The 126319-nt window shown below is 49.3% G+C and overlaps 1 protein-coding gene across 3 annotated transcripts; it reads left to right on the forward strand.

Moving 5' to 3' along the window:
* Window positions 1-46634: 46634 nt before the first annotated feature.
* Window positions 46635-83627, forward strand: SSUH2 (ssu-2 homolog). 3 transcript variants are annotated; one of them, XM_070391543.1, is made up of 12 exons: window positions 46635-46699; window positions 67344-67442; window positions 67777-67858; window positions 69166-69298; window positions 70247-70307; window positions 71328-71452; window positions 72365-72427; window positions 74049-74134; window positions 75364-75456; window positions 75978-76083; window positions 78398-78508; window positions 81433-83627. In XM_070391543.1, exons 1-12 carry the CDS (start codon window positions 46672-46674, stop codon window positions 81577-81579), a joined length of 1134 nt encoding a protein of 377 aa, XP_070247644.1. In that variant the 5' UTR covers window positions 46635-46671; the 3' UTR covers window positions 81580-83627. The 3 variants fall into 3 exon arrangements, with proteins under 3 accessions (XP_070247644.1, XP_070247645.1, XP_070247646.1); XM_070391544.1 differs by having other exon boundaries at window positions 69169-69298; XM_070391545.1 differs by lacking the exon at window positions 78398-78508.
* The last annotated feature ends 42692 nt before the right edge of the window (window positions 83628-126319 follow it).

Raw genomic sequence — 126319 nt, forward strand, 5'->3', positions numbered from 1 at the left:
TTTGTTGTGTGAAACTGTTGCAACCTGGATCTGATGATCAGTGATGAGGGCCAAGGTTGTGGGGCAGCCCATACAGATTTTGGATCCCAGAGGAAGGAAATGCTGTGGTCCGAGGTGACCCGCGAGTGCTTTCTGGGGGTGGCAGCCCTTCAGCTGGACCAGAAGGATGATTGGAGGCAGAGAGGCAGAGCTGTCTCTCATTTCATATAACAATCCTGTTTCCAAAGGCGATGTAACAACGAGCACTTAACCCAGCAGCCCTCAGTCTTGAGGTCTTTTTCTTGGCCCCATCACTCCCCAGCTTTGTGACTGCGGCTCAGCGATTTACCTTCTCTCTGCCCTGTGTCCTCACCTGTCAGACATGGATGGTGAGCCTGCCTCATTTCTCACGCACAGGGAGAAAACCTAACGGGCACCAACAGGCCTGTGCAGCCTGGAGAAAACGTTGGGAAGAGCACACTGAAAGATGAGGCTGTCAAGTCCGCCCCGGGGCGATGCTCCTGCCGTGAGACACAGTGAAGGAGGGAGAGTGACTTCCCAAAGCCCGTTATGGAGGACTCTGCTTCTTATTTTAAAGACATTTGTTGTTGTTTTGGAGAGAGAGGAAAATCTTTGAAAATGGGATGTGCGAAAAGACAAAAGTTTGTGGAGTAGGAAAAGAGGAAATAATAGGAAAGATGATATAGATCAAGTCATTGAGAAAGTTGTAGCCCTTCAATCGGCAGGCTCAATTAACTGTCAAATTTAGAGCTACCATTAACCAGCAAGCTATATCAATTATGAAAAAAATAAGGCACCCTGCCAGGTGGCTCAGTGGTTGGAGCATCATCCCATACACCAAAGGGTTGTGCATTCAATTCCTTGTCAGGGCACATACCTAGGTTGCAGGTTCAGTCTCTGGTTGGGGCATATGGGAGGCAACCGATCAATATTTCTCTCTCCCCCTCTTTTTCTCCCTCTCCCTTCCTCTCTCTCTCTAAAATAAATAAATAAATGACATATCCTTGGGTAAGGATTAACAAAAAAAGGCTAGGATGAGTAGTAGAAAAGGAAACTTTTTTATTTTTTTCTAGGCGTTTTAGATCTAGGCAGAAGGCCTCTATTTTTCTGTTCACTACTTGGCTTTTAGAGTTTGCATTTAGAAGACAAATCACAGCATTACAGAGCTGGAAGAGACCCATCTTCTGCATTTTACAGATGAATCTGACAGTCAAAGAGTCTTGGTTGGTGGAGGGGAGAGCTTGGGATTTGGAAGGAGAGCTGGGAGTAATGGCCACATGCCAATCAGCTGGTCTGTCCTCCATGCTTCAGTTTACTCATCTATGTAATGAGGACAAGAAAACCATCTCTTCTTACCACATTTTGGTACCTGATTCCTACCAGATATTTTGGAGATTTTTGGAATGGTTCCCAAAAAGGACAATGTGATCTCAGGATGCATTAGCAGAGACATATTTGCTAGAATGATGGAGGTGACTGTTTTACTCAGCTCTACACTGGTCAGACTCTACGTGGAGCCTTGTTTGGGCTCCATGGTTTAAGAGGTTGGGGCATATGGAATCAATGTTTGGGACCTTATTTAGAATAGAGTCTTTGTAGATGATCAAGTTAATATGTGCTCCTCGGAATGGGCTCTTGTCCCACATGACTATGTCCTTACAAAAAGGGGGAAATGTGGACACAGAAATGGACACACACACAGGGAGATGCCATGTGAAGACTGGAGTTCTGTGCCACAAGCCCAGGAACCCCCCAGAGCTAAGACAGACGCCTGGAACAGACCCTTCCGGGCCCCTTTAGAGTTGGCGCCGCCCTGCAGGTGCCTGGATCTGACATGTAGCCTCCAGAACCACAGCAGGATAAATTTCTGTTATTTGAGCCACTCTGTTTGTGGTGCTTTCTTACGACAGCCCTATGAAATTAATGTATGGTGAAAGGATCCAAAATTCTAACTGAACTAGTTTCCTTTAGCTGCTGTAATGAATGAAAACTTGTAAATTAACAAGACATTTCTGTCTTACACTCTGGAGTTCAGAAGTCCTAGCATCCTGGTGTCAGCAGGCCAGCAGAATTACTTCCTGTCTTGCTAGCTTCCAGAGGCCAAGTGTCCTCTGGTTCATGGCTCCTGCCTGTCTTCAAAGTGCATCCTGTCAACCCCTGCTCCACATCAGGGCTGTGTTCCAGGCTCCTGCCTCCCCTCTGCCCTCCTGGTACCCCAACCCCCACTTCTGGTCTCCAGGGATCTTCTGCTTTTTGCCTATTGACACATGAGTACCTGATTCCTTTCGAGCCCACAGCCTCCAGCTCTGTGGGAATGCTGGGGCCATCATGCCAGGGCAGTCTGTCTGGACAGAAGACACTGCTGGCCCCAGCTGAGCTGAGCCTACTGGGCAGCCATTGGCACCCAGCCCCCAGACTCTCCTGCCTCCCTCTTTCTTCACATGAATGCTATGCTTGCAGGAGAAAAGTGGATTTGGGACTTCACATCAGGAGGGACTTCTCAACAGCCAGAGCTCTAAGAGAGTGGACTGGGGTAGGAAACAAAGTAGCTCAGTGGAGAATGCAGAATCCTGTGGGTCTGAGGAGCATGGGCTTCTGGGTCATACTGACCTGAGCGGATCTACCTGTCATGACCTTGAACCTGAGTTTTCTGACCTGTAACATAGGATTGATACTAATAGGATGACATGAAGACAGTGTCAGAGTCTCAACTTTAAATGCCCTCAGGGGAAGCGAATGTGTTTCTTCCCAGATGGAAGAAACCCAGGGCCTTGTGGTCATCTCCCTTTTGATCGACACAGAGACAAGAAACACACCCCTTTCCTTTTAGCTCTAGGAAAACTGACAGGGCAAACATGAATGATGGTAGCAAAGGATGCTCAGCCTTAGTGTGGAGGACAATGTGGAGTGGTGGGGACTGTGGAAAACCGGAGATCATGTGCCCTAATGCCTCTGAAAGAAGTGGGTATTCAGGCTTGGGGGTGCTGCTGAATGGCTCAGCCCATGTGGAGGGGCTGAGCGGGCACAGTATGGGGCTATGTCTTTGGGGCCGTGAGGAATCTCAGTGCCCAGGCCATACTCCAGATCCACGATGGCAGTATCTCAGTAATTTCTAACGCCCCTCTCAGAGTCCCGGTTTTAGAGCCAGTCTAGCCTTAGGGACGAGGAGGTCGGGGCCATGGGGTACCCTGGCGATTGGGGCCAGGGAGACAGACTGAGGGAGAAGAGAGATTCCTGGCAGGGGTTCAGGGGTGAGTGCCGCCTGCTGTGCAGTGTGACCCCCCTCGCTGTGACCCCTCATCGTCCTCATAAAGCTTCACACGTCTCAGTGTGCCTGTTGTCATGGGGAGGGCGGGCTGAATTTAGTATTAAAATGACGTGACCCAAAACAGCTATTGCAAGAAGAGCAGCTGACTTGCCGAGAACAAAAAGGCCAATATTCTTGTGAAATTGCTCAGTTATGGTTGTTCTTTTTTTTTTTTAATTTTTTTATCTTTATTATTGAAAGTATTACAGATATCCCTGTCTCCTGCCCCCTCCCTGTGGTTGTTCTTTTATGGGAAACAGCACATTCTTTCCAGAACTCAGGCAAGAAGAGCTGCAAGATCTAGATGTGCAGTGAGGAAGGGGCTTGTCAGATTGGAAATTGGGGAGATGACTTTGGTGGTTACCGGGGCCGGTGTCAGGGTTAGAAGTGCAGGGCCAGCTGCTGAGGCTCAGAAAGGAAATAACGTGTCCCAGCCATTCCTTGTTTAAATTGCGCTCAGGTCGAAGGACACAAAGATAATAGCAAGTGTAGGAGTCACTGTCAGAGTTTTAAGAGGGTGCTGTAGAGAAAAGAGTCCTTGGTCAGCCCAGGAGGAAACATTTTGAGACATTCAATAGTATCATTAAACTGAGGCAGCAAAGGAATTCCTCAGGTTGCATTTACCTCATAGACTTGGCACCTCTGCCCAATGAATGAAAGCCATTCCACCCAGCCGGGGTGGCTCAGTGGTTGAACGTCAATCTATGAGCCAGGAGGTCATGGTTCAGTTTCCCATCAGGGCACATGCCTGGGTTGTAGGCTCAATCCTCAGAGTGGGGCATGCAGGAGGCAACCGATCAATGATTCTCTCTCATCATTGATGTTTCTGTCTCTCTTTCTCTCTTCCTTCCTCTCTGAAATCAATAAAAATATATTTTTAAAAAATAAAATAAAAGCTATTCCTACTGAAATAGAACTTTTGTGGTTTGTGGTTGGTCTTTATTTTGTTCAGATACACAAGAAGTCTTTGTTTTGCTCAGATATGTGAGGGATTACTGTAATATTTCATTTTAATGTGCTGCAGAGCTAGCATTAAGTTGTTTTAATTTTTACATGCATGCATATTTATGTCTGCTGTTTGTGTGCCTTTGGGTTGAGGAATTAATTTTTTTAGGGCAGTGGTTCTCAACCTTCTGGCCCTTTAAATACAGTTCCTCATGTTGTGGCCCCCAACCATAAAATTATTTTCGTTGCTACTTCATAACTGTAATGTTGCTACTGTTATGAATCATAATGTAAATATCTGATATGCAGGATGGTCTTAGGCGACCCCTGTGAAAAGGTCGTTCGACTGCCAAAGGGGTCTTGACCCACAGGTTGAGAACCGCTGTTTTAGGGGAAACAGGACAGACCTTAGTTTTATCCCTATTTAGTGGCCCAGGCACAGAGTGGTCCAGTTGGTTGGTTCCCTGGAGCCAAGGAAGTGGGGAGAGAAGGAAGTGGCCAGGCTAGGGGAAAGTGTGACATTGTGGTTTATAATAACAGGTAGGATTTGGTCTTTGTCTCCATTCCTGGCATCCCACACCCCCAGCCTCCTGGACATGGAGTGACTTAGTCAATCCTTTCTACCTAATGAAGCCTCAGACAAATCCAGAGGGACGAAGATCTGAGAGCTCCCGGTTGGTGAACGGGGTGATTCGGGGAGGGTGGTGCTCCCAGAGGGGCAAGGAAGCTCCATCCCTTCCCCATACCTGCTCTGTGCACCCCTTCCATCTGCATGTTCCTGGGTCACATCCTTTTGTAATAAATCAAGGAGGGTTTGCATTAACCGGAGAGGTGCTGAGAAGAAAGCTTTGGAGTTGGGGCAAGGAGACCAAGGGAGGTGGGGCAGAAAGCTTACAAACTGACAGGACACAGGCATTAAAGGAGAGGACATGTGGAGGGGAAAACAGCCGCCTCGTGAGCTGCCCCAGCGCGGGCGTGGTGGACTGGGGTGGACTTACCTAAAGGGATCCGAACGGGAGAGTCTTTCCTTTTAAAAAAGCCAGGTCACCTGGGGAGTTACTGAGCCTTTCAAGGTTTCTGACAGTGGGTTCTAAGGAATTAACTGTACTAGCCCTTTCCGGGACCAACAGTGACTTTGGGAAGAAATTGATTCAGGGAAAATGTATAAGAACTAGGAATAAATTCTTCCTTTGAACTTCGCTTTTTGGAAACTGGTGCCTGGTGCCCAGTAGCGGCCCTCTAGATATTTGTTGAGTGAATAAATTACCCCGCACGGTGTGGAGGTAATACCACATTGATTCATGTCTGGGAAGAGAATAAGAGTAGAAAATGCTCAGCCAGGAGATGCTGTGAATGGAGATGATAGAAAAAGTTGTTCTTTGCTGTATGTGTCCCCGTGAGCTACACAGGTGTGGGCCCTGGCACCTCAGGCTTGCCTCCCCTGGGGACAAGGGCTGTGAGTGTGGGTCCCGCCCCAGCCCAGTTGAACGCCCCCGGACGGGGCGGCTGACAGCATCTGCGTGCTCTCGGCTCTGGAAGCGATTGGGAGCAGCTTTTGTTGGGCACAGAATGACTCACGTCAGAGCTGAGTCAAGCAACAGGCTGCTTTCAGCTGGATTCCGAGTGCCTTTGAGTCGACGTCGAAGGCCATTATAGTTCCGTTAAACACAGGAAACGTTGAGATGTTTTTGAGAAGATGAGAGGTAAATTGAGCAGTATAAATTCAGATCCATCCTGGCTCTGCCACATGCCCAGGGTGACTTCGGGCCAGTGATTCAGCTCGCCCGGTCTCGGCTTCCTCCTCTGGAAAGTGGGTGGTGATGCCTCCTCACTCTTAGGACTCAGTGGGTGGGCACATGAGTTAATCACAGAAAGCACAGCAGTGCCCAGTTACTGTTGTTGGTCACCGATAGTAACCTGTTTTGAACGGAGGGAGGGTGACCTTTGTTAGTTACATGTGTGCTGAGTGACTGGACTCTGAGGATTCCACACCAGACACTGTGCTGGGCACATTGTATCCACTGTCATTGGATCTCCTGAGTTCAGAGAGGGGCAGTACTATGCTGGGGTCACACAGCTGCTAAGTGGGTGTGCTTTGAACTCCGCAATGCCAGAGCTTTCCCTCGGCCACGGGGTGGTTCTGAAAGGGAATGGGGTGGCCTGTGGTTTGCAGCTGAAGGTGGTCTTTTGCTGGAGAGTGCAGAGATGCTACCCAGGGATCCTAGGGCTGATGTCGCAAAGGGGCATGGAGTGTGAGACAGGAGGTCCTGGGTCTGATGTGAGCAGTCCCTAGACGTTCACCTTACTGAGTCTGCCCGTCGTGGGATGGCATCCTAGGGTATACTTTGGGGTGCAGCTGGGAGGGAAGGTGCTAGGGAGAGGTCCCGGTGGGTGGGAACAGCCAGCAGGCACTGATTGACAGGAAGTGGTGTGTAAGTACCCCAGCTCCTCACCCGGTGGAGCAGGGAAGAGAGGACTGGGAGGAATGTGTCAACACTGCCTCCTAGAGGCCCCCCGCAGGATCACATGCCAGTCACCCACAATGGCTTGATGACACGCCCACTATTGGCTCCTGTTTTTTGTTATATCATTTCCCCACTTTCCCATTGACTCTCCTTGCATCTCTCACATAAGCTCCTTGTGCTGAATTCCTTGTCTCAGGGTCTACTTTTGGGGACCCAAACTGAATGAAACTACCTGGCATCTGGCAGACAGAGGCGGGGATGCTGCCGAACATCCTCCAACGCACAGGCCAGCCCCCCAACAAAGGACTATCTGGCCCTTTGTTAAAGTCAGTAGTGACAAGGGTGAGAAACCCGTTCTAGACCATGGCAGCGGTCACCCTGGCACGATTATTTGGCAGGAGGGAGTCCCTGCCCCTAGGACAGACCTCCAGAGCAAACACAGCCCTGCAGACTCACCAACGCACACGGCAAGGACACTGGGAACGGAGGAGACCTGTTGTTTTGAGGACAGGCCAGCATTTCAAGGAGTTAATGAATCAGCTAGAAGGAACCTCAGGAAAGTAGCGTCAGAACAGCTAAGTCTTGGCTGCCTGAGACACAGGCGAGGGTGGCAAACTCAAGAAACTGCAAGTTACAGAAGGAAACATCAGTTCTTGTCTGGGATGGAGAAAGAAAAATGGTTACCAGAGAAGTCACAACCTAATGCACCCCCCTCAGACGCTCCCACCCCAGGAGCTCCACCATCTGCATGTTCATGAACCTGGGGTCCGGGTGGCCATGAAGGTGAACCCAGGCCAACATCTTTCCCGTGTCCCCGGCTGCCTCTCCACTCCCCCCAAATTCACGCCCCTGATCCTCACACTCCTTTGACACTTGGCATGAGGACTCTGGCTCCCTGGAGTCACACAGCCCGTGGGCAGCCCTGGGCCCCGCTGGCCTCTCTGACAAGGACCCCCTCCATCGCAACAGCGCCAGCCGCTAACAACTAGGATGAAAGTCCCCATCCACCGGCTTGTTAACTCGGCTCCCTGCTTCTTCACTCTGTTGACCAGGCCGGTTGCCAGTTAAAACCCTCTAAAGCCTTAGCTTGTGGCTGTGTGGAGGTTTTCTAGCACCAGCACCCGGTAGGTGCTCTGTAAACATTTGTTGAGCTCATGGGCAAATAAGCTTCCTGAGGACATTGTAACAGAGGATTCTGGAAGATGCTAAAGCCCTCCCTGGAGGAGTTTGGCTCCCGTGGTGGCACCTCAGGCATCCTCACGCCAGCCACTGCGGTTCTGGCTGCCAGCCCAGGCACTCAACCTCACCTCTCTGTGCCCAGAGGGCAGTGCAGCCAGTGGGTGAGGTCATTTCATTCACACCATGTTCAGAAATGCACAATATTGCACCAGCATATGAGAGATGCCACCAAAAACCACCATCCTTTCACCCTCTTCTATGTCAGCTGGCTCTGCCTCAGGAGCTTTGTGACAGAGCCTCAGCCCTTGAAGCCACAGCCTTGGACCCAAAGCCCGTCCCACTAATTTCCAGGTGGCTGGAATCCAGATCGCCAGCCAGTCCACCTGCCCATTGTTGGCTGTGTGTCCCACCCCTGTTCCCACACAACACTCATCACTCACCCCCTCACTTTCCACACTCTCCAACCACTAACACTGAGCACTTGTAATTCTATTGGCTGCAATGGGAGTTGGTGCTGAAATGTGGGTGGGTTCCTTTTTTAAAAAAAAAAAATATATATATATATTTTTATTGATTTCAGAGAGGAAGGGAGAGAGAGATAGGAAAATCAATGCTGAGAGAGAATCATTGGTCCGCTGCCTCCTGCACACCCCACACTGAAGATCAAGCATGTGCCCTGATCAGAAATTGAACCATGACATCCTGGTTCATAGCTTGATGCTCAACCAGTGAGCCATGCCGGCTGGGCATGAGAGAGGTTCCTTCTCATAGCCCACAGCCTTCCTCCTGTCTGCTCCATCCTCTTCTCTCATTTCACTCCCCTGCTGGGAGCGAAAGGATGCATTTTCTCCTCAGGTTACACGCAGACCTCTCCTCCCTTCTGTCCCAAGTACATCTTTAAGCTCAGACACTTCTCAGGACTCCAGACCAGTGGTTCTCCAAGTGTGGTCCTCAGACTGGCAGCCTGAGCATCCCGTGGAAGCTTGTCAGTCATGCAAAGTCTTGGGCCCCAGCCCAGACCTACTGCCTTGGAAACAAGGATGGGGCCCGGTGAGCTCCGGGTGATTATCACGCTCAAGTTTGGAAACCTCAGGTCTAGGCAACCCGTGTTCTTTCCCTTGGGAAGTTTCTGGTGAAGCAGATGTCTCCTTACTATGAAGGTTTCAAGCGGAATTGGGCTTTGGGGAGGACCTCAGGTTCTGCCACTGACCTCCCTATTGAGCAACAGCATGTGGGCTTGGGAGTCACCAGCCTGTCTTCTGCCATCTCTGCCACAGCCTGGCTGTGCACCCCTGGGGAGCCTCAGTTTCCTCCTCAAATGATATTCTCCACTCTGCCTTCTTCCACAAGTCCTGTGAGTCTCAGAGGAGGCCAAAGACCCGGATGTCCTTAGAGACTATAACCTCAGGCAGTATGGGATTAATTAGCTCATGACCTTCAGGCTCCTCCCGGCTTGGGGCTCCTATGGCCTCTCTTTCCTCTGAACAAGTCTCTGGGTGCTGAAAGCCCGAGTCTCCTGGGGGAAAAGGATGCAGGGCCTGCTGATAAACTGGGTTTGCAGACAGAGCATATGGGGTGTGAGCAGTGCTGGCCAGAAGGCACTGTCCATATCTGACATCTAACCCTTTCCCCTCCGGCTCCCCGCCCCTGCAGGTCACACCTTCCTAGAACCCTGGGCTGCTGGGAGAAGAGGAGCATGGACGGTCCTGCTCTGTGCACGATTCTTCTCACATGGTATCTCATTCGGGGGTATCTCAATCCCCCTTAATTACCAAGAGAGGGGAGAGAGAGAGAAAGAGGAGAGAGAAACACTGCCCCCAGTTCCTTGATGAGAAATCTGAGAACCACCCACTCCCCATGGTCCTCCCAGCGTACAGCACTTTCCGTTATTCTGAGCTCCTTTTATTCTTGCACCCCTGAAAATAAAAATTTTCCATAATTGTAACTCTTGCCTCTATACATTTTTCTTTTTGCACTAAGTATATTAAAAACATTTTCTAAGCTGTTACATAATCCTCACAATTGTCATTTTCAATGGCTCCAAAACATTCCATTAGGAGGGCATATTGTCATTTGTTGAACTCTTTCCATATTGTGGATATTTAGATTGTTTTTCAACTTTTCTTGGTGCACCATTAAATTATGTTGCAGGGACAACATCTTTGGGCATTGGCCTTTCAGATTCTTTTGGGGAAAATTCTGTGGAGTGTTATCATTGGGTCATAGGGTATCTGTAATTGTATGGCTCAACTTACTTTCCAAAATACTCTGCCATTAGCAATATTTAAACTTACTAGTTTTTCTGCAACTTTGCCATCATTGGACTTTAGTATTATTTATTACTAGAGGCCTGGTGCACGAATTCGTACACAGGTGGGGTCCCTCCCGGCTGATCGGGGCTGTCTCGCCCAGTCCTGATCAGGGCCGATCAGCCAGGGGAAGGACCACAGGAGGTTGGCTGTGGGAGCGCACTGACCACCAAGGGGCAGCTCCTGCATTGAGCTTCTTCCCCCTGGTGGTCAGTGAATGTCATAGCTACTGGCCAGTCTCCCGGTCATAACCGTCGCTTAGGCTTTTATATATATAGATTATTTGACACATCATAGTTTCTACTTACATTTCTTCGGTAATTGGTGATGCCAAACATTTTTCTCCCCCTGTTATTTTATGTTTCTTTTCTCTCCAGGGGGAATTTTCTCCTCATGTCTTTTTCACATTTTACTTATTTGTATTGACTCTTTATGGAGATACTAACTCTCTGATGTGTTTGTTTGCCTATAAGTGGTTAATGCTTTTCCCTCCCAGCTCAAGCTAGTTTTTAAACTGATGGCTATCATGACATAACTCTGTGTACCTCTGACTGATGACACCTGATGAACTCATGGAGCTGCCAGAGGCTGGGCACTTGGAATGGTGGATGTGTAATTTGCAATGAAATGAATTGGCTTTAGATTCGGTCTAGGCAGGAACGGACTTCTGAGTCTGATGTCTCAAGTCTGGTGCCAACTGAGCAGGTGGCTTTCTCCATCCCTGGCCCTGTTTGCCTCCCTTCCTTTTTGTCCAACTCTTTAGCCGAAGAGGAACTCCAATAGGCACCACTCAGGTAGACAGTGAACTTTGCTGCTGCCATCAGTCCCTGCGAAAGAAATGCCCCTGGTCACCTGATTCCCTTCAAGACCTGTCTGGACACCCCCACCACTTCCCAAGGTGGCCTCTTCCTTCCCTGGGCCTGGGGAAAGCCGGCTCTGTCTGCCTGTCTGGCCAAGGAACCCATCGAGCCAGCAAACCACTCCCTGATCTGGGCCTCTCGTCAGTTCGTCCATTTCCTCTGCACGGTACGAGGTCCCCTGGGCACCTCTGTCCTTCATGTGGTGGTGCTGGAGTGGAAGGAGCACTTGTCGTGGAGTCTGGGCCCGGCTGCGAGGCCGGCCTGTCCTTACCAGCTGTGTAACTCAGAGGGTCACTGGCCACTTCTCTGGACCTCAGCTGCCTCACTCGAGAGTTTGGATTATAACCCAAAGTCATCAAATCTTCAAGCTGGAAGGATTTTCCGTGTGTCGCCCCATCAAAGTCACACAGCAGCCCTCTGAAGCTGGGTCTGTTTATTAGCCCAGTGTTCAGTGGAGGTGGCTCCGCTGCAGAGAGGTTAAGATGGAAGTGGTAGCAAATTGGTGAATGTTGGCTCCGCCTTCTGTTTGACGGACTGCCCTCCCCCAACATGCCCAGAGCAATTCACAGAATGTAACCATTCCAGTCGACTTTATAACTCCCATGACCTTAGCTTGCCTGTTAGTCAGGGACCTTATCAGAAGCAAGGGGGACCTTGTGGACCCACAGGCCTGAAAGGAATGGGGAGTAGTTTGCAGGAACCAGGCCTCAGGGACCAGAGCAGGGGTTTGGTACCACTAGGACACTTGCTCCGTCTCACTCCCCACCTCTCAGGTCTCTGCCAGTCTCTCACGGGCTCCATTTCTTGCTGCTGCCAACAGGCTTTCTCCACATAACAGGGAAGATGGCTGTGCAGGTCTTTGCTTCAAGTTCTTCTGGCACTAAGAGCCCAAGCCAGGGCGCCTCTGTCCCAGCTCAAAATTGGGAAACTCAATAGGCCTGGCTTGGGACAGGTTAGCTGGGTCTGGGCAATGGGATTCTGTGATTGGCCAGGTGAAGGTCACATGCTTATTCCTAGCTGTGGGGCTCAGGGTGGGGTGGGATGCTCTGACTACCTCAGCAGAGGAGGAGGATTAGGGGTGCTTGCTGGGAGACAAGCAACCGATACACCCACAATCAGCCTTCTCACCCCCCCCTTCCCCAGTGCCTGTGCCGTGCCCTCTGGAAGTGACAATTGTGGATTCTAGGAAGACTTGCAGGGAGAGGCTTACTTCTGTGAAGTGATTATCATCCTGAATCATCCCCTGTTTATTCCAGTGGAATGAAAAATAGTGTTGCGTTTTGGGTTCTTATTACGTTCACTTTGATTCGCCCGTCACAGCAGCGGAGCTCTGTGTAACGGTTTGATGCATTGCTTCGAGTGTCTGCAAGACGTCACCATTGGAAAGAATCATTGCAGATTACCAATTCCGGTGCTCCAGAATTCTAGGGTTCCGTGCTGAGGGAATGCGCAAGTTCACACAGCCTGCTTCCGGCCTTCAGCCAATGTCGTTTCTTCCTGAACTCCATCAGCACCGGAGTCTTTCTGGCTTCTTTTGGAGAATCCGGTGGGCATTTTCCATTCTTTTTGGCTACTCGGAATGTGAACTTCCTGCATTTTGGGGCATTATGCCCTCCCTACCTCACCAGCCAGATTCCCCATCCCCAACAAAGGATGCTGTCCCAACTGAAACTGTTCCAGGCAAATCAGGATGAATTGGTCACCCTATGTTAAAAATGTCAGCCATTTTCTTCCCAGCCTCCCTTGCAGCTAAGGTGTGGGCACAAGACCTGGAATCCCCTAATCAGATGCAACCACACCTTTGATTTGGAGGCTGCTGATAGTAGTGAGGCAGGCAGCAGTGGCCACATCCAGTTTCCTGTGGCACCAATTCTTGTGGCAATGCCCCATCCCATGGGGGAGAGGTGTGGTGTATAGGAGCGTCTGGGCCCAGCGGCAGCTGCTGTAGCACCTTCATTGACCCCGTTTTGTGACGTGATTTCTAACACTGATCCTGGCGGGGCAAACCTAGTTGTCTGAGCCTCCCGGAGAGTCTGTGAGCTACTAAATAACCTTTTAATTTCTCCATTCTCTGCTTCAATCTATTAGTTTGGTTGCTTTCCTAGTATTTTATCAGCTCACGTGGAGGACATGCTTCCTTTTTTTCAGCTGAAATATTTTCCATTCTTTTACCTTTCTGAGTACCTGGAGAAAACAATTGACTAGCATCTTTTCTATGAAAAACAAACCAACAAGCTAAAAATTGTGTTTACAACTGAAGATATTCTTTATTCTTCCCTTTTCACCATTGATTATATTAATTTTTCCTCCTTGGACTAAAACCTTCTTTTATTCTCACCAGTCACTTGTGCTTTGTAAATTCCACCTCAACCCTGTCATCACCAGGGTTCAAGGGTCAGAAAACCCTATTGGTGCTTCCTGTCCCTAAGAAATATGCCTTGAAAGCTAGGAAGATCTGCCTTCCTACATTTGACGTTAAGTCTTCAAGACATGGTCCAGTGGAGGGTGGCTCACCCTGAGCCAGGTGGTCTCTCCAGGTGGTAATTTTTATTACTATTTCAAAATCTCCTGTGAGCTTGCGTCGGCTGGCCACACCTCTGCACGCATGTGTGTGCAGGAGGACGCATGTGTGTGCAGGAGGACACATGTGTGTGCAGGAGGATGCATGTGTGTGCAGGAGGTCACATCTCAGCTTTGCCCCCTGGACTCTGAGCAGTTCTCTGAGCCTCATTTTCCCTCCTGACTTAGGAAATGGGTATCAAATGCCTTCCTCACTGAGCTGTGGGGAAACCAAATGCAATGGGTAATGATAATTATTATTACTATACGACTATTTTGTTTGTATAGTCGTGTTAATAACTATGATAACAACATTACCACTTATAATAATCACTATTATAGCATAATGGCTAAGGGCATGGACTTTGGGGGCTGACTGCCAGGTCCAGGTCTTGGCTCTGACATTTAGTAGCTGCGTGACTTCCAGCAAGTTTCTCAGTTTCCTTCTCTGCAAAAATGGGAATAATAATCGTAGTACCAACCTCATAGGTTGATTGGGAGGCTTAAATGAGATAATACATGCAACATGTGTTTTAACAGTGACTGACGCATGGACACATTCAATTGCTCTTGTCGCTGCTGTCACCATCATTCCGTTCCTTTAAAGGTCCCGCTCAGCCTGGAGCCTGGTTGTTCCCCTTGTATCTGTCCTTGGCATGTGGCCGGGTGGCCTTTAGAACAAAGGCCCAGGGCTTTCTCTGACTCTCCCTCCATTTAGCTGCCACGTGGGAGACGGACAAGGTGGGTACACTTTCAAGCCTGCCTGCTTGTTACTTCTGAAAATGCCACCATTCTACACGGCACGTTCATTTTGAATTTGCTTTGACATTGGGAGAGCAGATGTCATTGCAGTTATTTTACAGAAGAGGAAACTGAGGCCTAAAGTGACTTTCCCAAGGTCACTCAGCAAGGGTGGGGCAGTGATGGGACGCCTGGCCCAGGGCTCTCCCGGCAAGGCCATTCTGCTAAAACCATCCCTGCCTCCCGAAGCCCTGCTCCATCTCCCCTCCGTCAAGAGACCATCCCGTTGCTCACCAGCGGGCCCAGCAGATAATGCCCCCTTCACAGAGCTGCCACTCTTACATCCCTGCTTCTTGTGCATATGGAACTCTTATTTAGAATTAGCTCTAAAATAGGTTCCTGCGATAGCTCTCCGTCCCAAGCGCCATGCTAGAACTAAGGTGTGGACTCCACCCGTGCACATGTGCAGCATGGAAGGGGAGTCCCATTGATGGGTGAGGCTGGTGTGGGTTCGGGATGCTTAGGGAGACCATAGGACTCGGGGGTTTCTGTGTTGGCTTCCTCTGCTCCGTGTTAAAATCCTCCAGGGAGTGGACAGTCACATTCTTTGCAAATGCCTTGTAACCAGATGTCAGGTGGGGTCCCTTGGCCCTTGTCATGGAGGTAATATTAGCTACCTGGACCAGAGCCCCATCTGGACCGTTCTCCATGGAAGTCTGAACCCCTCCCCAAAGTCTCAGTGAGTTCCTGGGAGGGATTCCTTCTTCGGGTGACTTCAGTCTGGAATTCCTGCTTCTCTGTCTTGTAGGTCATCCTGCTTTCTCTGTTTTGCACTTAATGGGCCCAGATGTGACCCTTGAATTCCTCTCCTGATCAAAATCTCATGCATGCAGGGCAGGTTGAATGTGCTAGGCGTTCCTTTGTGAGGTGGAAGGAGCCAGGGGAGGGGTTGGGTTGCAGCCTCTGGACTGAATTGGGTGGGGCACCTCTGCCTGGAGGGGGAAGGCGGCCCCCTGCAGGCATTTTACACAGCATGTCCTACCATTTCTACAGCCAAATTCCTGTCCATCTCCTCTCCATTTCTCTTTCCCTTCCTTCCTTGTCTGCACATTCTTGGGCAATTCCAAGGAATGACAATTTGCTCATTTTCTTCTATCCTCATGGCCTCCTGTGACCCTTCTCCCCAAATGTCTCATCAAGATATTTTTCCAAATGAAGTTAGGTGCCTATTAAGAGGATAACATTTTCACCCCACTTTCGATGGTCAGTGTCAGCTAAAATGTGCAAGGCTTCCCATCCGTGGCCTCCCTTCTCTGAGCCTCGGTCTCTTAGACCGTCCTTATGCTGACCAAGTCTTTGAAGTAAAGATCTGAAGCTCATCTTTGCCACTCAGTCCCCCGGCTGAGCAAGTCCCTTCACCTTTTTGGCCTCAGTTTTCTTACCCAATCTTCAGCTGGCCAGTCTAAACAGAGATGGGGTGGCATTCATGGGCACCCTTCATCAGGAGCAAGGCAAAAGTAACCCCGATAGACACAGTGGATTGATAATAAGCTATGTTTAAAATCACACCTACTCTCAAAAGAGATGTGTAAGTGTAAAAATAATATGTCTTATCCTAACTATTGCTTCGCCAAAATGATCACTCCAGGCTTCCTATCTGATGGAGTCACCGGTTAGTGTCTGTTTTGTCATTTTCCCTTTGCTCTGTCTTAGAACCAAGCCTCTCTGACACCCATTTGTCACGGAGCAAGCGTCCTGATAACCCCACAGGCGGGCTAGCTGATGGAGTGCTGCATGGAGCACTCTCTCGCCTTTAGAAGCCAGCAGGCCCAGCCCTTTCCCACTGCTGCGCTGTCTACCCACACAGTGTAACAGCTTCGAAAGGTCTCTCGTGCTAACAACACATTTAGTCCCTGAGATTGCCTGTGAGGCAGGTAAAACAGGGACAGAAATCTTCACATGAAGCTGAGTGGGGTTTAGAGGGTTAAGGAATTACCCCCAGTCAGGATGCAGGTGGGGCCCGGGACTGGATGAGAAGCTGGGGGAGGCGGGGGGGGGGGGGGGGGGGGGCAGGGGGGGGGGGTGTCCCGGCTGTCTCCCATTGCCTGGGTCATGTTCAGTTTCTACCGAAGCTCTGACCCCCCAGCCACCGGGGCGTCTGGTGGGAATGGCAGCTCCAGCTTTCTCATGCTCCTGGCTCTGGGCTGCCCCCACCCATTGGCACCGTTAACAGGACCCTGAGTGTGGGGAAGGGTCAGGTGCAGCCAGGGTGGGGTTTGAGGGACTGCCCCTGTCCTGCCTCTGCCACTCGCTGTGTCCTCAGGCAGGTCCTCTCACCCCCGCAGCCTCAGCCGGCCAGACCAGCTCAGCCTTGCGAGAAATGAAATTGTGTTCTGGCTCGGTGGTGGCCTTCACTTTTGGCATTACTGACTGCCCTGCCCCCTCCACATGATGCCACTATTATCATTGGGCCCGAGATTGCTATGGGTTTTTTAAAAAATTATTTTGGCTGCTTTTTAATAGCTTTTTCATTTCTCTCCTCACTGTCAACTGGCACCTCTTTTTACTATCAGCCTGCTCTCTGATTTCTGTCCCCTCTTAATTCGTTGTTTCTCCTTGGCTGTGATGTGGGTTATCAGATAACTGACCTTGTTAGAAATCTGTCTCCAGTGTGAGTCATGGCCTGAGCAAAGGCTCCTCTGTGTGGACTTGGTGATGACAGTAGCTTTGACTTTGCCAAGGTCCTTTCAGCTTTCTTCTGTATTCTGAGTCATGTTCCAAAAGGTGAAATTCCCAGAGCAAGTGGCATTTCACATGGTGGGTAAGGGTAAAAGCGAGACTCCCAGGGTGGCAGGGATGGCAGATGGGATGGGTCATTGCAGGGCGGTCCTGTGTTTAGGGCAGCATGGTGGGTGGCTCCCTTCCATGCAACATCACCCCCTACAGAATTCCTGCAGACAAGGGAATATCTTGACTCCACGGGAACCACTTCAGAACCTGAACTTGGAGTCCTGACACTGGTGGTGGGTTATTAAGAGCAGTAACCACTGTAGCCAAGGTCATGGGTCATGGATGGCATTGGAAGGGGACCAACAAGATCAGTCCCAGAACTGGAGACTCCAGTGATTGGAGATATTCCAGTCTTTCCAGTCTCATATACATGCAAAATTTCCAAATCAACGTAATCTAAAAGAAACCACCACAGTCCTTGATAATGGCAAAAAGTCAGAAATAAGGCACAATGGAATACTATACAGCATTGACAATATTTAGAGAATTTCTAATAATGTGGGAAAGACTGATGATGATAAAGTCAACTGAAAAAGGCAAGTGAAACATTATTTCTACAGGATGATCTCAAATGCAAAAAGTTATTTGCATAGACCAAGGACAGGAAAGACATACTCCATGATTATAACTTTGATGACTGTGGGCACCAGTGGTTAATAGAAACTCAAAACTCAGACCAGATGTAGTAAGAGGGAGTGCTGGGCCCCAGCCAGTGTGGCTTAGTGGTTGAGCATTGACCTATGAACCAGGAGGGCACGTGGTTTGATTCCTGGTCAGGGCACATGCCTGGGTTGTGTGCTCAATCCCCGGTGGGGGACATGCAGGAGGCAGCCGACCAACGATTCTCTCTCATCATTGATGTTTCTCTCTCTCTCTCTCCCTTCCTCTCTGAAATCAATAAAAATATATGTTTTTTTATTAAAAAAAAGAGGGAGTGGCAGGGCCTGAGGAAGATTAGAGAGAACATGCCCCCGGAAAGGGGGCTCCTAGCCAGCTGTTGCCATGTATTGCTACTCCTCAAATTTTTAAAGAGGAGCTAGAAGTCGTGGTGTTAATATGAAGTCCCCCATTTTTAAATGTTAGCAACTAATTTACACTTTTTTAAACACTGTTTTGGCGCCCCCCCCCCCCCCAAAAATTTTTTTTTTGGTGGTTTGGCTTTAGCCTTTTGTCCACCAAACTTCCACCTTTGAGTTACACCACAACGTTGCCGCCACTGTCTCTGAGGAGTGCGCTTACTGGAGAATTGAACTTGTCTTTATCATAGCTTTGGCAGTTTTCCAATTTCATAAATCAATGCACAGTATTTCTATAATTAAAGAAAAAACATGAATGACCATAACCCCAGGGATTTGGTGTGGGGGTTTATGGTGTGTGTGTGTGTGTGTGCGCGCGTGCGCAGGTGTGCACAAGCATGAATGTTGAGGAAAAGCTGTATCTAAGGATTCTGTGAACAGCAGAACCTTCCTCAGCATCAGTTGGTAGAAAGAGGAGACAATTTCTGCTCTGCTTACCTTACAAGATTAAGACTCAAAGAAAGTGTCGAATTGAGCAGACCTTGCAAATAATAAGGTGCTGTTGGACATGAAGGAAAAAGTAGGTGCCCAAAAAATTGTCATTTGGATAGAGGGAGAAAGGAAGGAGGAAGCTGGTAAGTTTCTGCAAAGTCTTGGGAAGCACCTGGTTTTAAAAAGTGTGTGTTTTCAGAATGCCCTGGCTTTGCCACTAAGCAGCTGTGACACTTTGATAAATACTCATAATTACATTGATAACTATGACAGGTTGCACACTTATGATGTGCACTTTGTATGCATTATAACTTTCTGAGCCTAATTCCTCAAAAAAAGGGGTAATCATAGTCCTAATTTTGAAGTATCCTTGTGAGAATTAATTCAGATAATCCAGTTCCATGTGTAAGACAGAACTCAATAAACAGCAATTGCCTTTTAGATCTGGGCCGGGTTTCACCACTGGTAGGACCCATTTCATTTCACCTGTTCCCACTCATTCAAGGAGGCAATGGATGGTGACTCCGAGTGCAGTAGATTACTTATTCAAAATATGTAATTTATTTTCTTTCTTGGTTTCTTAAAGAAAGGAAGCTCATTCAATTCACCGAGATGGTTTACAAATGGGAAGTAAATCTGATTCACATTCTGTCTTTGGAAGAATGCTACAGGTGTACCCTGAGAGCAAGCTAGCCCTACACACCGCTTTCCAACCAGCCGCTGCTTGGCACCCGCAGGAGCTCTGAGAGGCCTTTTAGGAACAGTGTCTACTTGTTTATCTAGCAAAATTGGGTGGGTGAGCACTTCCATATAAATGAAACGTCTCTAAATGTCACATCTACATATACACACATCTTTCTTTCTTCCTTTCTACCTATCTGTTATCTCTATATCAATTAATGATTCTTATAATTTATCCTTTTAAGATGGGGGGGGAGTTTAAATGCCAAGCTCTAGCATAGGCACTTTACATATATTCTCTCTTTAACCCTCACAGCAACTATATAAGATGAATAATATTATCTTTTTACATATAAGGAAAAGAGACCCAGAGAGGGAAACAATTTTCCCAGGGTCACACAGCAAGCAAAGGGGAAGACGGATTCAGTGCCAGGCCTGACTGGTGCCAAATAAAGTTAGATTTGTAAGTTTCAAAAAAAAAACACCCAATTATTTTGATGACATCCTCTGATGAGTTAGAATCCCCACTCCACTTTTGCCTAAAAGAAATCAGAATAAGGGCCCACAGATGCTCCTTTACATCCCATTAGGCAGTGAGATGGGATCATAGTGTACCTGGAGACAAACAAGAACTGGTCCCACGGATTCCTGGGACTGCTCTGTCCCCAACAGGTCACCACTGACACAATCCATCACCCTGAAAGAGCAACCAACCCCTCTCCTCATGGTCACGTCCCTCCCTTCTTCTCTTGGGGATCTTCATGTTAGCGATGGCAGCAAACATCCTTTTCTCCCACATTTCCAAGGCTCATATCAGTGACAAATATGGATCCATGTTGATGCGAAGAATAAGATGTAATTTCTCGGGATGAAGTACGTCTAGAAACACTGAGCAATGCCACCACATAGCACTCTTGACTTGAAAACATTGGAGTGAGTTCCAGTGTGGCAGGAACAAGAATTTGGTATATTTACAGCTTCCCTGCCAGGTACCTTGAAGGATGCTTAGCTGGTTGCTATGGACTCTGGTGAGGGAGCCCACGCCGGCGAGGAGACGGGCCTTGGCAGGAGGCAGGAAGGTTGAACTGGTTTCCACTGGAAAGGAGCAGGAAGTAGCCACAGAAGAATGGACTACGCAGAGTGGATTTAGAAGGCGGGGTAGGGGGTGTGGTGTTGAGATGAACAAACAGGGAAGGAAATCACTTGGGGTTAGAAACTTGGAGGTGAGGAATACAGTGGAGCTAGAGGAAAGGTTTTGAGCAGAGACTGCAAGAGCCCCAGAAATAAATCGGGGGTGCAGAGGGGCTCCCGCATGTTTTGATGGGCATCCTACAGCAGACTGTCTCTTGGCGCCCTTTCTTTTTTATACTCTATTTTTCAATTACAGTTCGCATTCAACATTGTTTTATATTAGTTTCAGGTGTACAGCTTAGTGGTTAGACAATCATATGCTTTACAAAGTGTTCCCCCTGATATTTCCAGTACCCACCTGGCCCCGTACATAGTTATTACAACATTGTTGACTATATTCCCGTGCTGTACATTATATCCCACGACTATTTTGTGACTACCAATTAGTACTTCTTAATCCCGTCACCTTCGGAGCCTTTTAAAGGGATTTCTGTAAAGGTAAAATCAGGACATACTTACCTCACTTTTAACAATTATTTTATTTATTTATTTATTTATTTATTTATTGGGTGACATTGGTTAATAAAATTATATAGGTTTCAAGTGTACAATTCTATAATACATCACCTGTATATTGTATTTCTTGTTCACCACCCTAAGTCAAGTCTCCTTCTGTCATCATTTAGTCCCCTATACCCTCTTCCTCCTCCCCCACCTCCCTTTCTCTCTGGTAATCACCATACTGTTGTCTGTGTCTTTGAGGCTTTTTTTCTTAATCCCTTTACCTTTATCACCCAGACTCCTGAACCCCTCCCCTCTGACAGCTGTCAGTCTGTTATCTGTATCTATTTTTTTTGTTAGTTTATATTGTTCATTGGATTCCACATATGAGTGAAATCATATTATATTTTTCTTTCTCTGACTGGCTTATTTCACTTAGCATAATACCATCTATGCTGTTGCAACTAATTTTTTAAGACACAAAAATAAAAAGCAAAGGGAAAAACCTTAATATAGCGTATATATGTATATATGTATATATATGTATATATATCTGTCTGTATATATTTTTATGAGTAAAAGTAACCATAAAATTAACACTAATCTGGTCACTCAAGGGGTAGGATGGGTAGGGAAGGGAGGGTGAAGTTACTGGGAATTACTACTGGTACAAGACCACTACGTAGACTACAAACTTTATTCAGATTTCTCCATTTCCCGCTGAAGTCCATCTTCTGTGCCCGGACCCCATCCAGGACCCCATGTCACATTTAGGCAGCATGTCTCCATGGTCTCCTCCTAGTGTGTGATGGTTTCTCAGTCCTGTCTTTTATGACCTTGATAGCTTTGAAGAGCAATGGTCAGGTATTTTATAGAAGGTGCCTTATGTGGGTTTGTGTGATTTTTCATGATCACATAGATTGAGGTTATGGATTTGGGGGGTAGGCGAAGGTGCCCCATCAGGGCATAATACCGGGGTACATGATACTGTTGTGTCTGTTGCTGCTGATGCTGACCTCGCTCACGAGGTATCTGCCAGCTTTCTTCACTGTAAAGTTACTGTGTCCCCTTGTGTAATTAATGGATATGGGGGACAAGATCAAATTTCCTGTTTCTCCTTAAACTTTTACCCACTAATTTTAGTTTTCATTGGCGGATCTTGCAGCCAGGATTCCTGTGGAGCTCTGACGGTGGCTTTCTGTTACCCCCGTTCCTTCTGCATTTCATGGGCATTCTTCTGTAAGGAAGAGTCATCACGTTCCCCTGCTTATGTATTTATTCATTCAATTTCATCAGTGTGGGATCCCAGATATTTATTTATTTATGTATTTATGTGGGGGGTATTTTATTGCTCCGATTGTTCCAGCTTTGTCTAGTGGGAGTGCTTTCAGGTTGATGCTTGTATCCTTTTGGCATGATGGATTACTCTTATAGCTTAAACAATACAGCAAAGTCTAAATAATTAAAATTGCTTTTCACTGCTTTTTATTGTGTTGACCTGGTATTTCATTTGAATGGGAGAGGACATGGAGACGAGACACGCGGCGGCTCCGCTCTCTTTTTCTTCACATGTTTCTCAATCTTTTTGTTACATTTATGCAAATGTAACATAAAATATACACAAACACTCACATTTACTCACAACTAAATAAGGAAGAATTATAGCAGTCAGATTTATGCTTTTGCAGCTGGTCACTCTTTCGGAGCTTGTATTTATAACTACATCCATCCATTGCCTAGTAAATGTGTTCCCTCTGCCCTTCGCAAGCACCTGAGCCGGTTGTGGTTTTTGCTTGGTTGGATGACTGACCCTGCCCTTCATTTCAAAGGGTCAGGCCATCGCTAATCATGCCTGGATTTCTTTCCTGTAACTTGGCATTGGTGTTCATCATAGGGCATGGTAATACTAAGAGAGCCCTAAGGGAATGGTGCCACATCCCCTGCAATGCGTCCGTCTGTTGTGGAACAACAGTCCAATTACCCCATGGTAATCAGGCTCAATCACCCCAGACGGCTCAGAAACTCCCTTTGTTGCCTATTGATTCAGGGTCATGAGGAGCTGTAAGTCCCTGGGTGGCAGTCTTAATTTCCAGTCCAGTGAAATTGCGTGTTTCCTGATGGACGTCTTCCTCCCTTTGGAAAAAGACTCCTAGACGAGATTGCCATGAGGGCACATGGACATGGAGCATACATTATGCCTGTGGTTCACTCGTGTAGCATTGGCAATGGTGAATGGTGCACACCCATTTCCACCCTTGATTGCTGAACTCATAAATCCTGGCTCTGTGACAATTAGTGCTGTATTATGGACAGTGGTTTAGAGCCTAAGCAACTTCCTGGGGAACGTTGCCCCAACACTGCAAAGCATTGCTGCCAATGTGGTGCTAGTAACTCAGTCTATGGCCCCACCCCATAACAAAGAAACAGAATTTCTGGAGGATGAGGCCCAGAAATCAGGATTTTAAAAAGATTTTCAGGTGATTCTAACGTGCAGCCAAGGTTGAGAACCACTGGTCTAGATGGTAGTTTACAGAAACATTGTGCGAAGGGAAGTCCAATGTGTATCCAGAGTTGGAGTCTAGACCATTAAGGATAAAACAGTGCCCCTTCCATTGTAGCCAGTGCTAATACAATCACCTGCTATGAGGCAACTGCCTGACCACTTGGGGAATGGTGTCATTCGAGGGACCGTTTTTTGGTCTAGGTTCCTGGCAGGTTTGGCACCAGCCCTAGCTGTGGGAGGTCAAGTTGGAAGGGTGGAAGTCCACAAAGCCAACCGTATGCATAACCTGCATACTTGCCATAGGACCACTTTATTCATGACCCCGTTGAACACCGAAGGGAGGTGGCGCAGCTTTGAGCCACACAGAGAAATCTTAAATAACAGATTTCTTTTTTTAAAAAAATAAAGAACAATTATCTTTGGCATTAGGCTGAATGTACTAGAATAGGGAATCATGAATCTATCAAGGTTATAAAATAGGTTTTTTCAAATTTTTTAAATCACAAAGAATGACAAGAACTTCCTATTGTTGAAGAGACTCATGAAAACCATGAACTCTGAGTGCTGACAAAACTTCACTTGGAGAGAAAATGAAAAATAAATCCCAGAGTATTGTTTTGTTTGCTTTTCCAGTCAACGGCTGAAAAGATGACTTAGCCGAGAAAAATCACATTTCAAGGTTAATTTCATAACCCATTAAAAAAATGTACTTGGCTGCTTGTTTTCGCATGCCGCCCTGAAGAAGCTGTGTCCCTTGAAGTGCTGTCAAAAATCTTTGAGGGAATGAGCTTAATTAGAAAAAATAAGATTGGCTTTATACTGGTGCTATTTGGGCAATGCCAGGCTAAGATTTTTGGGACAAAAATCCAAGAGAAGATTAATTTTCTTTAGGATGTCTTATCACTGTCAAACCTTGGGGTGAAAAACTGTATGGGGAGTCCGCGCTAGCTACCAAGATAGCCAGTTTGTGAGAAATAGTGTGTCCAAACATCGCACCATTTGCCTTTTTGTGTGAAGAGTGGAGGGCTGATCCGGGATACCAAGGTTTGTTTATTGCCAAAGGGAAATTAACTCGGCTGGAATCAGTGAAGGTCACAGTCACTCTTTCTTTAGAATAATGTCAGGGAGAGACCTTTTCAAACTTTCTAAAGTATTAACTTCCACACAGCTTGGGATAGTGGACCCTCTCAGCAGGCGCCCCCGCATCTCTCATACGGGTTCGAAGCATTCATATCACAGCTTCTGTGTGCTTTGCTTCCATCATTTGCACCTGCTGCTTCTTCCAGGCTCACCCTTGGGTGACTGAGGCCTTCTGCACAGGTGTAGAGAGCAGTGCATTCTGGAAATTTGTAGCACCTTGGGGTGGCTATAGCCGGTGACTGTAGGGCTGGGTATGAAAGCCCAGATCCTGTTTTGAGGTGGGGGAATAAATTCCAAGCTGTAACTCATTCTCTGGAGGTCCCCAGGGGACCAGGACAAGGTTAGGAGCTGCTTATATGGCCCCCTTGCCCAACTTTTCCTCATTGGCCATACTGCTTTCCTCACTCCATTACAATTTCTTCTCAATAAATCCTTCCCATATGCACCTTCCCCTAGGGATTGCTTCTTGGGAGCCTGACTTCAGATATGTGGCCCACTCGGCAGATGTATTGAAATGTTGAATATATTGGTAGTGAAATTTTATGAAATAACCATCCACCTCACTTCTTAGTATTTCATATGTCAAGAAATTATAGCCAAAATGTACCTATAGATACATCATATCCATGTAAATATTTTCTTGTCAGTGTTAGGATTTGGTGATATTGTTGCTTTAAAAAATAACATTTCATCAAATGTGTCTGCAGGATGAATTCAGGATATGCACGCCTCCCCCCTAATTTTAAGGCTGAAAAGCACATTTGAAACTGTTTCTTTTTTCCTTTCTCTCCAGCCTTTTCCAGATCTTCCCCAAGTGCTTGGGAACTCAGGCTTGACTTAGTGACCAAGACAACTTACATCAAATTGACTTTAAATATTTTAGGGAGTAAATTGTCTCTCTCGTTTCCTGAAAACACGTAAGCATTTCTTGTACATCATTTCCCATTTTTGTCAGCATAAAAAAGGCACACCACAGCCTTGATGTACAAAAATGATCTTGGTTATGTTTTAGCTGCTACTTTTGACCCAGGAGAGAAAAACTGGGCCAGGCAAGTAGATTGATATCATGTGAATAGAATAAAGATTTGATTTCCCTTGCAGGGAAAAAAATTATTTTCATCTAAAATCGCCGTAGCCTTGCTTTATTTATAGTAGTGATATTAATCCGTTTAGACACTTCAAGGAAGCCGTTTTTTTCTGGTTGGTTTGTGTTTTGGGTTAATGGGAAGGGGATGAGGGTTGGAAGGTTGAGAGCCCTCCCTTAGAGATCTGTGTGGTCTTGCCCTGCTCTGACAGTCTTCATTCGATAATAAAATTCTCTTTTTCTTAGTGAAGTTTTGTCTGAGTCCCAATACCCTTCCTCCCAATCAGGGGAGGTTGAGAAAGTTGCATTAAACTGGTTTCAGTCCACACACTGAGAGGCAGAGACCGAGGGGAACAGCCTCCTGTTCAGGCAGCAGTGCACTTTAACGCCCTTGTCCTGGCTGTTCCAGATCCTTCCTGGGAAAATTAACAGATGACCCCTGTCCTTCTCAGCATACACCCCCCCCCCCAATGTCTTTCCTCCCTCTTCCTCTCCTCGCTCCATCTTCTTTCTTCTTTCACCCTCTTTTCTTCTCACCACCCCCCACTCTTCCAATGCCTTGTTCTCTTTTCTTTTATTTCTTTCTTCCTCTTGCTTTTGTGGCAACTGAAATGCACCCAAAGTGAGGTGGCTGCAGTCAGCCTCTTACCTTTCTGACAATGAATGTTCTGAAACATGGACACAAAAGAACTCCCACGGTTGAATGTGAAGCAGCAAATCAGGGGCAGAAGCGGGTGGTGTGTTCGGCAGGGATGGTGTGTGACAGCTCTTCTTAAGGAAGGCATTTGTAAAGGCGCTAGATGCTGCGAGAACACAAGCTCAGTGTTTGTGTGATTCACAACCAGGAATGACTTGCAGGAATTGGAAGATATCAGTTCTCCAGAAACATTTCAGAGTTGCCTGAGGTTGATCTTGATAACATGTCCCGGTTGCCTTCTGGATGCCTGCATTTACTTTTCTGTGAAATGGGAGCAATGATTTGTGTCTTTTCCAAAGGTTAGAGATACTGTGAAGGTCAAAGGCCCATTGAAGGGCAGCATGGGGAGGAGGCCTGGCACTGAGCCAGTGCTGCCATTTTCTAGTTTTGTCATCGTCTGCATGTAAATAGCTTCTGAAGACCTCAGTGTCCTCATCTGTGAAATGGGAAAAATGGGATTCACAAAATGGGGCGCATTTCTTCAGTCCAAAGCTGCCACCCCGTCTCTGGCATTTTTGTGATTGTGATTTTTCAAAAAGCAGAGCCTATCATAGGATCTGGCTAAAAGCAGTTGCTCAGAAATATTGTTGGATGGATGGATGGATGGATGGATGGCTGCTCCCCATCAGGGCCTGTAAGCACGGCTGTGCTCTCGCAGCTCCAGGGAAAGAGGGGCACTTCGTGAGGACTGTGATGGGCGCCTGCCCCTGGAGCTGTGCAGATGGCAGTCTCCTCCAAGGTCCTGAAGTTGCCAAGAAGGATGCGAGGCTCTTGGAGGATGTAACATCCCTTTGCCCCTCTGCTCAGTTTCATCTTCCAGGAGCTACAGAACAACCCACGTGGGTGCTGCGTCTCCCGCACCTACAGAAATGCAGGCTCCTGAGTGCTTTCTGGATTAGCAGCAGCTGGGGGGCTCCATGTCCTGCGAGAACCCCCAGCTGGACCCCCAGGTCAGCACACGCTTTGCATTGCCAAGACCAGAAAAGCTTATTAAGCTGATTCTGCAAGCCCTTTCACCAAAAGTTATATTTTTGGAAGTTAAAGAGCCAAGGAATCCCTCACTTTCTAACCAAGGAAAATATTTATACCACAATCAGAAAGCAAGTCTCCCCCCTCTCCTCGCACTCCCCCCCCCCCCCCCGCCCCCCAACACACACACACATTTTAAGTTAAGGGCATGCTGAATGATTTGGGATTGAGGCTGATTAATTACTCAGTTAGCAAATGCATAGCGCCCCCTGGTGGGCATGCTACTTTAATGGACCATGGAATTCTTGGACTTGGATGAATTGGAAAAGCATTCCCAGCCACAATGCTGTGGTTCCTGCCCTCCCCCCACCCCCTCCGCTTTCAACCACTCTTCTGAATTTTCTCTGCATTAATGTCTTTTTGTGTTTATGTCTCACAAAGCCCAGGTGAAGCTATCAGAGAACACAGGATGGGGGATAGAGGTCAGGACTCAAACTTCTTAGTGCAGGGACTTTCTCTGACTCATGGGCCATGGCTGTTCTGCAGGCCTCCTCTGTTCCTCTGTAGTTAAGCAGGAGCGGGTAGGGGACCTCCCAGGCTCCCCATAGCAGCAGAATGCAGTGGGTAAAGCTTGGACTTTGGGGTCAGGCCAGCGTGGGTTTACATCTGAGCTTAGAACTCGAGGCAAGTTATTTCGCGTCCATGAACTTGAGCTTTCTGACCTGTCAAATGGGGATAATGCTGGTAATGGCTGTCCCTGGGGTTGTGGTGAGATAGGAGAGGTCAGATAGGAGCACGTAGGCAAAGCCCTGGCTCAGGGCTGGCGCTCTCATCAGCGTGCTCAGTGTGTGGCAGTGGTTGTCTGCATTAAGGCATTATGGCCTTCCAGTGATACGGGCCACGGCATGGCTGCTGAAGGGAGTGAACAGTGTGAGGATGAGAGTAGGAATAATAGCATGGATGTCGCCTGGGTACTTGTTTTGCATTCGGAAAGATGCTAAGACAATTTCGTTGCCTCCGTTTTATAGTGGGTAATAATTTGTCCCAAGTGAGCACCACCAGAGTCTGGGGCCGTGCTCAGCCATTTGGATGTCATCACGTCCTGTCTGTGAATGAAGATGCAGGATGGAAATCGGAGTCAATGGTGTAGGAAATTGCATCTGCCTGAGCCCAGCCAGAGCCTGGGAAGAGGGGTGGGGTAACCAGGCGCTTCGTTTTGCAGCTGTGCTTCTGCTCCCTGCTCGGGAGCAGGGCAGGCCCTCTGGTCCCCGTGTTCAATCTTCTCCTTGTGCACATCAGTTTTTTTCCTTCATTCTTTTTTGTTAACACATATAGCCCTACTGTGTGCTAGACTAAGGCCTGAACTCATTTCATCCTCCCAACCACCCTGTGAGCTGTCCACTGTCCTTCAGGCTCTATTCCATTTGGGAAAAATGAGGCTCAAGTGAATTCTGTACCCTGCCTTGGGTTCTCCAAACTCCATTGCCTCTCCTCGCTGTGGTCTCCCTTCCCCAGCCCTCTGCATGGCCGAGGGCTCCATGGGTTTTGGGGAGCCAGTCAGGTTCTTTATTACCTCTCAGCCCCTCTCCAGTTTCTGATGGTGATATCCCTGCGAGGCCTGGCACTGGCTATAAGGGAGCCCCCCAGAGGGACCAGGTCAGGGCTGGAGACGCAATCCAATGTTTGCTTCTGGGAGGGCAGCATGAGATCGAGGGGAGGCATACCACATTCCGTGGTGTGCAGCGGGTTCTGCAGGGAGGCTCTTCTCCACGGGCCTCTGGTGTTTCTGCATGTCTTCAAGCAGAGGCCCATCTGTCCTTTATTCTGGGCCATCTTTTCCGGATGTTTGTACAGCAGACATCCCTGGGAGTCAGATAGTCCTCCTCTGGAACAAAGAGCTTCCTACCCACGAGAAAATATTTGGGTTTCCTGAGCTCAGCATTACTCTCTTAATGCAGCCCACTCATGTGCAGGTGTTACCTGGTTCTCCTCATGTGCTCCTGTGGGAACTGGGGTTCAGAGGACTGGAGCAAAAGTGCTGACCACCTGGATACTGCTATTCTGTGAGTGATCATGTCCTTTGTCTCTGACCCAGGTGTCTCATGTCTTCCGCCAGCATCCATGAAACTGGCAGGCTAACAAGAAGTCTAAAGTCTCAGACCCTTCACAGTTCCTGACAGATTCCGGGCTCATGACTTAGAGGAGACAATGATTTAAGATTTTACAGATGAGTCAGCTACAGTCCCTGCCCTTAGAGGGCTCAGATACTGGCGGAGGTGGAGGGGGAAAGACACACAAGAGAATGATATAAGCGCTAAAAAGATTGCTTTCTGAGTAGATAAGGAAAGCACTCAGAGGACACAGCCTGTGGGTGTGGCATGAAGGGGGCTTAGGATTTTGATGGGCTTGGAAGCTGAGCAAGGCAGTTGCAGGCAGAGGCAACAGAATGAGCAAAGGCACAGGGTCTGAAGGCCAAGGGCGGTTCAGGGAACAGCAGTCAGTCCAAGCGTGCTGCAGCCAGGGATGCATGGCTGGATGGCCCAGCAGCTTTGTACCTGCAGAGTTAACCTTTACCCTTTCCACCCTGCTCTCTACCCTGGTTGCTGGCGGGGTCAGCCAATGGGCGGTTCCAGTGGAAGATCAGCGGGTGTGGGGGAGACTGAGGTCAGGGTAAGGATCCTCTAGGCTCCCTGCCTGCGAGGTTGCCTTGGCTCCTGAGACTCTCCGGGGAGTGTCAGGAAGCCTGTCTAAGAAAGGTCTCCTAGTTGCACTGAACTAACCTCCATTCTTCCCATAAGATGCAACTCAGGTGCTTTCTTCCGTGGAAGGACTGCCAGGAACCCCCACCTCCCCTTCCAGGCATTGATTGGCTGTCTTTCACTAGCCTCCTTCCATAGCTCTCTCCTCTCTGACTGTAGGTGAGATTGATTCCCATATCGCTTCCGCTGTACACAGGAACTATTTGCTGAGTGAATGGATAATCATATGGATGGATGTGGGCATGGACAGAGGCATGAATGTGATCCTATGTCATTGAGGATTTGGGGACAGGTGTGATGTGAACAGACACAGAGCACAGTTGTAGCCCTTGATTTTCAGCAGCTTCCCGTCCACTTGTGAAGACACGACAGGGGCATGAGGAGTCTCTAACCCTGAAAGGCCACGGCTGCAGAGGTGCCCCACGCACGCAGAAGCGGGTGTGATAGGAGGTAGCTCACTTTTCTCTGGGCAGGGAGAGATCAGGGAGGCTGCCTGGGGGAGCTGGAGCTGGGTGCAGAAGGAGAGTGTCTGAGTCGGCTTGGGCTGCTATACAAAATGCCATAGACTGCGTGGCTTAAGCAACAAACATTCATTTCTCACAATTCTGGAGGTTGGGAAGTCCAAGGTCAAGGGACTGGTAGATCTGGTGTCTGGTGAGAGGCCTCTTCCTGGCTGTGTCCACATGTGGTGGAAAGCAGAGCGAGGAAGCTCTCTGGGGTCTCTTGTTATAGGGGCACTAATCCCATCGTGAGGGCCGCACCCTTAGGACCTAATCACCTCCCAAAGGCCCCACCTCCCAATCCCATCGCATTAGGGGTTAGAATTTCAACCCTTATGAATTTGGGGGCAGGGGACAGAAATATTCAGACCAGAGCAGATAGACGGATTTAGGTGGAAGGCGAGGAGAAGAGAACAAAGGCCTTGGGACCGGAGGTCGGAGCAGCACAGGCGTTTTCAGGGAGAAGGAGGAGGGAGCTGAGCGGTAGGCGGGCCAGCTTTGAGGGCATTCAGGGCCACGCTAAGGAGTCTGGAATTTATCTTGAAGGCTGCAGAGAGCCATTGAAAATGCCCCTTTGGAGTCTGTTACCTCAAAGAAAACAAAGAAAAGTGACAAAATGGGCTTTCTTTTCAGAAGGCGTCAGAAATGGCTGGAGGACACAGCATAGATTTGGAGTTAGGCAGTCCTGGACTCCAGTCTCAGACTCTCTGCTTGTTCACCGTGTGACCTTGGGCAGGTCACTCCACCTCTCTGAACCTCAGTTTCCTTTTCTAGGACATGGGTTTGTAATAGGGCTGCTGTGAGCAGATGAGCAAATGATAACATGCCTGTCTCGTGCTCTGTGTCTAGTAAGTGCCTTATTATTATTATTAATTATTATCATCATCATCATTATTATTGTTGTTCCTATTCCTCCTATCGCCTTTCTGCTTTTTTGTTTTGTTTGGGAGAGCATGTCTTTGAGGGTCATGAGCATTGTCTGCAGTGGCTTTGGCAGCTGGGATTGTGGGTAACAAAAGGAGGAATCATGTAGCCACAGAGCTTTCTTTTCTATTTTTCTAGCCTGAGAGAATGAGATAGGGGGATATTAATACTGCTCTCTGGGGGCTTGACCCTGGGGATTGTTTTCACAGCCTGAAATAGTCTGGCATTTGCCTTTCCAGTGGGCAGGCTGCCAGGCAAGGCGTGTGTAAGCACCCGCCTAACAAAGCAGAACTATTTTTACTCGTTGGGGGGTGGGGGGGGGGCACAAGAATGCACCCCAGAGCCCCGAGCCAGCCCCACCCAGCCTGGTGGCTGCAGCCAGTCACCAGTGAAGGCTGGTCTCCGCAGGCGTCAGTGGAAAGCAAACAACCAACCCCTTGGGGACTTTCCCTGGCAGGGAAGCCAGATGTGCCAGAAAATTCCTGGAGTGACCTGCCCCCGCCTTCATCTCTCAGCTGGGAACTAGGAGACCAGAATTCTCACTGAGAGAGTTTCTGAAGTTATCAGGCAAGAAGCTATGGAGTTTAGCTTTATCCTCTAATAGCAAATGAATAAAAGTAATAAAGCTACTAATAGTAATGACTCCCACTTACTGAGATCCCACTGCATATCAGGCATTACATGCACCATCTCTTCTCCTGTTAATATCTCTGTGAGGAATGGCCCCCTTTTCCAGGTGTGCAAACTGAGGCTCAGAGAGTTAAGTCCCTTGCCCAGGGCTAACCGGCTAGGAAGCAGTTTGCCCCCAGATATATTGGCTGCACAGTGGATGCCTCTCTGGCCTCCTTCACTGCTTGCCTTGCAGGAGAACAAGAACAGGGAGTGTTCGGGGAGCCGGCCTCAGTCCTGGTATTGCCCCCGACCCAGACCTCCAGCCAGTGCTCTTCAGGCCTCGGAGTTATTACGAGGAAACCAATGCCTGCGCTCCTGGCCAGCAGGGCTGTGAAAGCAGGGGGCGAAAGAGATTTGGAGAGCCCGGTGCATGATGGTGGCGGCCCTAAGGCCCGCACACTGGAGGGGGAGTGTGTCTCTGATGGGGGGGAGGGGGGGGGTGGGGCGGGGGTTGGGGAGGGGAAGCTGTGGGTCAGACACCCACAGAGCTGAATCCTCTGTAAGATTCCTTAGAGAAGGCTTGTCTTTACCTTCCCTCCTCTCTTTGTTTCTTCTTCATAACCTTTCTCTATTCCTCTCTTTCTTTCTTTTTCCCTTCCCTCCCTCCTCCTCTTCATTGTCCAACTCTTCCCATCCTCGAGTGTCCAGCTCCAGCCCAGCTCCTCCAGGCAGCCTTCCCGGCCCAGAGCAGAGTGAGGTCCCTGCCAATTGGCCTCCTGTCTCACCCCCCCACCCCCGGTCTGTAAATATGGGGCGCCTCCGCGGAGGTGGCCTCTCAGTGTTGGCGACATTTCACGTGTCCGCGTCTTCCCTACCGGAGGCAGAGCTGCTGGAGGGTAGGCCTGAGCTCGTGCTTCTGTACATCGCTTCGCATCCCTGCCCTCAGACCCTCAGTGACTCCTTACTCACACAGGATTGAGCGTTCATCTGTCCCTCCACCCACCCGCTCATCAATACCGAGTGCAATGTTAGGGCCTAGAGACACATTAGTACCAAGGAGTCTCCATAGGAAGGAAGCGATTACAACACAGGGCGGCAAGACCTAGGAAAAAGGAGGGAAAAGCTCATGGGGGTGAGAGAAACCGTATTCAAGCCCCAACTCTGCCACTTCCAGCTGCAGGAGCTTGGTCAGCTGGCTTCCTGTGCCTCAGTGTCCTCATCTCTGGAATGGGGATACTATTAACCCCCACCTCTCAGGGTTGCAGTGAGGACTAAATGAGATGATGAATGAAGAACACAGGGCCCTTTCCTCCTTCCAGTCACGTTAGTTCCACGTGGCCAGGGGCATGGTGGTGGCATGCTAGCCATCGGTGGCAGGGCTGTTTCTTTGTCCCTGCGTCCTGGGCAGTGATGGCCTGTTGTTGGTCAAGGGGAGCTGCGGGTCTGAGAGATGAAATGATCAAGCCACAAACGGTTTTTGTGCCATTTGGCCCCACATCATCTTTAAATCAAACTTCCACTCGGTCTTTTTCATTTCTCTCCAGCCTCTGTCTGTACAATACAGGGGGAGGGGCAATTCCTGGGGGTCCCTTTCCCTGGACCTGCCTCAAGCCTCTTCATCTCATCAGCAGAGACACTGAAGCCCAGAGGAGGGGAATAGAACCTGCTGGGGTTCCGTCTGAAGTTCAGATCCAAACTGCGCTTCTTCGGTTGCTTTTGGTCTCCAGGGACGATGATGGCAAGATTGCCAGGGGGCCTGGCTGCTTGCATCCCTGTTTCACCCTGACCTCATTTTCCAAAGGGTACCCCTCCCCACTGCATCTTGGCCTGCACACATCACTCCACACCCAGAACCAGGTCGTTTTCCTTAGAGGCTCTGGAATTGCACCGGCCAGTAAATGGGCAGGCGATGAACACCCCTCCCCTGAGCACCGGCAAGCTGCCTGCACAGAGGGCCCGGGACTCAAGATCAGGCCGGCCGGCGTGGGAAGGCGGCAGCCATTCTAAGAGGTCTCGTTTCCTGGGGGTTGTTGGAATAAATAGCAAAGTTTGTCCTGGACTGGACTTTTTGTTCCCTCTCCTGCTAGACTTGTTGATGGGAAATGAGCTGTTTCATAGCAGACAGAAAAGGGGAGGATGTGTGTTTTCAGCGATCTGTACTTCTCAGTTCTCGGCCTGAATACGATGCCTTTCGAGTTGTGTGTTTGAGATTTGCACCAAGCTTGTCTCTCTCTTAAAATATTTCCTTGGCCATTGTTGAAGTGGGACACAATTATTATTAAAAGACACAAAAGAAACAAAACAACCCCCCCCCAAAAAAAAACCACTTTGTTTCCATAGCAGCAAAGACTTATATTTGGTTAGAACAATATCCTTTTGAAATTCATTTTTTTTCCCCTGCCCCAGAGTGGTGCAAGGGGAAGGAAAAACAGTAGAGAAGTCGGAAAAATTCCCGACTGTCCTGAACTTGAAAAAGAGCAGAGCGGGCTCTCAAAACCGCAGTCTGTGTCATGTTGCCTCCTGCCCCCCGCTGACCAGCGATCCACGCCATTTGCTGTAGAAAGCGTCCCATTACGTCCGACAGACGCCGAGTGGTTATGAGGCTGGGTCGCTGGGCTGCCTTCCTTGTGCACAGTCAGCTCAGATGTCAATCAGAGGGTGGCCTGGTGCATTGAAATTCCAGCTAGTTCATGTGCACAACTAATTCCAGGTGAGTATTTTCAATGAAATGAAGTAGATAAAGGGAAGGCGGACGAATGGGGCAGGCATGGGAGTCAGGAAGCATGCTGCCTCTGCCACACGCAGTGTGACCTTCGGAGACCGTTCACTCACTGTGACCTTGAGAAGTCACCCAGTGAAACACTGGGGCCTTGACCTTTTCCTCCTGAGCCCCAACATCTGCTGTAAGGTGAAGCAGTTACACCGGTTCTATTTCTACTAATCTCCCCATGGAAACATGCACACATGTACAGGCACATGCACAAGGGTTGATTTTTATCACAATGCTGTCTGTAGTTGCAAAAGTCAAAAACAATTCAGGAGTCCATCAAGAAGAGAATGGTTGGCTACCTCAGGGTACATTCCTACAACAGGATGCTGTGAAGTGTTAAAAATGGATGGGGCTGAGGTGCTGGGTACAATTCTCACAAACATAATGTTTCATGAAAGAAGCCAGATGCACGAGAGGCCTGCTGTTCATTGTACTGTGTCCCCCAATCCATACACTGAAGCCCTGACTGCCAAGATGATGGTATTTGGAGGTGGGGCCTTGGGGAGGTGATTAATGTTACATGATATCATGAGGGTGGGCCCTCCATGATGGGATTAGTGCCCTCAAAGGTGAGGCTGAGAGTTAGCTCACTCTCCACCACATTAGGACACCACCAGAAGGCCCATAAGCTAGGGATAGAGCCCTCACCAGAGCCCTGAACTTGGACTTCTAGGCTCCAGCTCTGCAAGAAAAAAGTGTCTGTCCCCATCTATTGTTATGCAGCCTGAGCTGACTAATATAGGTACCTCAGTGAATACAAGTATATAAAGTTCAACTGAGCTATGGTGTTACAAGGCAGTGGAGTGCTTACCTTTGTGACGGGCGCTAGAGGAGGATACAGGAAGAAGCATGAGGGGGCCTTGGGATCGGGCCACATGCTGTCCTTGATCTGATTGTTGATCGAATGTGGGTGCCTTTACTTTGTGAAAATTCATTGAGTTATGTGCTTAAGATTTGTGCATTTTTATGATATTATATTTCAGTAAAATGCACAAAAGGATAGAAACCCTATCCAAATAAGAATAATGGTTACCAATAAAAACAAAAGGCTGGTGAACAATATTTGTCATTTCTCTGTTATTGGTATTGAGTGCCCAGTAAGTGTACACTACAAATGTAAATTTGCTACAATAATTTAAAAGAAAAAAGAATGTGGTAAAACTGTGTATGCCAACACAGAAAGGCACCCATGATATATTTTGTTTTTAATAAAAGATGCTGAGCAATATTTATAGTATGACCCCATTTATGCTTTGAAAAATTCTAAGTGTGTATACATTTATATGGAGATCTAGCTATAAAATTCACGTATGGACATTGGCAGTCAGGGACCATTAATTTTTAACATTTAATCTTTTGTAGGCTTGATCATTTTAGCATTAGAGTATTTCTTTGATGAATATTAAAATGGATAATGAAGATAAAGAAAAGGGAATAGATGTGAGGGGTCTGGAGCAGATGCTGTCTGAGGTCCCCCAAACCCAGTCTAGGGTCGGTGATTAAGGCTGAACCCCTCCATGTCCAGCAATAGTGGTGGCCAGGTTTGAAGCGCCTGGCATTAAATCTTCATTTGTGAGTTTTAAATTTAGATCCACAAAGGTATGTGGCCTTGTTCATTCCTGTGGCTGTTGTTTTGGGTTTTCATCATGGATTCTTCAAGTCATGTTTGATGCGTGGAAGCCAGGTGACATGCCTCAGGATGGCCATTCAAGGAGTGGCCACAGAGTGGCATCTCCCCCATCCCTTGGGAAAATGCCCTGGGGTTGGGGGAAGCAGTCACATATCCATAAATAATGGCCCTGTGCAGAGTTATGTGGAGACACAGAAGAGAAAACAATTGGTTGCCCCCAAGGCAATCAGGGAGTGCTTCCAGGAAGAGGAAGCACCTGAGTGTGTCCTTGGAGGATGAGTAAGAGTTGGACAGGCAGGGAGTGGAGGAGGAAGATGTTCTGAATGGAGAGAACTACACGCACAAAGGCTTGAAGTTGCGACCGGGCTCGGATGTTGGGGAAATGTGGGAGTGTAGAATGGCCAAGAAGTTGGGGCGTGGGCGGGACTGGGGAAAGCACCAGGGGTAAAGCTGGAAAAGCTATTGGAGCCAGACTGACGATCTGGACTTCATCATGATGACAATAGGGAGCCATAGAAGACTGAAGCGGGAGTCTTACTCAGATTGCAGTGTGGCAGGAGAGAGCTGCCGATCCTTCCCTGTCTTTCCTCTTAGATCCTTCCTTCTAGGGTGGGGACTTGGGCCAATAGGAATAAAAGACAGGATCTTGGTAGGCATGGTCAGCGTGGAGGTTATGCTGTGGAGGTGGCTGGTCCTGGTGACCAAAAGTTTTGCTGGCTTGTGGATGTTTTATTTGGGGGAATCTAGAGCTGGTGAAGCCATGCACATTCCAGCTGCAGAAGGTTACAGGTGCCATTCATAGAGCACCTGAGACCCAGGTGTGGGTGCAAGGGGGTGGTGCAGAGGCGGGTGACCTGAGAGGTGGCTCCACAGGAAAAGGTAAGAGTGTTCTGTGGCATTCTCTGGACCCAGAGGGTACTCAGGATCGTCTGATCATTCGATTCCCCCCCTGGAGGTCCCGTGATGCGCCCATTACCTCCACTCCTGGGGTTATCACAGAGCGCATGCGCATCCGTTAGACTGGCTCCCGCTGGGGGGCGCTGCAGAGCAGGTGAGCAGAGGCCCAGAGGGCAGGATGGAGGGGTGGGGAGGAGAGGTTGGCAGGAGGCACAGGGTTGAGGAGAGGCAGGAGTTGAGGATAACTAGCGGTTTCCAGTGTGTGGCTGTGGAGTGGCGATTGTGGATGCTGAAGCCACTGGGAAAGAAGAGGCTGAGGAAGGAGGAAAGCAATTAGATGGAGTCATGGTAACACATCATTCTTGCTCCGAGTGTGTCTCCAGGTGACACAAGGTGGGAGGTCCGGCATCAGGGGACGGGGGGAGAAATCATTTCTGCCATTTTCGGCTTCATGGGAGGCACCTTAATGTGTCTGATATTACTTATGGCTCCAGTACCTGTCTGCAAGGAGACAAAGCTTGTTAATGGTGAGGAGTGGAAAAAAAAAACCTGCCGTATACTCCCAACCCTACTCCCAGCTCCTGTGTGGTCCTCAGGGCAAAAATGCGAGGCCCTAGCTGGTTTGGCTCAGTGGATAGAGCATCGGCCAGCGGACTGAAGGGTCCCAGGTTCGATTCTGGTCAAGGGCATGTAGCTCATTGCAAGCTTGCTCCCTCACATTGATGTTTCTCTCTCTGTCTGTCTCCTCCTTCCATTCTCTCTAAAAATCAGTGGAAAAATATCCTCGGGTGAGGATTAACAAACAAATAAAATAAAATGCAAGGCTATCTGTTATGAAAGAAATCTTTAAGACTATGACTTGCTACTCACCCTCCCTTCTCCTGGCCTCGGTTCCCCACGTGTACCATGCAGTGGTGGGGCAAGAGGAATTCTGAGGTGCCAGCATGTGTTTATTCCACGGATCTGACCCTCCCCCTTGAGGGGCAGCTGTGGGAGGCACAGTGGCCCCCAGCATTGGTGATAGGCGCAGGGCGAATGGTCAGTGCTGTCTCCAGGCCTCGGAAGGCTGGCGGTGCCTTACAGAGCAAATTGAATTTGTGTTTGAAAATTTAAGTGACCAAATAGACCCGCCTTTTAAAATTCCAAATTGGTTTTGGAGACAAATGGATTAGGCCAGTAGGAAGGGAGGGAGCAGGAGAGGGCCGGCTCCCCGTGTGTGGACTGCTGGCAGGCAGCCTTGCCCATTATGAGATTAGTATCTCTGACTTTTGCTGCAAACAAACCACTCTGTCCTTCTGCCAGGAGCCAGGAATGAAAACCTCCCCCTGTTTCTTGCCCAGAGAGGAGGGCAGCCAGACCCTAGAAAGTGGTTCTCTGGTCGAGTGAATCTGAAGCGCCAGCCTGGGTGCCTGTGTGGTCCTACTAAGAGCGCCTCGAGAAGTGCCTTTCCGAGTCGTGGCCACGGAGGGATCCTGAGCTGTCACAGGCCACATTTATGACCTGTGGGGACAGATGCTTTCTGGGGAAGCATCCTTAGTTTAGCAGGTGAGCCTCAGGGTCACGGTGACTCCCTCCTGCTGTCCTTGTAATGAGACACCCTGAGACTGAGTCCCTCTGTTCTTGAAAATGTGAAAGTCTGATATTTAATCATTACTTGTTTTTTCCCCCCTATTGCTCCATAGATGGAACAGAATCATCCTTGGAGAGCCTTGCTCAGAAGTCCAGGACGATAAAGTCCCTGAGTAATAATGTGGATTGTGTATTCATTCATTCATTTATTCAGTCATTCATGACACATATTGACCACCTATTATTTGCCAGGTCCCGTTCAGCAAGCTAAGCTGCAGCAGGAAACATAACAGACAAACACTGTCCTCCGGGAGCCTACATCCTAGTGACAGAATGGTGAGGCAGATATTAAACAACAGTAATGGTAAGATAGGCAATGTGTGGGGAGTAATAAGTGCTCTGAAGAAAACCTAAAGCAGGAATCAGGAATAGGGAGCTGGAGATTTGGCAGGGTTGTGTGTGTGGGTGTTTAATTTTAAGTAGAGGCCAGGGAAGGCTCATTGGGAAGGTGACATTTGAGCAAAGGCCTGAAAGAAGCAAGGGAGTGAGTCATGTGGAGATCTGGGAGGGAATTCCAGGTAGAGGGCACAGCCAGTGCAAAGCCCTGATGGTGTTCTTGGTGTGGCTTAGAGCAATGGGCAGGCTGGGGAGGCTGGAGTAGAGGGCAGTAGGGCATTTGGGCAGAGAAGATATGGGAGGGGGGTGAGGAGGTGCCCCTGGGAACTGCTGTGAGAGTGAGAAATGTAGTTCCTGGATCTTTGTGAACCGCCGGGGCTGTGGGGCCCTGTTGGGTGGACGTGGTGAAAGTCCGGGAGGAAGGCTCAGGCCGAGATGTGCAGGTGGGAGTCAGTTGGGGGTGCTGTGGGGAGCAGGTCCTGTGGGGGAGCACAGGCAGCAGCAGAGGGAGAGTCCAGCTGCCGGGCCTCAGCCGATTCCATGGGGAGCCCGGTAGGTGGCCCTTCAGCGTGGCCTGAACTCGGGCACGGGGGCCCTGCCTTGGTCGGTCGCTGGATGTGGCTCTTAGGCAAGGCTGCTTCCTGTGGCCCGGCGTTCAGGAAGGACAGGGCCCTGGGGCCTTGAGCATCCATGCTGCTGTGGATTGGGGAGTGTGCGCCTCGGTGCTGAAGGAGACCTGAAGCCCCCACTGGGGGGAGTGGCTGGCCCTATTAAGATGGCTGTGGGCCAGGTCGATTAGGACAGTTGGCAAGTTTGGGGTTCCCTGGGGAGTCAGGACTGGTGGAATCAGGAGCTGCCAGGGTCTACAATCCAGGTGAGGTTCTCTTTGGTGTTCCAAAATTTCTATAACTGAATTCTGGGAAATGAGACAGCCTGGTTCCAGGGACTGGCAGGAGGGGCCTCACTTATGTCCAGAGGGTGAGGGAGGAGGAGCCGAGAGCATCAGGCCAGGTGACATGTGGCAGCACACCCAGTGTGCACTCACGCAAGGGTGCGTGTTCCTTGGGAACTTCCAGAAAGGCCAGGGAGGGACGCTTGTTAAAGTGTGACTTTTCTGTTGTCAAGGAGACCGAGGTTCAGATGATCATCACTCAGCTAGGAAAGGGGAGGGTGAGCTTCCCGAAGGCCAAGGAATTGCAACGTAAGTTTCACCACTTTCCTGTGTTGTTCAACCATGGCCCCCTCCTCCTCATTCTTATAATGACACATAGTCATGCCCACTGTTCCAGTAGTCAACATTGGGGCCTTAGTGCCAACAGGCCTTGCTTGAATCCTGGCTCGGCCACACATGAGCTGTGTGATCTTGGGTACATCAGTCACCCTCTCTGAGCCCCTGCCTCCTCCTCTATAGAGAATAAGATCTACCTCAGGGGTTGTTGTAAGGGTTTAGGCAGGAAAGCGCCTTTTCTGTCTCTGCAGTTGGGAGCCCACAACTTGGCCTGAAGGGAGGTGCCTATGTCCCTGGTTCCCCAGGAGAGGACGGCCCTTGAGTGCAGTGTTCCAGGAACCTCCCACTTGGGCAAGTTTCTTATTTGTGTCAATACCATTCTCTTCCACTTCATCCTCGATTCCTGCCATGGGCACCAGTGTTCTCCATCCACCCGCCTGCAGATAAGCCAGTGACAATGTTATCGCGGCTACCAGGCCCTTTGGGGCAGAAGGCCTTTGTTGGGCAGTCTTGGCTCCTGTGGGGTTCTGGGTGGATTGAGGTGGAGATGGACTGCTGAGAGGGCCCGGGATAGGCTAGCTCCTAGTGGGTGCCCAGTGAGTGTTCACTGATGAACTCAGTCAGTGACCCCAAGCTGTATAGATGGTGGGCAAGACCTTTACCCAGAAGGAGCGAGACTGGAATTGGAATGAGTGCTCATATGTCATTGTGTGTCAGGGGGACAGGGCAGGGGCAGGAGTTAGGAGGCCTGGCTTTTTTAAAAATATATTTTTATTGATTTCAGAGAGGAAAGAAGGAGAGAGAGAAACATCAATGATGAGAGAGAATCATTGATCGGCTGCCTCCTGCACGCCCCACACTGGGGATCGAGCCTGCAACCTGGGCATGTGCCCTGACTGGGAATTGAACCGTGACCTCCTGGTTCATAGGTCAACACCCAACCACTGAGCCATGCTGGTTGGGCAAGGCCTGGCTTTTTCTGCGTGATCCTGGGCAAGTCATGTCACCTCTTAGAGCCTTTTAAAAACCGCCTGTCAAGCCGAAACCGGTTTGGCTCAGTGGATAGAGCGTCAGCCTGCGGACTGAAGGGTCCCAGGTTCGATTCCGGTCAAGGGCATGTACCTGGGTTTCGGGCACATCCCCAGTGGGAGATGTGCAGGAGGCAGCTGATCGATGTTTCTCTCTCATCGATGTTTCTAACTCTCTATCTCTCTCCCTTCCTCTCTGTAAAAAATTAATAAAATATATTAAAAAAATAAAAAAATAAAAAAAAATAAAACCGCCTGTCAAGTGGAGATAATAATAATTGTGATTTTTAAAGTGCAACCCAAGTGTCCATGGATGGATGAATGGGTAAAGAAAACGTGGTCTGAACATATAAAGGAATAGTATTTAGCACGAGAGAGGAAGGAAATTCAAATATATGCTACAATGTGGATGAACCTTAAAGACACTGTGCTAAGTGAAAAACACCAGCAACAGAAACACAAATGCTGCATGATTCCGCTTCTATGAGATCCATAGAGTAGGCAGATTCATAGAGACAGAAAAAATGGTGGTTGCAGGGGCTTGGTGTTCAATGGGGACAGAGTTTCAGCTGGGGGTGAAGAAGTGCTGTAGGTAGATGGTGGTGATGGTTGTACAGTGTGAATGTGTGCACTTAAAACTGGTTAAAATGGTAAATTGTATGTTATGTGCATTTTATCACAATACAAAAATTTTTTAAAGTGCTATGTAATCACTACCTTCTGTGTGAAAACACAATCTACCTTACCCAGAATTGAGCCTTTCCACATGCCTACATATAGAAATGGCTGAATCCTGAATAATTTAAAATCCCGGGTGAATTCTTGATGTCAGCTTATTAGGTGGTTATGGTGGCACTTTGGGGTCAGAAGGAGAGAGGAGACATGGGGTGGGTGGCATCTGTATTTGAATGTCCTAAGGCTGCTCCAGGTGGAGCTGCCACCAACTGAGATAACATCTGTGCCTCTGAAATGCTTCCCAATTCTCACTGTGGTTATTACTGTTGCCCCCGTGAGATTTGTGCCCTTGAGGGAGGAAAATGAGGTCCTTCCCTGTGGGTTGATAGAATGGCCTCCCTACAGCACTTAACCCAGCATTATAATAAATCTTTATCCCGAGCTGAAGAAAGTTCCTACATAAAAAGGGAAGAAATCAAAGACAGATGGTGGGAAATTGCAATAAACTTTTATGGGTTGTATCTTGAAATGACTTTTTTAAGAAATAAAAGGTTAGAATGCTGAGTTGTACCGAGTGGGTTCCTTAAGCCAGTGTTTCTTAAAGTGTAGACCACCTGAGTTGGTGGGAGTCTCGTAAAAAGAACGCGCAGTCCAGGCCTCCACCTGACACATCCTGAATCAGGATTTCAGGGGGTGGATGGAGCCTGGGAATTTATATTATTGACAGACCGACCCCTTGGTGATTCTTATGGACTGAGTGAAAAATAAGAGCCGAGGGCCAGCCCAGTGAATTCATTAGGAAGCCTGGGGCAGACACAGCGGCCATCTGGGTGGCCACCATTTGGTGGGAGAAAAGCCAGCGAGAGGGCCAGGACTCGGGGGTGTAGTCACAGGGAGGAAGCCTCCATATTCCAGAACTCCTTGTCTGCCTCACCATGGCAGCCTTGGGTCCTCTGCATTGTAAGTACTTGGTTATGAATTTGTCTCCCACCTAAGACTGGGAGTTCCTTGAGGGCAGGAATCACCTGGTTTACCTCTCAGGAGGGGTGCACAGTAGGCACCTGAACCGTTGAATGAGGATCTGGTGAACTTCCTGGTTACTTAGACATCAGATTTACTTGCCAGGTCCCGTTCAGCAAGCTAAGCTGAATATCAAACCTCTGTCTCTTAACCAGCCTGGTCTTTTTGCTGGCGTCCAGAGATGATAATTTTTATTTTTTTTAATGCTTTTGATTTGAGAGAGGGAAGAAGGGAGAGGGAGACATCAATGAGAAAGAAATATCGTTGGCTGCCTCCTGCACGCGCCTCACTGGGTGTTGAGCCTGACGGGGGTGTCCACAGAGTGGGTCATGCCATGCACTCGATTATAAAATTCTCCTCTGCTCAAGTCACCCTTTGGTGTGCGTTAGCATGGGGCACAAGCATCTTCACATTCTTTGCCCATTTAGAGAAATCGACACGATTTCGCTCCCAGATCTTGTTGCCACCAGTTTTCCAGTGATGCCCCTGACCATCCAGCCAGACCGCTTTTCCGCAGCTCATGAGTTGGTATAGACTTGTACCTGTGGTGCTTCTTTTCCCAGGCAAAATGCACAGTCAGGTGCATTTCAAAGTCCTGCCCTCTGGGCACATTCCCTTCACCTGTCCCTCAGGAATGCTTTACTTTTGCAGCATCCACTTTTGGGCTTTGAACCCAGTTTGCACCGACTCTGAAGCCTCAAACGGTTGATTCTGCGACCACTGTTCGCTTTGAGTAATTGCGAAGCTTCTGCTTTAACGCCCTTCCGAGAGCCCCGGCCCAACCGTAGGAGGCTCTGCGCACCGGATACATCTTCTGCTTGGTAAGTGGAAAATGGTCCCCATTCCGGACCAGCTCTCAGTACTCGTGCTCATGGATAGGTGTCCTGAGATTCAGTTCTGCCTTCTTCTCCTCCTGACAGCTCTTAAATTCTTGAAGGCACCGCTGAGCGCTCCCTCTAGGCAGTTCCCTCACCAGCATATCCCCCTGCAGTCATGCAGTGTGCCTTCTAGACTTCCCTTCTGGAGCCGCGCCCGACCCTCACATGTGTCCCGCAACTCTGACATAGCCTCCAGGCTCAGAGACCAAACTCAGAGATTACCTTGACTCTATAGGTTCTCAGACAGCAACAAATGGGTAGGGTTGGATCTTAGGCAGCTGCCTTCATAGAGCAGATGTTTCAGGAGCACTTGCCATGTGCAGGACATGAGGATGCTGTGATGGATCATGTCTGTGGACCACTGAGGACCAGTTCAGGAAGAACAGCTCTAAGAAGCCCACTTTTTTATATCAACAGCAGTGATACAGGTGAAGGTGAAGTGCCTGGCGCAGAGTGGGGGCCTCCCTTCCCACACCCCAAACTCCTTTGACACTAGTGGGAGGTGGGAACCAGAATTTGCCTCATACAGGCCTGGGTCCTACAATTAGTGATGCTTGCTCCTGACACCATGAATACTGGGTGGTGACGGGCATATTATTTTCCCCGAGTCACTCAAGCTGCCTAAGACAGCACTCCTGCCTCGATGCCTAAGCAAGAATAGTTGGTTTGTTCACTGCCATGCATTTAAAGAGATATTTACTAACCCATTACTATGTCATCTAACTAACCCATTACTCATGTTTAGCAAGGGACTGTCCCTCCTTTTGATCTACACTCCCGGGTTCCTGAGATACAACTTATGATTGTCTGCATCTGGCAACCTCAAGATTTCCAGTCCCTTTCATACTCAGCTCTATTTAACATTCTGTTCCTTCTGTTTGTCATTTTACTGATTTCCTATGATTGTTTTTCAAATGCCGGAGGGCTTTAGGCAAGTATATATTGCTGCTTAAAAAGTATTCAAGATATAATAGTGGTATATTGGTTTAGTTAAGCCACAGGTGGTCGATCTATCTATCAATCATCTATCTATCTTTCTGTCATCTATCTATCTATCTATCTATCTATCTGTAATGTTTTAGCTTAAACACACACACATAGACGCACACATATTATGTTTAGAGTGAAATATACACACAGCCAGCCACAAACATCCTGTTCCCATGGAGACAGTTCTACAAGGGCTTAAAATCATTGCTTAATGTATAAAGGTATCAAAAGACAAATTAATTCCTCAGGATCTCGGTCTTTCTCATGCATATACAATAATGAAACTTACATAACTCTCCAGTTTAAGAAATTCAGTGCTCTTACCAACTATAAAAACCTATGTGTGGGCATTGAGCCGTCTGCGGGGATATAAGAAGCATTTGTCAAATATTGCTGCAGCCTTCATGGCTGTCGCCAGCACCCTGCTGGGTGGGCAGTGAGTGATGAGGTGAAAGCAGTGGAGAGAGACTTGAAGGCACTTGGTGGCACACCTCGGAGCCGTCTCCGCCTGGGGCGGCCGTGACAGATTAATCAGTGCATCCCGGGCGATCACAGCCGCCGGTGTTCCTGGAGGACCGGCATGCCTGTCCCCTTGCCCTGCGGAGCAAGGCTTCCTTGGCCAGAGAGCCCCAGGTCCAGGGGTCAGGGGTCATTGCCAAGAATGCAGCGCAGGGGGAGGCGGGCAGCGCACAGGCTTTCACCTCTGCCACCAGGTGACCCAGGCCCAGGTGTCCATTGCTTAGACTCATCTGAGGGGAGAGGGGCGAGCTTCCAAGGGCTTGAAGGAGGGCCAAGCCCCAAGCAAAAGGCTTGGAAGAGACCTTGAGAAATGCCCCAGATGTTCCACAGGGGACTCGGTTGGTGTGGTGACAGCAGTGGGTCAGGAGCTGGCTGTGCCCACCTTGTGCTGTGTGACCTCGCTTCTTCCCCAGTGAGACGATGTGACGCTCGACCTGAGAGGCCCCTCCATCTCTTCTCTCCCCCTTGGGGAGGTACCCCCTCATGGTTATTACACTTTTCTGCAATCCCCACCCCGACACTCAGAGCCCGCCTCCTACTGCGCAATGCAGCACAGGCGTCAAGGGCTCCGGCTTGAGTCAGGCGCATGAGGTTTGGATTCAGCTCAGGTGAATGGGCACCTAAAAGTGCCCACCTCCTGGGTGGTGAGGACTCGGGCGACTAGAGGCGCCCAGCAAGAGGCTGGCACATAGAAAGCCTGGTGAGTAGGAGCTCCAGGAACCCCTGTCAATGGGCCCAGAGCGGCTACTCTCATGGGCTAGGTGCTTCCCCTCTGATGTTTCCCTCTGTTGTATTCAAATCAGGCAACAATGGGCCTCCCGTCTGGGAGGGGCCGAGGGTAGTCCCTCAGATGCTGGCGGCCAAGCCACTGGAAGGGCAGAAACCTCTTTGGCTGGACATCTGGACCATGGACAGGGATCTGAGTGACGAGGACAGTAAGTACAGCCGGGCGGTGCGGGCGCACACCTCTGTAGTGGGCACCGAGCCGAGTGCTGCCTCGGGCTCTGTGTCTGCCCCGCGGAGGGCATCCTTCCCTCCTTCCCTCCTTCCCTCCTTCCTCCTGTGTGCAGAGCCCATTCCCAGCCTGCAGGCTGGTGTCTGCAAGGGCCCCGGGCAGTGGAGAAGGATGGTAAAACCCAAGAGGAGAACTTTTCTCCTTAAGGACTTAATACATCCAAGTTTTACAGTCCTATCCTTCCTTTCTCTGTCGACAGTCCCCCTCCTCCAGAGCCAAATGTAAGTGTGACTGTCAGGAGTCTTATTTCAATCACAGCTGGGCTCAGCTCTTAGATGAGGTTAATTTAAAAATGTCATGAAAAGGTCTTTACTCGTGGTCTCCCTCTAGCAAAGAGCCATTCTGTTCATTACCGCTCCCGAAACAGCCTGGGCGACCCCTTCCTGTCTTTACTGGGACAAAAATACAGTGGAATATGAGGACTATTTAAAGAGACAACGAAAAAAATGGTAACTTTAGGAAAAAATGTGCTATGTTTAAAAAATTTTTGATCCTGAATTGGAATGAGGAATGCTGTACAGTCTCAGATTGGGGATTGGGAGGCCAGGGTTCAATACCGACGCTGCTGTGAACTGTCTGTGTGATCGTGGGCCAGTCATTTAAACTCTCTGAGCCGCACTTTTCTCATCCATGAAGGGAGATTGGGTGAGGAGTTCTTCATCTGAAGACCATGAAGGGGTGGGCAAAATGTTGTGCGAGTGTGCTTCTTCTGGAGGTGGGAGTCCTCAGCTTCATCTAACCCCAGCGAGACCTGGGGCACTAGTCCATTTTCATAGTTGCTGAACTCGGGGGCCGCAAAGGTCCTTCAAGGGTCCAACACACTCTGTTGTCTCTGTTGTTATCTCAGAGCTCTAAGCTTCAGAGCCGAAGTGCAATATAAAATAAACGCATGCTGCCCTAGCCAGTTTGGCTCACTGGATAGAGCGTCGGCCTGGGGACTGAAGAGTCCCAGGTTCAATTCCGGTCAGGGGAAGGAACCTTGGTTGCAGGCACATCCCCAGTGGGGGGTGTGCAGGAGGCAGCTGATCGATGTTTCTCTCTCATTGATGTTTCTAACTCTCTATCCCTCTCCCTTCCTCTCTGTAAAAAATCAATAAAATATATTTTAAAAAATAAATTAACTCATGCTATTTTTAGGGCTCAATTTAAATTTTTCATATTGAAGTGGAAGCTGTATGGAGATATCTTAGCATGTGTTTGAGGAGGACTTAATCTGACATGTTGGAAATTGTGTGTTTTTAGTCTTATTTTAATAAGCTCCTACTAACATTCAAATGCAGTCTTTCCTGTCAAAACACTGCTCATTAGCAGCCTTTCCATTTATACTGGGAGTTTCTCTTAGTAGAAACGGGATAAGTCAGATCTCAATTCAAATGCAAGCTGGGCCCATTTGTGCTGGGAGATTTTAAGTCACTTAATCTCTATGGTGTCATCTTGCAGATTTAATCAAGGATTAATTGGCTGTACAGTGCCTAAAACATCACTCAGTCTAGAGCAGGAATGAAGTAAATATTGACTCTAGAAAATTATCAGATTGTACCCTCCAGAGCTTTAAAATTAAGCTGTCATTAAGGGGAGATATTATCACCTGTGATGTTTCTGTTTTGGCATCACCCATTTAGTAAGCAAGGTGAGAGAGTAAGGCGAACGTTTTAGTTCCCTTAACATTCAAAATGATAGACTCAATTCTGTCATAGGGTCGCCCCCCCGTGTGGTTTTCTTTCTTTCTTTTTTTTTTTTTTTGTATATTTTATTGATTTTTTACAGAGAGGAAGAGAGAGAGATAGAGAGCTAGAAACATCGATGAGAGAGAAACATCGATCAGCTGCCTCCTGCACATCTCCTACTGGGGATGTGCCCGCAACCCAGGTACATGCCCCTGACCGGAATCGAACCTGGGACCCTTGAGTCCGCAGGCCGACGCTCTATCCACTGAGCCAAACCGGTTTTGGCCTGTGTGGTTTTCTAACCCAATCAAAGCTCAGGGCAGCACTTAGGGCAGTGATGGCAAACCTTTTGAGCTTGGCATTTTGAAAAACCCTCACTTAACTCTGGTGCCGTGTCACATATAGAAATTTTTTGATATTTGCAACCATAGTAAAACAAAGACTTATATTTTTGATATTTATTTTATATATTTAAATGCCATTTAACAAAGAAAAATCAACCAGAAAAATGAGTTCGCGTGACACCTCTGACACGCGTGTCATAGATTCACCATCACTGATTAGAGCCTACTGCAAGGGATGGGGCTGCCCAGAAAACGCTTTAGAAACTGAGTTGATGCACTCTGGAACTAAGTAAAATTTTCTCCAGGTTTCAGACTGACTAATTACTGCAGGACTTCCATAATTTAAATGTCCTTCTCAGGTGAGAGGCGGCTGCCCGCTTTGTCCAGTTGAGTTACCTTCCCAGCCACTGAAGTGCTGTCCCTGAGTTTTGAGTCTGTGATGTGGGCAGCTTCAGCAAGAGAAGATCCTCCTCCGATGATACACTTTGGGACCAAAGGTCGCACAGACGGGGACATTGTGGAAGGTGGCACTCACGTGGACGCCACCTTGAAGGCCGTTTAGCACCTCCACTGGCGGATGCTGGGATGCCTCCGACAGCATCGCCAGCTGGAGGCAGCATCCCCCCATTGACGGGAGCTCCTTCGTGGTGGGCAGCCGCCCCGCCTACAGCTCATCCTGTCAAAGGTTCTCTTACATTGAGTTGATATCTCTTTCCCTGGAGCTTCTACTCTTTGGTGTTTATTCTACCCTCCAAAGCTCCTCAGAACCTGTCTGTCCTGTGTTTAAAACAAGAACTCTTCAGTCTTTTCTTCTCCTGTTTCTTCAGTGGACTCAGACATAATATGTTTTTAATCATTCTTCTCTTAGAGGGAGATGTCCTCACTCAGAGCTGAAGAGGAAATATCTCCTCCCTTATTCTAAAAACCATATCTTTTGTAATATAACTTCTTTGATTGCAGACTTACAGCCCTCCCAGAAATGGTAAGTCAGAGCCTGGTCCAGGAGCGTAGGACCTCAGTGGCACCTCCTCACTCCTGGTCCCTGGTCCCTAGGGAGGTAGAGGCAATGATCTGAGGCCACAAAACTGTCGCCATTAGTGACTCAGCACTGAAGAGATGGGACTGGCACCTGGACCAGCTCCGGTCCCCGAAGGTTTGTTCACAGAGTGCCCCCCGCCTTGCTCTGCGTTGGAGATCGGAGACTGGATCCGAAGCTGTCACGGTCCCTGGGTGGGAAGGGATGCTGCACTTCCGAGCAGGGGCCCAGTTGCCAAGAGCCTTGGTCACTCACCTTGGGCCTTGGCGTTTCCCACACATCTCTTAGGATGGAGGCACAGCCACCAGGGATGCAGGCCTTCCCTGCCAGGCTCGCCCTGGCCTCTCAGAGCCCCTCCAGTCTTTCCTAAGGGCTGCCAGATCTTTGGAAAGGGATTGTGGGTCTGGAAACTACTAGTGGAAAGATACTGTCCCCTTTGGGGAATAAGAAATAAAACTTTTAATGGCATCATATCATAGCTTAGTGGGGAGCCCAAGAACTCTCCCAAATTTGTTTGCAGATCTCTTATCCACTGCCTATCTTCTCCTCTCAGCGACCCTCCTCCCTGAGCCCTGGTTTAGGGAAAGGTATCAAGGCCCTAAAAGTGAAGTGATTTTTCCTCTAAGACTACACAGCAGACTAGCTGCTTTGTGCTGTGCTCATGGCTGGGGCAACAAGGATGAATAAAACACTGACCTACCTTTAAGGTGTTCAAAGCCTAGTAGGGGAGGCAGACCCCAAGCAGGTATTTTACAAGTAATCTACACTAATAAAAGAGAAACATGGTAATTAGCGTACAACCGCTACCCTTCCCATTGGCTAATCAGCATATCCTTATGCAAATTAACTGTCAGCCAAGAAGGCGGCCGGCAGCCAGGCAGCTGGAAGCGAACATGAGGCTTGCTTGCTCCAGTGACTGCAGACTCCAACGTTCCCCGCCTGACTTGCCGGCCTCTGAGCTGCAACTCTAAGAAACATTGTAACAAATATAGAAGCTAAACAAAACCCCAGAAACCAGCTTTCAGCCTGCCGGGATCTCAGAGCTGGAGTTATACATTGTTTCGATTATAGAATGCAAACAAACTAGATACCTGCTTTCAGCAGCGGAAGCCTCAAAGCTAGATCCAGAGCTAAAGCTGGCCCAGAATAAAAAAAAAAAGAAAAAGAAAAAGAAAAAAAGGAGCGGTTGGGAGCTTCAGTCAACTGCCAGCCTGAAAGCAGCCCTCAGCTCCTCACCCAGACTGGCCAGGCACCCCAGTGGGGACCCCCACCCTGATCCAGGACACCCTTCAGGGCAAACCAGCCGGCCCCCAGGCCTCTACCCTATATAGTAAAAGGGTAATATGCCTCCCAGCACCGGGATCAGCGAAGCCGCGAGGCCTCCTGGCACCGGATCAGTGTGACAGGGGGCAGTGCCCAAACCCCCTGATTGCCCTGCAGCTCTGTGTGTGACAGGGTGCGGCGCCCCAACCCCCCGCCCACAGGCCCTGCTCTGTGTGTGACAGGGTAGAGCCATAACCTCCCCATTGGCCCTGCCCTGAGTGTGAGAGTGTCGGCGCCCCAACCCCCTGATCCGCCCTGCTGTGTGTATGACAGGGGGCAGTGCCCTAACTCCCCTATCGGCCCTACTCTGTGAGTGACAGGGGGAGCTCCTCAATCCCCTGATGGGCCCTGCTCTGTGCATGACGGGGGAGATCCCCAACCCCCTGATTGGCCCTGCTCTGTGCGTGACAGGGTACGGAGCCCCAACCCCCCTGATGGGCCCTGCTCTGTGCGTGACAGGGGCAGCGCCCCAACCCCCTGATTGGCCCTGCTCTGTGCGTCACAGGGGGTGGCGCCTCAACCTCCCCATCGATGACCCTGCCTTGAGTGTGATAGGGGGTGGTGCCCCAACCCCCCAATCAGCCCTACCCTGAGCGTGACTGAGGGTGGCATCGCAACCTCCCAATCCGCCCTGCTCTGTGCATGACAGGGGGCGGCGCCCCAACTCCCCAGTCAGCCCTGCTCTGAGCCCGACCAGGGGCTGCACCTAGGGATTGGGCCTGCCCTCTGCCACCCAGGAGCAGGCCTAAGCCAGCAGGTCATTATCTCCCGAGGGGTCCCAGACTGCGAGAGGGCACAGGCCGGGCTGAGGTATCCCCTCCTTCCCCCCCTAGTGCACAAATTTTTGTGCACTGGGCCTCTGGTCTATATATATAAAAGGATAATATGCAAAGTGTCCCCTCAGGAGTTTGACTGGGAGACCAGGAGTTCGATTGCTCGCTATGACGTGCGCTGACCACCAGGGGGTGGGGTGGAACACGGTGGACGACCAGCCAACGGCAGGGCGCTGAGGGAGCAATGGAAGGAGGAGGCAGGGAGGCGGGGAAGTGGGGAGGAGGGGAGGCGGGGAGCCTGATCGACCCTGATTGCAGGCCAGGCCTAGGGACCCTACCCATGCACAAATTTCATGCACCGGGCCTCTAGTAATTCTTACAAAGCCACTCGGCAAAGCAATGATGGGGAGTGGATTCTCTTGAAGGCAATGGAGTTCTGAGATCACAGAGCAGGAGAACCCCACCCAGGCCGGCTTTGCAGGAGGGGAGATCTGGGCCGAGTCTGGCTGAACCAGGTGATGGGATGTCATGGGCAGAAGCGGCCAGAGCAAGGGCTGGGAGAAATGGCACAGTGTATGTGTGAGGATGTATGCAAACCTCAGTGTCATGAAGTGACAGGCCCCTCCAGAAGGGACAGGCAGCTCGTAGAAAGCCTGGGCCTCACGTGGGCCTCTCTGGGCGTGATGGCACCTTCCACAGAGCATGGGTTTTCCATCCCATTAGTGGAGCTGTGTGGTGGCGCTTGCTGCATTCTTCCCTGGCCAGAGGGGCTGCTAACTCCAGGGGAACTCCTTCCAGGTCTTCTTCCCCCATTTCTCTTGATGTCGGTCTCACTCACATTATATTTTCTCAATGGTCCCCCATCCCAAAGCTCCCACACTTCTCTCTCTAGCCTCAAGCAGGCTTGTCTCTCTCTCTCACTCCCCCTTTCTGCTCCATTCTGCATTCCTACCTCCTCCCCCTCCCCAGGGAGCTGTCTTCCCTCCTCTCACCCTGCTCTGAACAACATAGGAGGAGTTTCCCCTCATCATGTGAGCAGAGAGAACCTGTTCTCCCCACATGTAATGCAGGGCCTTATCGGACAGGTTCAGGAGCCTGGACATCAGCTGCGGGTAGGAGTGAGCCACTGCAGTGTGTGAGAGAGGGGATGGCCTGTCAGCTTTCTGGTCTTGCTAGGAAGGCCTTTAATTAGTGTAGCCAATGATTTGTGTGTTTGTTGTTCCTTTTTAAAAGAATAGTTTATTGATTTTCAGAGAGAGAGGAAGGGAGAGAGAGAGAAAAATATCGATGTGAAAGTGCAACATGGATCGGCTGCCTCTTGCACGCCCCCCACCAGGAATGGAGCCCGCATCCCAGGCATGGGCCCCGACCAGGAATCAACCAGCAACCTCCTGGTGCATGGACGACACCCAACCGACTGAGCCACACCGGCCAGGGCTGCTTGTTCTTTTAGACAAAACAGGACTTCTTTCTTTTCTTTATCTTATAATCACCTGAATCTCCTTATCTTTCTCTTTTATTTTATTCTAAATTGTGGTAAAATACCCGTAACATAACATTTGCCATCTTGACCATTTCTAAGTGTGCGGCTCAGTGGCCTTCAGCGCCTTCACATCGTTATCAACCATCACCTCCATCCATCGCCAGAATGTTTTCATGTTCCCAACTGAAACTGTCCCCATCAAATGAGGATTCCCCATTCTCCCCCCCGCCCCCCGGAAAACACCATCCTACTTTCTGTCTCTGTGAATTTGACCACTTGACTCTCTCTTGCAGCATCTTAAGTATAATTTAAGTCATAAGACATCTATGTCCACCAACTGTATGCAAGAAGCAGGGAAGGGGGTTCCCTGTCTAAAAGGGCTCTCACACCTGCTGAAGGAGATAAAGTATAAAACAAGTCAGAGCAAGTGGGGAGCCGTTGGAGCAGAGAAGTGGCATGATTTCAGGGCTTGTGAGGTGATGAATCTGGAATCGGGGGCAGACGTGGGCTCTGTTTATCCTTCTGAAATAAGGGGGTTGGCAGTTTAAAAGAGCACTGAAGAGGCTATCCATGAATTATCCCTTTCTCTGCAAGGAAAATCCCTCTCTGTACAAACAAAAAGCAGCTGGTGGCTGAGGAGCAGAAACGCTGCCTTGGTAACTCTTTGCGAAGCTTTCTCTGCAGCCGCTTGATGCCCTTTGCATGGAGCAGCAGGGTGTTCAGCTAAGTGGGAAGGGCGTTGGGGCTTGGAGTCAGGACCTGAGTTCTAAGTACTGCTTCTGTCTCTGCTGTGAATGTCTGAGCTCGTTGCCCCAAATCACTTCTCTGAGCCTCATCTTGTTCTGTTACAAACTGGGGAAAACAGTGGTTGTTGTGAAGCGCAGAAGAGATCATGCCTGCGCCATCCCCTGGTGGGCCACTGGCCACCATGCGTGTGTGAGGGTGGGGCGGCCCAGCTGGACAGCTGCCCTGGGACTCAGCCCCAGCACCACGGAGACAGTGAGGGCCCGGTGGCCCCCTCTGGGGTGCCCTGAGCTGGGTGTCACACAATGCCCTGTGACGTCCGCGTTCCTGTTTTGCCCGATGAGATCTGCACAGGAAATGACGCGTCCGTCCGTAGTTCAGCCTGGAGTCCTTTATTTTTGTCCATAACATAATGGTGAGGTTAATTTAGTGCTGACGATTGATGACTGCCCTGGGAGGTCGGGGTGGCTCCCCGTGATGGATGGAGCTCTGGCTTTCCCACCTCTCATTCTTCCCCGCTTCCTGCCCCTTTGTTTGGTTTGCAGCAGGACATAGCAGCCACAGGGCATTTCCCTGTCTCCTCGTGAAGGACAGCACTGATGCCCTAGCTGACCCGAGACTTCTGGGTGGGTGGGGCCACTGCTTTCTTTCTCTGCCTGACATTTCCACTGTTCCCTGGCTCAAAGGAACACAAAGAGAGAGGAAGACCTTGCCTTCTCAGGCCATGGCATTGACTGAGCATTTATTAATGCCAGGCTCAGGGCTGCGTTCACATTCTCATTAGATGGGCACGAGCGTCCGCTCGGTTTCACAACTGGAGAGTTGAGTTCTGCACGGGTGTGTGGCTGGCACAGGCTCATGTATTACCTGGCTCAGCTCCAGGGGATCCGAGCCCAGGTTCCTACCACCGAGCCTCAGGGATTCCGAGTCCAGTCACCCTGGCCTCAGTCCAACCCTGACCTTCATCTTCACTTCGGATAACCGGGCTCACGGGAGCTGCGATGGACGTGCATGGGCCCTGGTCCCAGAAAGTTCAAATTCCAGCCTCCACCTTCCCCACAGGTGGCTGTCTAGGTCAGGGCTGGTGGGCAAAATATGGCTTAGGACCCACGGCCTGTTTTTGTAAAGCTTTATTGGAACAAAGCCACTCTTATTCAATTGTGTAGCGTCTGTGGCTGCTTTGAGCCACGATAACGGAGGTGAGTGATTGAGACAGACCGCTTGGCCCACAAAGTCTACAATACTTACCACCTATTTATAGAAAATGTTTGTGGGTCCCTGGGTCCCTGGTGGCTAAAATAGCTCAGGATGCTAATAAACATTAGAAACAAAATATTGGGAACTAAGGTATAAATAATTCCATATTATCACACCAGGGACTTCAGTGCTTATTGGCAGGCCACAGTGTGAAGCTTTGGGACTTTGCGCCACACCCATGTCCATCCTGGCACTCTCACCTGTTTCATTTGCTTACAGATGTTTTCCTGCTAAAAAGGCACTCTCCACATCTGCAAACATCCTTCTGTTTCAGCTTCCTTTTAAGTTTCCTGCAAGGAGAAAGATACTTACAGATGCATCTGTGTTTGAGGGCAAAGACCTTTCTAATTTGGGGGGAGGAGTAGAACGGGGTTGTTCACTGGTCATGTGTTTCAGCATTTCAGTCTGTCTCACCACCTCCACTCCACTTCCAGACAAACAAGGCTGCTCCAATTTAGAACAAGATCTACTTATTCTTCTGGCCTCTGTTTTTTATTAAACTCAAAAGGGCAGTTTTAGTTTGTGGAGGTCAAGAGCTATAGGCTTTAAAGAGCTGCCAAAATAAATAAATAAATAAATAAATAAATAAATAGATAGATAGATAGATAGATAGATAGATAGATAGGAAAAAGAAAAAAAAAAAAAAAAGAAAGAAAGGTATGCCTGGGTGGGAGGTAGGTCAGTTGGAAGTTTGACCCGTGTGTGCTCCAGGGACTTAACGCAGAGAATCACCTCCACTGACCATTTTTATCAGTTCACCCTCCAGGGCTACCTCCCTGTGATGAGCTGGGCAGCTAGGAAGAGAGTGGAGGGATTCTGGTCCCTGAGGGCATCAGGGGCTTCAGGGAACAGGTTTGAGGGGTGGCCCCGTGGGCTGGAACTGGATCAACTGGAGCCTCTCCCCTGCTCTCACTCCACCGCTGTGCACCCTTGGCTTCTGGAGTGACCTCTGAGCCGCAGACTCGTGTCGAGTGGAGTTAGAAGTCCTACCTTCCAGGTCTCCAGTGGAGGGTGGGGTGGAGCAACAAGTGAGTGGGCAGATGCTTCCTGAGTTGTCCTGAGTTTCCGGAGACCAGTTCTTATATTATGCTCTCCTGCTTGGAGGCTCAGGCCATGTGTCTCTGTGTCATAGCCTGAGAGATCAAGATGAGGTTTTTCAAAATTTCTTTTTCTTTTCTTTTTTTTTTTTAATATATATTTTATTGATTCTCTACAGAGAGGAAGGGAGAGGGATAGAGAGCCAGAAACATCAATGAGAGAGAAACATCGATCAGCCGCCTCCCGCACACTCCCCACTGGGGATGTGCCCGCAACCAAGGCACATGCCCTTGACTGGAATCGAACCCGGAACCCCTGAGTCCGCAGGCCGACGCTCCATCCACTGAGCCAAACCGGCCAGGGCTCTTTTTCTTTTCTTAATTCAATGTTATTTTGCATTAGTTTAGAGTGTTCAGCATAGTGGTTATGTGGTAGGCAGTTAGAAAGGCATGGGCAGAGCAGGGACGAGGGGCCAGGTACAGAAGGTCACCAGGGCAGAGAGCCCCGGGTGCCTGGCTGTTGGAGTCCAATCCCAGCGGGTCCAGGGGTCCCCAAAGGTGTGGATGGAGTCGGCGAAGAAGGAATGACACGAAGACAGCCTTCAGTTGATCAGCAGCCTAATCAGGACCTCTAGCCAGGATCTCCAGCCAAAGTTCTGGTTGGAGTTCTGGTTAGGAACTGATGAGGATCTGATGTTTATTGTCTTGTTACATCCGTATTTATACCAGCCGATTTTAATCCTGTCAATTTCTATTACAAAGGTTAGGGCATTTCTTATCTCCATTCCAGAGAGTAAAGATTATGTAGCTTAACTACCCGCCTGGCACTTAGTTACCGGGTTTTGTTCCCTCCCTAACTTCAGGGAAAAATCCCTACCTGGGGAAACAACCTTTCTCGGAGAGGTGACCAGGTCAAAACACATAGCCCCAAGAAGGGGAGCAAACATATTAAGAACAGTATGCTATATATGCCAGGTCCCTTGAAACATATGCTGTGCAGATGTTTCTTTCCTGCAGCGACTGTGTCAAGCAGCAAGGATGGACCGGCTTCCGGCACCTGGCAATGGGCAAAACTGGGAAAACAAGGGCCTCGCCCCCCACGGTGGCCTCTCCTAGCATATCACTCACTGGTCATGCGGTTTAGATCCCCTGATCTTTCATGTCACTGGTCACGCGGTTCGGACCTTCTGCTGACCTTCTCCCCCACCCCCGCATGTTGCTAGTCATACAGGTTAGACCCCCCCACATAGAGAAACATTCAGACTTGTGAATAAATTTTGTGAGTTTATTTGAGCCAAACTGTCAACAATTGCTGGGAAGCAAAATATCAACAGATTGAGATAATGCTCCAGAGAATGGCAGTTTTCATCTTGTTCTATAATTACAATCAAAAGAGGAGACGTAAGTGGGTTACATGAAATCCAATGGTGATAGATTAGGGAGGTGGGAGACAGCAAAGCGGGAAAACCACTGGGATTGGATAAAAAGTAAAATGATAGATACATGCTTCTTTTACATAGGTGGGTGCAGGATAGTTAACAGTCAGCGATTAATTCGATAACAATGAGGGTATTTGTAGTCTCTGCAGAGCGGTGCCTGTGCTTTGAGGGGTCTGGAAAAAGAAAATTGCTTTGATATTCCAAAGATATCATAGATGCAAAAAGACAATGGCTCAGTTTAGGTAAAGATTGACCTTTGTCCTGGCCTAGGACATAACTGCCTACCATAAACTGGTTTTAGTTTAAAAAGTTTTAATTTCAGACTATAGTTTGAGGTTATTTTAGGCCTCTGAGTTTGCAAGGCCATCACACAGGCCTTCCTGAGCTTGTCAGGTGTAGTATGTGGCCTCTTTTTGACCACACGTCCCCCTTTTGGTCATAAATCAAACTAAAGGATGCATTGATGACCAACCTCTTGGTTGGATAATGAGGTCCCAGGGTGCTAGGAAGGCTCATCCCTAGGATGTCTCAGTGTCAGCATTTGTCTAGCTGAATAGGGTGGACCATTGGGAATGGGCCATAACCTTAGATGTCATTCAAGGTCGAATTATTATTATTATTCAAAATAAAAAGGCAGGTGAATGGGAGGCAGTCAGATCCTATATGTCCTTGTTAAAAAATATTCTGGATCATTTCTAATATTTTAGCTACTATGATCTGAGTCTTTTTTTTCTGCTTAAGTGTTTTTTTTAAAATATATTTTATTGATTTTTTACAGAGAGGAAGGGAGAGGGATAGAGAGTTAGAATCATCGATGGGAGAGAAACATCGATCAGCTGCCTCCTGCACACCTCCTACTGGGGATGTGCCCACAACCAAGGTATATGCCCTTGACCGGAATCGAACCTGGGACCCTCAGTCCACAGGCCGATGCTCTATCCACTGAGCCAAACCGGTTAGGGCTCTGCTTAAGTTTTGTTTTTCTGCGTCTAGTATAACATTTACATACCAGGAAACAAAAGCAACAGTATTAAACCAGTAACACTGATTAGGAACAGAAAATGTCTAATACTAGACAAGGAAGAGTCTGAGGGGTACAAGCATCCCAGCCAACAAAAAACCCTTTACATGTCTTATCATAATTTTTTACTAAGCTAATTATGTTTTCCTCCTTCATTCACTGTCACTTGTATCTTATGGTTGGCCAGATGAATTAAGACTCTTTACTATTTCATTATCTAAAAGCTGTAATTTTTCTTCTGATTGGTTAGTCTCCATAGAAATGACTTCATGGGGAGGATTAAGTTCAATTTCCCAATACATTGGATTTTCAGTATCAATATTATCATAGGTTTTATTAACCTCAGGCAAAGTTATGTAGCCTATAATTTCAGTATTATACCATATTCCAGTAGTATTTAATATAAATTGGGTGTTATTACAATAGAAATCACTTAGTATAACAGAAACATTTTCTAACCCTTCCCAACAAAAATGCCCCTTTCCCATATGCCATATATTATTATTTATTGGGGTGGATACAGTAGGCCAGGACTGGATGAATCCAATATTCCATATAGATTGGGGGCATAACCGCTCACCTTTTTAATTTTCACAATAAGATAGTGAGATAGATTCCCATTATTTATTGTTTTTAAATATGGCCCATCTACTTCTCATTGGAAGTATTCTAGTGTTATTGAGGATGGTCCCTATGCCAGCCAGTTGAACTCCTGAGAATTTAAGCTTAGGATCTAACTGAGGAGCCTGGGTTTTTAAGACACACCAAAGTAGATCGCATTTCCCATCCAAAGTTTTCCAAAATCCAGGAGAACTGTATGAGTCTCATGTGTGTCTGGCCTGGGCTTCTGTACCCATTATTGTTGGCCATTGTTTCATAGCTACTTCAGATTCCATTTGCATTGGCATAGAGTGATAATAGGTTCTGTTGCGTTAGGATATAGGCATGTTCTCATTGTTGGGTTTGTGCATGAGTTTTTATAGTCTGTCCTATCCATTGAGCTAAGGCTTTATTGTCCTTTCCATGCTGCTTCCCACCCTTTTCCTTCTTGAAACAACATTCCCTCCATATGACCTATTTTAGGTAGAGAGTCTTTTTCTAATGAATGACATTCTTCATTAGCTGCAAGTTCAGCTTGTCCCAGAATGCCAAGGCCAGCCCCTACTCCTCCAAGTATTCCCCTTTCATTTCTTTTAGAGGACCAATGTTATTGGATCTACCAGGAATGTTGTTGCCATTGGGTAGCTGTGGGTTGGGAGCAGTTGGAGTATACTGAATGGACTCCAAAATGTTGAGTTTCCCATACTATAGTTAAGTGGGTAGAGGTAACCCCCAAAATGAGCCAGAGTTTGAGTATTCCATAGGGCTTCCCACAAGCGTCCAGGAGTAGTTACAGACATATTTACCCATTAAATAATCCTAATAATTTTTGAAATGGGGACCTATTGATTTTTTTCTGGTTTCATGGACATCCAGCCACAAGAGCATGGCTGGTGAGCCTGAGGGCAGGTCACTGCAAGCTTTTTCCCATCACATCCAGGTGTTTTTCTTAGCTTTTCATCATCCATTACTATAGGTATATAATACTCATAGATTAGATCCATATATCTACCACGGGAATTATCAGCGAGGCATTCTTGGAGGTATTTGTCCAAGTTGGGCCCTTTATAATAGATATATCCAGAAAAAAATATACCAACGCTTATATTTATAGGAGAAGACCTGTGTGTGGCCAACAAAATGTTAACTTCATTATCATAACTGATAATCAGAATATCATTGTCTAGTAGGTGGGAAAGATTAGCAGGTGCCCAAGTTAAATTTTTCATTTCTAATAAGGAAAGGGTCTGAGGAGACAGATATTGTTTTCCCTAGGAAACAATAAGGAGGATAATAACTATAAAAACCATTTTGTGTACATTCAATCAATAACAATAAGGTGATTTAAGAACAAGGTTTGAACAGTGTCAATTTTTGAGCATTCAGGCCTACTTGACGTCTTGTGGTAGCTGTCTGCCTCTGTGGTTGGCTTCTCGTCTTTGAACAGTCTTTGTCAGGGGAGAGTAAAGGCTTCTGAAATTTGGCTAGTTGAATTTTTATTGTACCATTGGTATGTTCCACAAGTCCTGAAGACTGGGGGTGATAGGCATAATGAAAATGCTGTGGTTATAGGCTAAATATTACAGATGATTTTATTATTTGTTCAGTGAACTGAGTCCCTCGGTCACTATGTAATTCAGAGGGAATTCCCCAATTGGGAATTATATTTTCTAACTAGGGGCCTGGTGCACAAAAATTTGTGCACTGGGGAGGGGGTTTCCTCAGCCCAGCTTGCCCCCTATCACATACTGGGAGCCCTAGGGGATGTCCTACTACCTGCTCCCTGCTCCCCTTGGGGAGCGGGCCTAAGCCACAGTCTGGCCTCCCTTTGCGGAAGGCGACCGGGCTGATCAGGGGAAGGCAACAGCCCCATCACCCCGCTGCTGCAGCCACTGCCAGTCACCGCAGCCACCAAGGTGTTTTCATCAACACGGACTCCAGTCCCTTTACCATGAAAAAATGACAACTTTCTTTAGGCATTTTCAAGAAGTGTCTTTCATAGGATATGACATTTCTTTCTTTCTTTATCCTCACCTGGGGATATGTTTCCATTGATTTTTAGAGAATGTGGAAAAGAAAGGGAAAGACAGAGAGAAAAACATCAAAGTGAGAGGAACACTTTGATTGGTTGCCTCCTGCATGAGCCCTGACCTGGGCCGGAGCCAGGGAGGAACGTGCAACCTAGGTACATGCCCTTGGTCAGAATTGAACCCAGAATCTGCGTTGGGCAGGCCGAGGCATTATCCACTGAGCCAAACTGGCTAGGACAGGATATGACATTTCTTAACCCTCCAGCAGCAGACCTTCATTTTTTTCTCCAGGAGTGTGGTAAAAAAAAACCCTAGATCACTTTTTGGACTCTTATTACCCAAGTTACTAAGAATATTACCAGTGGCATACAGAGAGCTTAACCAATCAGAGGTCAGAAAAGGTGTTTCCTCTGTAGTTCACACCAATTGCTGGTTTGGCCCCTGCCCAGGCCTAACGCCTCTGGCGAGTCATTAGCCCTGGGCCAGGGCACCCTCAGCTCCAAGCCACCGTGGCCATCAAGGATCCCTGGCTGGCTGCGCCCAGGTTCGGGCCGCCACCACCATCAAGGATCACTGGCTGGCTCCTCCCCGGCCCAGGCCTAAAGCCTCTGGCCCAGGCATTAGGCCTGGGCCGGGGCACCCCCAGGTCCCCGCCACCACAGCCATCAACGATCCCTGGCTGGCTCCTCCCTGACACAGGCCTAAAGCCTCAGGCCGAGGTTTTAGGCCTGGGCATCTCGCCGCCTCCGAAGATCGCTGCTGGCTGGCTCCTCCCCGGCCCAAGCCTAAAGCCTCTGCTCGAGGCTTTAGGCCTGGGCCGGGGCACCCCCAGCTCCCGCCGCAGCTGATCGCTGGCTGGCTCCTCACCCCCCCAAGCCTAAAGCCGCCGCCACAGCCGCCGCCGCCCCTGCCGCGGAAGATCGCTGGCTGGCTCCTCCCCGGCCCAAGCCTAAAGCCTCTGCTCGAGGCTTTAGGCCTGGGCCGGGGCACCCCCAGCTCCCGCCGCAGCCCATCGCTGGCTGGCTGCTCCCTGACCCAGGCCTAAAGCCTCAGGCCGAGGTTTTAGGCCTGGGCCAGGGCACCCCCAGCTCACCGCCGCCGCCGCCGCCACCGCCATGGAAGATCGCTGGCTGGCTCCTCCCCGGCCCAAGCCTAAAGCCTCTGCTCGAGGCTTTAGGCCTGGGCCGGGGCACCCCCAGCTCCCCGCCGCAGCTGATCGCTGGCTGGCTCCTCACCGCCCCAAGCCTAAAGCCGCCGCCGCAGCCGCCGCCATGGAAGATCGCTGGCTGGCTCCTCACCGCCCCAAGCCTAAAGCCGGCCGCCATCTTGGCTGACAGTTCATTTGCATAAGGATATGCTGATTAGCCAATGGGAAGGGTAGCGGTCGTACGCCAATTACCATGTTTCTCTTTTATTAGTGTAGATAACAATTTACCAACCGTTAAGGTTGTTGCTCTCCTGCAAGGGAAGGCCTCAGCCCAGTGAGAAAGTATACAAATCATAACTAATATATATTTGTATCCCTGAAATGGTGGCATTTGGATAAAATCCAATTACCATACTTCAAATGGACCCAAAGGAAGTGGGCAATGTCCTTGGGATCCCTGGAGTGGTTTTCCTGGGTTATATTTTGGACAGAGAACATCTGCTGTACACATTATGAGCGATAGCAGGGGAAGGCTTTCAGTAATATTGTTTACTCCTTGATATAATCTTTTCAGGACCCCAATGTGTTAGCTCATGTACATGCTGAAGTATAGGGAGTTGGGCCCCTATAGGTAAAATAGATTTCTGATTGGGTCCAAGCCGTGTCTGTCTCTCTGGGTCAAAGGTTCCCCCTTTTTGTTGCCATGTTCCCTTTTCTTCCTCTGTAGCTGAATGTTGATAGTGGAAAAGATAATCTTTTATTGATTTAATAGAAAGCAAAGAACATTCTGGGGTCTGGATAACTTGACTGTTCAGTGCCGCCTGCTGAGCTGCAGCATCAGTGGAATGATTTCCTTTTGCTCCATGGCGGTAGCTTTAGAATGCCCTGGGGTTTTGATAAGTGCCAGTTGAATGGCATCTACAAATTCTACAACCAGTTTTCCATTTTTAAAAAATGTACCTTTGTTGTTGAAAGTATTACAGATGTCCCCTCCCCCAACCCCCTTAACCCCCTCCACCCTCTTGCCATTTTTATGGGCTTTCCTGAGGAAGTTAAGAAGCCTCACTGCTTCCATAACATTCCAGAGTCCTGAGCTACATCAAATGCATAGCGAATATCAGTGTAAATATTGGCTACTTGATCTTTGGCCAATTGACAAGCCCAAGTTAGAGCAGTTAATTGGGCTTGCTGAGCAGATCTTATTTCAGGTAGATAAGAACTTTCAATTATGTCCACTGTGGAAGTTATTGCATATCCGACTCAGAAATGTCCCAGTTCATCCTTCAGATAAGATCTATCTGTGAACCAAATTAAGTCAGCATTGTCATTAGGAGTTCCCTGTAAATCATTCCTAGGAGCAAGAAGGTGTAAGTAAGCAAAACACACTTGTAGGTGTTTTCATCCTGTAAAGAGGGTAATAAAGCTGCAGAATTAAGATGATTATACTGAGTTAAAGTAATACTAGGTGCAGAGAGAAGGAGCATTTCATAAGAAGCCAGTCAACTGATAGAGAAGTGTTGAGTGTGATGAGAGTCCAGTAAAGATTCAACAGAACGAGGAACATGAATGGTTAAAGGAGAGACATGGCTGGAGCAGAGATCACCCTCACACAGGGAGGGAGTCCTTTGTTACTGGGTCTAGTTGCTGACTGTTATAGCCTATAGGTCTATGATGAGCTCCACGTTTCTGAGTTAGAACTCCTAAGGCATTTCCTTTATTTTCGTGTGTGAAAAGGAAGAAGGAACATTTATAATTTGGATGTCCCAGAGCAGGAGTTTTAACAGTACTTCCTTTAGAGCAGGGGTGGGGAACGTTTTTTCTGCCAAGGGTCACTTGGATATTTATAACATCATTCTTGGGCCATACAAAATTATCAACTTAAAAATTAGCCTGCTATATTTGGTCAGACATTTAACTAACTCATCCCTAATCCCTTGGCAGGGCCACATCAAATGATTCCTTATATGGCCCACAGGCAGGACATTCCTCATACTTGCTTTAGAGCAAGCATGTCAAACTCAATGGCAGACACGGGCCAAATAAACGAGGCATGCGGCCCACGGACTGCGAGTTTGACATGCTTGCTTTAGAGCCTCTATAGCTTCTTTCCATTTGCGGTTCCATTAGGTTGGATCAGGTTGGTCTGACTTTGCTAAGGGCATATAGCGGCTGGGCTGTTGATGAAGAGTTTGGAACCCAGTTTAGACAATATCCAGTCCAACCCAGAAGTCCATCTAAGCTGCTTTCTTATTTTTGGAAGAGGGGAAGATAGGATTCCTCTAAGTCTCTCAGGGTTAGTCAGCCATCTTTAGATATGAGATAAGCAAAATTGAAGCTTATCCTTTGAAACCTTATGTCCTTTTACAGCTAGCTGCTGCAATAGGTAAATTGTGTCCTTTGGGGGAGTCTAATAATGTCCTATAGCATAAAAGTAAATCACCCACATACTGGATTAGAGTGGAATCTCTAGGAAATTTAACATCATTTAAATCAGCTTTTAATATCTGGGAGAAATAGGTGGGACTTTCTGTGTATCACTTGGGCATTACAGTCCAAGTAAATTGTCAATCTTCCCAGGAGAAGGCAAAGAGATATTGACTGTCCTTTTCTACTGGAATGCTGAAAAAGGCACTACATAAATCTGTTACTGAAAAATATTGGCAGTCCACAGGAATGGTCGATAATAAAGTAGATGGATTTGGAATCCCAGGATGTCTGGGAATAACTACCCCATCCTTTCCATTTGGTTTCTTTACTGGAAAGATAGGAGAATTACAGGGGCTTGTACATGGAATTATAAGTTCCCCTTTTAAGTAATCTTGTACTAGTATAATGGGCTTAATTCCAGCTAGTGGATCTTACCCTCTCATCTTTGTTGTCCAGTCCCCCAAAGCCCCTGCTCTCTGGCAACCATCATTTGTTCTCTGTGTCTATAAATCTGTTTCAATTTTGTTTATTGATTTTTGTTCTTTAGATTTCACATATAAGCAAAATATAAGCAGATTTATAGTGAGCGATTCTCCTATAGGTTCTGCCTCGTAAAAGTGCTTGGAAAGAACATGGGCTTTGGAGACCAATGGACCATGGTCTTAATGCAGTTCCATCACTACTGGCTGTGTGATCTTGGGCGAGTCACCACCTTTCTGAGCCTCCATGTTCTCATTGGTAGAACAGGGTAGGAATGGTCTGTCATTTGGGGTCATGCAACAAGCAGACACCAAGATGTCATTAGATGTGCCAGAGGTCCTTTGGGGACACCTGTGAAGGGAAAGGGGGAGAGGGAGCAGATGGGGGCAGGGACAGCCTTCAGACCTCAGGGCAGGTCAGACATGTAAGAGGAGAGTGGGAAGAAGGAGCATGAGCAGAAGGAACCTCAGAACATGGTGTGGGCCCAGCTCACATGATAGCTCAGGGCTCTTTGCCCATGTCTGTGGGGAGTCCCAGGGCAAAGACTGTCCATCATAGGAAGCTGTGTAATAAACTGCTCCACATCTCACTGTCTTCAAACCAACCATTTCACTATGTTTCATTATTTTTCAAGTCAAAATTTTGGGCAGGGCCCAGCTGGGTGATTCTCCTGCTTTGCGTGTAACGGGTGAGGGTCTGTCTTAGTTTGGGCTGCTGTAACAAAAACACATTGACTGGGGGGCTTAAGCAACGAACATTTAGTCCTTTTAGTTCTGGAGGCTGGGAAACCCAAGATCAAGGTCCTGGCAGATCTGGCGTCTGGTGAGGGCTCCCTTCTGGCTTGTAGACAGCTGCCTTCTCACTGAGTGCGCACATGCCAGAGAGAGAACACCCTCGTCTCTTTCTCTTTTTGTAAGGACACTAGTCCCATCCTGGGGGCTCTGCCCTCATGATCTCATCTAGATGTAACCACCTCCCACAGGCCCATCTGCAGATATCATTCCACTGGGCAGTTAGGGTTTCAACATAGGAGTTGGCGGGAGTTGAGGGGAGTGACACAGCCTTGTAGTCCAAACAGGTCACGCAGTGGTAGTTAGTGGGCAGCTTGGTCGGGCCTGGATGGTCCCAGATGGCTTCACTCATTTGCCTGGTGGCTTGGCTGAAGTGGCTAGAAGGCTGGGCTCCACTGAGCCCTCTCCATTTATTCTTAGGGCATCTCCACATGGTCTGACTGGTAGCATGGTCTGATTTCTTACATGACAGCTCAGGGCTCAAGAGGGAACGCTCCTAGAGGCCAGAAGTAGAAGCTGCAGTCACTTCATCGCTTCCATTGTGTTCCTTTGGTCTTGAACTTGCCCAGGTTCAAGGGGAGGAGACATAGACCCATGTTTTAAAGAGAGAGAGGGGCCTTAAGGAAGCGTGACCATCTGTAACTCAGTATGTATCTCCAGGGTGGTGGCCTATGACAATGTTTATAAAGCTCCTGTCATGGTGACTGGCACAGAGCAGGTGGCCCTCAACCAGGAGCTGCCATTCCCAAGGGTTTCCCATCCTTATAATTACTGCTGCGACTATCCCACCCCCACCCACCCCTCTCACCCTGCAGATGTGTTCTGCCTCCTGAGGGTGCCAGAGAGAGCCAGGCTTGATTAGGGTGAGGCTTAGTAATGTGCCTGCCCTCACTTGTCAGCTTCCCGGGGAGTCGCCGTAGACGCCCCTCCCTCCCTGAGGCTCCGGACCACCCATCTCTCTGCAGGTGTGGCCGACCTCAGCTTCGAGGCCGAGAGCCCTCTGGTGCCCCCGGTCGAACTCCTGGAGAGGCTGCCCAGCTATGACTGCCTTTTTCAAGGAGGCGGTAAGTCTGTGGGGTCTTGGTTCCTTTGTCCTCTTCCTGGGGCTTCTGCTGGTTGGGGGCACGTCTCTGGAACAGGCCGGTGCTGGGGTAGCTCCCCTTTCCTCTGGGGCCTGGGAAGGCCCTTGTCACTATTGCGAGGGAATGGGAGGACATGAGCACAAGCCCTGTGTCCGCGAGCATCCCCTGACCATGACCCTTTAAGACAGAATGATGCTGATCTGGGAACCGTCATTCTTCTCTTCGTCTGCTCCCCCTCACACTCGGCCCCTCTTTCCTGCTTCCACCACGGGTGTCTGTTCCTTTGAGCGAGCCCTGACTCCTCCCTCTCTTCCAGGACAGCAGATCTTCTTCCCGCCTTTGGAGGCCCCACGGAGACCCCAGGAACAAGCATGCTGGTCCTCGTTCCTGGAACACAGGTGAGCTGCAGGTGTGACCTGGTGACCCTCCCGGAGCCATCACACAGGATCATGGGGGGTGAACTGCTCCATCACCCTTGCCCCCCAAGAGCTCTCCCTGGGGGGCCTCAGAGGCCACAGATCTCAACCCCAACAGCCCATCAGGATCCAGACCCGGATCAGATTCTCCAGGAACGGGGCCTGGGAATCTGTATTTGCCATGCTCTGCAGGCTGCTTGGCTACCAAGCCAGAGTTGAAAACCATAGTTGCAAACTATGGCCCTGTGGCCAAACCCAGCCCACCGCCTGGTTTTGTGAATTGAGTTTTATGGAACACAGCCCTCTCCTCTGTTTTACTTGCTGCGTTCCCACTGCAACAGCAGAGGTAAGTGGTTGAGACACAGACTAGATGGCCCGCAAAGCCTGAAATATTTACTCTCTGGCTCTTTCCAGAAAAAGCCGGCTGCTCCCTGGAGAGGCCACACCCTCCTTGTTTTGCGAGGACTGGGGCAGAGTTCCAAGGTTACGGTCAGCTTTGTGCCCAGAGAGGGGGGGAGCCTGGAGCGCCTCCCCTTGGCCACCTCTCCTCCCTGTTGGGAGGGAAGAGGAGGGCATGGGGCACAAGCCTTGCAGCCTGCAGCCTCCCACAGGCAGCCAGGTCCTGGGGCTGGAGACCCAGTGCACAGGAGAGGGGCTGACCACGGGAGCTGGGCTGCTGTGGAGAAACGCAGGAAGATGTGAGCGGGAGGAAGGAGGAGAGGGCTCCTGCTCACTGGAGGGGTTGGGGCCGGAGGGCTTCCTGGAGGAGAGGACCTGACAGCTGGGCCTCAGGAGAGTTTTGTAGCAGGAGGGGGAGGTGTCCAGAGAGCAGGCCGAGGAGGGTCTGCCTTCCCCTGGCCACGCTCTGGTCCAGCTCACAGTGAGTCACGAGCTATGGTCGGGCCGTCACTGGTTCCTGGCTGTGGTCCTCCCGTGAAGGGGCTCACAGCTCCTCTGGTTGAGGTCAAGCTCCTGAGGGCAGGGACCTCACTAGCCCCACCTCCTTAGCTGTGATGCCTTCTCTGGCTGTCTATTTCCTCATCTCAAAATGGCATAATTCATCTTTAAGTATTTTTTTATTTTTATTTCTGAGATTGTATCAACCAACTCCTGAGCTCACACTTGAGCTAACACAGTGTTACTGTCCTTTCTCCCCCCTCCCCCCCGGACATCGGTTCCCACGGACCCCTTTGCTGACACACCCTCCATCGTGGGACTCCTGAGTGCTTTCCCGCCCTGGGGGCCAGTGAGGGCCTCCCCAGACCCCTGCCTCTCTGCTCCATCCCTAGCAGAGTCCCTGTGGTGACAGAGGAGGTGGCGCGTGAAGCCCTCCTCAGCTTTGTGAGCTCCAAATGCTGCTATGGCCGTTCAGCCGCCAGCGACCTGGTCATCCAGCAGATGAAGCAACAGATGCTGTGCCGGGTAAGGGGCTGGCCTGGGGGCCATGTGCAGGGTAGGGGCCGGTCTGGGGGGCCGTGTGTGGGGTAAGGGGCCAGTCTGGGGGGCCGTGTGCAGGGTAAGGGGCCGGCCTGGGGGGCCGTGTGCAGGGTAAGGGGCCGGCCTGGGGGGCCGTGTGCAGGGTAGGGGCCGGCCTGGGGGCCGTGTGCAGGGTAGGGGCCGGCCTGGGGGCCCTGTGCAGGGTAAGGGGCCGGCCTGGGGGGCCGTGTGCAGGGTAGGGGCCGGCCTGGGGGGCCGTGTGCAGGGTAGGGGCCGGCCTGGGGGCCGTGTGCAGGGTAGGGGCCGGCCTGGGGGCCCTGTGCAGGGTAAGGGGCCGGCCTGGGGGGCCGTGTGCAGGGTAGGGGCCGGCCTGGGGGGCCGTGTGCAGGGTAGGGGCCGGCCTGGCAGGGACTGGTTAGAGCAGGGATCTGGGGAAAGAGGCCTCTGCGTAGCTGTGTGGCCTTGGGCAAGTCCACTGACTTCCCTGGGTCTCCGTTTCCTCACATGAGAAAGGAGGAGCCAGGTGATGTCCATGATACCTTTCCGGTGTGTGATTCTGTGGACGAGGATCAAGGAGGATCATGGCTTCAGGCAGATCAGTTCCTCCAGGGGGACCCTCAGGGCAGTGGATTCCAGGGGCCTCCATGTGTCAGAAGGCAACTGCTGCTCCAAAACTTGCCTCATAGAACATTCCTCGTATAAAGAAATGGGGAACGGAAATCACCCCGTTGTGAGCCTGTCAGGGAGATTCCCTGGGCCCACTGACCTCCCTGCAGACGTGCCGGGGCAGCTGGGACAGAAGTCGCTGGTGGCAGCCTGCTCTGGGCAGCCCCTGTGTGGTGTGTGACCCCTGGTTTCCCCACTATTTGTACAATGTGCCGTATTCCTACGGCCAGGAGTGTGTGGGTGGACATGATGTCTTTTTCTCTACAGTATCGACTGGAGACTTTCAGCGAGTCCAGGATAAGCGAATGGACGTTTCAGCCTTTTACTAGTGAGTTGTCTGAAACGAGTGTCACTGGGAGCAAGTCTGGCAGGAGCTCCTCTGAGCACTAACCTGGAAGGAGATGCTCTTCAGCTCGAGCCTCGGTTTCCCCGTCCCCTGTAAAATGAGAGGGAGGGCTTTCATGGCAGAGGCTTACTTCCCCGTGCTGGCCTTAGCACTGCTTGCTGTGCAGAAAGCGGTTAGCAGAAGGTCCTGAGAAAGCCTTGCATTTGCCTTTGGCCACAGGCTGGTGCTGCCACGGGGGAGATGGCACGGGCAGCGTGTGTGCTCGGGCGTCTGCTGCCCCCCAGGCTGCCCCAGGTCCCCGTTCACTGAGCCAGCCCGCCTCCTGCCGACCCTGCTGAGGCTCTGGGTTCTGTCTGGGAAGCCCACACCCTACCTGCTTCCTCTGCTGACCCCTTTGTTTCATCCCTCGAGACTCAGCTCACAAGTTGCCTCTTTTATGAAGCCTTTCAGCATTTCTTGTCCCACCACTTTGGTCCCCAGCAGAATGAGTCAGTCGCCTGGGATTTCGGAGCCCTTTATTCGATTCTTGGCCAAAGTGCTCACCCTTGGGTTTAGCTGTATCTGTTCCCTTGAACAGAAGAGGAAGAAGCCGGTGGGGAGGAGACGATAGTGGTGATAGCTCTTGTGTATTGCGCCACGGCATGTGCTGGCCTTGTGCTAGCACGTAGATGCCGTCTGTGTAATGGTCACTGCCATCCTCTGTGGTGAGTGAAAAATTATCCCCATTTTAGAGATGAGACCTTTGAAGGTCAAGAGGTTAGGTAACGTGTCTGGTGTTACCCAGCTTGGAAGTAGAAGAACCAGGAGTCAAACCCAAGACCCTTCAACCCCAAAGCTTGGGAGCTTCACTACGAACTCCAGGGGGGCCGTATCTACCCCTCCTGGTAGTGCCGGGGCCTAGCCTATGCCTGGCACCAAGGGAAGGCTCGTGCTGTTCCGTGACTAAATGAAAGCTTGTCCTGGCCGCTGTCTGCTGTCTTACGACGCTCGCTTCTGTGTCAGACCACGTAGTCGATGGGCCGAGAAGAGGGACCTCCCCGCAGCTCTGGGACATCAAGGTCCAGGTTCCCCCGATGTTCCAGGAGGAAACCAGGAAGTTCCAGGTCCCTCACTCGTCACTGGTCAAGGTAACACGATTATTGTAACTCCCGCTTCTCCCGAGCTGGTTTCCCAGAGGCTGTGGGTTTCCTGAAACATGAGCCTTCTGGAAAGGAAACCCCCAACCCGGCTGCTGGTTTATTTCTTGGCTGTCTGTTCACACAGCAGAAGAACGGTCCCATTGACAGAAATTGTCTCCAGCTTTAAATAGTGAGCATTCGCATTCCTAAACCCTCGGAGTGTTTGTCCGCCCCCCGCCCACCCGCGTGGGCCTGACAATAAACGGCTGGAAGTTAGTAGGGGAACAGGATTTAACTTCCCTCCTGTTTCACAGGCACTTAATCTGCCACGAAGCCAGGGTAACCTAACACACGACAGGAGCACGGCTGAGACCCTTCCTGTGGTGTCTCAGCTGATTACCTGTCTTGTCTCTGCTGCGGACCTGGCGTCGAGCCTGTGGTTTGCCCCGTGCGTGTTCCTAGCGCTGTGAGGTGGAGGACGCCGAGAGCTAGCTCAACGGAGTGCTCCGTTCTTTTCACCAGCGATTAAATTCCAGTAGCTAGCTCGGTGCCGTTCACAAAAATGCTGTCCATTTTTACGGCTCCTGTTCCCAGAGCCCTCTTCGCCACTCAGTGGGCGAAGGACCCCGGCCTTTGTGGCTCAGCCTGGGCATGAGTTAGGACGTGGGACTGGGAGAGCAAGTGCCCTTCACAGCACCCAGGACAGACCCGGCAGGGCTCTGAGGATCTCCTGGGCTTGGCATTCAAGCCCCTGGGAATCCTGGTCAGTGGGAAAGGCCATCTTCCCCCTCTGGCTCTGAATGGTGGCGCCTCTGTTTGGGATGGTGACACGGGGGCGGGGGCGGGGGTGGGGGGGGGGTGGAGGTGGTGAAACGGCAGGTGACTGAGAAACTGGATCCAAGGAAAGTGTTTCTCCCTCAGGAATGCCACAAGTGCCACGGGCGGGGACGCTACAAGTGCAGCGGCTGCCACGGGGCCTGCATGGTGAGTCTTGTGTGGCCGATGGTAAGTGTAGTGTGGTCGGAGGAGCTCTCCAGGGGCAGAGGGCTGGGCTGGGGGCCTAACAGTGCCCCCCCCCCCCAGGCAAGTCATTCCCCCTGGATGACCTCCGTTTTCCCACCTGTACAATGGGAAGGTTGGATTGGGTGGTCTCTGTTGGCCTTTTCCACTTTGGTGGTTTATGATTTTAATTTCGCTCTTTTTTTCTCATCCACCTATGAGCATTCATTGAGTACCTGCTTAGCACTAGGCCCAACAAGAGGTCTAAGGCCTGGGTCTTTCCCACAAGGCCCCCCTGCTGTGGGGGAGGCACAGTGACTGGCACTCGTAGTACAGAGTGATGGGAGCCGAGAAGGTCACGTTCATAGGGCTTCCAGTGTCAGAGGGCGACTGTAATAGATCACCACCAACTGGGTGCCTCAGGCATTTGTTCTCTCTCAGTCCTGGGGGCTGGAAGCCCAGCATCAGGGTGTCAGCGGGGCGGTCCCTTCTGGAGGCTCTGTGCTCTGGGCAGCTGCTGGCACTCCTGGGTCCTTGACTAGTGGCCCCATCCCTCCAATCTCCGTCTCCGTCCTCCATGGCCATCGCCCTGTGTGTCTCTCTGTCCTCCTGGCCTCCTTATAAAGACACTGGTATTGGATTAGGGCCCACCTAGTCCAGGATGACCTCTCTTAACTAATTAGTCTGCAAAGACTAGTTCCGAATGAGGTCACATTCTGAGGCTCTGTTGGGTGTAAATTTTGGTTGGGGGAGAGGTGGGACACGATTCCACCCCAGACAGGCCCCTAAGCACACAGCCAGGCTCTGGTGGCATCAGTCTTCTTTGCATACACTTCCAGGGCTACTAATGGTCCCAGGAGTCGGACCAAGCTCCTCACGTGTTCTCAGCTCTCCCATTTACACCTAATCCTCTGGGCACATGCTGACCACTGTCACTCTGAGCTGTGTTTCCCTCCACCCTCCCTCGGCCCGCCTGCCACTCCACCTCGTTGCTGCCCTTCTTCCGCCTGCTGTGTGCTCACTCCTCTGCCCACCTGAGCACCGTGTGAGGCCAGCTGTGGCCACGCCTGCCCAGTCTATGCTGTGTCTTCACTCCTGCTGTTCACCTCCCCGAGGTCATTTCTGTGCTTTTCTCCACCCTTGCTCCTCTGTTCCTCCTCTCCTCCCCCTCCTCTCTCAGGCTCCCCCGGGAGTGTCCCTGGCGCCCACTCTGAGCCACCTTGGGAGCGTTGCCTGAGTCACTTCTGGGGGCCTCTCCAAGATGAGACCCCATGTCCAACACCAGCTCTCTCGGCCAGCCTGCCCTCTCCCTGCTCCCTCTGGCCATGGCTGCCTGGTTAGGGGACAGTCCCAGAGATCGCAGGGTTCGGTGAGGAGCAGGAGAAGCTGCTGCCCCAGGAATGGAGGATGTAGAGCCCCTGAAAGCCTCTGGAGGGGTCCTAAGATACACTCCGTCCCACCCTCCCATTTTCCGGGGGGAGGGGTGGAGGCCCAGGGAGAGGAAGGGGCTGCTCAGAGTCACCAGACTGGGATTTGACCATGTCTGGGATGCTCTCTGCCCCACTTCCTTGCGCTGCCAGAGGTACTGATGCCTGTGTGTCCGCAGGTGAGGTGCCCCTCCTGCAACGGAGCCAAGCGCAGAGCCAAGCAGCCTGGGAGGTGCCAGCTGTGCTCGGGGTCGGGCAGGCACAGGTAGGAGCAGGTCTCCCTGGCTTTTCACTGTCTGCCCTTTTGGAAGGCGACCAGGCACCCTGTCCGCCTTATCATCCTGTGTCCCAAGGCTCTGTGAATAGTAGGTGCTGATACATATCTGTGGAGCGATGGGCTTTTCTTGAGGGAGGCCTGATATTTCTAGACAAGACTGGAACTCATCAAGCAATGGGTCAGGTGTAACGAGCAAGGCGCTGCGGGAAGGAGGGGAAAGGAAGGAAGGAGACCTGTTCCTGCTCAGGTTGGGGGCGGGGGGAGTAGACACAGAGAAGCAGCAGAAGCAGAGATTCTTAACTTTCTGAGGGCCTGTGAATGGAGGAGTCCAGGAAGGTTGGTTGATTGACTAAACAACCAGCAAAGTTGCATCTCTGCTCACAGGGCTTTGCAGATAGCGGGGCATTGCATTTTGTAAATCGGGGCCTTTAATGTATTTATAAATCTTTAAAGGGAAAAAAGAAAACCATGAGGAGTGAAATCATTCAAACTTGTGTTGGTTGAAGATACTTTTAGCTCATTAAGGCCCTGGCCGTCCTTCTAACAAGCCAGATGGTGAAGCTTTAGTTGACCTGCCCCCTGTGACTAGTATAGAAGGTTTTTGATGGGGAAAGAAACTCAGGTTTCTTGTGAAAGAAATCCAGTCCAAACTGGCTTCAGCAAAAACGTAAATGTATAGTCCTACCGAACAGAAATGTCCAGGAATAGATTTCTGGGAAGGCTTCAGGTACAGCTGGATCCAGGTGCTTAAACAGTCTCATAGGGAATCTGTCTCTACTCCGAACTATGCTTTCCTTTGTGATGGCTTTAGTCTCAGGCAAGCTGTCTCTTGTTGTGGCAGAGGAGACCATCAGCAGCTCCATGCTTCGTAACCGCGTTAGGAGAGGATGTCCCTTTTCTGAAAGTCCCCACAAAAGTTCTAGGGTGGATCTCATGGCATTTCCCTGGATCATGTGCCCATCTTTGTATCAGCCACTGTGGCCAGGGAGATGGACAAAGCTGGTCATAGAAGGGTGGGCAAGCCCAAGAACCCTAGAGACGGGGTGGGAGAAGGGTGGTCTCCACAGGGAATTGGGGCACTGCCACCGGAAGAAAGAGGTCTGAATGGTGGTAAGGTAGAAACAGTCCCCCTCCATGAACAAGGATTTGGGGTGGGGCCCCAGCAGCCACCAGGGCCTAGGAGCGTCTGAGTGGTACTGACGCTGTGTCCCTCTCAGGTGCAGCACGTGCTCGGGGAGTGGGAACAAGACCTGTGCCACCTGCAAGGGGGAAAAGAAGCTGCTGCACTTTGTCCAGCTGGTCATCATGTGGTACGTGGCGGTGTCTCCGTGCGTGGCCCTGTGGCGGTAGCTGGGGCACGTGGCCTGAACTGGTTTTGCAGAGAAACTTTTGCACACAGTACAGGGACCCATGGGGGGTGGGGGGTATGAGGGTGGGGAAGGGCTTAAAGCTCCCAGGAAAGGGGAGAGAGAGGTCCCTGGAAAGAGACGGCAGGGGTGGCGGGCTGCTGGCGGGCTTTAGAACGGACCGACTTCACATTCCGACATCACCACTTCCTAGTGCCGCAGCCTCTCAACACCTGGCGTCCCCCGTCTGTGTCCTAAATCCCCAGGTCGGGGAAGGCTCCAGGCCTTAAAGGATTCTCCTGGTGGGCACTTTGCTAGGCCCGCACAGGGAAGGATGAGCTGAGCTGTGGGTACCTGCCTGGTTTCCCAGTTCACAGCTGGACGTGCTGGGCCCAGGGAGGTCAAGACCTTCCCCAGGTCCCCGCAGCCCAGGCCTGCCTGATCCCACACCCACGTTCTTGCCGCCCCCTGCTCTTCACCTGCAGGAAGAACAGCCTGTTTGAGTTTGTGTCCGAGCACCGGCTGAACTGCCCCGGGCAGCTCCTAGCTAAAGCCAAAGGAGAGAACCTCTTCAAGGATGAGAACACGACGGTAAGGAGGGTTTGCAAGCACCAGGCCAAGCTAGTCGCCTCTTCTGGCTCTTCTGGCTCTCTGTGAGCACTGCGTTCATTTAGAACAGGGTGGGCACGTCCAGCCCTCGGGCCCTTTACCGCCCGTGAAATCATGTGGTCTGGCCCTGCCCAGGCATTAGGGGTGAGTTAGTTAAATGTTTGCCCTAATACAGCAGGCTAATTTTTAAGTTGGTAATTCTGTATGGCTCTCGAATGATGTTATAAATATCCAATGGCCCTCGGCAGAAAAGAGGTGCCCCACCCCTGCTCTAGAAGGTCAGGCTGGGAGAGGAGAGAGCAGCCTGGTCAGGCCAGAGGCCTCGGGCACCCCACAGGGCCAGGCCTCCTTGAATGTCACATACCAGGCCCTACCTCCCTTTTCCCTTCCTCCCTCTTCCTCCTCCCTCTCTCCACAACCTTGGGGACCCCCCCTCCTGGGCGCTGGGGATACTGTCCAGCAACATCCCTGCCACGTAGATGTCATAGTCTGGGGAGGGAGCGATGGTAACATGCACCACAGTGTCAGAAGGCAGCAAGGGTCACTGAGAAATACACAGCCGGGTGAGGAGACCGGAAGGGTAGGTGCTGTTTCAGCACCGGGGGTGGGGGGTGGGACAGGGAGGTGACAGTGGGGGTGGATCAGGTGGCCGTGGGAGCGAGGGTGTCTGGCAGAGGGAACAGTTCACAGAGGCCTTGCAGAGCGGCAGGGCAGGGGCGCTGGAGGGCAGAGAGCCAGGTGGAGTGAGGAGCTAGGACACGAGCTGTGCCAGCAGCCAGGTCAGGGAGGGCCCTGTTGGCCAGGGGCTGTCAAACTCCAGGCCCTCGTTTAATAATAATGTTTATAAATAAAGTTTTATTGGAACATAGCCATGCCGGCTGGTTTAGGTATTGTCTGTGGCTGGCTTTGTGCTGTGAGGGCAGAGTCGAGTAGTTGGGACAGAGGGCGATGGCCCACAGAGCCTGCAGTATATGCGACGTGGCCCTTTCCTGTGGGCCTCGGCAGGAGCTCGGCCGCATGGGGGCCCTGAGCGGGGTCCTCGTGCTGTTTGCTCTGAGTGGGTCAGGTGCTCAGCCTCCTTTTATTTCTTCTTTCTTTCTCTCTTTGTTTCTCCCTTCTTTACAGTATTGCGACCTTTTTAGATTGGCTTCTCTCACTCTGCCATATGCATTTTTGAAAATTGAGATATAATTGACATATATCATTAGATTAGCTTTTAGGTGTTCAACACAATGATTGGATACAAGTACATATTGTGAAATGATCGCCACGAGAAGTCTAGTTAACATCGAGAAGTCTAGTTAACATCGGTCACTATACATAGTTACATAATATCTTTGTCTTGTAACGAGAACTTTTAAGATCTGTTCTCTCAGCAACTTTCATATATCCAACGCAGCATTATTTACTACAGTCATTACATTGTTTGTAGTAATGTAGTCATTTACTACATTATTTACTACACAGTTCATTACATCCCTGGGACTCATTTTATAACCCGAAGTTTGTGTCTCTTGACCTCCCCTCATCCCCTTCCTCCACCCCTCACCCGCCTCTGGCAACCATCAATCTGTCCTCTGTATCTATGAGTTTGGTCGCTTTGCTCATTAGATTCCACATACAAGTGAGAACATACGGTATTTGTCTTTCTGTCTGACTTCACTTGGCACAATCCCCTCAAGGTGGAAATGCCAGGTCTTCCTTCTTTCGAGGGCTGAGCAGTATTTCTCAGCCTCTTTCTCTGCCTCATCGCTGCCCTTCCTTCAGGCTCCTGGCAGGCGCCATCCCTCTAGGACAGTGGTTCTCAACCTTGGCTGCACATTAGAATCACCTGGGAATCTTTTTAAAATCCTGATTTCTGGGCCTCATCCTCTGGAAATTCTGTTTCTTTGTTACTAATGTTGTGGCCCCACCCCATAACAAAGAAACAGAATTTCCGGAGGATGAGGCCCAGAAATCAGGATTTCGAAAAGATTCCCAGGTGATTCTAATGTGCAGCCGAGGTTGAGAACCACTGCCCTAGGAACGGCACGCCCCGCCTCAGGCAGCCTCAGGGGCTTGCTGGGAACCAGCGGGCTGCGGCGAGGAGTACTGTGTCTACAGCTCCCTGTCGGTGGCATTCCCAACAGAATGTGGGTCCTCAAGGGTCCGCAGGCTTTAGCCACCCCACCCCTTGCTGCCTGGCCTCCCTCGGGCCCTTCCCAATTGGGCTCGCTCCCGTCCACCTGAAGTCCATTGCCAGGGCTCCAGGTGCTGGCACTTGGTCAGAGCAGCGAGGCGGTGCGTCTCTCCTCAGGTGTACCCCCTGGCGGACTTCCCGCTGCGGGAGATCTCGCTGGCCTCCCAGAGGGGCATTGCCCAGCACAGCGCCGCCACCCTGGCCTCCAGAGCCCGCATCCTTCAGCAGGTGAGCGGGCGGGGCCGGGGCTGCTTCTGGGGCCAGGCGGGGGCTCCCGGGTCCCATAAGGGAGGAAAGGGATGTTCCCTCTGCCTGGGGCTCCTTCCTGAGAAGGCAGGGAGGGAGGGTGGCAGGGGAGTCCCAGTCTGAGGAACACGAGGTGGACTGGGGACTGAGATGGGGCCAGTGTGGCAGGGGGCAGCGAGCGGGACAGGACACACAGTCCATGGTGACAGGTTTGGATTGTTATCCTGACAGGAAGCTATTGCAGGGTTTCAAGCAGGATGTGGCTCAGTGTGATTTTGATCCAAACCTGCCCGATATTCAGAGGGGAAGGGAAATCTCAAATCCAGAGTGGTAGGCAGGGTGGGAACCCAGTGCCCTGCCCCTCAGGGCATTTCCCAAGTCCCAGCCTGTCTTCCCCAAGCCTCCTGGGGCAGGGGTGGCGGCCGGGGCTAGGGTTGCCTTGGTGCTGTATCCTAGTGGCCACTAGGTGGCAGTGGTGCCCGGCGTGTCCCCAGGAGCAGCTTTTGAGGCAGCTGGCTGGAAGCTGCTGGAGGGTGGGTGGGGGTTTGGACAGGGAATGCCCAGCGCCAGTTCTGTGAAGGGGTTTGTCAGGGGGGCCTGAGTCTTGCAGAGTGTGCTCAGATCCTGGTTCTTTTGCATCCTAACCTGGCCATTGCCACCTACTCCTCTTTGAAGTTGAGTTTCTCACCTGTGGAAAAAGAAATGCTAAAATGGCCTCATGGAGGTTTGTAAGGATGAGACAACTTTCTTTTTCTTTTTTTAAAATTGTATTAAATTTATTGGAATGACTCGTTAATAAGGTTATCTAGGTTTCCAGTGTACAATTCTAAATACATCTGTATATTGATTGCATTGTATGCTCACCACCCAGTCTAGTCTCCTTCCATCACCATGTATTTGATCACCTTTACCCTCTTCAACCTCCCCCTCCCCCTTCCCCTCTGATCATCACCATACTGTTGTTTTTGTCTGTGAGTTTTTTATTTGTTGATTTCAGTTTTATATTCCACATATGAGTGAAATCATGTGGCTCTTGACTTTTACACTTATCATGATGTTCTCAAGATCTATCCATGTTGTCGCAAATGGCAGTATTCCATCTTTTCTTATGGCTGAGTAGTACTTCGTGTACATGTACCATCTTCTTTATCCAATCATCTACCAGAGGACACATTGGTCATCTCCATGTCTTGGCCACCGTGAATAACCTTCTGTACCAAAATGTCAAGGGAGGTCTTTTTTTCCCAAAGTTATCAGTTGGAGACCAGCTTCTGGCACATGGAGAAATCTCAGTCTCACAGTCTCATTTGGTCGTCTGAGCAACTCTGTGACAGATAAGTTTTATTCCCATTTCACAGATGAGGAAACTGAGGCCCAGATAAAGGAAGTGTGAGATCCCACAGAAAGCTTCGTGGAAAACGCACACCCTGACTCTGATCCCCTTCTGCCTCAATGTCATGCCTCCCCTCAGCTTACTCCCAGTGTCGTAGGGAGCATTTTCTCAATCCCTCCCCCCGCCCCCCCCGCCCAGTCTGTTTCACCCTTTCCCCAGGGCCCTGAACCACCACCTAAAACAGCAGTTCTCAGCCTGTAGGTCGCGATCCCTTTGGGGGTCGAACGACCCTTTCACAGGGGTTGCCTAAGACCATCGGAAAACACATATATAATTACATATTGTTTTTGTGATTAATCACTATGCTTTAATTATGCTCAATTTGTAACAATGAAATTGGGGGTCACCACAACATGAGGAACTGTATTAAAGGGTCAAGGCATTAGGAAGTTTGAGAACCACCACCTATGGCAACAGGACTTGGGCTCTTAAGGAGGGGAAGTAGTAGGGCCTGATCCTGGGCCAGCCATGCCACCTCCCTCTGGGTTTGAGATCCCAAAACTGAGTGTTGGGCAGGGGAAGAGCCAGTGCGGAAGGACTTAGGGGTTCTGACATAAAGCCTGGCCCGCAGGATGTCCCCAGGAATGCTTCGCTTCAATGACCAGGGGTGACGGTGCTGGGTCAGCCGCATCTGCAGTTGTCATAACAAAACAGCCCCAGAAGCTAATGGGGGTGGGTCCCCAGAGGGAGGCCAGCGTCCTCACCCGGGGCGGTGGCTTGTCCCATTCAGGACCCCTCCATTTCAGAAGGTTGTTGAGTCACTGATCAGAGAGGGGGCCAGAGAATGAGGGGCTTTAGGGCCACGCTGTCGGAGGGAGTGTCCCAGGCTCTAGGTAGAGGAGGATGCTGTGGAGAGATGTGAGCGTGAACAGGTCCAGCTATGGCGAGGAGATGGGGCTTGACCTCAGATCTTCCAAACCGGAAATCCCATGAGCCCGTGGGCCTCAGTTCCCCCATTTGTAAAAGGAGGGGAATATTTGAGACTTTTCTCAAAGGAGGGTCGATGCAAAACCATGGTAAGAGAGGGCGGGGTCTGAGAAAATAGCCTGAAACAGCCTACCAAACTTTGGAGTTTCTTTGGTGTCAATGTTTATCTTGAAATGCAATTCAAATTGTATAATCCACTCCCTAATCTGTCCATGGCTGTTGTAATATAAAAATGTTTAAAATGATTTTATCCTGTACTTTTCTCCCCCCCCCCCCCCTGGTACCCCCCCCCTCCCATCTGAAATTAATGTCCTGGAAGATGTCCCATTCGGCAGTGACTCTCCGTGCATCCCATTCCTCCTCGGGGATGCCTGTGCCTCCACTGCATGGAACCTAGAGTCAGAGGGTTCGGTTTGGGCCTGAGCTTAGCGTTGATGCAGGAATGTAGTGGGAGATACAGCTAGAAAGGCAGATTTCTGCCAAAATGCCGACTCCAGAGCAAGGACTGCAGCCCGCAGGTGGTAGGGAGCCCCCGACAGCTCTTGGGCAGGACACTGAGGTTTTTCCCGGCCAATTGTTTCCTCAGCGCCAGACCATCGAGCTGGTCCCCCTCACAGAAGTGCATTACTGGTACCAGGGGAAGAACAACGTCTACTACATCTACGGCACCGACCACAGAGTGTATGTGGCGGACTACCCTGAGCGGTACTGCTGCAGCTGCACCATCATCTGACCCGGCTCGGCTTGGCTCTCCCCTCCGCCCGCCACTCACCAGGGAGGGCCACCGAGGCTCTGAGCTCACGCATCATTGGCTTCATTGGACAGTCGCTTACCAACGCTGGCGTGTCTATCCTAGAAAATTCACCTTACCATCTGCCAAGCACAGGTCGTTCCGGAACTCTTCTGGTGGACTCCATCCTGCGTTTAACCTGCAAGAATTCAACTCCACACAATCCTTTCGGACAAACAAAGCGAAGGCAATGCCTGACTGCGTGTGGGGTTTGCTTTTGCTTCTCCCTGGGTCATGCATTCCTCTTCTAGGGCGAGCCTTTGCCAAGCTGAGTGTCACTGACATGTTTAAAGATGCACACGAATCGGCTGCCCCTGCATGCACACCAAGGAGTGCACTTAGGCACAAAGTACCTTTATATCCTAGAACTTTACTTCCCATCTGTGGGGCAGGAGTTCAGACATGGTCATCATGGGGATGGTTTATCTCTGCTGCATGGTGTCTGGGGCCTCACCTGCAAGACTTGAAGGCTGCGATGGCTCAAGGGCAGGGGGCTGAAGTCACCTGAAGGCTGGTCACCAGAGATCTGGTGGTTGACGTGGCTGTTGGCTGGGACCTTCACTGGGCTGTCAGCTGGAGCACCTACATGTGGCCACTCTGTGCAGCCTGGGCTTCCTCACAATATGGCTGCTGTAAGGCTCGGTGCCCCGACGGAAGAAAGTCTGTTCCCAAAAGGGAGAACAAACCTGCTGTGTTGGATGGACCGAGGGTCTACATGCTGATCTCTAACATGTGCCTCTGCGGGGGCAGATTTGGGAGAGTCATTTTTGGATACATGCAGGTTCTTACGTCACATGCTGACTTTAGAACCCGTCCACTGAGCGGCACATGTGCACCCAGTCACGTGCAGGAGCTCCCAGCTGGTGCAGCAGGCGGGGTGGGTAGAGGGGTGCCCTGCACACTGAAAGCCCAGTCGGCTTTGGAAGGGTGTGGGGGCTGGGCAGGCCACTGTGCACCTGGCTGTGGGTAACCAGAGGTCCCTGTCATGTTACCACACCTGCCCCTGACTTGGAAGGGGATTGCAAGCTCCTGTCCTCAGCCCTTGTCCCCCATTGGGGTGGGAGGACGTGGACCCAGCAGGCCTGGTTGGAGAGGCCATTCCCAGGGCATCATCCTCCAGTGATAGGCAAATGAGCACTGCCTTCTCACCCGCCACTCCCGGCCTGGCTCCCAGTCTTCTGCTCAGGGTGTCGCTGTTTCCTGTACTCTGGGGGCTGAGGGGCTGGGGGGCTGGCTAACAGGAGGAGAGGGCTCAGGGGAGGGCTGCAGGGAGGCAACAAGGGAAAGTTGATCTGACCCCAGAGCCCAGCAAACCTTCCAGGACCAGATGCTGCCCCCAGCCAGTGCCACAGGCTCTGCATGTGAGGGAGGTCAAGGGCAGGAATAGGTGCTCCCTTAGGTTGGGGGTACACTCTGGACTGTGGGGACAGAGCCTGGTGGTGGCAGGGGAGACAGGGAGGGTTCCCCCAGGCTTCCCACTTCCTCTTCCCTGGAAACCCGAAAGCTCTGTGTGCTCCGCCTGGAGGTTCTGGCTCCGGCCGACATGGAGGCCAGCCCCCCTTCCCTGGTGTCCCCACCTCACCTTCCTGGTCTCAGAGGGGGTGCTTGTGCCCCAAGGGGCCTGTACAAATGGAGGGGACGGCTGTCATGATTAGAAGTGACACTGTTGGCGCCTGGTGGCTGGAGTCCAGGAGAGCTGATGTCCCCGGGCCGGGGACTTCCCATGATGAAGCACCTCTCCACGTCTCACAGGACTTGCAGAAATCCCACGACATTCGTGCCGAACTTGGTCAGACAGACTCTCATCAATCACCCCTGAACACAAGGCGATGTTTATGTAGAACCAACCTCTTTGGTTTTCCTGTCTCGTATGAAATGGCTTCTGATCCTCTCCCTGCCCTTCAGTCCACACCTGTAGCTGATGCCGTCACGGGCGTCCCATGCGCTGCGCCTGTGCCTGTGCACCCACAGACTGAAATACACATGTTGAAAATCGCCTTCTCTCTTCTCCTTTATCGTTCACTTCGGGCATTCCATTGCCTTTTTAAAAAATGGTGTGTAAATGGTACATTATGTCACAGTATATCACATGCAAATGATACATGCATGTCATTTCAGGATAAATAGGGACCATGCTACGGTTGAGGCCCAGCGGGTCGTAAACACTGTTGGCCTGTGACCCAATGAGAAAATCTAGCGGGAATGAGTGGGTCCAAAGGGACGCTGTTCCAATGGAGGCCCCGGGAGCCACAGCCACAGGCCCCTCAGTCCCCACGGTCCCGGCCAAGTCCCAGCGGATCCGGGTCCTCTGGTGCATAACCAGTGTGTGTGCCCCTCCGTGTTCTCTGCTTTATGCCTTTGCTGCAGCCGGGATATGACTTACCTGCTATTGCTGCCTCCCCTATCCTAGGACTGAGCTGGCTCTGACTGTGTAGCCCAGACCCAGCCAATGTTGTGGGGGGTAGAGAGAGCGCACGAGGGCAGCCCTCACCCCAAAACTGGCCACCACGGATGTGGCTCTGCCCCCAATTCGACTTTGTTTTAGAACATCAGATGCAAGTGCTCGCTTTTTCTTTGTCGCCCTGCTGAACAGTCGCTGGCTGTCCCCTGGGCGCCAGAGTCATGCTGGGCTTAGTGGTTCACAGAGGGCTGACGTCTCTGCCCGGAGGCCACAGGGCAGCACGTATGCAGAGGAGAAGGAAGGAGTCACGGGGAATTGGGGAGCTTTACAACATGAGAATGCCTCAGGCCCAAGTTGGTGGTGACGGCTACAAGTGTATGTATGTATGTGCATGTGTGTATATGTGTGTGCATGGCATGTGTGCATGCACACTGTAAATGTGTGTGTACATGCTTACGCACACATGGTGAATATGTGTATATGCGTGCACATGTGTGCATGCACATGTACATGCGTGCACAGTGTGTGCACTGCTTGTGTATGTGCATATGTGCGCACATTTGTGCATCCACGGTGTGTGTGTGTGTGCATATGTATGTTTGTATATGTGTGTGTGTGCATGGTGTGCATGCATGGTGTGTGTGTGTATATCTGTGTGTACATGGGGTATGTGTGTGCTTGCCAGGTGGGGAGCATCACTACTCAGAAGGCAGGAGGACTTCCTCCCCATTTCCCCCCTTTCCGGGCCCCCCTCATTGTTGGTATTCCCAACACTCCAGCCTGCAGCACGCACTCGGCTTGTCTCACCACGGCCGGCTTTCCTTTCTAGTTCACATGCAGCCCTTGCCACGAAGGGTGAGGAGAGAACTGTTTTTTTTTCATGGTTGAGACAAACACCCCAAGTGGAATTATGTTTCCCAGCAGGGAAGAACCCTCTAGATGCCACTTCTTGGCCCTGACGGCTTGTGCTCAGAATCCCAATCTCTTTTTGCTTCTATTTAATGGTCGGGGCCTGTGGGAAGAGCATGGAGTGGACAGCATGTGTACTCTGGCTCCAATGCCGGCCTTGCTGATGCCCAGCTGTGTGACCCCGGGCAGTTCTGGTAACCTCACTGAGCCTCAGTTTCTCCATCTGTGAGAGAATGGGCTGACCCTGCTTGCTTTGCAGGGTAGAAAAGATCAAAGGAGATCAGGTGCGGGCTCAGAGTCAGTAGGAGCTCAGCACCTGGGAAGGCTGTCCCTCCCTCCCTCCCTCCTTCCTTCCTCCCTCCCTCCCTCCCTCCCTCCCTCCCTCCCTACTTCCCTTTCTTCCTTCCTTCCTTCCTTCCTTCCTTCCTTCCTTCCTTCCTTCCTTCCTTCCTTCCTTCCTTCCTCCCTTTTGAGTTAAGCCTTTGACATGACCTTATTTTCTGATGGAGTGTTTCTCAGAGTGAAGAAGGCACTGTAGAAATGTGTTGGGTTACTCTGGGTATTCTTCCTGTACTCTGTCTGGAGCAGAAGGGCCCTGGAGCATCCAGATTTGGGGTTCTCTCCCTCTACCCCGGTCCCCAGTGAGGGGGGGTGTTGCCACCTGTCTGCATGTTCGAGTCTGGGTGTTTCCTGGCTTTGCCCCCCCAGCTGGCGGAACTGAAGTTTCCAGCTAAAAGAAAGGTGTGGCCTGGGCATGAGGAGCTGGTTAGTCTTTAAGCCAAAGTTAGTCACTGTCGGTTTAGTGACAGTTTCTGTTCTGTGAGTGGACAGTCAGGCAGGACTAAGGGGTCTAGGACACTCTGTGGGGGAGACGGTGCAGCCTGGTACAAAGCCACACGGTGTGGCCTCCGTGGCCACAGTCTGGGGTGACATCCTAGCTCAATGGCAGCGTGCCCGGAGACTCACCTGTGAACGGGAGCGATGGCTGCTAGGATTGTGGGCGACGAAGTGACAGCGTATGTGGTGCGCATGGCACATGAGTTCACGAGAGAGCTGAGCTGTGGTAGGTGAGGGGACCCAGGGAGGGGCAGACGTTGGGAGGAAGATATCAGACTCAGCATTTGGGGAAGGAGGGTGTTACAGACTGAACGTCGTGTCCCCCAAAATGTACGTTCATATTCTAGCCCCTGATGTGATGACATTAGGAGGTGGGGCCTCTGGGAGGTGCTTAGGTCATGAGAGCAGAGCCCTCCTAAGTGGGACCAGTGCCCTTATGAATGGGACCCCAGAGAGCTCCCTCGGTGTGAGGGTCTGGTGAGGAGATGGCCGTCGGTGAGCTGAGACTCGGCCCCACACCATTCACCAAGTCTGCAGGGTGCCTTGATCTTGGACTTCCGGCCTCCAGACTGGGGGACAGAAATTTCTCGTTTGTAAGCCACCACGTCTGTGGTCTTCTGTCATGACAGCCCAAGCAGCCCCAGAGCATGGAGGCCGAGACTCCGAGGCCACCGGATGCAGGCCGAGGTTCCAAAGGCAGCCCTCGGACACACAGACTCCAGCCCCACCCCGATACGATACCCAGGGCACGGGTGCCTGAGGTTACGTAACCCTAACCAATGCCCCAGATGATTCTTACGCATAATCAGAAGTGGAGGTTGGCATTTGGAGTCAGAGCCCTCAGCCTTGTGTTTCAGTTCTTGGCTCCCCGTGGGCTCACCTTCTCTAAATCTCCGTTTCTGCATCTGTGCAGCGAGGGTAGCCTGGCCTGGGCATCACTCCTGCCCGGCCTACCTTGCTGGGTTGTCTGAAGCCTCACATAAGACACAGACTGAAAGCGCTTTGCAGACTAAAGCAAAACTATTCTTCTCATTGGGAAGAAGTGGGAACATCGTTTTACAAGGCTTCCTGCTACTTTCTACTCTGTCCACCAGAGGGCAGCAGGCGTCCGCACATGAAACCTCAGTGCGTTCCTTGTGGGTGAAATCAGAACTCCATGAGGGTCTCATTCCCAGCAGGCCTGGGCGATGGGGTCCCTTGCAGTGACATCAGCTCCAAAAAGCTTCTTCAGAGATGCTTTTAGTTTGTCTTCTATTGTTCAGAGACTCCAGTTAAAACTGGTTTATCCTAAGGTCGCACGGGAAACAATAGTGACATTTAGAAAGCCAGGCTTGAGCCCTAACCGGTTTGGCTCAGTGGATAGAGCGCTGGCCTACAGACTCAAGGATCCCAGGTTCGATTCCGGTCAAGGGCATGTACCTTGGTTGCAGGAACATCCCCAGTAGGGAGTGTGCAGGAGGCAGCTGATCGATGTTTCTCTCTCATCGATGTTTCTAACTCCCTATCGCTCTCCCTTCCTCTCTGTTAAAAAATCAATAAAATATATTAAAAAAAAAAAAAAGAAAGCCAGGCTTGAGATGCCAAACTAGAAGTAATGGTCTAGGTCCATTGTGGGCAAACCGCGGCTCGAGAGCCACATGTGGCTCTTTGGCCCCTTGAGTGTGGCTCTTCAACAAAATAGCACGTGCAGGCGCGCATGTACAGTGTGATTGAAACTTCGTGGCCCATGCGCAGAAGTCAGTATTTTGTGGAAGAGCTGGTATTTTGTGTGCTGGTATAGACGGCGTGCTTACGTGCTTACGTGTGTGTGTGTGTGTGTGTGTGTGTGTGTGTAAGAGGGGGTCACCCAGGGACTCAAGGGGACAAGTGTGCAGACCAGCTGACAGTGACCTGCCCAGGCTGGGTGGGCAGAGGAGCTGCCTGCCTGCCTACCAGCAGCTGGGAACCACTGTGGTTCTTGGGAGGCCCCGGCCCAGCAGCTGCTGAGTGGAAAGCCTGGTTCTTCTTGGGCTCAACATTCTCTGTTGCCAACGCTGCTGGGCCTCTTGTCCAGGCGGGTGGGCCTAGGCCACCTTGTCAGCCCCCCTGAGAGCAGGAGCAGCTTCATTCTGGAGCGCAGGTGAGGGTCCTAGCCACGGCTTCCTGTTTGTGTCGCTGCCGAGGGCAAGGCGACTGACAGAGCCCTGTGTGATCCTTCTCCCTGCCAATCATTCATGGGAGTGGAGTTACTTACATACCACACAAGATAAGACACAAGTAGTGTACACACTCACAGCATATAAACGATAAGTTGTAAAATCATCTTGGCATTTGAATAGACCCCAGCCGTGTGCTTTGAAATCCACCTGGATTTATCCATCTCTGTGACCTCAGTCTGCCCATCTGCAGAGTGGGACTGCAGTAGCGACTACTCCTGCAGCTCCTGTGAGGACTGGAGTATGAAGTGCCTGGGGAGCCCTGAGAACAGGGCCAGGCACGCACAGGGCACTCGATAATGATTATTAGTGTTAACCTGATGTCAGCAATTATTATTATGCCTGTTACTTCTGTCTTGGAGAGTCATTTGGGACTTAAGTGAGATAATGCTGGGCACAGAGTTAATGCTCACTAAAGGATACTACTACTACTATTATTATTATTATGTTTTACTGGGTTTGTTTTGCCCTCACTTGGTATCCACTCTAGATCAAAGAGAAAGTTGGAATTCCTTTTCTCATTTGAAAAATGTTGAAACAGAAGCCAGGCAGGCAGAATTGCACACTCTCAGCCTTTAGGAACCTGTTTCTTTCTACCTCTTGTCCTGTTGATGGCAAGCTCTCCACCTCAGTTCCAGGCTTACACGGCCCCTCTCAGCAACTCTTATAGCCAGGAGGACATGGACTTCCCGCTTGTTCTAGAAAAAGTTCCAGAACTGAGACTCAGTGGGCCAAACGGCCGGCCTTGGGCTAGCCTAGAGCCAATCCCTGTGGCCTGGGTGATGAAATGAGCTGATGAAAAGCTGGGTGCTGTTCCCAGAAGGGGAGGGGAGTGTAGGCAGCAAACCCGCCAGGACCAGGGCAGCATTTCTGCCCATTCTGGACGCAGGGCATCCCGCAGCCGACCTCTGCATCCTGGCACAGTAAGCTTGGACCTACTCAGTGTCACACGTGAACTTGAGAAACCCCGGCTGGGGCACTCCCTCTGAGGATGCAGGGCTAGGCTGGCGACACTCTGTCTACACCTCCTGAGTTGAGGCTGAGGCTGGGCAGGGGCGTCAGGCTCCCGACTTTCCTTCACTCCTGCAGCCCACACCGTCCACCGGTGACCGCTCTGCCTCAAAGCAAGGAGATGGTTCCAGAAGATAAAAGGTCAATTGCTTCAGGCGTCAGCGTGCAGCCCCTTCACTCAGAGAGCCACAAGCACGGCTGGGCTGGGCTGGGCAGCCAGTGTGATCTGGCCCTGCCCGCTGCAGGCAGAGGTCGGCAGACGGCTCTGGGTCGCTGGTTGTTGCTGGGCACAAGGCAACCTAGACTCTCGCAGTGAACAGTCCAGATCTGACTGTGCAAACACTAACGTCCTCCTGGCTCAAAGCATCTGCTTCTTTTTCTCATTCCTCCAGCTTGACTCAGAGAGAGTTTTCAGGAAGATCTACCCAGGGCTGCTCATACAGCGGCAGAAAAGCCTCCTTAGCTTTGCCCGGGAGCGTGGAGCTGTAGACGCAGCAAATGATCCATGAAGGGCTGGGGTTTGCATTGGCAGACACGTGTTTATCCAGATCAAATAGGGAAAAATACTTTTTTGCAGCACTCTCTGAGTAAGGCTTTACAGCTAATAATGAGCTTGAGCTGAGCAGCACAGATGACGGAATGTGAAATGAGTGAGAAAATGATTAGCCCTCCTCTGGGGGTGGCGGGGGGTGCTGTTGGGGAGCAAGTGCTGTGATGCCCCCTTGGGACAGAGGGCAGATGCTTGCTGAGTGGCTCTGCAAAACTGCGGAGGGGAGTTTGTAGTTGGGGAGGGAGTGACAGGTTCAAAGGCTGAGCACTCTGTGCTGAGGGCAGGAGGGAGGGAAGAGAGTGACACTGGTGAGAAGGCCTAAGGAGGCCAACATGCTGACTGGGGGCTCTTCAAGGGGATTCAGGGCGCTGGGGGATGCGAGCTTTCTCTGAGGATGTGCACACTCATTGCCAGGAGACATTAGTAAGAAATCCCCAAATTCCTGATGGGCAGAGCCTCTTCTATTTGCCCTCTAGCCCTGGGAAGCCATCCTGCACGGGCTGTCTTGCCTTTTGGCTTCCTTTGCATTTGGCCAGTGGAGGAACTTCTCTTTGGGTTCAGCCAATGAGGAGCTCCTCTTTGGGTTTGGCCAATGAGGAGCTTCCCTTTGGGTTTGGCCAATGAGGAACTTCTCTTTGGGTTCAGCCAATGAGGAGCTTCCCTTTGGGTTTGGCCAATGAGGAGCTTCCCTTTGGGTTTGGCCAATGAGGAACTTCCCTTTGGGTTTGGCCAATGAGGAGCTTCCCTTTGGGTTTGGCCAATGAGGAACTTCCCTTTGGGTTTGGCCAATGAGGACCTTCCCTTTGGGTTTGGCCAATGAGGAACTTCCCTTTGGGTTTGGCCTATGAGGAACTTCCCTTTGGGTTTGGCCAATGAGGACCTTCCCTTTGGGTTTGGCCAATGAGGAACTTCCCTTTGGGACTGGCCAATGAGGAGTTTCCCTTTGGGTTCAGCCAATGAGGAGCTTCCCTTTATGTCTGGTCAGGGCATCAGAAGGAAGAAGGGGGTGATGTTGGGGATATTTTCCCACTACTTTGCACTTGCACCTTGCCTTGGCTTGGCTGTTGCTAGCTCCTTGGAGGTTCTTTACACACTGCCCCTACCTTTGTAAAATTTCCTTCTATTAAATGCCACTTAAATTATCCTAATTTGAATATGCTGTTTCCTGCCAGGACTCTGACCGGCCTGGTTGGTGTGAGTGCATTTCTCACAGAAGCCTGTAAGGGGTGGGGCTCTGTGTCCTGGCGAGGGTGGAAGCAGAGTCACACAGACAAAGGAAGAGCTGAGTTCCACTTATAACATACACATTCAGGAACTCCCCAGGAACCCCTGGCAGCCTGGGGACCCCTTGCAGCCATCAATGTGACTGGCCCCAGGAACTCACCGGCTGGCACACTTGGGCCGCCAGGGAGTGTTCCTTCCAGACTGAGCCGGGAACAACCAGGATCTTGAGACATAGAGCGTGGGAACTGAGGACTGCTGGGTGTGACCATTCATTTATGTGGAAACTGAGGCTGTGAGAGGTTCGTGTCAGGTAGAGAGCAGCATTGAAAGAGCTGTAGGAAAGTGAAAACAAGGCTTGGCCTCAGGTCAGACATAGCATCAACCAGGGAAGATGCCAAATGCACATACGGAATTGGAATTGGCCCGATGCAGGAGCAGGTACAGAGGACTCCAGGCAAACCCTCTGGGAGCTCTCTGAGGCGCCTGGGCTGAAAGATGCACCTCCATTTTTTCTGATTATAAAAGCCATTCAGATTACTAGTAATTCCCGAACACTTGAAAACCATATCAGAAATCACCCAGGTTCTTGCCTCTTAGACCAACTCAGACTCAGTTACTATAGGATATTTCCTTCCAGGCTTTGTTCTTCAAGATAGCTGTAGTCATTTGGTTCTTATAACTTTGCATTCTACTTCTTAGCATTATGAGTAAACATTGTGAATAAGTATGATATTTTAAATTTTCTATTCTAGTATATAAACTTCTGTAATTTGCTTATGTAACTATTCCCATGATAGTGGGCATTTAATTTTTTTCTTTTTCTTTTCTAATTTTTATTTATCTTTTGCTATGGTAGCTAATAGTACATATATAATAATATATATGTTTATGTGCATATACATGTATATGATAATAATGATATGTACACAATGTTGTACACAAACTTTGTACCCACAATTTTGTGTTCATCTCTGATTATTTCCTTCATTCCAGATTTTTAAAGTAGATTTATCAAAGGACATGAGCATGTAAAAGACTTTTGATACATATTTTTGTAAGCTACTTTCCAGAGAAGTTGTACTAGCTCATGTCTCTTGCCAGACACCTAGGACAGCGCAATCTTTTTTTTTTTAATTTCTTTTTTAATTAAATCTTTATTGTTCAGATTATAACATTAGTTACTCTTTTTTCCCACCATAACTCCCCTCCACCCAGTTCCAACCCCACCCTCTGCCCTCACTCCCCACCCACTGTCCTCATCCATAGGTGCACGATTGTTGTCTAATCTCTTCACTCACCCCCACACCCCTTTCTCCCCACCCCAAGAATAGTCAGTCCATTCCCTTTCTATGTCCCTGATTCTATTACAATCACCAGTTCATCAGATTATTTATTCACTTGATTTTTAGATTCACTTGTTGATAGATGTGTATTTGTTGTTCATAATTTGTATCTTTACCTTTTTCTTCTTCCTCCTCTTCTTACAGGATACCTTTCAGCATTTCATATAAAACTGGTTTGGTGGTGATGAACTCCTTTAGCTTTTTCTTATCTGTGAAGCTCTTTATCTGACCTTCACTTCTGAATGATAGCTTTGCTGGATAAAGTAATCTTGGTTGTAGGTTCTTGGCATTCATCACTTTGAATATTTCTTGCCACTCCCTTCTGGCCTGCAAAGTTTCTGTTGAGAAATCAGCTGACAGTCGTATGGGTACTCCCTTGTAGGTAACTGATTTTCTTTCTCTTGCTGCTTTTAGGATTCTCTCTTTGTCTTTTGCTCTTGGCATTTTAATTATGATGTGTCTTGGTGTGGTCCTCTTTGGATTCCTTTTGTTTGGGGTTCTCTGTGCTTCCTGGACTTGGAAGTCTATTCCTTTCACCAGGTAGGGGAAGTTTTCTGTCATTATTTCTTCAAATAGGTTTTCAATATCTTGCTCTCTCTCATCTTCTGGCACCCCTATAATTCAGATGTTGGTGCGCTTGAAGCTTACCCAGAGGCTCCTTACACTACCTTCATATTTTCGGATTCTTTTTTCATTTTGCTTTTCCGGTTGGGTGTTTTTTGCTTCTTCGTATTTCAAATCTTTGACTTGATCCTTGCGACCCTCTGGTCTGCTGTTGGGAGTCTGTATAATATTCTTTATTTCAGTCAGTGTATGCTTAATTTCTAGTTGGTCCTTTATCACAACATCGAGGGTCTCATTAGATTTCTTGAGGATCTCACTACATTTATCGGCGGTCTTACCAGTCTTTTCGAGGATCTCACTACATTTATCGGCGGTCTCACCAGTCTTTTCGAGGGCCTTACTCAATTTATTGGCGGCTTCTAAACAGTTCTTTAAAGACCTTAAAAGTGTTTGCTTTCCTCCAATTCTGTCGTTTGTGTCCTGTTTCTTTGTCTCGGCATTTTTTATGCTTCGCTGTGTCGATAGAGTGCCTTTCTGTGCTAAGTGTCCCAATTACCTGAGGTAGACACTCTTGGTGCACCCCCTTGTGGACTTTGTGCACAGTCTTGTTGTGGTTAAGCCTTCATTGTTGTAGTTATCACTGTGAGGAATTGACCTCCAGGCCAATTGGCTGTGAGAATCAGCTGTGTCTGCGGTGGGAGAACTTCTGTGCTGGAGACACCCCTCTGGGGCTAGACTTGCTTCGATGGGGCTTTGGTGCTCACTGAGTCTGCCCCCTGAGTGTGTCTTTTATGGTTCCACAGAGCTGCAAGCTGGATGGTCCCACTCTGACCTCTGGGCTTCCTGGCTCCTGGATCTCTAGGGAGGTGCTAATCTAGCCTTTGCCTGAGGCTATCCAGCAAAAGCCTCCCTGCAGGGCTTGGGCGGGGTGGGTCCCACAGGATCAACAGGGTGGGGTTAGCAATTATGGCTGCTCTCAGTCTTGCCCTCAGAGGCTCTGCTTCTCAGTGTCCCAGTAGTCGCTGCAAGCCCCACGGAGAGAAAGCTGCCCTAGGGTTCTGAGCGATGCCAGACAGTCCTGCTTCTCCCGTATGAGTCTGGGTCCTTAGAGACTCTCCCGGAACTGGAGCTCAGAGCCTGAGACTCCCTCCCAATTGAAAACGACAACCGCGCCCTCAGCCTCCAGCCCGCTCCGCATGCACTCCGCACCTTAATATTTTACTTCAGCACTGCGCCTCCTCTGAGCCTCGGTATGCTTTTCTCTTTCCTCCTAGTTGTAGAACTTCCACTCAGCCAGCTTTCCTGTGGTTCTGGATGATGTCCGTTCCGTCTTTTAGTTGTATTTTTGAAGTGGTTGTTCGAGGCAGCAAACTCCCGTGTTTACCAATGCCGCCATCTTGGTTTCCCGGACAGCGCGCAATCTTGATGCAGCTTTTCCTGTGTGGAGTTTGGTAGGGCCTCTCTTCAAGGTGTGGCTCCGCCCCCAGGCCAGGCCCCCCCTTACCTCTCCCCGCTTACCCTGCCACCCCAGTTACTGGCCCTACTCCCAGGTCCCACCTGCATGTGTCTTAAAGGTGAGCCCACTGCCTGTTAGAGTGAGCATGTGCAGTGGGTGAGGGTTGATCTGGTTCCAAGAGTAATATGTATCTATTTTCTACTTTCCAGATGTTTCTCCCCTCTGGGCCCAATTCCATGGCTCCCTGGAAAGTGATATGATGACCTTGGGCTCGAGCCCAAAGAGCACGGGAGATTTTTGGCAGGTTGACGGTGGGTTGGTGCCAACCAGCTTAGAGCAAAAGCACTGTATGTTGGGCTCACGTGGAGGAACGTGTCTGCATCTGCCTCCCCTGGGCTTAGAAGCACCACCGCCTCCTCAGGGAGACCCCGGGCAGCTGGGTCCCTGTGGGGCAAAAGCAGGCAGGCTGTGCTTTAGAAAGGATTTATGTGGCCCTGGTTGGTTTGGCTCCATGGATAGAGCGTGGGCCTGCAGACTGAAGGGTCCCAGGCTTGATTCTGGTCAAGGGCAGATGCCCAGGTTGCAGGCTTGACCCCCAGGGTGGGGCGTGCAGGAGGCAGCCTATCAATGATTCTTTCTCATTATTGATGTTTCTATCTCTCTCGCCCTTCCTCTCTGAAGTCAATAAAAATACTTTTTTAAAAAAAGAAAGGATGTGCACTAACTGGTTTGGCTCATTGGATAGAGCGTCGGCCTGCGGACTGAAGGGTCCCAGGTTCGATTCCAGTCAAGGGCATGTACCTTGGTTGTGGGCACATCCCCAGTAGGGGGTGTGCAGGAGGCAGCTGATCGATGTTTCTCTCTCATCGATGTTTCTAATTATCCCTTTCCCTTCCTCTCTGTAAAAAATCAATAAAATATATATTTTAAAAAAGAAAGGATTTATGTATATCGAGTGGCTGGAAGATTAGGAGGCATAGGTGTGGGTCAGGAGATCTGGGGCTGCAGGGACCACTGGTACAGCAGCAGCAGTAGTGTAAGACGTGGATATTTAGCCTCGCTGATGCTTAGCTTCCTCCTCTGTGAGGGATACTGCTGGAAGGTTTTCTAGGGCCTTTTCCAGAAAGTGCACATACATGCATGTCCAGGATACGTGTTCTATTGTGTCATCCATTTGCTGGATGGTGGACACGTTCCAGCTCTTACCCACCCTTGATTTTCAGTGCCCCCTACTTACCCTGCTGCCGGGAATGCACTCAGTGGATTATTAGTAGCAGCTACTGAAACCCAAGTCTGTCTTTCCTCTGAACAACGCCCTCTTCCTGTCACTGTTTCCACTATTTCCCATGACTGGATAGAGTTCATTTTCATAGGAACTCAAGAAGTGTGATGAAGAAAGTGGATCTGCAGAGCTTGCATCTGGACCTATTCAGTGTTTATACAATCACCCTGCATCGCTCTCTCCCTGAGTGCAGGCAACTTAAAGTTGCTGGATGTGACCAGCTTACAGATCTGGTAACTGAGGCTGAGAGGAGGGGCATGTCCAGCCCGAGAACGTCCACCCAATGTGGAGCCAGGACCAGAATGTGAATCTTCAGATTCTAGCCTGGGGCGTTATTTACTTTCCCCGTGGTTAAAAAAGGATCCCGTAATAAATGTGTTTCACGTGATCCTGTCAACTCATAAACAGATGGAAGTAGTGGGGAGGGGTCATGTGTGGCCCAGAGCCTTACCCACTAGGGCAGCGGTTCTCAACCTGTGGGTCGCGACCCCTTTGGCGGTCGAGTGACCCTTTCACAGGGGTCGCCTAAGACCATCAGAAAACACATATATAATTACATATTGTTTTTGTGATTAATCACTATGCTTTAATTATCTTCAATTTGTAACAATGAAATTGGGCGTCACCACAACATGAGGAACTGTATTAAAGGGTCGCGGCATTAGGAAGGTTGAGACCCACTGCTCTAGGGGCTTTGGAAGTAATTCCATGGATCTCCACACTTCTGCTTAGAAAGGGCTGATATGCACCAAGCAGCCTGCCCCATTGATTCACTGATTCTCTTACTTATGTATCCTTTCAACAAACTCATGGTGAGTACTTAGCTTAAGTAGCTACCTAGTGTTCTTCCAACAAATTCTCTGTTCTTGGCTTCTCCCTTTTCTTAAAATATTCAGTCATTTCTGTTGCTTTCCATCAACGAGCCCTGATAGATGCAAAGAGTTTATACTAAGTATCTTGGTGGTGGAGCCCTTTTGGGAGATTTTGAGCTGGAGCGTTTCTGGGACAGATTTGAATGTTAGATAGGTCATGCTGGTGGCTGAACAAAGGATGGCTTGGTTCCCATGGGAGTAGAGGGGACATAGGAGGCAGGAATATTGGTTAAGGTCACATTGAAGACCAGGAAAGAAATACGAAAAGCCTAAGCTGTGTCAGTGATTGCGCCATAGGCAGGAAATAAAGACCTTGGTCTCTGATGACAGATCTGTGTTTGCATCCTGACTGCCACTTGCTTGGTGTGCAAACAAGGGCAAGTCTCTCAGCCTCTCCGTCTGTTTCATCCTCTAAAGCAGGCTCGGGAAGGGTGTCTGCTTGTGGTGCTGGTGGAAGGATTCATTGAGATCACTGGAGTGGAGGCTATGCACCGTGCCTGGCTCATAACAAGCATTTGGTAAATGCTATTATCCATGATGAGGATGAGGAGAATAATGGATGACGGTGATGATGATAGTGATGATGATGGTGATGGTGATGATAGTGATGATAATGGTGATGGCGATAGTGATGATGATAATGGTGATGATGATGGTGATGATAATTATGATGGTGATGATAATGGTGATGGCGGTGATAATGATGATGATAATGATAATGATGATGGTGATGATAATTTATGATGGTGATAACTATCCAGGATGGAGATGATGAGTGGGTTTTAAAGGAAAAGTCAGAGATGACTCCTGGAGTTCTAGGCCAGGGGACTAAGGGAGCCCTTTTTAAGGAAAGTAACAACAACAACAATAAAACATACAAAATATATTCATATTGTTCTATGCTTTTGTAGAGTTTGAAAAGTTGGATATTGGTTATCTCAAACGTAGCTGGTTAAGATCACCTTCTCTCCGAACTCTGCCTGCCCCTCCTGTGTCCCCTCCTGTGTCCCCCCTAATGTTGGGTGGTGCCGGGCAGCTTCTGGAAGGACATGTGCAAACCTCATTAGCTCTGTGTTAAATCTGAGTGCACCTGAATTATATTACATTATCTTATGGTTGTTCATGGGAAGCCAGCATCATGTCCATAAGCAGAAAGTGGCTACAGATTTAAATATGATGTCTTAGCTAATGACTTCACTGTTGCCTGCAAAGACTCCAAGCCTGAGGCTTGCTGTGTTTTTGTTTTGTTTTGTTAAAAAGAGAGCGTAACTGGCATCAGGAAGGTGTTAAAGACACGCTGGTGCCAAAGTGAGACTTCCTTCCTGCAGTAACTGGCAAGATTTGAAGAGAAGTGATGGTGGAACAGAGTAAATTTCTCGCCGAGGGAGTCTGTGTTATGTATTGCTGGGTCTGTGAACCACCTAGAGCCGTGGCCCAAACTGCCAGTGGAACTCACTGGATACCACGGACAGTCCTGCCCAAAGACAGGCTGTCCTAGCGCCGTGCCACATGGCTGCGCTATTCGGGACCAGTGAAAACTGACATCGACAGGTGGACACAGGTAAAAATTAGCTCGGGATTAATCAGCTTGGCCTCTGGCCTGGCTCCCTCGGGCAGCAGGAAGGAGGGAGGCATCACCACAGGCTTCTATTCAGAGCGGCATCTGAGCAGCTGGGTTCGGGGTGGGCCGGGCTCTGCAGAGGGGCTGCTCCAGTCTCCACAAGGGCTTGCTGGTGGCGTCCCTGGAGCCACGGCGCAGCTCAGAGACCACCGCGAAGCAATTAAAGGGACAGGAACCCCCCTACATCTTCTAGGCATTTCCACGGGACCCCCCCTTTCCCTATAAAGGAGGTGGAAGCCAGCAAACCGGTCCCTGGGAAATGGGAAGTGAGGATGAGCTACTTTGTGGCCATAGTTTTAATGAGTGTGCTTTTCTCAATCCCTGCCCAGCTCGATTTGCTCAGATGACTCCCAGGAAGACTAATAAGCGATAACCTAATCATGGGCACCCAAACTGGCCTTTGCTAACTATTTGCATCCTTTTAAAATTCTGTTTCTAGGCTGTGACATTAGCTGTGATGCTCAAAATATTGACAACATCTCCATTTTAAATCTTTAATTATAGAAAATTTCCAACGTATACAAGAGTCTAGAGAGAACAGTAGATTAATGAGTACCTTGTACCCAGGACCCAGTCTCAGCAATGATTAACGCATGGCCTGTCTTGTTTCATCTCCCACCACCTCCCCCTGCTATGTTATTACCCCACGAGGTGAGTTCCTAGAATCCTGGGACTCCATCCACAGCACTTCAGAATGGGTTACGTTGCTCCACATGCAACTGCTGATAAGCACACATGTTTATTTCAAGTTGGTTTGTTGGGTGAGGATTCAAACGTGGTCCACCCGTTATGGCAGCATCTTCAAGCCGCTGCTTCTCCTCCCTCCTCATCCCCAGCCTTCTTCTCATGTCCCTCGTGTTCATAGTCATCTCGGGAAGAAGGTAAACTTGTTTTCAGAACTCACACTCCTCTGGGGGTTGTCTGCTCTTTGGGGTTCCCATCCATCTCCTTTAGGTACTTAGAGATTGTATATTTTCTACTTATTGAGGAGTTTTAATTCCCCAAAATTCTATTCCCTGAAGAATGAGTTTCCAGAGATTTGAGAGCCTGTGGATTGTAGATGGAAGGGGCTCCTTGGCTATTCTGTGCCCAGTGGAGCTGACATTTCTGTTTTAGAATTGACCGAGGCCTTGCCACTGTTCTGTGGCCCCGGCCAAGTCACTCAACCTCCCTGGGCTCTGATTTCCTCGTGTGCCACACGAAAGAACATTTGTTCACTTATTATCCTCGTTCTTTCCCTCCACCGGAACACAGTTGCGTTCTCTGTGAGCTGCTGTAGCAAAGTGCCTAGCACGCAGCGAGCACTCACTCATCGGCTGAGCGCGTGGGTCAGATGCTCTCAGGACCCCCTTCTGCTCGGAAGCCCTCGTTCCAAGACCTCAAGGTGTCCCACTCCTGCTCCTGGCTGGGGGTCAGCTCCCACGCCTGGCGTTGCTTGGCTGAGTGAGAAGCAGCTAACTGCAGCCTCAGTGGAGGGAGACGTGGATCAGGACGTCGGAGGCCACGTCCCCGTGTCCTTGGCTGAACGTCCCCTCCTGGGTGACAGCCTGGCTCCCAGTGCTCAGCTCTATTTCGGTCGCCACTTGGCATGTGTCACCTTGCAGAGGCCCTCCGGGACAAAAGGCCAAAATGTGCTGGAAGAATGGTAATGTGAGGAAACTTGGCCCCTGCCCCTGGGGCTTCGGTGTTCTTTGGGACAAGTTGAGTGATGATATCATGGACTTAATTACTTTCTGGACTATGCAGGGCCCTTGTGTCTGGGCTTCAGCCGGTGTGAGGCCCCAAGGAGCCTAATTTAGGAAAAGGAATCAGTGGGATGACAGCTGCTGAAAATGCTTGGCTCCACCTTCAGCCAGAGAATTTAAGAAAAAGGCCCCTTGAGACACCTAGCCCTGGAGGAAGGCCTTTCCTCCTGAGGTCCTGCGGGAAAAGGCTCCCTTCTGGGGGCTGAAAGGCCCACGGAGGTCATCTTGGCCAGCCAGCACCCTCCCCGACACCCCTACGAGGTGGTCGTTCTGGCTGTGCTTGATTACCTCCAGTGATGGGGAGCTCAGTATTTCACAGACAACTCGTTTCATTATTGGGCCCTAACTGCTAGACCAGACTTCTCCATCGCCTAAAACTGTCTTCTTCACGCCACTTCCATTGCCCTGGTTTCACCCCGTGGAGCCACATAGAACACGTTTAAATTCTTCTTCCTTGCGACAGCCCTTCAGATATTTGAAGGCAGCTCTCATGTCCCCCTTGAGCTTCGACTCCAGGCTAAACATAGCTCTTGCAGCCATTGCTCATATGACATGGCTCAGTCCGCGCCCCTGTCCTCGTCATTTTCCACTGGATGGATACCAGCTCTTCCCCGTCCTTCTCAAAGCGTGGGGCCTGGAGGCACTGACCACGCGGAGAGGAGTCGGACACTCGCTTTATTCCTCCCTCAGTCACTACGACGGCCCAGCTTGGCAGCCGCCCCAGCGCCTTACACCCACAAAAGCCCTCCGCCGTTCTCACACATGCTGCTGCTAAGCCTCCCGCCCGCTCTGGGATTTGGGCACCTGCGTTTTAGGGCCCAGGCGCAGGGCCTCCAACCATCTGTCCCCGTTATAGTTCCGCCTTGTTGGATTCATGCAATTGTTCCCGGCTGTCTGGGTATTTTGGGTCCTAATTCTCCCATTTGACACTGGCGGCCCCTCTCAGCTCTGCGCGGCCTGTGCGCACCCAGAGTGCGGACTGGGCAGGCGCGTCCGTTCAGGCTCGTGCGCCCTTTTGGGGTGATCATTCAGCACCGTACATGGAGCTCCGGTTACTTCGCCCCACACAAGGCTGCTGGGGAAGCCGGGTTGCAAGGCAGACATTCCTGTGGGCGCACTCGCCCTGTGCACTGTTAAGGGCAACGAGGTGGGGCCAGGTGCCCCCTGCATTAGCCAGGCTGCTGCTGACTTCTGCTCTCTGCCTGGAGGGCCGCCCGGTCCCCTGGTTGCCCTGGAAACCAGGGAGAGGCAAAGCCGGAGGCAACAGCGTTGGCAGGACAGGGCTCCTGGAGGCTGATGCCCCCACGGTGGGTGAAGGCTCTAGCCTCCTGGCTGAGGTCGCCAGGAAGGGCCCTGGGTGACAGAGGCAGACAAAGGGGAGCCTCCTACGACCCAGGTCTGCTCACCGCTGACCTGGGAACCTTTTCCTGGGGCAGGACTCACTGGTTGTGTAACTAGAGTGACTGTAGGTCTCACATTTCTCTGGCTTTCTTTCCTTCCTCCTTTCCCCCTTTCCCTGCCTTCCTCTCCTTTCCCTCCTTCCTTTCAACAGGTCCCACCCCCACCCCCTGTTCTGAGCACCAGCGCTCTCTGTGCTCACCATTTCTTAGAGGGCCTCTGTCCTCCACTGATTTCCATGGGTGAGATGCATGTCAGTCACCAACACCCATGCCTGCTGGTGGGGCGGGGAGGGTCCAGAGCCCCCTGGTCTCCATGGGAACAGGAGTTTCTGGGTAGTTCCAAGGCCGAGGTTCTGTCCTGTGCTCATAAACCATTGCTCTCTCCCCAGTCATCACACCCTGCTGTCCAGTAACAACTTCCCAGGGTGACTCTCACACCTGGAGGAGAGAAAAGTCTTCTGTTGGACGCTGGACGTATTCTCTTGGTCCAGAAGACCTGTCCCCGTAATAGGTGACCTTCACGTCAGTCCAGGTCCTTTGGGATTCAGAATGCTACTGAATGTGGGGACAGATCCTGACAGGGAACAAGTAACCACAGGTCCCTGTATGCCACTGGGCTGGGAACCTCGGAGAAGCAGCAGCTTTCGGACCTTCTGGCGAGAGTGCGGACACCCACTGGGTCCTGGGTTTGTATCGTGGCTCTTCCTCTCTCTGGCTGTGTGACCTTGAGCCTGTGAACCTCTCTGGGCCTCCATTTGCCACATCTGTAAAATGGGTTCTTCTTTGCTGATCACAGTGAGGGTTCATTCAAGCAGCACAGTTCCTGCCATAGAGCAGACGCTGTATTTGTGACTTCACAGCCCCGACTCCTATAGCACCATAAGCTCTTTTTAAAAATCTGTGCTGACCAGGAAAAAAAGTGGTGAGGAACATGAGTAGTGTAGAGCCCATAGGATACTTGAATTGCAGTTTCAAAGTGGTTTCTAATTTGTGTTTCTCATGCAGGTAACTTTGCTTTTCTTCACTGTTAGGCTTTATTAGAAAGTCTTATCAGAGGGCAAAGTGTAGCTCCATTTCAAAAGGAAAACCCTCCCAGGCCTTGCCTTTGCGTGGGACAGCTGCCTCCCCTCCCCTGCAGGGGTGTGGGAACCCCTCCCGATGAACAGACAGGTGGGCCAGGGATGTGCAGAGAAGTGGGGTGTAAGTCAGGGAGCCCAGGGTGCTGAGATGGAAGCACTTTTGCACGTGGGACACAAGCACGGGACAGTGACGGAGGGCCAGGCAGGAGGGACGCTAGGCTTCCCCGCTCTCTTCCCCTGGGCTCCCGGCCAGGGTTATGGGTAGAAGGTGAGCGAAGTGGGGAAGATTCCTCCTGCTCCTCTGACCTTCACCTCCCTCCCCCATTTTCAAGGCCAGGATCTGAGGTCCATGTCTGCAACCTGGCCGCTGTCCCACTTACCTCCTGGCAGGACTCAGCCCAGCCCGCTGCCAGGGCCCTGCAGGTCAAGCTGACCCTTGCCTGACCATCACTCCTCTCCTGGATTTGCCTCCCTCCTTCCCTTCCCTCCCGAGGCCCCGCAGCGTGCCATTTCATTAGGATTTCCCAACTCCGAATTCCGCCATATGGCCAGCTCATGCCATTCCGCACGGAGTCAAGTCAGCAGAATGCGTCCTATTTATAGGGATGATGTGCGATTGAGAACTGGCGCCTGGTCTGCTGGCTTGGCTACCACAATAGACTTTGTTTTCTTTCCCCTTTTTTCTTTATTCTCTAAGTTTTAAAGATAACTGTCCTGATAAGTAGTATGCAAATATATTCTCACCGGGAAAGATTTTAAAATAGAGAAATATGGGAAGAATACATAGAGTGAAATATTTAGGTTCCATTTCATGTTATTCTGATGGCTGACTTTTTGATGTTTCCTTCCAGTCTTTCTTCTATGCATTCTTTACATACATGTCTGTGTAAGTACAAATACAAATACAAATACAAGTATATAAATGTGCAGAAGAGAGTTCAACTTTGCCTGGAAGGAATCTGGCCTTTGCCCCTGGTTACCAGGAGGTGATCTCTGTTTGCCTGGGGCCTGGGGCCAGCCAGAGAGTAACAGTGGGATTGAAGGCGGGGCTTGGCCAAGCTGGGAAGAACACCAGTATAACTTAGGGTGCGGGGCTTGGGGCCTGCACTACCAGTGGACTAGAGCAGCAGTTTTCGGCTGGTGTGCTCTGGCACACGGCTGTGCCACAGAACTTTTAAAGCATGAAGTACGTGACTGTTTAGTCAGGGGCACTGACCTTTTCCCCCTTAGATTGTCAAGTTAAAAAATGACAACAGCCAACACAACAATAGCCATCCGGTGTGAGCCAATCAAAACTATGCTTTTATTTTTTGTTAGAGCGGCAAAACATACATGACTTTCTTTGGTGTACCGCAGAATTTTAGTAATTAGTGTATGTGTGCCATGAGATGAAGAAGATTGAAAATCGCTGGACTAGACCAACCGTGGGGGTGGGCAATCGATCCATCAATCAATCAGTCATGCAGATGCAATGAGCCCCAATAAACACTGAGCTCTGGTGCCTGGTGAGCACCCCTTGCTGGCAAACTCTGTGCAGGAGAGTAGCCTGTGCATGGCCCACGGGCAGAGGCAGTGGGAGCCCAGGCTGGCGCTCCATGGACTCTGCCCTGGTACTTCTCTCAGCTGGTGTTAGTCCGCCTCTCTTCCCTGTAAGGAAGCAGCACTGTGAGCACAGGAGCCTTCATGAGCTCTGTGGGTTCTTCCAGCAAATCACTGAACCTGCGGGTTTTGGGAACCTCCTGAGTTTGCAGTTGGCCTGAGAAGGGAAGGTGGTCTTGGGGACGGTGGCCTCTAACTTTGTCGCTGGCCTGATCTCATCGCAGTGTGTGGCTTTACGTGTGTGTGTGTGTGTGTGTGTGTGTGTGTGTGTGTTTAAAACCACATAATTGGAAATTACTTTCATGGCTCTGGGAATTGAATTATTTCACCTTTCTGATGCTTGGAGACCTTCTTTAAGGCTCCAGTGCCTCATTCTTCTTACATGGGAAATGGGGTAACAACAGCACCTGCATCTAGAGTCATTATGAGGAGTAAATGAATGAATATTTACAAAGCTCTCAGGACAGTGCCTGCCATGGGGTTAGGGATGCATAAGACGTGATGATGATGATGATGATGATGATGAAGAAGATGATGATTTTGATTTCCATACCAGACCATTGAAATCTATAGCTTATTGTTATTAACAGCTGATTAATGGATATCACTTCTATTAGTCCCCTCTGGGTTTCCCACAAAGACAGTTGGGGGCTAGAATGTTTTATGGGAAATGATCCTTTTGCTGAACTTCAAGGTCAGGCGAATTAGCAGGCTGGTCTAGAACACTTATTTATTGAAGCACCAATTATTTATTACACAAACATTAATTTGGCACACACTGTGTGCAGGGGCCCTGTCCTGGTACCTGTGGAATTGTAAAAACCAGTGCATTGGGGGAAGAAAAAGGAGAAGGGAATCCATTAGAACATCTACTAAGTGTCAGTCCAGTTGTTATTTCATTTACTCTGCACAGTACCATTAGCAGGAAAATATTATGGCCCATTTTCCAGAAGAGAAAACCAAGTCTCCGTTTAAGAAATGTGCCCAGCGTGACATGGCCAAGTGTGTTGGGAATATGACGGGAGTCCAGGCGTGTTTCATGTAAAAGCCTGCTCATTGTGAGCTGAGTTTCACCTTTGGATGGGACATGGACCTTGCCCTGAAAGAGTGCAATGTTTCTTTGGAGAAGGGGTGGTAGAGGTGGGAAAGAGGAGACCTGAGGCAAGTGAAGGAAGCTCAAACTCTTATAAACGTTTCCCCACTTCTAAAGTCACTTTGTCACTCAACATGTCATTGAACTTTTAAGACCAACTCTGATGTAGGCAAGAATCGTTCCCATCTATGTATACAAAACCCTAATATGCAAATAGACTGAATGGTGGGACAACTGAACAACCAGTCGCTATGATGTGCACTGACCACTAGCGGGGCATGCACAGAACATGGAGGGCTGCAGCGGGATGGTGGAGCAGGTGAGGGGGCCTGCCAGACCAAGGCAGGGCGCCAGTTGCTGTTATCGGGGCAAGCCTCTGGTGGTTACTGAAAATTCTTTGCTCGCGCTTGCACCCCGGTCCTGCCAGGTGCTTGCACCTGTTGCCGGCACCGGCCCCGCTCCCACCCACTGCCGGCACCCAGTGCCAGCCCAGATTGCTTGGCACTGTCAGAGGGTATGAGCGGCTGCTGCTGGCCCCGACTGCCCCTGAGGGCTTCTCCCCCTCCCCCTGTTCCTGAGGGGCAATTGGGGCTGGCAGCCGCCTCTCGCACCCTCTGACAGTGATAGCCCTGCTCGCACCCGCGGCCGTTGCCAGAGCTGCTGCTCACACCCGCTGCTGGTGCTGGCCCCAATCACTCCGGGCCGTCAGCGGGCTTCCGGCAGACAGGGGACCGGGGGCCGCAGTGGGAGGGGCCGGGCAGGGACACAGAGGATGGCCCGAGACCCGCCCCTGTGCCCACCACAGCCTTGCAGTCCACAGTTCCTTTCAAGGTGTATGAATTTGTGCACTGGGCCCTTAATTTGCAGATAAGAAAACAGGCTCACAGGGGCTAAGCACCGTGTCCAGCTAAGCATCTGACAAGGGGCAGAGATGGTGGTTGAGTCAGCATGCTGCGTGAGTGGTATAACGATGTGTGTGGCCATCACTGTGAACAGAGGGTCACACCCCTGTGGGCACAGCTCTTGCTCCCCCAGGCTCCCAGCTCCTCTCCTTCCGGCCCAGCTGCCCATGTCATTGTGACACTGGAGGCATATTCCTTTGGGTGCTTGGCAGTAGAGCCTTCCAAAATTAAACCTAAATTAAAAACAAAAGCCTTAATTAGTTTCCCTTCTAGCTTTATCAGCAAACAAACAGCTCCTCCAGAGGGTTCTCCCCATTTTTTCAGGCAGATTCATCTTCAGATACACGCTCTGTTCATGATAAAATAGGAAACTAGTGAGACTTTAATTTCTGTTGAGCAGCATTGGAAAAACTCAAGTTGAATGCGGGGATGGCCACAGGGCAGTCAGTGAGTGACTTCGAAAGCGTTTCTTTGTGCCCTGAGAGTGGGCCTCCAAAGGGTGCCCGAGCTACCAAAACAAGGTCATGAATGAAACGGCATTAATTTCTCTGTGTGAACGTCAGTTTCTGAGACACCCTGTGGACTGTGCTCTCCCTGTGGGCTTGGGAGACAAGCAGGGCACATCCCAGCAGTCTTTGCAAAGATACCAACCTGTGGCATCACGGTGTCCCCGTCTCTCCTGGAACTCGGCCTCTGTGTTTCCTCTGTGTAGTCACAGGAAATACTGGGACACATATTGTGACCATCCTCCCAGGCTCTTGCTCTGAGGACCACAGGATTGCTGGGATTTGGGGAATTATTCAGGAAACTTCTGCTCTGAGACACCTTTGCTCAGTGGAAGCAATAGCAATTATTTTGCCCATTCATCCAGCTAGCGTTAATCGGGCCCGGCTATGTTCCACCCAGTGCGTTAGGAATGGGGACAGTAAGCAACAGAGCAGACGTGGAGTCCCGTCCCCCCGCGCCCCCCGCCAGGAAGCTTGAATTCTCTCTAATCATGAGAAAGTGTCTCCCCAGCCACAGCTGCACCTGGTGCCCACAGCTACTCTGTGGAGGAGGCAGGGGCTAGTTATACATCTTCCAGATGAGGAGTGAGGTTGGGGAAGGCAAAGTGACTTGCTGAAAATCATAAGCCAGTGATTGTTTGTGGAACCAGGTTTTCAAAGTCACAGCTTTTTTTTGTAAGACCTTGGACTTCAAAACCAACACACGGTGCACACTTTGGGGAGGTGAGAGTGTGCGAGCCTCTGCTTCCCTCCTGTAAGACAGGCATAGGAGTCTATTCTGCAGAGCTGCGGGATGGTTGTTAGATGATGTAGATGGATAGTAATAGGATGTCTATTTGTAAAAACAGATAAAATGGATCATAATATGCTTAAAGCACTTGACATACTGCCAAGAATCTATATATATAAAAGCCTAATATGCAAATTGTCCCCTCAGGTGGGAGTTCGACCTACTGGGAGCTCAACCCCTCGCTATGACATGTGTTGACCACCAGGGGGCAGCACAGAATGAAGGCCCTGGCCGGTGGCCAGCAGCCGCTAGGGACCCCATCTGTGCACAAATTTTGTGCACTGGGCCTCTATTATAACAATAATCACCAATGCAATAATAAATCAGCTAATATTTATTAAGTGCTTACTATGTCCCAGCTAAGTTCTATTATTATCTCTATTATTATTTTAGAGTTGAGGAAAGCCTAAGCATGAGAAAGTTAGGTAACTTGCCTGGGATTATTGATAAAGGTGATAAAGCATGTATCCAAAGCTTATAATACAGGTATATATTTTATATAGCTATCATTTAAGTCCCCCTTTTATTTCACCACTGGAAAGAAAAGGCAATTATTATTTTTAAATAATATTATTTTAAAATATATTTTTATTGATTTCAAAGAGGAAGGGAGAGGGAGAGAGAGAGATAGAAACATCAATGATGAGAGAGAATCATTGATTGGTGGCCTCCCACTTGCCTCCTACTGGGAATTGAGCCCGCAACTTGGCTCAATTGAACCTTGACTGGAATCGAACCTGGGACCTTTCAGTCTGCAGGCCGACACTCTATCCACTGAGCCAAACGGGCTAGGGAAAAAAGTGTTTTTATTGATTTCAGAGAGAGGAAGGGAGAGGGAAAGGGATATAGAAACATCAATCCACCTGGCATTTGTCTTTCTCTGACTGAATTATTTCACTTAGCGTAATATATTCTAGGCTCATCCAGGTTGTTGCAAATGGCATGATTTCATTATTTTTATGGCCAACTAGTACTCCATTGTATATATGAATCACAACTTTTATATCCACTAGTCTATTGATAGGCACTTGGGTTACTTTTATATCTTGGTTATTGTAAACAATGCTGCAGCGAACATAGGGTGCATATATCTTTTTGAATTAGTGCTTTGGGTTTCTTTGAATAAATACCCAGAAGTGTTGAATTGTATGGCAGCTCTATTTTTAATTTTTTGAGGAACCTCCATACTGTTTTCCACAATGGCTGCACCAATATACAATCCCACCAACAGTTCATGAGGGTTCCCTTTACTCCATATCCTTGCCAACACTTGTTGTTTGTTGGTTTATTGATAGTAGCCATCCTATCAGGTGTGAGGTGATATCTCGTTGTGATTTTAATTTGCATTTTTCTGACTATTAGTGATTTTGAGCATCTTTTCATGTGTCTATTGGCCATCTGTATACTCCAGAGAAATGTCTATTCAGGTCCTCTGCCCATTTAAAAAAATGTTGTTATTGATTTTAAAGAGAGGAAGGAGGAGGGAGAGAGAGAAAAACATTAATGGAAGAGAAATATCAATCAGCTGCCTTCTTCATACCCCCTACTGGGGATTGAGCCTGCAACCCAGGCATGTATCCTGACTGGTAATTGAACCTGTGACCTCCTGGTGCATGGGTCGATGCTAAACCACTGAGCAACACAGGCTGTGTTCCTCTGCACACTTTTAAATCAGATATTTTTTGTTTTGGTTTTAAGTTATATGAGTTCCTCACATATTTTGAATAGTAACCTCTTATCAGATATATCATTTGTGAATATCTTCTCCCATTCAGTGGGTTGTATTTTTGTTTTGTTGATGGTTTCCTTCGCTGTGCAAAAACTTTTTAGTTTGGTGTAATCCTATTGTTTATTTTTTTGTTTGTTTTCCTTGCCTGAGGAGACATATTCAAAAATAGTACTGCAGTAATGTCAAAGAGTTTGCTGCCTGTGTTTTCTTCTAGGAGTGTTATGGTTTACACTGAAGTCTTTAATCCATTTTAAGTTTATTCTTATATAGGGTAGTAGAAAGTGGTCAAGTTTCAATCCCATTTACAATGGTATCAAAAAGAATAAAATACCTATGGACTAAATTAACTAAGGAGGTAAAAGACAAGTACATGGAAAATTGTAAGACATCGCAGGAAGAAATTAAACAAGATACAAATAAATGGAAGGCTATATTGTGATCATGCATAGGAAGAATTAGCATCATTAAAATGCCCATACTATCCAAAGCAGGGGTCCTCAAACTTTTTAAACAGGGGGCCAGTTCACTGTCCCTCAGACCGTTGGAGGGCCGGACTATAGTTTAAAAAAAAACTATGAACAAATTCCTATGCACACTGCACATATCTTATTTTGAAGTAAAAAAACAAAATGGGAACAAATACAATATTTGTATTTGCATGTGGCCTGCGGGCCGTAGTTTGAGGACCCCAGATCCAAAGCAATCTACAGATTCAATACAATGCCTATCCACTTAGCAATGGCATTTTTCACAGAAGTAGGACAAATAATCCTAAAACTTATATGGAACCTCAGAAGACCCCAGGTAGCCAAAGCAATCTTGAGAAAGAACACAGTTGGAGATATTATGCTACCTGATACCAAACGATACTACAACGCTATGGTAATCAAAACAGCATGGTACTGGCATAAAAACAGACACATAGATCAATGGTACAGAATAGCGAGCCTATAAATAAACCCACACCTATATGGTCAATTAATCTATGACAAAGGAAGCAGAAATATACAATGTGGTAAAGACAGTCTATTCAATAAGTGGTATTGAGAAAACTGCACAGACACATGTAAAAGGCTGTTATTTTGGAACTATCAGAAGAAAGAATAAAAATATTTCCCGAAGTGATTTATAATAAACATAGGCTTTCCAGATATTAAGCTGTGTGTAGCCTCCTGCAGGAAGACTGGGGCCCCGGTAGTCTCACCTGTTCAATGGGGTCACTATCATTCTCTCAAGGTTGTTGTGAATATTAAAGGAAGAGTCTGAGATGCTTTGTGGACCCTGAAGTGCATTCCACAGGAGTTGCTTGTCCTTGTATGTTGAACTCCTAGGGCCATTCTGTGCTCTAAGTGTGTAATGACACAGGATTAAATCAGTCTTCTCAGGCTGCAGCCCAAAAGATGGTATTTTATTGAGCAAAAGGACACTCAGGTCACCACCTTGGAAATTTCAAGTATACTATTCAAATTAAATGCCCGGGTTATTGATGTTATTGATGACCCACTGTCCAAACTCAGACCTGACTGTAATCTCATTTTCAAAACACTTGTTCAGAAGCTGTTTCCTCTTTCTCATTTTGCTTTTAATAACCTGTCACTTCTCTTAAAATAATGGTCCATGTCACTGTGTTGAGGTACATAATTCAAAGGGAAAAAAAACACACCAGGAAATTATAATTTCTTGTTTCTCCAGGAACAAAATAGAAACAACTGCTACTACTACACCAATTTTCATATGTGAAATAATAGAAACTTCAGGTAATAATTTCTTTTTATAGATTCTTTTTTAAAGCAGTGATGGTGAATCTTTTGAGCTCGGCGTGTCAGCATTTTGAAAAACCCTAACTTAACTCTGGTGCCGTGTCACATATAGAAATTTTTTGATATTTGCAACCATAGTAAAACAAAGACTTATATTTTTGATATTTATTTTATATATTTAAATGCCATTTAACAAAGAAAAATAACCAAAAAAATGAGTTTGCGTGTCACCTCTGACACGTGTGTCATAGGTTCGCCATCACTGTTTTAAAGTATTCGTTTAGCCTGGCCAGTGTGGTCCCTGATTGAGTGTCGACCTATGAACCAGGAGGTCCCAGTTCGATTCCCGGTCAGGGCACATGCCCAGGTTGCAGGCTCAGTCCTCAGTAGCAGGTGTGCAGGAGGCAGCTGATCAGTGATTCTCTCTCATCATTGATGGTCTCCAGCTCTCGCTTCCTCTCCCTTCCTCTCTGAAATCAATAGAAATATATTTTTTAAAAGCATTCATGTATATTGTGGTAAAATGGATAAAGTATAACAAAATTTACCACATGAACCATTTTTAAGTGTTTAGTTCAGTGACATTAAGTGCATTCATGCTGTTGTGCAACCGTCACCACCATCCACCTCCAGCCTGAAACTCTGTTCCCATTGAAGACTCATTCCTCCCCCCCTTAACCTCTATTCTACTTTCTGTCTCTGAATTTGACTACTGTAGGCACCCCTAATCAATGGAAACTCATGGTATTTGTCCTTTTGTGTCTGGCTTACTTGCTTAGTTATATTTTTCAAGGTTCATCCATGTTGTAGGTGTTTTGAGCTGAATTGTGTGCCTCCTAAGGGAAACTCCTAAATTCCTATGTTGAAATCCTGACCCCCAGGACCTCAGAATACAACCATATATGGAGGTCAGGTTTGTATGAAATGATTAAGTTAAATTGAGGTCATTAGAAGCTAATCTAATATGACTGCTGTCCTTATAAGAAGAGGAAGTTTGGACACATACACGTGTAGGGGGAGACCAGGGCAAGACACGGAAAAGATGACCATCTACAAGCCAAGGAGAGAGGATTGTTGGTCCTCCCCACTCAGCCCTCAGAAAGAACCAGCCCTGCAGACACCTTGTCCCGGACATCCAGCCTCCAGAGCTGTAGAAAATACATTTCTGTTGGTTAAGCCACCCAGGCTGTGGTACTGCCTTATGGCAGCCAGAGCAAACAGCATGTATCAGAAAGAAGGTCCTTCCTTCTTATGGCTGAGAAACATTCCATTGTATGTGTGGGCCACACTCTGTTCATCCATTCATCTGCTGTTGGACACCTGGGTTATTTTCATCTTCTGCTGTTGTGCATAATGCTGCTTTGAATATTGGTGTACAAGCGTCTGCTGGAGTCTGAGCATTTGTTTCTCTTGGGAATATGCCCAGAGGTTAACTTGCTGGATCCTCTGCTCATTCTATGCTTCATGTTTTGAGAAACTGCTAAGCTGTTCTCCTCAGTGGCTGCACCATTTTATATTCCCACCAGCAGAGCGCAGAGGTTCCAGTTTCTCCACATCTCTGCCAGCACCTGTTATTTTACTCTATGTCCTGGTATGTTTGTTTTTCAATGAGTCCACCTCCGGGATGGCAGAGTCGGCTCCTAACAGGCTGATCCTCCCTCAGAGAACAACTGTACACTCTGGAAAAACACAAAACACAGTGCCTAAAGGCTCTGGAAAGTGCACTAAAATGAGCAGATTTGGAAAAGGGTCAAAACTTGAAAGTAGGGACCAATGTGGAGTAGTTTCCAGTTTTTATGGCTTTAGCCTGAGGGCAGGGCGCAGTCACAGTGAAATGAACAGTAGCTAACATCCCAGGAGCAATTCCACCATCTTTCTGTTCAGGGAACAGGAACTTGGTCCTTTAGGGCTCCTGTGACCCCTGGGGAGCGGAGGGGGGAGTCCGGGACAGGCAAGAGCTGGAGAAGGGGAAGTCCCAACTTTTTTGTATTCTCCCGAATGCCTCTGGCCGAGCACTGAAAACACATGTGCAGGTCAGATGTGAGCAGCTTCCAGCGAAGGCTAAACAAAACCAGTTGTGTTTTCATATATTAGCAGTAAACAATTGGAAAATGAAATTTTTAGAAATTACAATATCCTCCACAATTTAGGGATAAATTTAACCAAAGATATCCAAGACATAGATAATGGAAGACATCTGCAATAAGAGAAATGAAAGAAGACCTAGGAAAATGGAGTGATATACCATAATCATAGATTGGAAGGCTCAAAATTGTTGAGATGACAATTTGTCTCAAATTGATGTTTAAATTCAACACAATCCCAATCAAAATCCCAGCAGGCACTTTTGTAGAACTTGAGGAATTGATTCTAAAGTTTGTGTGCAAATGCAAATGACTTCTTTATGTGCAAATTACAAATGCAAATCAACCAAAAACAATTTTGGAAAAGAACAAAATTGGAAGACTTACCCTACCTGATCTCAAGACTTACTATAAAATCGTAGTGACCGCCGTGGTTTGGTTTTTCAAAGGATAGACATATAGATCAGTGGAACAGAAGAGAGTCCAAAAGAGACTTACATACATAGGGTCAACTGATTTTCAACAAAGGTGCCAAAGCAATTCAACGGGGAAAGTATAGTCTTCGCGTTCTCTTGGCCAAAGCAGGTCACAAGGCTAGTCCAGATTCAAGGAATAGGGAAATAGACTCAACTCTTGATGGGAAGGGCAGCAAAGTCTCATTGCTAGGCGTGTGGATGGAGACAGGAAGATATGAAGGACTGGATTCATTTTGGAACCTACCACCCCAGGGAACCTGAATGAGCCTCTGAGACCACTCATCAGACAGCTCTGCTTGTCCACCAAGGGCTCAGCTCAAAGGCTTCCTCCTCTGAGAAGCCATCCCAGATGGCTCTACCCCAAGGTGACTCACAATTACCATTAACCACACTGGCCTGTTTAGCTCCTTCATAGCTCTTTCATAATCTTGTTCATCCATTTCTTCATTGTCTATCTTCCCCATTTAAGATGGCTTTGAAAATAAGTGAAAAGAAGTGAGACTGGGAAGGCAGCCAGAAGCCAGGCTGGGAAGGGGGCAATACCCTTGTAAGTTGAGACATTCAGTCGTAGAGAAACAGGATCAGCAGTTTCGAGCAAGGGGGTAGCCTGACAGAACTGATTCTTTCTAACGAGATCCCTGTGGCCAGGGCCTGGTGTAGAATTTCTTGGGAGGTGGGGTGAAGGGAGAATTGGAGAATTGGAGGGGCTGAGAGCAGGGACACCTGAGGGCGGCTGTGCCCGTCTGAGTGACAGTGAGTGCCTGGTGAAGGGCCAGTGGTGATGGGGAGGCAGGTCCCTCAAGGCTGATAGGGCCGGGCCTTCTGACTTCTCAACAGAGTGTGGCCATTTAGATATTCTATGTGGAATGTCAACAATTTTTAACAAACAAGTTTAAACTAATAAAAATGTTTAAACTATGTTGGGGGTGGGCTGTGGCCTAGGCCCCACTGGACGGCCGCTCTGCCAAGCATAACATAGTTATGATTTCACAGGCATAACTGTAGCTTAGCTTGAACGCCTGGAATCCAGGTTATTGCTCTGAATGGCTTTTGTGTGCAACCCAAGATACAGCACCCAGGAGACGGGGTCAGGAGGTGTGAGGGCGCGGAGCAGGAGGGAACTGTGAGCTCCAGGGGGTCGGGGGTGATGGAGGCCGGCCCGCTGCCCTCACTGGGAGGAACCTGGGACTCTGATACAGGAGCAGAAGGAGGAGGAGGAGGAGGAGGAATGCAGCTCTGTACTCATTTCCTCCTCTGCAAAGTGGGATCATCAGTGCATGAGGGTGCTCTTTGCTCCCCATCCTCTCTAACACTTGTTATTTCTTTTCTTTTGGATGATAGCCATTCTGACAGGTGTGAGGTGATATCTCAGTGTGGTTTTTGTGTGCATTCCCTAATGAATAATGATGTTCAGTGTCTTTTTAAGGGTCTGTTCACTCTCTGTGTTTTCTTTGGAGAAATGTCTGTGTAGGTCTGCTCATTTTTAATTGGATGCTTTGATTTTGGATGCCGAGTTTTATAGTTCTTTATATATTTTAGATATTAACCTCTTATCAGATATATCATTTGCAAATATCTTCTCCCATTCAGTAGGTTACCCTTTCATTTTGTTGATGGTGTCCTTTACTCTGCAAATGTTTTTTGTTTAACGTGGTCCCATTTGTTTATTTTCATTTTGTTGCCCTTGCCTGATGTCCAAGTTTATTGCCTGTGTTTTCTTCTAGGAGTTTTATGGTTTCAGGCCTTATGTTCAAGTCTTTAATCCGTTTTGAGTTAATTTTTGCATATGGTGCAAGAAAGTGGTACATTTTATATATTTGCATGTAGCTCTGCAGTTTTTCCAACATTATTATAATTTTTAATCCCCACCCAAGGATATGTTTATTGATTTTAGAGAGAAAGGAAGAGAGGGAGGGAGCGAAAGAGAGTGAGAGAGAGAGATCAGTTAGCTGCCTCCTGTACACACCTCGAATAGGGATGGAACCTGCAGCTGAGGTATGTGTCCTGACCTGAAATCGAACCCACAAACTTTTTGGTGTACGGGATGATGCTCCACCCAACTGAGCCACCTGGGTAGGGCTTCCCTTTGTCATTTTTTCCTTTGCCTCCTTTGTCATAACTTTAATTGATTATAAAGGCAGGGGTTATTTCTGGGCTCTTCATTCTGCTCCATTGACCTGTGTGTCTGCTTTTGTGCCAGGACCATGCTATTCTAGTTATTTGAAATCAGGGAGGGTGAGGTCTCGAGCTTCAGTTTCATTTACTTCTGCTCTGGTCTTTATTACTTCCTTCTCTCTGATAGCTTTGGGCTTTGCTCCCTCTTTTTCTTGTTGCTTTAGGTCTAAGGTTAGATTGCATGAGATTTTTCTTGTTTCTTGAGGGCCTATATTGCTATAAACTTCCCCCACAGAAGGGCCTTCGATGGTTGGATAGATTTTGTAACAGTGCTTCTATTTTCATTTGTTCAAGGTGTTTTTTGATTTCCAGCATGTTGTTCTGCTTCTACGTGTTATTCTTTCCAGTTTTCTTCTTATAGCTGATTTCTAGTTTCATGCCATTTTGGTCAGAAAAGGTGCTTGATAGGATGTTAATCTTCTTAAATTTATTGACTTGTTTTGTGGCCCAACATGAGGTCTAGCCTGGAGAATGTTCGTGTGCACTTGAAAAGAATGTGTGTCCTACAGTTTGGGAATGGAATGTTCTGTACACATCTAAGTCCATCTAGTCTGACTGTCACTTAAAGCCAACGTTTCCTTGTTGATCTTGTCTGGAAGATCTCTTCATGGAGTGTACGTGGGATGTTCAAGTCCCCTACCATTATAGTATTGCTGTCAATCTCTGCCTGTATATCTGTTAATATTTGATTTATGTATTTAGGTGCTCCTATGGTGGGTGCACAGATGGTTATAAGTGTTAGAGCCTCCTGTTGGATTGATCCCTCTATCATTATGTCATACTAGAGGCCTGGTGCACGAATTTGTGCATGGGTGGGGTCCGTCCAGCCCACTCCGATCGGGGCCGATTGGGCTGGGCCGACTGGGGGAGGGCGGGCACAAGCTGTTGGCCAGCTGGCCCTGCCCCACAATTGGGGTGGGGGTGGGGGTAATCAGGGGCGGGGCCGGATGGGGGGAGGGGCCACGGGCGGTTGGCCAGCCTCACCCCCTGGTCGAACTCCCAGTTGAATTCCCGGTCAAACTCCTGGTCGAGGGGACAATTTGCATATTAGCCTTTTATGGTTAGGATCCTTGTTTCTTGTTACAGTCTTTGTTTTAAAGTCTATTTGGTCTAAGTATTGCTGCCCCAGCTCTTCTTTCCTTTCTTCTTGCATGAAATATCTCTTTCCATCCATCCCCTTTCAGACTGTGTGTGTTGTTAGATATGAAGTGTGTCTCTTGTCGGCAGAATATGTATGTGTCTTGTTTCTTTATCCATTCAGCCACCATATGTCTTTTGAATGGAGCACTTAGACCATTTACATTGAAAATAATTGTTGATAGGCATGTACTTAATGCCAGTTTAATTGTTTTTATATTAGCTTTATAAGTGGTTGATCTACTAACCTTATTATATGTTTGCCTTTTCTAGTGAGATGTTCTTTTCTTTCATATATTTTCTTATTTCTAGTTTTGGTCTTTTCTTTTCCGCTTAAAGAATTCCCTTTAGCCCATACCATCCACTTACGTAACAACTTGGTGGGGGCTGGAGGGAGAAACTCTAGGGCAGTGATGGCGAACCTTTTGAGCTCGACGTGTCAGCATTTTGAAAAACCCTAACTTAACTCTGGTGCCGTGTCACATATAGAAATTTTTTGATATTTGCAACCATAGTAAAACAAAGATGTATATTTTTGATATTTATTTTATATATTTAAATGCCATTTAACAAAGAAAAATCAACCAAAAAAATGAGTTTGCATGTCACCTCTGACACGCGTGTCATAGGTTTGCCATCACTGGGCTAGCACATTAAATGGACTCTAAGATGAATCCTCATTTTAGGAATGCAATGTTTTCCTTTAATGTGTATTTTGGAACTGCGGAAACAAGATAGTTAACTTCTGTCCCTGTGCCTACAAACTCACAGACAGCATTACTGGAAAGACGCAAATTTTTAAAACCACCATTTTAAAATGCCGTTTTATAAATCACAGTTTGTATAAATAGAGACCATGCCCGTCACCCGCTCCAGTTTGTCTAATCAGCTAAGGTAGGGGTTAGCAAATATAGCCCACAGGCCAGATCAGGCCCATCTCCTGATATTGTAAATAAAGTTTTATTGGAACCCAGCCATGCTTCTCTGTTTATGTATTGTGTGTGGCTGCTATCCTCTACAGCAGCAGAGCTGAGTAGTTGCAACAGAGGCCATATGGCCTGCAAAGCCTAAAATCGCTACTATCCGGCTCATTACAGAAAAAGCTTGCTGGGTCCTGGTCTAGGTTATGGGGGATGCAATCTGGCCACCTGCAGACCATCATAGCCTACAGGTACATTTTGCTGATGTTTTAAAAAGTGAAATAACAGCAGGCACAGGGGCAGCGTGGTCCCTGTAGTTGGCACCTGGCCTGCTTCATCCCTTTATCTCACTGCCTGTGTCCTATAGGCAGTGGGACCCCATCCCCGGTTAGCGGATCAGGGAGGATGCTGGCTCTACCTGGAGCTTTCTGTGTGTCCCTGATAAAACCACTCTACTCTCCAGCCTCAGTGTCCCCACTTCTCAGGCAAGGGGTTGAATCACCCGGCCTCTCACAGGCTGTGGTCCTGCTTCTCCAAGTGTGGCCCTCAGACCAGCAGCTTGGACGCCCAGAGCTCGTTGGAAATGCAGCCACTCAGGCCCAACCCACACCTGCTGCACCGGAACCCCCTTTCAACAAGCTCCCCGGGGGACTCCCACACACATTTCTCAGGAATGTCACCTTCCTGCTGTGATGTCAGCAGCAAATGCCTGTCTCCACTTTCCAAGTTGGAGGCCTTTGGGCATTTCAGTTTCTGAGTTGCCTTCACACCTGGGGTGAGTCAGACGAGATATAAAATGTCTGATCTTATTAGTATAATGTCTCCTAGCCGTCTCTCAGCTTCTCTCTTAAGACTTGGCGGGACCCATTGTGTGTCTGACAGCAGGAATACAGGACAGGCAAGGCCTGGCTTTGAAATGGTAGGTAGACCAAGAAGTATTGTGGGGTGGAAAAAAAATGTTTCCTCCCACTTTCTAAGTTCTTCTGGCTGGACTAATAATCAGCTCACACAAGATGGATCATCAGGAGAAATTGACCAACTTCTTACATATGTGCCTATGGGGGTTCCCCAGGAACGTGGGACCTGAGGACATGCTGAGCATTGAGGCTTAAATGCCGCTCTGGACGAAGGAGAGGGAGGCCGAGGTCTGGGGCTTCAAAGGGAAAGCAGGCAATTCACGGTAGCGGAGGAAAAGCAAACGTGCTGGCCACCCAGAAACCATGGGACACAGAGGGGAGTGTAGCGTGCTCGCGTCCTCCCAGGCTGCCACGCTGAGTTCACAGATGCCAAGGAGAACATGCTAAGGTGTCCTCCCCGAAGCAGGTTTTTCTATCTGAGTTCCTTTAGGCGGGTAAAGAGAAGGTGAAAAAAGAACTCCTTTTGAGTTTGTTGGACGTTTTTCTGCTTGAAGTAATCTGCATGCCAGGGGTAGCACATTTACTGTGCGCACGTGTGTGTGTGTGTGTGTGTGTGTGTGTGTGTGTAGGTGTAGCAAGAGGCTGAAATGTTCTCTGTGGGCAGGTCATATTTGAGCATTTATTAGAAGGTCTCAGTGACTAGAAACAAGGAAAGGAAGTTTGCTGATGGACTTTAAAACACACACAAATTTTTTAAACCACTATTTCTAAGAGGAGAGGCTCTTGCAATGGAGCTACCTCCTCCACGGTGCACTGTTGGGTAATACAAACAACAACAATACGGATAAAAGCCGGTGCTTAGGGAACACTCATGTGCCAGGAGCTGTTCTAAATCTTTAAACATGCATAGACCCATTTAATCCTCAGAGCAACCCTGTAAGGCAAGTATTACCACTCTCCCCATTTTATAATGAAGAAACCTGGGGACAAAGCAACCTGTCTTCTCTAAGGCGACACAGTAACGTCAGCATTAGAATGGAGACATCTATCTCCAAAGCCCACACTGTCCGTGACAGCGCTGCCCTGTGAGGCACGTGGGGTCTATTTGGTGAGTGACTGGGAGCGAGCAGGCCATCTGGAGTTATTTGCGAGGAGGCTGGGACTGTCTTGGGAAGGAGCACAAGCTGGGATTCTGCTGGGGGCATAGTAGGTGCTGAGTAAATGCAGGGAGTGAATGAATAAAAGGATGAACTAGTGAGTGAGTGAGTTGCCTATTGCTCAGAAGACAAACCACAGAGCCTGACATACTATAGTCTGGGCAAGGCCAAACCAATCACATAGTCGGTTGAAACTGAGCATTTGGAGGAATCACCAAGGGCTTCCTGGAGGAGGTGGTAGAAGGGTGGCCTTTTCGATGGGAACGAACGCCAAAAGCTCATTGTTTGCAAACTCTGGTTCAAGCAATCACAGACACCTCCCCTGGAGAGGGAGACCACACAGGCAACGCACTGAGCTGACAAACACCGTCCTGTTTGGCCTGGGACTTTGGCGGGAGCATGTTCTTCCATCCACTTTGGCACCACATGGTCCCTGGTGTTGGCCAAGGATGCCTGCCTGTCCGCTCTTGCTGCCTCCCCCCTTATCAGCGGAAGGTGAACGCCACTGCGCTCCCTGTCAACCGAAGCACAAGCCATTCCCTTGTAGGGCCAAGGCTGGCGATCTTTTGCAACAATATTTCATAATTTATATATTTGATTAAGAAGCGGAACCTGTGCCAGCAGCCTGCATAATCCAGCATATTGGGATCATTTGCCGCTTGTGTCACTCTTCTATTTTAAAACTTTCCATATTTGAACCCGTGGAAGTACATCCCTCACATTTATTAAACTTTTCCCATAAAAACAGTTTAGTAAGTCTCCATCACCTTCCATGAAATTAAGCAGAAAAGGCCACAACAAAACCTGGTAGACATTTCCTTTAGGGAACACCATTTCATTTAGGCCTCCTTTAAAAACATTAGCCTTTTCTTGCCAGTAATTAAAAAAAATATCAAAGACAAATGAGAATTTTAGTGGCATGATAATTACTTCAAGAGGAGCTTTGTGACTTGGCTTCTATCCTTGCTTTTTGCTGCTGCCCCTCCCTGGCCTCCCAGGAGCCTCCATTCCCCAATCCTGGGAGCCTTAGTCCCGTAGGTTCCGTGGGTTCGTTCTCTTTCAGCTTCTCTGATTGCCGCTTTCCTGTGCTTTGCCCCTGCATTGCCTCCTCAGAGAACCGAGCCAGCTCTACTTTGCCTAGAAGACTTTGCTTTGTGGCCTCCCGCTCTCACAAGGCCTCTGTTTTCCACAAGGGGCCTGTTTCATCTGATGTGGGTGTGGCTGTCTTTTCGAATCCTTTCTCCTCCCCATCCAGTTGGCTGGTTGGGTTGGCACGGTGATCAAGGCCCATCTCAGTACCCTGGCCATCTAGGCACAGTGATTGGTAAAAAGAAAGGCACGTGACCCACATTGGGCCAACCAGAGTCATTCCCTGAGAGCCCCAGAAGGAGAGACTTCCTATTCATTGGGGTCACTGGCTCCAAGGGCCAAAGGGATCCTCGCTGCTGCGGAGGCCTCGTCGGCTACCATCTGGGTGAGCCTGCCTGAGGGTGAAGCCGCCATGGGGGAAAAGAGAGGTGAGAGATGGAGAAAGAAATTCACTTCCTAATTTGAACGGCTGGATCCAGCTGTTCCTGAAGTTAGCCCTTCTCTTGAACTTTCTGACGAGAAAGTAAATTCTAGAATGTGTATTCCCTCTCATTGGGGCATGGGGGGGCGGGGGGGGGGGGTTAAACTGGTTTGAATTGGATTTCTTTCACTTGCAACAAGAGAGGCCTGGATAATAGTTCTTCTGTTTGCAGTTCAAATCCTTTCTGTTGTTTAAGAACCAACATTGTCCCAAACTCAGAACAGAGAAACACTTTATGCCGATGCCCGCATGCTTTATTATCATAGAATAGAGGAATCAAACAAAGAGATCATTTTGCTTCTGACTGGATGCAGACAGCAGCTGAGATGAAAGGGTGAGCCTCTTATCTTCTCCCTCCTGCGGCAGCCGCTCCAGCATCGGCTTGTCAATGGCCCAGACGTGTCAACGGCCAGCACAGATGCCCTTGCAGTCTTGTCTTTCATGTAACTTTCTCATGTTTGAAGCCCAACATTTGGAGCCGAAGTCTGATAACTCAGTGAGTCAGTGCTCATGTCACTGTCCCCATGGGACAGACTTGATTAAAAACCCAAATCAACGAAGGAGTGGAATGGCTTCAGAAATGTGTAATTCACACGAGCTGAAACGTGAAACTTCTTAGGTACCAGTCACATTGCTTTTGGCTACAGTGACCAAGATCCGCACTGATGGGAAACCGTCTGATAAAGAAATATATCAGACAGTGTGGAAACAGATCACCTCGCATTAAAGAATAAAGAAACAGTTTTCGTGTAAGAAGAAGCCTGGAGCCGAGGTCACTGGCTTGAGGACATAACCAGGGACCTATGCTCTGTTTAACGCTCAGCTCCATAATCCTGCTACTGGCTTGGTTCCCGTGTCTCCTCAAGGTTCTAAGGTGGCACCAGGAGTTTCAACCCAACAGCACCGGCTTCAGATGAGGGAACCCCTTGAGAAACGGCGGATTCCAAGGCTGGGCCCAAGAAAATACAACATGAGCTGGGCATTTCTTACCGTGACAGAATGTAAAGTTGTATTTAAAGAATGATGGGGCTCTGGCCGGCTTTGCTCAGTGGATAGAGCGTCGACCTGCGGACTGAAAGGTTGCGGGTTTGATTCTGGTCAAGGGCACATGCCTGGGTTGCGGACTCGATCCCCAGTAGTGGGTGTGCAGGAGGCAGCCGATCAATGATTCTCTCTCGTCATTGATGTTTCTATCTCTCTCCCTCCCCCTTCCTCTCTGAAATCAATAAAAATATATTGAAAAGGAAAGAAGGGAGGGAGGGAGGGAGGGAGGGAGGGAGGGAGGAAGGAAAGAAAGAAAGGAAGAAAGGAAGAAAGGAAGAAAGAAAGAAAGAAAGAAAGAAAGAAAAGAAAGAAAGAGAGAAAGAGCGATTGACTATTATAAAAAAGAAAAAAAGAATGATGAGGCCATGTCAGAAAAACATAGCCAGCTTGAAGGAGCTTCCTTTGGCCAAATTTGGAACAATTTGAGTATCAATAAATAAAGATAGTAACAGATGATAAACAATTGGATGAAAAAGACATCTATAACTCCAAACTGATATAAATGTATAAATAAACAAGGAGAAGATAGATCTTGTCCTTATATTAGAATGCTAAGCAATAAGTATTGAAGGAATGATTGGATTAGAGAGATCAACATTTGGCAATTATTATAGTAATCATGAATTCAGTCAAGAAACATCAATATATACAAGGAACCAGTGGGTAGAATTTTTATGGGGAACAGGATATTAACATAGTCTCAAAGTACCTTTCCCAAAATGCTCATTAAATACAAAGAGAAGAAGAATTAGTTGCCACTGGCAAAATCTAGCAAGTGTTTAAGATTAATATCAATACTAATGAAACAAATAAGAATCTTTTATTATCTAATCAGGTGCCATGAAACACTTCCATGGCATTCCTGCCCAAAAAATGCATAACGTGAATTCTAATTATGAGAGAATATCAGAAAAATCCAGGTTGATGGACATTCTACTCAGTACATGGCCTTTAATATTCTAAGATGTCAAGATCATAAATGTCAAAGAAAGAAGGAGGAGCACTTTCAAATCACAGGAGGCCGAAGAGACAAGATAACTAAATGGGACACATAATCCTAGGCTGGATCTTTCCGCTATAAAAGGCCTTATTGGGACAACTGATAACGCTTGAGTTGTATCTGAGGATTAGCTGATTTTGATGGTTGTTTGTGGTGATGTCGGAGAATGTTCTTGTTTGTAGGAATCACACACTAAAATATTCAGGAGTGATGGGGCATTGTGTCAGCCTCATCCTCAAGTGGTTCAAGAAGCAGAGTTCTTTGTTCTCTTCTTGTAACCTTTGGTTAAGTTTAAAATGGTAGCAAAAGGAAAAGAAGGCAGGCAGTTTCCTCCAGAGCATCTCTTTTCATTAAGGAAGGAAAGTTTTTAAAAATGAGTTGTTATTGACTTTTAGAGAGAGAGGGATAGAGATAGCAACATCTATGAGAGAGAAACATCATCAATCACCTGCCTCCTGCACGCCCCCTCCTGGGGATCGAGCCTGCAACCGGGGCATATGCCCTGATCTGGAATCCAATGGGGGGGGGGCGGGCAACCTCTTGGTACCTGGGTCAATGCTCAACCGCTGAGCCACACCAGCGGGGCAAGGAAGGAAACTATTTTAAGCAGCCCCTGATGGAGGAGCCTATTGGCCAGGATTGGGTCATGTGACCTCTCCAGCTGCACAGGAGGCTGGGAAAGTGAGTTTATATAATGGAAGTGGGTAGGAAGAGGACTCGGGGTGGAGAATGGCAGTGTAGGCGGCCAACAGTGTCTGCCTCCGTGCGAAGTCTTTACCTTCAGCGTGGGCCACTTTGGAATACAGTGCCTTCAGCAGCCGTGAATCATCCAAGGGCCCCAGGCTGTGGGTTCTTTCATTTGGTGGCTAGGCATTCATTGCACTGCGGATTGGAGAGGCAACGAAGGGCCCATCCTCTCAAGAAGTTCCCACGGGAGCCTTTCAGGAGCTAATACATACAGCACAGTGGAATCACCGTAAGCCGGGGGCACTGTGACAGCACAGATGAACCTAAAACACCCCACGGAGAGGGCAGGCCAAGGAAATATTCCTAGGAACATTCACTCCTGGGAATGTGACCGCTCTTCTTGCTGACATGGGGGGTGGATCACGGAGCTGTTAACATTGTCATATTTAAGCATATGTCCTTCCAATTCTGGTACAGAATCCCACTAAGCTGAGGCGGCCCCAGGGAAGAGGCAGCCGCTGAGCACAGTGTGGGGACATGTGTGTGTGTGCGGGGGAGGAGGGGGCAGGGAAGGGAACAAGGTGCACACAGGGACCTGCAAGCTGTTCATTTGGCTTCTGCAAGGGGAGCAGGAAGCAAGGTGGGTTGGGGCCAGGAAAAGTAAGAAACTGGATTGCAAGGCTAAGAAGTTTCAACTTGTGTGTGTGCAGTAGGGAGCGAGGGAAGTGCACAATGAGGCTGTGTTTCTGAGCAGCTCACCTGTGTGTGCGCAGAGGGTGAGTTCTTGGTTGGAAGATCCACTAGACAGCGGTCGCCAACCTTTCGGACCTCATGGACCTCCAGTGGTCCGCAGGTACCGGTTGGCAACCACTGCACTAGGAGACTGTTGCCAGGCTGGGCAGAAAACGTTCAAGGTGAAATATGACCTCAGGGATGGAGGGAAAGAGATGGTGGGAGAGAAAGGACTGTACCAAGTGACCCATCAGGGGCGGGGGTGTCAGTGAGAATTCAGGTGTTCCAAATGCAAGGATGGGGTGTCATCAGGAGACATGGGAAGGCAGGAGCATGCTCTGGTTGGGGTCCATGGGTCTGTTGTGGGCCATCACTCCCACCCACCAGCGTGTGAACAAAATCCACTAGGCATCATGCTGGGTTTCAGCAGATGAGAGATTGGGCAATTGATAATCTTCCTGTCTAGCTGTCACCAACCCCTGCTTAAAACACGTTGAAGGCTCCCCATTGCTTCTAGAACAGAGACCAGCCTTTTCTGTCACCCACAAAGCTGGAGTACCTCTCAGGCCTCAGTGCCGATCTAATCCCCTGTCACTCTCTGTGCTCCTACTACAACAGTCTTCTTTCAGCCCCAAGCATGGGCCATGCTCACCACTGTATCTCTAAGAGCAGGTAATAGGTATTGAATAAACTGGTGCCGCTTTAGCCCCAGGGCCTTTGCACATGCTGTCCTCATATCCATCTTTAACTGTCTCTTTCCTCTTTGCCTACTCAGGTGTACTCACCCTTTAATCATCAGTTCTAAGAGTCACTTTCCTAAAAGCACATCTGAAATCCATGAGTAGGTCCAATATCTTTCGTATACTTTATAGCAACATGTACCTCCCCTTTATAGCATCCATAGTAGATGTATTTTCACACTGACTAGGGGATATTTGCCTAGAATCTCCCCTGCAGACTGTAAAATCCAGTGTTGTTTTTTTGTTTGTTTGTTTTTAGAGTGTTATACCTCTGTACCCAGTACAGTGGGGCCTTGACTTATGAGTTTAATTCGTTCCGTGACGGAGCTCGTAACTCAAATTGCTCGTATGTCAAATCAAAAATGAACGAGTGAGACACGTGATGCTGGGCTGATGTTGTGGCATTCACTGTGACGTTCGCTGTGCCAACTAGCGGTGGGGTATCTGAAGCTGGCTCGTAACCGGAATTTTAGCTCGCAACTCAAAGCAAAAAATCGGCTGAGAGATGGCTCATATCTCGAAAAACTTGTTAGTCGGGACACTCGTAAGTCAAGGCCCTACTGTATAGGAACTGGAACGCTGTAGTACTCCCTGAAGATTCGTGGAATGAATGAATGAATGAGTAGATGAGTGAATATTCCATTGATGTTTCTGGGAAGGGACTGAGAAGCAGGTTTTACTTGAGAAGCACCTTCTAGGACAGGCAGGATTTCAGCAGAAGGAACTGGTCTTCACATAACCAGCTCAGAGCTAGCAGAAGCATGGTGCGGGGAGCTTGATCAAAGGGAGTTTCTGGATGTCATAAGACCAGAAAGACCAGCCAAGTTTTGGAACGATTCAAACGTCAGGGTGAGCACGTAGTTCTTAACTTGAGAGGCGCTGGGGAGCCAGGAGAGTGGGCAGGGAGGACGGCACTCACAGCTTCTCTCTGAGGAGACAGACGTGAAAAAGCAGGAAACAGTGGCTGCAGAGGAGGTGGAAGCAAAAACCAACTTAGGAGGGTATTGACGTAGCTTTGGCCAAACTTGCAAAGCACATGAAGGAGGGACTGCAGATAAGAGATGGCGAGAGCGAAATCTGAGTGATAACATTCAAGAGACTTGGCAACAGATGGGAAGTTTAAGAAAGAAGGAAGGTCTGGAGACAGGACTGGGAGTTCTAGGACTCATGCCCTTTTTGTGCCTTGTATCTGCAGTAGAAAGAGATGTCTTTTCTTAGAAATGGTGGAAAAGAAAT

Source organism: Myotis yumanensis, unplaced genomic scaffold (assembly GCF_028538775.1).
Source record: "Myotis yumanensis isolate MYYU_CA2020_CCGP unplaced genomic scaffold, mMyoYum1.0.hap1 SCAF_14, whole genome shotgun sequence".
NCBI classification, from domain to species: domain Eukaryota; kingdom Metazoa; phylum Chordata; class Mammalia; order Chiroptera; family Vespertilionidae; genus Myotis; species Myotis yumanensis.

What these genes read in the sequence shown, in the direction of transcription:
- SSUH2 (XM_070391543.1), top strand. Translation starts at nt 46,672, where the DNA reads ATGGACAGGGATCTGAGTGACGAGGACA. An exon ending in TCGGGGTCGGGCAGGCACAG is followed by an intron (nt 74,135 to 75,363) that starts GTAGGAGCAGGT and finishes TGTCCCTCTCAG; the next exon opens with GTGCAGCACGTGCTCGGGGA. An exon ending in TCAAGGATGAGAACACGACG is followed by an intron (nt 76,084 to 78,397) that starts GTAAGGAGGGTT and finishes GTCTCTCCTCAG; the next exon opens with GTGTACCCCCTGGCGGACTT.